We start from the raw sequence: 144,179 nt of genomic DNA, 5'->3' as shown, positions 1-144,179 counted from the left end.
AGAAGAATTTCCCACCTTTCAAGGACAAAATAAACTCATTGATATTTGGCAATGGGAAATTATCCAGAAGAATATTTTGATTGAGTGCGCAAGTCCACACAGAACCTATAACTACCATCAGGTTTAGCCGTAATAACTACTGGTGAAATACAACTGGAAGTTTCAATTTGTTCAATAATCCCCTGTTCAACCATCTCACCCAACATACGTTTTACTTCCTGCCTAGCAATGATGGGAACTTTACGAACTTATGCTGCATGGGGACTGCATCTGGCTTAAGCATTATTTTGTGAACATAACCTTTGAGTTCACCAATTTCCTCTGAGAATAAACTATTCATTCCTTCAACAATTGACTCTGTCGTTACCTCATCAAATACCATCACTTGATGAGTTGCCCTGGGATTTATAATTATATGTAAATCGTACTGGTGTGCCCACCCCAAAATCGGTGGTCTACTATGAGCTACATAAACTTTCCCCTTCACACATCTGTCATGAAACGAAATATTCGTTAGCATGTATCCTATGATATCAATCTTTTCACCTTGATACCCCCCTGGATTAATATCCTTGAGAAGTAATCTTACATTAGGATAATTTTGTTTAAACATTACTGGTGGAATGATAGTCTAAAATAGCCTGAATCCATGATTAATTCAGTTTCTTTTTCTTGTATCAAAAACAATGCTTTAGGTCTCATTCTTCTCCCTGGTGTCATTGTTGCATCATCCTCATCTATGCATAACATTTTATTTGTGCCTTCTACATCACATACTGATGTGATATTTCCTATATTACTTTATACAACAGCCACCTTAGGTCTGTTGATAGTTTTACACATTTTGTAAAAATGTCCATTACGTCCACATTTCTTGCATTCCTTATGTATGGCATAACATCTTTTGTATTCTGCAGTATGATATGTGCTACCACACCTAGTGCACATTTTCTCCTGTGTTTTGTTGTGTTCCGAGCCAACAACTAAATTGCTATTATATTTTTTAATGGGTACTCTACTTTTTTCACTCATCTCACTATTCTTTTTAGTGTTGATGGAAGCAACCTCATCATATTCTATACAAGGTATACCTGTTGTACTTGCACCATCTTTCTTCTCCATTTCTTTCATACACGCATCTGACTCTTCAACTACCTTAGATATGTCGATAGCATTCTGTAAAGTAGGGGTTGTTGCAGCCCATAGCCTTTCCTGCATATTCTTGTTGCGATGTTGTACTATAAGTTGATCCCTGATCATTTCCTCTCTTATCCCACCAAAATTACATCGAAGATATAATTCACGTAGACGTGTTACAAACTGATCTATAGTTTCATCATATCTCTGGGGTTGTGTGTAAAATGTATGCCTACAGATAACAATATTAACCTCTTTAGCATACTGTTGTTTTTAATCTGGACTTTGCTTCCAAATAAACATTAGTAATTGCCCTTCCCTCAGCATTGTACCAGCAGGTTAATATTTGAATGCATGTTGGCCTTCCTTCCCCAGAGTACTTTACAATAAGGCTTTCTTTCTCGCAGCACTAAAATCTTTTCCGTCTAATGCCTCAATATAATTCTTAAATATTTCAATCCATTCATCCCATTCAATCGGGGGATCACCAGGTTGCTGTACAAATTAAGGGGGTGGTATCACAGCAGCAGCTTCCATACTTGGCAGTATTTAAATATCGTAAAACTGACCTAAGAATATATTGAACTGTATCTTGATAAATACCTACTATACTAAATAAATAATTAAAAGAAAACAGTTAATATTTGCAATATTCCACTTTTCCCCTTTAAGTAAAGTTACATAGCTCAAATATTGGTTGGTTGCTAATGTGTCCTTTTCTTGTTCACCTTCTGCTGTAAATGATACACACGTGCAGCAATTAATAGTGTAATTAGTCCTTGACCTCGCCGCGTCTCTTCCCCTACAACTTCCTATGTAAACTATGGTTTTTTTTTTCTGAAGCGATACGCGTACAGTTCGTTTCCTAGCAACGATCTCCTGAAATCTAATATGGCCGCTGCATGCGTGACACTGTTGTCATTCCATTTCCAGCGCAGCTCGGAATCCCAAAGAAGCCGAAGGATATCACGAGAGAGGAGCTTACGTCAAAGTGATTGTCTCGAGAAAACAGAATGGAGGAATGCGCGCTCTCCTGAATTATTCCACCGGTAACTGAAATCCTTTAAATAATGCAATGTCTTGGAAAATTGTATCCAATGTACGGGTTGACTGGTAAATACGTAATCTTCAAAACAATAGGTCGTCTTTCATAAATCCAGGCTTGTGAACTCGGAGATTCCACTTCTTCCAGTATTTTATGATAAAATAGATGGCTCCTAAGGCGCTGAAAGCTGGCAGCTGTGCACGTTCACGCTTGCGTGAACGCAAGCTTTAGGCCAGCAAAAGCCGTGGGTAGCACTTTGAAAACCCACTTACTAAAAGTCGACCAAGCAGCGCATGTGCTGCTCTAGGCTCTACCTAAAAATGAAGGGCAGGGAGTGCCTGAAACAACGCAGACTGCGCATGGGGGAAGAACCACAGCGGACTGGAGTAATAAGATGGCGAGAGAAGAAGTACACAACAGGTGTGAAAGAGAGAAATCTGGAGCTTGGGGTGGTGAAGAGAGGATAGAATCACAGAGGTGAGAAAGCAATGGAGGGAGAAACAAACAATGGACAGCACAACAAAGAGGTGTTGGGGGAAAGCCCGCAGTCAAGATAGAGCCATATGAGAATCACAAAGTGCGGCAGAGGAGGGGAGAGAAGTGCTTGAGGGAGAGAGCTGGAAAATACATGCAATCTAGCTGAGTGCTTAAACTAAAAGAAAAAAGTTGGGTTTGAAAAATAAGCAGTTGAAGGGCACAGTTATTGAGGTCATGCTCCCAGGGAATACAAACACAAGAAGATGAAGAAAAGCACACAGACGCTAACGAATAAGAAGCAAGCAAATGAGTGAGTATAAAACCAGCCAAATGTAAGCAATGGGCGGGCTCTAAGATCACTTTATGCTGACAATACATATTTATGCAAAGAGACAGCTTGTGCTGTCTGGTTGGCGAAATAAACTAGACACATGAGCATTGCTTACTCTCCTCAATCAGAAACCTACGCTGAACATACAACCTGCCAAGGTTAAGTTTTCTTTCCCTATTCATTATTTTTCATTTGCATAATGTTGGTACATGGGTGTGAAGTGAATAATATGTACGGAGGATTATGCCTTAAAGCCAAGGAGATTAGTGAAAGGGCGTGAACAGATTTACCAGCTCACTAACGTAAGGAGCCACATGTATGTGGTCTGGAAACATTCATTTTAGGAAAGTGTGGGGGCAGGAGGAATTAGACCTAAGTAGATCACAATCATATCAGGAGACCCAGAGAATACAGGCTGAGGTGAGCTGTCCGGGCATGTAAGATGCTATCTCTGCAGAGGCACTTGTAGATAGACAAGTATAAACTTCTCTTTTCCAAAAACGTAATGGCCCTGATACACAAAAGTAGACTTACACTTTTGTGTAAGTTTACTCTTTTTCGGTATTCACAAGCAATTTAATAGTAACTTTACGATAGGACAGGTCTAGGTTATACCACAGCATGATAGGACAGGCCTATCTTTTCATGTGCGGAGTTCTCTACCCCGACTGCAGAGTCTTCTGAGTTGTAAAGTTACTATTCTATTACATCGTTTGTATGTAAATAGAGAAAAAGAGTGAACTTACACAAAAGTGTAAATGTACCTTTGTGAATCGAGCCCAATGTTCTTCTGCATATCCAGGAGTGAGATACTAGGGGCCCCATTAGGATGGCGGGCGGACTTTGCCCGCCCGCCATCCTCACGGTACTAGGGACCGGCCGCCATGAGGGCGGGGGTCCCGTTGGCAGCATTAGGATGCGCCCGCCATCCTGTATTCCCATCATTGTGGCGGGCGGTGCACTCTGCACCGCCCGCCACAATGCTGAAAATGCTTTGCAGCATTTGCATGACGAAAGCGGCAGGCACCGCGCGGTGCCTGCCGCTTTCATTATGCAAATGCAGGGGGTACCATAGGTACCCCCCTGTGTGCACCCCCCTACTGTGCTGCACTCTGGGGGCCCGCAGGGGGCCCCCAGAGTGAAGTCCGCCTGCCTTTCCGTGGGGCCACGGAAAGGCATTGTCAGATGCCTATTCTAATATGGCTGGCGGTGTCTGATAGACACCGCCACCATGTTATCACTTATCCGCCCCGGCCGCCAGGCGACCGGGGCGGTAAACAGGCGGGCGGTGTTTCCCACCGCTGCGGTCCCCTCCGCCATCGTAATATGGCGGGGGGGGGAATGCAGGGAAGGATGTCGGGCGGATTGCCTCCGCCAGGGTAATCCGCCCGACATCCTAATGGGGCCCTAGGTCTGATAGTAAGCACGATAATTCAACTTACACTTGCAGGTTGCTTGATTAAGACGTGTGAGATGTACACAAAAGGGGTCCTACGGCTTGTAAATCGATTTACACATGCGCAATACTATCCCACAGTTATAAAATATTGAATGAGCAAATCCTGCTCAAGTGGAGGGGAGTGAAGGTTACAAAGAGGGGATAACCGTAAAAGTTGGAAACAATCACAAATTCGAGGGGCTTTTAGGTTCCATTTTCACGAGAGAACAGGCAGAGATTTACTCCTGTCGAGGACTGGAGTAAATCCTATTTCAGGGTAAGAATTCTAACAGAACAGCCATAAAATTAGTAGAGGAAAAATAATTTGCCCTGGCAGCAAAAAAGTACAATTGTGTACATGAAAAGGTATGTCCTTGTGCAATTGTGCATAATGTATAATTATGCTGATGGAAGGCATCGACCGGGTTTACTTGTGACTGTCAAAGGTGTCCCGCCATGTTCTAGGAAACATTTGACAATTGTAAATCTGCAGCTGGCGATGGTGTACGCCTGCAGCTGCATGCATCTGTTCACTTTCTGTAGCTCCCTTGTTGCCCCTTCAATCGCCCCTGAGAAGCAAATAGAAGGCACCTGAGGAGCTCAGCCTGGTAATATACATTAACCGTGGCTATTATGTGCACAATGTCATCCGACCACCGCTGGTATGTCGCGGAAGCGACGCCTATTACAAGATACACAAGAAAAATAGGCGTGCCTTGCTATGACCACCTTCGATGTAATAATAATCACTGATACTGGCATAGATAATGAAGCCACTTTTTTTTTTTTTAGAACCCCAAGCTGTCCAATTGCACACTGCACATGCAAGCCCCTCCCTTCCTTCCCCTTTGGCCGAGGGTGTCGCTACTACCGTTGTTGTTGCACGTTTGGCGGGGCAGCTGCTGCGTGCCAGGCACACGCCTCTGCCCTGGAGAAGGAGGCGGGGGAGCAGGTGTTTGCACTAATGCACACCCCGCCTGCTCTGCCTGCGCAAGAAGCAGGCTCCGTAGGTCACTCCTTGATCCTCCAATGACAGACTGGCATTACGAAAATTCAGTGGAAACGAACTACATTGTTCTTTAAGGACGTGTCAACACAAGTCTCTTTTGCACCTTTAACATTCTGACTAATCCCGCTCCTTCAAAGGTGGATTTATTTTGGCTTCATAGAAAAGACGATTTACAGAACCTGAAAGAATCAGCAATCTGCTTCCGTAAACCATTTAATAAGTATCACCATTTTTTATTCGCTTCGCAGATCTAAACATAAGCATAATTAGGAAAGCACAGCATACCCCCACCCCAAAAAAAACACCTTTTCAATACAAAAGATTTAGGACTGTATAGTGCCTAGATGTTGTGTTTTTGAGTTTTCTGTTTTTAACCACAATCTTGTAGTAACGCAGCACTATCAACAAGGCTGAAGCATGTATGTCAAGGCCAACATTGTGGATTATGCCGGGGAGTGGCCCTTTATTATACAAGGTTGTGTCACAAAGTGTGGATCGCCATTTTGCCACCGGTGGGCCACTGTATCTTCAAGGAGGGCCACAATATGCGAGAACACTAAGATGGACATGATGGAAACTGTTATGTCAAGGAGGGTCACATCATTGAAGGGTCACATTATTTATTTATTTTGTAGAATTTCTCTACTGCTTTCCTCAAATCATTTTACAAAATTCATGAATTGTTACAACAGCAAACATAGAGTCAAGGAGGAAGGGCACGCCTAACTACTGAGTAGAGCGGCTGAAACAGCCCCTGCTGGTCTGGAGAGCATGGGCGTCTGCAGGGACGCCCCCCCCCCATCTGAAGTTTTCACTTGCCCTTTAATGACTATGCCCCTGCCCTTTGATATTGTCAGAAAGGGTCGGAGGATAGATGACGTAGAATTATGCCCCTCCCCCACCCACAAAAACATTTCTGCGGACGCCCTTGCTGGACAGAACTAGGCCCAGAGCTCAGGCGCAAAGCCAACCAACTCTCTGAGTCTGCCAAGGTCCAGGCTTTAGGGTCAAAATATCTGCCACGGCGAACCCACCATCTATCCTCCACATATTTGCTGTAGCACAGCCAACTGTACTGAATACCACAACTCATGCCCTTCAAAGACAGCCACGTCTATTTCAGCAGTCAATGTAGTGGGTGCGTCTCACTCACTGATTCTGAATGCATGCCAATGACACTCTGGGGGTGTTTCATCTTTGACAATGGGGAGGTACGAGTGTTTCTTTAAAGTAGTGGGGGCCACAATTATGCACAGGTTGTACCACCAGGTTGTACCACAACAAAGTTAGGGCCATCCTTTTGCTAAGTGTAGATGACAACAACATCAAGTAGGTCCACTACATGCCAGGGGCACCATAATATCAGCAAGGGCTACGAAAGGCAAGGCTGACCCCAAGGACCTCAAGAACTTCGGGCCCATCTCCCTGCTCCTGTTCCCGGCAGAGGTCATCGAGAAGACCGTCAACAGACAACTGACCTGCTACCTCGAGGAAAACAGCATCCTGAACTCGTCCCAGTTCGTGTTCCGCAGCAACCACAGTACCGAAACTGCCCTCATCGCCGCCACTGATGACATCAGAGCCTTGCTAGACAACGGAGAAACCGCGGCCCTCTCCGGCAGAACCCAGAGCGTCCGACTCCCCCCTTTCCAGTCTGAAGCCACCAAGATCATCTGCGGCGTACCCCAGGGCTCGTCCCTCAGCCCAACACTGTTCAACATCTACATGGCACCGCTCGCCCACGTCGCCCGACTGCATAACCTCAACATCATCTCTTTCACGGACGACACCCAGCTGATCCTCTCCCTCACCAAGGACCCCCACACCGCCAAAACCAACCTACATGAAGGAATGAAAGGCGTCGCCGAATGGATGAAGACCAGCGGACAAGACGGAAGTCCTCATCCTCGGATCCACCCCCTTGGCCTGGGACGACTCCTGGTGGCCGACTGAACTGGGAACAGCTCCAACACCCACCAACTACGCACGCAATCTAGGGTTCATCCTCGACTCTACCCTCTCCATGACAAAGCAAGTCAAAGCTGTCTCGTCATCCTGCTTCAACACCCTCCACATGCTCCGCAAGATCTACAGGTGGATCCCCACTGAAACAAGAAGAACAGTCACCCAGGCCCTCGTCAGCAGCAGGTTAGACTACGGAAACGCCCTCTACGCAGGAGCCTCGGCCAAACTCCTGAAACGACTTCAACGCATGCAGGACACCTCTTCATGGATCACTGAAATAATATCGACTGACAGAATATCGACTAGCAAAAATATCGAGGAAAAAATATCTACAGACAAAATATCGAGTTTGTATCTACAAACAGGTGAGTACAAAAATATCGAGTACAAAATATCGTTTACAAAAATATAGTTTTAAGAGATATCGACTTTATTAAAAACAGTGTTAAATTAAATTAAAATTAAAAATTAATGACTAAAATATACTTAAAAATACTTAAATTAACTTATAATAATTAAATAATTAAAACATTTTTACAATCATATTTGTTAAAACATATATATATATTAACATAATATAATTAAATAATATCCAAAATTATTACCGTACGATAGCATAAGTGTAAAAAATACTATTCCCACTCCACAGAGTGCAACTGTAGGGAAAGCGTTGGATAGCGTAGGGGTAAAAATTACTATTCCCAATCCAGTGGGTGCAACAGTGAGGAAAGCGTTGGATAGCGTAGGGGTAAAAATTACTATTCCCACTCCAGTGGGTGCAACAGTAGGGAAAGCGTTGGATAGCATAGGGGTTAAAATTACTATTCCCACTCCAGTGAGTGCAACAGTAGGGAAAGCGTTGGATAGCGTAGGGGTTAACATTACTATTCCCACTCCAAAGAGTGCAACAGTAGGGAAAGCGTTGGATAGCATAGAGGTAAAAATTACTATTCCCACTCCAGTGGGTGCAACAGTAGGGAAAGCGTTGGATAGCGTGGGGGTAAAAATTACTATTCCCACTCCAGTAGGTGCAACAGTAGGGAAAGCGTTGGATAGCGTAGTGGTAAAAATTACTATTCAAATTCCAAAGAGTGCAACAGTAGGGAAAGCGTTGGATAGCATAGCAGTAAAAATTACTATTCCCACTCCAGTGGGTGCAACAGTGAGGAAAGCGTTGGATAGCGTAAGGGTAAAAATTACTATTCCCACTCCAGTGAGTGCAACAGTAGGGAAAGCGTTGGATAGCGTAGAGGTAAAAAATACTATTCCCACTCCAGAAAGTGCAACAGTAGGGAAATTAAATACTTCATATATTATTTCAATAAATATAAATTAATATCTATCAAAAATTAATTGAAAGTAATTACACATTTAATATAATATATTAATTAATCAATTAAAATTATAAATAAAATTTAATTATTACAATTATTTAACTATTAATACAAATTAATTACAAATTAACAATTAATAATTTAACATTTAAAAATTAATTTACAATAAATTCAAATTAAATACAATTAAATAAATTGTTTTATTTAATTAATTAAAAATAAATTACTTCCCAATCTATTCCCCTATAAACCCACAACCGACTACAGAAAATAAATTATTAAATTAACATAATTAGCAATTAATCAATTAAATAAAATTAATTAGCAAATCTAATTTAATTAATTACCCATAAAAAATTACTTAACAATTAATTCTAAAACAATACCAATAAATATGTTAGCATATTTAATTAATTATAAATAAATTACTTGCCACCCAATTCCCCTATAAACGCACAACCCGCTACAGAAAATAAATTAGTAAAATTAACATAATTAGCAATTAATCAATTAATTAAAATTAATTGCCAATTAAAAGTTAATTAATTACCAAATATAAATTAATTAACAAATAATTAAAAATGAATAACAATAAATACATTTACATATTTAATTAATTATAATTAAATTACTTCCCACCCTATTCCCCTATATACCCACAACCCGCTACAGAATTAAATTACGCAAAAATTTAAAAATAAAAATGTCATTAATTAAAATTATTTATAACATAAATACACACTTTTAACACACATAATAACATAAAAATCACTATAAAAAATTCAATATTATCAAAAATTCGATAATATTATTAACCTATATTATATACTTCGATATTTTAAATGTCTATATTTTTAACATTCTATATTACATTACTTACCTTAAAAACGATATTTTTGATGTCTATATTCTGTCCAGTCGATATTTTGTCCATTCGGTATTTAAAACTCGATATTGTGTCCAGTCGATATTTTGTAGTCGATATTTTGACTGTGCACCCCTCTGCATGCCTGACCCCCGACATCCCTCGCCGCAGCCACATCACACCCCACCTGAGAGACCTGCACTGGTTCCCCGTCAACAAGAGGATCACCTTCAAGCTCCTCACCCTCGCTCACCAGGCACTCCACAACACCGGACCAACATACCTTAACAGACGACTCAGCTTCTACACCCCCAACCGCCAGCTCCGCTCCGCCGACCTCGCCCTCGCCACAGTCCCCCGCATCCTAAGAGCGACTTCTGGCAGCAGATCGTTCCCCCACCTCGCCGCCAAGACCTGGAACACCCTCCTCACCCCCCTACTGCAGACCCATGACCTGCTAACCTTCAGAAGACTCCTCAAGACCTGGCTCTTCGAGCAGTACCAGCACTCCCCCCCCCCTCCTCCAGCGCCTTGAGACCTTCACGGGTAAGTAGTGCGCTTCACAAATGTTCTGATTGATTGATTGATTGAAACTGAGGTTAATAGTTGAAGGGGTAAGTACCCACCTCCTGGAATAATCACAGTCCTTGTCAGGGTGAACTCTATAGTCAGTAAATTAACCTGAGCTCAACCCCCTGCCTGGCAGCTGTGGCACAGAGTAGGCGGGCTTAAATTTGAGACAATGTGTAAAGTATTTACACAATACCAAAACAGTAAAAATGCCAAAATGCAAAACAATAAAATCCCAAAATGAATTAGAAAAAGAAAGTAAAATTTAATAAAGAAAATTACACCAAAATGACAATAATACAATGAGGGGAAATGGACGATCTACATTTTTAAGGTTTGAATTAGAAATAGTGCCAAGAACTAGAAAGTACCAATAATAGTCAAAGGTCAACGTAGAACTAGGACTAAGCACAATTTGATGCTGACTGCGATGGAGCGTGTTACACCCACCATATTTGTCATGCTCTAAGATCTTACTTTCTGATGTTAGTGCTTTATTTTACAATCCACCACAGGACTCCACTTCTAAATCTCACAGGACCTCAGAGGAGGCACTTAGAAACTCACGGAGTGGCAGACAGAGGCCCACAGGAGCGTCAAGTTCACGTCTAGTTGCCACTAGTTTGCTGGGCAATTGCAGGAAAAGACCTCTTGTTCCTAGTTGTTTCCTTGCTGCTTTAAAAGAAGGTCATCCTTATGACCTTTGGAGTCCACTTCTTTGTCCTGGGCACAAGAGGTAGAGCAGGCCCAGTCTTTTAGGCTCTTCTAATGTCTCAAACAGCAGGTTCAGTCCTCTTCCTACCTTCCACAGGTCCAGTAGTGTCCTGTGGTGGGTTCCTGCAGATGCCACATTTTGTTTTGGGAAATCTTTTTATTTAAATAACCAGCTCCATAACATTGCACATCAGTTAGCAACGGAAATTCATTGACAATCATTAATAAAATCAACCGCAGCTGCACTAAAAATGATTAAGCCCACCTACCACAACAGTCCCTCCCACCAAACATTGTCATAGCCCCAGTGGATCCCAATTTTGACCCATCAATGCCTACAAGTTGTAGTCACCACCCCCAACCCACTCCCCCCTCTCCCATCAGGACAACACAGCGCCCCTCCTTAGTACAGCCATAACCCAAGGAATCCAATACTGGACGGGTGCCACAGGCCCGCAATGTTAAGTACACAGACCTAATGTAAGAAGTTTCACACTGATCCCCCCTCATGTCAGCTCTTCATTCGTCTGTGAATCCATCCAATCCCCTCTATACCGCCTCCAAGCCGCCCATATGTTTTCCCATTTCTTAGGGCAGCCTCGACTTTTGTAAATCACCTTTTCTGCCCGCTGGCACCAATCCAGATCTCGCTCCCACTCCTCCACTGTAGGTAACAGATCACTGCCCCATAACCTTGCGATATTTCTCTTGGCCACCATACTCACCAGGGCTAACCACACTTTGTCCCATTTCGGCCAGGTGATGTCACTGGTGACTCCTAAAGCATGCCATCTGGCCTCCAGCAGAACGTCCGCTCCCACCACCTCCGACATGATGCCTGTCAATCTGGACAAATATGCCTGATCCTAGCGCAGTCCCACAATATGTGGAAGAAGGTCCCTTCCTCCCCACACCCCCGTAAACAAAAGCGAGAGTCTACATAACCTATCAGGTATTGCGTAGTTCGTGGGGTGTATGATCTATGCAGGATGCGTAATTGGACGAGCTGGAACCTAGCACGAATCGCCACTTCCCGGGGGCACTGCAGGGCATCCCCCCAATCATCATCCTCCAACAGTCCCAGATCTGACTCCCACTTTTCCCGCAGGGGCCCCAACATGTCCGAAATTTTATTAATATACGTTTTCTATATGTGAGGGAGATCGCTTTGTCAATCATGGGGTCCAGTAGTAATCTATCTTCCAGCGGAGCATATTCAGGTAGCTCCTCCCCTGGAGTCAGGTGTCTGTGCAGGGCAAACTTGAGCTGTTGGTAGTGTAGGAACTCCCCATTCCCCATCTGGTATTCAGCCTGCAAATCTGCAAATCCCACCATCTCTCCCCGTTTCCAAATGTCCCCCAGCACATCAATACCAATTAGGCTCCACCGACGCAGATCCTGCAATTTCGCCACTGCCGGTAAGAAGGTCCCGGCCCACAAAGGAGTCTGTTCCGTAAACTCTGCCTCCCATCCCAGCAATTTTGACGCTCGTTTCCACACTCCAAACACCGCTGCTGTTTGGGGAGGTAGAGGTCGGCTGCGCCTCCCCCTAGTATATAGGGCTTCCAAGTATGTACCGCTTCCAAAGGCTAATCTATCTATCCTGTAGGCTGGTTCCTCCAACGGGGCAAACACCCATCCATTCACAGTAATTAATTGCGTCGCCCAGTAATATAGGTGGATATCCGGCACAGCCAATCCTCCCTCATATGGCCCCCTCTGCAGTTTCTTAAGAGCAATTCTAGGACACCCACCACCCCAAAGCAGGGAGCGTTGTTCTGATTCGATCGTCCTAAAACCTGGTCTGGGACCAGGAAGGGTGCCTTCTGCAAGGCATAGAGCAGGCGGGGGAGGGCCATAATTTTCAATAAAACGGCATGCCCCATCAAGGAGAGCGGTAGAGACCTCCAATGCTCCACGTCTCCGCGAAATCGATCTAGTTGCGCCGACTTATTCAGGCGCAAGAACTCTGAGTCGGACTGTGTGATCCAGATTCCTAAATATTTGAAGACTTCCTTCCAGGCTAGCCCCCTACAGTCTGCCGATAACTGTGGCTGCGGCCCCACTAGGACATGTCCCAAGGACTTATCCCAATTTATACGGTATCTGGAGTAGGTACCGAACAGGCATAGAATTTCCATTAATCTCTGAATGGAAGCGGCCGGCCTCTGAACATACAGGAGAATGTCATCGGCGTATAACGAGATATGTTCCTCCCAGCCCCCTCCCAGGTCTATACCCCATACCAATGGGTCTGCCCGGATCCAGCGCTAGTGCGAACAAGGTGGGTGAAAGGGGGCAACCCTGACGCGTGCCCCGGCTCAGGTGGAACTCCCTTGACAACACTCCATTTACCCGAACTCTTGCGAGTGGTTCAGTATATAGCAGCTGTACACATGCCTGAAAGTGTTCTCCGAAGCCCATTTTTTCTAAAACTGCGTAGAGATACTGCCATTCTATACTGTCAAAAGCCATATGGGCATCAAGAGACAACAGGGCCACCGGCACCCCGGGCCTCGCAGACACCTCCTGTAGAACCCCGAATAAACGCCTTAGATTTAAACGCGTGCTCCTGTGGGGCATGAAGCCCGACTGGTCCGGGTGGATCAATGACTGGATAACTTCCACCAGTCTCATGGCCAGGATTTTACCAAGTACCTTTGTTACAAAATTAAGTAAGGAGATGGGCCTATAGGAACTACACAGCTCCTGCGGTTTGACGGCTTTATGTATTACAACGATCGTTGCCGACCATAGATCCTTGGGAAGTATCCCTAATTGTTTGGCTTCATTAAACATATTTAGCATGTGGGGCGCTAGTCGGATAGATGCACACCCGAATGCTTCCGCCGGAAACCCATTGGGCCCCGGCGCCATCCCCGCCTGCATGTCTCCCATGGCGTTCTCCACCTCCTGAACAGTTATCGGTGACTCTAGATGTCTCTATCTGCTTGTTCTAACGCAGGTAGTTGCAGAGGGGCCAGAAAGTCTCAGCATTCCTGCTCTCGCCTAGCAGCGTGCGACCTATAAATTGTCTCATAGTATCGTGCGAATTCCACCGCTATCTCCTTGCCCGTGGCTTGCACAGATCTGTCTGACCGTTTAATCCCTGGGACCCAGTTACGTTCCCGATCCCTTTTCTCCAGCCAGGCTATCATTTTGTTGGCCTTGTCCCCCAAATCATACACTCGTCTCTGGATTGCCAGGGCATGAGATCTCGCCTGATCAGTAAGCGCATCTCTTATCTCTTTTTCCAGGAGCTGCTGCCTATGTCGCCTATCCCGATCCTGCTCAGGGGACTCATCTCCCACATTCCCTAAGGCCTGCAGGTCCCGTTCTAGTTCATCAATTTGCGCAAGTTTGTCTTTAAGGGGTTTTCCTACCTCCGCCTGTACAAAATCTCTGGCCACCGTCTTGTACGCCTCCCATACTATACTATGTGAGCTGACAGAGCCTACGTTATCAGTGAAGTATTGGTCTACCCGCTCTCTGAATACTTCCTGGAACTCTTGATCCTTAAATAAAAACGTATCTAATCTGGGGGGGTTAGCCCATTCCCGATCCGGACCTCGGAGATGTACTTCCACTGGGGAATGGTCAGATATCCCCCTTGCCCTATGACAACCACCCTGGATCAGACCCATGCTTCCCACCTGTGTGAATATATAATCAATCCGAGACCCTTAACCGTGAGCTGTCGATATGTGTGTGTATTGCCGAACCAGGGGATTGTGTGCCCTCCAAAGATCCACCAGACCCATTGCATGTACAAAGTCCCGGAAGTGACTAGTCCCTCCCCTGGCAGGCTGCGACTGTGACCTATCTAAGTCCCTCTCCATTACTGCATTCATGTCTCCCCCTAGGATCAGGATCCCCGGTGTCATATCCAGCAGCAACCTCCCGATATCGGGGAGGGTGGTGCTGTGTAGCTTAGGCGGCATGTATAGCGAGCAGAGATTGACAGTCTTACCTTCCCACTGAGCCGTCAGTGCCGCATAGCGCCCTAAGGGGTCCAACCACTGTCTCCCGATTATCAGTGGTATAGAGTTCCTAATGAGTATCCCCACCCCCCTTGAGCCCATGGTAAAACCAGCATGTGCCCGCAGCGTATAGCCAAATCTATTGAGGGCCTTGCAATGGTTTCCAAATAGGTGCATTTCCTGGAGTAGGACAATGTCTGGTGCGTGTCCATGTAAGTACTGGAGTACCATGGTACGCTTTATCTTGTTCTGTAGGCCGTTAACGTTCCATGAAAAAACGCTAATGTGACTGGCGTGTGGTATGTGCATTATAGATAACTAACACGAACATTCGAGGAGGCGAGTTCCTTCCCTCCCCTCACTTCCCGCTTGCCCACCAATAGTGCCTTTGGAGCTAAAACAAATGCATCACAAAAGAAACAGAAGGAGCTAAACACATACATAACCATCTCCCCCAACCCCTAGAACTATCCCCCCTCCCTGCTACCCTGCTACGCCGGCCAACATGGCCAGACATCCCCCAACAAGCAGAGCGCCTGTAGCATCTCAAACGAAATCCAAGGAGGTGAGTACTGCTACCTAGTCCCGCAACTTGATGGCTCCCGTCGGCCCCATATTGTAGACTGTTAGTTTCCACATCCTGTCCAATTTGTTCCTGAATAATGCAATTGTAAAGAATTCGTTTTCAGGCCACTCACCCATATACTTCGGACCACCTCCCCTCCTCCCAAACAGTGCCAGCTGGATCATCGTTGACTTCCCCACCTCGTAAGGGCCCCCCCTCCCGCGGGCTCTCCTCCTGGACAGTGTCCAACACCACCTATGGCGCACAGTCAATGCGTACATAAAAGAGTCAATATACATCACGTGCACGCCAGTCAACTTCTGTGCTGCAAACCAGTCCTGGCCACTTCACCCCATGTCTGGCGAGTCGACAGGCTCCGAGGCCGATTCCTGCTTGAGGGCAAAGTATTTCCCTGCTGCTGACGTCCTCTCCCCGGAGAACCAACCGAGGAAGTCGGAGATTGTGGCGCCGTGTTCCTCCAGCTGCCCCCCGGTCCGGGGCCCGTTGCGCCCATGTGTTCCTCCAGCCAGGAATGTACGTCATCCGGGTAGGTGAAGAAAAAAGGATTTTCCATCTTTTAAGAGCTTGAGTTTTGCCGGAAAAAACATCATATATTGGATGCCTTTCTCTCGAAGCACTTTTTTAACTCCGTCAAAGGACCGGCGCTCATGTTGCACCTTCATCGTGAAGTCTAGAAAGAGCCTGATGGCGGCATTGTCCTGCCGCAGATCTCCATGTTGGCGGGTTGCCTGCAAAATGGCGTTGCAATTTCTATAATTAAGGATCCATGAAATTATTGTCCGCGGCGGGGGGATCGACGCCCTATGAGCTCGCTCGATAGCGAAGAACTTCGAGAGGCGTTTGGGTTGCAGGTGCTTGAGGATGAGGTCCTCTAGAAACAGGTCCACGCTCGGCCCCTCCATCTTCTCCGGCACCCCCACCACGTGTCTGTTATTTCGGCAGGCCCTCCCTTCCTGGTCCTCCAGACGGGGCATTACCACCTTCTGCTGATGCGAGTGGCGCTGAACCTGCTGCTGCAATTGTTTGGTGGTACTTCGGAGTTCTGCGATGTCTGCTGCATTTTGGGTGGCTTTCTCTGATGTTTAATTTAAGTCCGCCCTCAGTAGTGTTATTTCGATGGATACCTTGTCTATCTTCGATTCCAGCGTGGTTCCCAGCGTTTGTATGGCCTGCATGATCGATGTTAAGGATGGCTCTGGTACGTCCCCCAGGGCACTGGCCTGCGCATCTCCTCCACCGCTCGCAGTGGCCGTATAATTGCCCATGGTGGTGGTCTGGGTCGTCGTGGATTTCTTGGGCCTCATGACTGCGTCCGCAAGTGCTGGGTCCACCCGCTGGGAGGGGGGGGCACCAACGAGGTCGCGTTGGCACCCCCCTGTCCAAACCTCAAGCGATGAGTCTGTGCTCCCGGAGGGTCTCACGCGGGTCCAACAACCGATTCCACGATCAGTCCACCGGTCAACACCACCTCCTTCTCCCGGCGACTGCTCCTCTGGCCTATTCTCCATGTGGGCGCACCTCGCCGGGCCCTTTCGTCCAAGAATCTCTCACCGCAGTTCAGTGGACGTGAGGCACCGCTTCCATGCCCATCGCCCATGCTGTTACCCCAAGTCGGTTACTTTCTCCCAGTGACCACGTACCGCCTGTGATGCTGGGGCTCCTTCCACACCCTTCCAGGTGCCCTCTCGCCCTCCGTTCTAATCTTCGCCACCCGGCCAGCGCACTCGTCAGCCACTGGATTGCACCCCGGTGCAGGGCCCTCTCTCCGCCCTGATCCACTGCCCAGTCCAAGCACCAGCCACCAACTCCACACAGCAGGGTGCCAGGAGGTCTCTTGAGAAGGCCCTACCTCCCTCCACATACAGAGGGCAGCACCGCCATGCCCGAGCCCACCACAGATTTCGTCCCGGGCCTCCGTGTCCCTGCCAGTGTTGGCCGCTCCACTATCGTCACCACCAGTGCCCCAGGGTCCTCTCCTTCCCTTTCTTGCCCGGGGAGGGGCACTCCCACTCCGGTGTCACCCGCGTTGTCCTGGGCATCTGCTGTTCGCCGCTGGGCCCGCCGCTCACCCGGCGCCAAGCGCCAGCACTGCTCCACCACTGCCGGCTTCAGGATCATGCGAGGCCGGCGTCCGACACGCTCCCCTCCGTGGAGCAGGCTGCAGTGAGCCCCGGACTGCAGGCGACTGCCGCTGAACCCCCGCGCTGCTGGGAGGGTCCGGAGAAAGGTCTCCCGACACCAGAGTCTATGCTGCACTCAAATCCGGCCTCTAGGACAGTGAGGCTGAATATTTGAGGCCGTTGAGAGTTCCTCACGGGAGCCGCGTTAGAGTGCGGCCATCTTAGGTACCGCCCGGCCACGCCCCCACTAAGATGCCACATTTAATACCCAGCAGACCAACGAGATTTCCTCCCCAAGCGCCCCCCGCTGCTGATAGGGGACAAAGTCTGAGGGCCCGCTATCTGTGCAGGAGGGAGAGATGAGCTGATGCTGGAGATGAGTGTTTTTCTATTAGAGCATGGAATTGTATGTGTGATTGTGCGTGTGGATGTTTCTGTATGTGCGCCCTCTGTTCGCGTATGAGAGTGTGTGTGCACATTTGTTGTGTGCTTGTGCATGAATGTGCGTGTGATGTGTGTGTGTGTGCATGTATTTGTGTGTATGTCCTTGGGTATTTTTGTTCTGGAGCATGTGATTGTATGTGTGCTTGTATTTTTTTTGATAGTTTCTGTATGTGCATTTGTGCGTGTCTGCATGTATCTGAGAGTGAGCACATTTGTGTGTGCTTGTGCATGTCTGTGCATGTGATGGTGTTTGCGTGTGCATGCATTTGGGTGTTTTTGTATTAGAGCATGGGATTTTATGTGTGCTTGTGTTCTTGGATGTTTCTGGCTATGTGCTTGTCTGTGTGCGTCAGTGCGCGTATGAGAGTACTGGATATTGACTTTAACTGCCTGATGCCTAACCTTAGGATGGCCACCAGTTTACCAGTGTACAGTACAGTCCCATGCCTGAACCCAAGATGGCTTCCATAGTGGTCCCCTACATGTTGTTTTACTTCCCTGGGACAACAATTTGACATTGACCAGACCTTGAATCTATCCCCTAACTTGCCTACACATCAGGACTTGGAACCTTCGGAACTTACCCCAGACTGTGAAGACCTAGCGATTTGGCTGATGCCCGGTGGAGCTACCATATAGCTAAAGAGAAGATGGGTTGTGGACTCCCCCTTCCTGCCGTCACCTACCCAGCCGGACCTTGGGCAGATTTTCCCCTCGTCTCTTCATCCTGTCTTCCTCCTACCCCTTTACCCTATCCCCTTACCCTTCCTGCTCCATTCACCTTGTCCCCTATGTTCTTTAAATGCTTTTCTTGATACTTATGTAACTTTTAACTGATGTAATTTGCAACATTATTGTCCCTCATGTATAGCGCTCTGATTCCATTGGGTCTAGGCAGCGCTATATAATAACTCATTAATTACATTTTTTCCCATTTAGTACTCTTTCTCCCTTTGTCTAGCTCCTAGCTCCTATCCACTCTCCCCTGAATCCCTCACCTTGCCTGCTAGTCTGCCTAGCCCACTGTCTTTTGTGCCCTTTGACTAAGCACTCCTTCTCCCCTTGTTGGGGAAAGATCCAATATTTATACCCTGGAGTCTCAGCGTACCCACTGAGAGAGTCCACTGCGACAAGGGAGTCACTCACAGCTGAGGTATGGTATGGCACCCCTTGCCAAAGCACTCCCTCTCCCCTTTTTGGGGAAGGATCCAGTATGTAGGCCTTGGAGTCTCAGAGACCACTCTGAGTGAGTCCACTGCGTAAAGGGAGCCTCCCAAAACAGAGATAGGGAAGTGATACCACTTCCCCTGGGATCACAGCTTACTGGACTTTGAATCTTGCTTTGACTCATCTCACGGTTTGTGTCCCCGTCGCTCTTCCCCTCCTCTTTGCATGCGATGTCCTTCACCCTCCCCTCCTCTTTCCCGCCTTCATTACACATCTACTTCCCCAGCTCCTTCCCCCTCCCCTGAATCTTTCCCCTTGCCTGCTTTTCCCCTTACGTATTTGTGCTTATTGTTTATCTTGACCTTACAAGTAACTATATTGCCATGCTCTAATAACTGTGTAACCTTTGTAACGATGTAACCTGTAATTATGTTCTGATGCTCATGTAAATCGCTCTGCTCCCTCCGGGTCTAGCCAGCGCTATATAAAACCTTTAAAATAAAAAAATATGACTGGCACGAGCTAGAATGTGGGAATGACCCCTGGGGCAGCTCAAATTCAATCAATCAATAGATTTGTAGAGTACTTCTTGTCACCCGTGAAGGGTATTCAGGTGCTGGTAGGGTCCAGATGATTAGCCAAATAGCCAGGTCTTCAGGGACTTTAATGGGGTACAGTGCCAGGGCTAACCCTAATCACTTTGGGTATTTTTCGGCAGTGAAAATCTTCAGCCATACTAACCCATAGCTCTGAGGGCCGGGGATGTGTGTGGGGAGTGTACTCTGGTAATCATAGTGCCCTCCCACCTCTTAGACTAAGATCCAGTTTGAGGCAGATCATGTACCTACAACAATCTCAGAGAATGATGTTTGGTAGAACACAAGCTGAGATTTCAGCAACCAGACAGTAGATCCACAAGGGTTGTTTTGGCATCCTGTTTACCTCCTTGGAAGTGTGTCCCAAATGATTACTGTAAATCTAGCAGACCTGACAAATAGGGGTTGACACTGTAATGTAAAAAAGAAGCCCACTATAATTGAAGCTTGCGTGGCAGGGGCGGAGGTACGGGGAGTGCAAAAGAAGGGCCCCGCCCAAGTGTCAGCTAACGTTTGCCTGTGACAAGGGAGGTATCTTTGAGATGCACCTCAAGTGTCTTCTGAAAAACCCAAAGAAGACCTGTCAAGCAGGGTGTGGCATTTAAGCAGGATTTGCCACTTTAATATAAAAAAGGATGCTCACAGCAGAATCCTGCAGAATCTGTCAAGTAAGGCTATTGTTTGCTCCTGGGAGGCATTTCACACCAATTCAAACATATTCAAATGCTAATTACTGTCTGGCAGCAGTGGGAGAATAAATCCAAATGGACCTCTAGAGGCTTTAGGCAGGGTAGAGGTAACTTTCTAAAAGTAACTTTTTAAGAATATTTAGTAAACATCTGACTAAACAATTGAATTGGATTTTTTATAACTATTAAAAAAAGTTGTTTCATTATTTTTCAAGCTAGTACCATTCCCGGGATACAATGTTAATACATTAATATTTAATATTGCATCCCATTGTTTTCCTATGACAAATCCAGTCTTCCTACAGCAAAAAGTCGTTTTTGGATCCTTTTCAATATAAGGACATGTGTAACACTAAGCTTTTAAATGGGCTACATTTAAATGCCATGCACCATGGTTTATGGGCAATAAGGCCTGGGGCATATGTACAAAAAAATTTTTGCAGTTGGAAATTAACTGATTCACAGAATCAGGGCATTACCGATCGCAAAAATACTTTTTGATATGTACAAAACCCAATTGTGATTCAATACCATGTTACCATTTCGGAATGTGTGTCTCGTGATTTGGTATTTAGAAGGGGTGTGTTTAGAGGGTCCCTTCCAAATACCGAATTGCAGTGCTATGTATGAATGTTTTGCTACTGAATCATGGTTGCAAAACATTATTTTTTTACCTCACCTCAAGGGTGGTGGTAACCATTTGCAAATGGAAATGGGTCCTCATAAGACCCCTTTCCGTTTGTGAATGTTGAAAAACAAAGGGCCTTAGAACGAGTTTGGCAGTCCACCTGTGGTGGACGTCCGACCACCACCACACTGCGGACCACCCACTGCTTTAGGACTGCGGCAGTCGGACTGCCGGCACCGCCGGGATCAAGGATCACGCTAGGCCTGCGATCTGCAACAGGCTGTAATATGCTGGCGGTACCACTGCGGGCACCACCAAGGATATTGCACGTTGCATCTTTGTTGCCCATTTCTTGGTCGTCATCCCGCCATCAAAAGGGTGGCAGAAAAGCAACAAAGGAGGCCCTAACTGCTGGTTTGGGCCGAGAGTGCACGCGGGGGGCACATGTGGGGCCCACCTGTATTTGCATCCCCACTTCTTGCATCGTGTGGCATGTATGCCACACTGCGCAGCAAGGTGCAGTCAGCGGTTTGACTGCAGCGGTCTGCATTATAGGCTCTTCTATGAGCCTAGCAGACCACCACAGTCAGACTGCCGCAACACCGTGCGCCAGCGCAGGATTTAACTCCTAAATCTGGTGGACTGTTGCACCACGGGTTTGGTGGTCCTACAGCAGATGGTTGAGGACCGCCGACACTGTAGGATTGCCAAACTCGTAATTAGGCCCATATTTTTTAAGAGCAGGCAATAGTCCAAAGCACCCCTGCCTACTGGTTTAATTTTATTTCTGTAAAGGCATCCTGTTTTCCTATTAGGCTGGATTAAAAGAAAAAGATTTCTTTATTAAAAAGCAATCACAGACATGATGGTCTGCTGACCCCAGCAGGCCACCATCCCTCTGATTCCTAATGGATCGCAATTTGATACTTTCAAACATGCTGTACAGTAGCCACGCTGTTGTACAACATGGCAACAAAAAAAGCATTGACAAAGCAGAATAGCTTCACCAAAGTTTTTTTGAAATATTCCACAGCAGCCGTGCTGCTGTGCAATATGGGTAAAAAAACAGTGACGTAGCAAATAAATCTCACATAGTCGAGACCTATTGGCTTTGCTACAGCTTGTTTCCACATCCAACTTCTCAAGAATAAACCAGCTCATATCCGAATCTTTGTGTTGTGCACGTGAGAAGTGAGAAGTGCACTAACAGAGGAGTATTCAACTTGTTAGTTCTATTCGCCGACTTAAGTTTACTTATTCTGACCCTCAATTCTATGGCCATTTCAGCAACATAGCCTATTCCACATTGGTACATAATCAAATACACTATATTCTTTGTCCGACAATTGGAGAAAAAACTATTTTATGGGTCATTTCATGACAAGATACCTTTACATCTGTCACACATTGTTGGCACACAGTACAACAACCACACCTTTAAATATCTACAATTTTATTATTGGTGATGTTAGCCTGTACTTGTGTCACTTCTCCATAAATTTATCAAGATGGGCCACTATATACCACAGTAACCCTTTTGAGGGCTACAACCTGCAAAGAACACCATTATGTAAATGGTGCTCACCATTATATCAAGGAGGGGTACAATTATTATGCAAATAGTGGGTCACCATTGTGCCGCGCCAAGTAAAAACAATGCCAGGTCACCATGAAACAAGCAGTGGGACTCCATTATATCAAGGGGCGGCCACAGAATGCAAGGATCAGGATTAGGGCAGAGGTAGAACACATTAATCCCATGGAGAGCTACTGTACTCAAGGGCCACCGATATGCCAGATATTTCTCTCTCTCCAGCTCACTTTCTCAGATAGGCAGATGTGTTATATCCAAGCGCAGGCAGCAGACAGGCACACGCTCATGTACACAGCATTATACAAGTGCACACTCCTGTTCTTTCACACACACACACACCCTTAAAAAAGCCTTCTCCTGGCCCATCGACAATATTCAAACTAGGGCACAACACTTTCGCACTGTGCATCATTAAGTTCAAGCAAGAGGTGGAAGTGCTCCATTCCTGGTACTATATTATGCTAGACCCATCATGTCTCCAGAGAACCACGGCATGGTGCATGGGGATTTTGTGCGGTGTGTGGATAAAATATTGATGTATCGAAAATCGATTGGCAGGTAGAAAATATCAGAAAATAAATGTTGTGAAACACAAACATTGTGAGGCACAAATATGGTTGACAAGAATAACGTTTTTTGAGGTGTCATATTGTTTTAAATATTGATGTTTTTTATTTATTTCAAATTGGTTTTATTGATTTTCAAGAAAGAATAATACAAAACAAAATCACAGTGAATAACACTAATACTAACATATGATAAAAAAGGAACATTACAAAAGAAGGAAAAAAAATCTATGGTTTTAACATCGTTTTAAAAAAGACATCAATATTTCAATAATATTAAGGTTAGAAATGTTGCTTTTTAAATTATTTGAACGTGTTTTAGTTGATATACTAATTGTATTTGTTACTATTGTTTATATATTCGGTTGTAAGTTTAAGTGATTTAGAATTTTATATGTAATTATTATAGTAATTTATAGTGTTGCAGCGTGTTGTTTGGTTTAAAGGGGGTTTGGGTGGGAAGTTTATTAGTTAATAAAAATGGGGAATTATTTAATAAATTGTATTTAGTGATATGATTGACATTTATTATGTATATTATGTAACATTGATTTATTTTTATTATATGTATTTGTGGGCTGTTAGGTTTTTGGTGGTATAGGGTTGTGTCACGAGCTAAGACAGTACCGACTACAGTCTCCTTGTCTTACAGGCTTGTCCTGACAAAAACTGAAATCCTGAAGTCAAGCAGCCTAGAGAGGACAGGAACTTCCGTTATACATCAGTGGGGGCGGGGATGAAGGAAGCCCAGAAGAAAACAGATGCGAGAGGACGGTGGCGTTTCCGTCAGAGAGACTCTCAATTAACCCTGAAAACGTGGATTACAGCGTGAGACAGAGACCGAAAACACCAAAGAAGTGTATATCGTCGACCAGCACCATAGGAGAGGGAACCACAGGTACAGAAAACACGAGCCAAAGAGAAGCAAAACCCAAGCGAGACAAAGGGTCGTCCGGAAAAGAAAAAGCATTCCCTGCCAGAAGAAGGTGATCTCCTGCTCCTGGCTACATCCGAGGAGGGATGTGGCTTACACAGGTGCGTGAGCGTGTCTTCAGTAAGGTTAGAAGGAGGAAGGGGAGAAGGGAGGAAGACATGACTCAGTAGGATCCGGGCTTAAACAAAAGAAAAAAGGGGAATATAAGGTGACAAAAGTTTGAGGTATAAAGGAAGAGAAGGTAGGAGAGGGCTATCCTTAGTCCTCAAAATCAAGAACACTGCTGTTTTTCCTAACCCTACTCCCCGGTCTAGTGTCACCCTCTTTTCTACTAAAGGTGCACCCAAACATAAAAAGAAAGAGAAGATCACAATACTAACACACTCAAAAGAAGAAAGAAAAAGAATAAACTATTTATTTACCTGATGTATGTTTAATTTTATCGAGGGTACAGGCGGACAGGAGAAAGAAAGAAGAAAAGAAGAAGCTGTAAAGAAGTGAAGAGTTATTGTACTTATAATTTGTTTAATATTATGACAACTATTCTCTACTATGAATAAACGAGAACTAAGTGAAATATGAGAAAGCTACCCTTGGTGTTTTCATAACGATCACTTGACAGGTGGTAAGTTAATTAAGTAGTAATTAATTAACAACAAATTATTATTTGGCAATTATTTAATGGATTTTAATCATGTAATTTATGGAATTCTTATTTATGTTACTTATATTTTAGCTGTGAGCTGCTAGGTTTGAAGGAGTCTAGTTAATTAAGCAATAATTAATTAATACTTTCTTAATAATTTGTAAATAATTATTTAGTTAATGTTTAATCATGTAACATTTGGAATATTGATTTATTTCAGTTATGGGATGCTAGGTTTGTAAGAGTGTAGGGTGGGAAGGTAATTAATAAATTATTAGTTATTAATATTTGTAAATCAATTATTTAATTGAATTTGTAATATTTAAATTATTGAATACTATTTAGTTTAGTTATATTGTAGTTGCGAACAGTAGGAATAGTAAAATTAACGTCTTTGCAATTCAACACTGTCCCAACTGTTGCACTGTTTGGAATGGGAATAGTAAATCCAATGCTTTGTCTACTGTTTCACAGACTAGAGTGGGAATAATACATTTTACCCCTACCAAATCTAACACTTTCCCTACTGGTGCGCTGTTTGGAGTAGGAATAATAAATTTTACTCCTCCGAAATCCAACACTTTCCCTACTGTTGCTCAGACTGGAATGGGAATAGTAAATGTTACCCCTCCAAAGTCCAACACTTTCCCTACTGTTGTGCTGGGTGGAGTGGGAATAGTTCACTCCCCTTCAAATCCAATGCTTTCCCTACTGTTGCACAGACTGGAGTGGGATTAGTAAATTTTACCCATCCAAAGTCCAACACTTTACCTACTGTTGTGCTGTTTGGAGTGGGAATAGCAAATTTAACTCTCTGAAGTTCAACACTTTACTTACTGTTGTATTGTTTGGAGTGGTAATAGTAAATTTCATCCCAATGAAATCCAACGCTTTTACTACAGTTGCACGGATTGGAGCGAGAATAGTAAATTATACCCTCGTAAATTCAACACTTCCCCTACAGTTGCGCTCTTTATAGTCAGAATAGTAAATTTGATCCGTCCAAAATCCAACGCTTTTCTACTGTTTCACAGACTACATTGGGAATAGGAAATATTACCCCTCCGAACTCCAACACTTTCCCTACTGTTGCATAAACTAGAGTGATAATAGTGTATTTAATATTCTTAGACTTCAGCAGTTTTCATATTGTTGGTTAAATAGAGTTTATAGCATTAATTGTTTTATTATGTTATATTTTATATTTTTTGTTTTTATTTTAATGTTTATAGTGGTTTTTCTATATGTGTTTTTTAATTTTTCTAATATTAATATTTTATGTCATGTTTACATTTATATATTTTTTATTATTCATTTTTTTATATATTTCATGGTTTATCGTGTATGTGTGTTATACATATACACACATTATTAGCACGAATATATATATATAGAGAGAGATATATAATTTCATATTAATCAATTTAAAATATCAAAAACGTAATATAGTGTAAAATAAATGTTTATTAAGTATATATATATGTTTGTGTATTTATATATATATAATATATATGTGTATATATATATATATATTCTGAAAAAACGGCGTTACCACTCGCGCTCTCAGGAACCACTGACTCAGGAAACACTCATAGGATGCGATCAAATTGGGGGTTTATTGGATATCATAAGCCCACCGTGACGCGTTTCACCGCCGTAGCGGCTTGTTCACACAGCGTGATTCCGGTAAACGGGACAATACATACACTACAATGTAAACATAGTGGAAGGACTCAAGCAAGAGTTAATTGCAAACAAATCCATATGCGGGCGCCATCTTAGTCTAGTCAAAATCAACATAGTTTTAGTTATCACCATTATGCTTGTTGAAAGATATATGATTGTTAACATCATCATAGTGAAACTACCAGCTGTACGTTCTTTGAATATTCATTAATTACAATTGTTGCCAAAATCATGAATCATTAACGTTTTCGGGCATGCGTGCTTGTAGAAGACCTGTTATTACATTCTAACATAATTTCATTATTAAAAAGTCAATACTGTAGTAATGTAAATTTGCATTTCATAATCTTTGTAAATTCAGCATTTCAAATGACTCCTGCTGTTTAGCCCCGCAACCCGCTATTTGATCACCATCGCCCCTAGGTATTGCGGTATTTGTAGTTCATGTCATTACATGCCCCATAGTGAGTATACCATGCAGTATTGTTGGTTCATTATTCATATATTCCCCATAGTGGGTTGCATACAGTGGATAATTTTTATCAAAATTCTCATCATTACTGAGACCCGAGTAACAACAAATGGTTGAATCTGGTGCCCGCAGTGTGGATTACATGCATTTCTGTATATATTGTTTGTGTCCTTTTGTAGCAGAGTCCCATTTGGAAGAAAAACCCCAAGTGTGTTCCTAAGTAGTCAAAAATTTGTGCAATATAAATATTAAAATCTTATCTGCCTCTTGGAACAATGTGAATGATAGGATGGAGAAAAGGTAAGGATCCTGCAGCCACAGGTGAGAAAACACATCTCCTTCCTTTCTTCCTGAAAATTAGAGAGAGATGAATGTAAGTATGAGAGGGAGAATGTGTGATTATGTAAAAAATTATTTTTTTCATCAAGACCCCTCTGAGACCCATCAGAAAACCCAGTACCATTTGATGTTTTGTGCTTATGCTGATTAAGAAATCCAGCAAATATTGACACTTATGAATCTTATTCATTCAGTCTGTAAATGAATGGCCATTTCATCATCACAATTATGTCCTTTCGGAAAATGTGTGCACATTCCGACAATGTATTTAGACTCTTTTTGTCTTAATCTCAAAACTCTATTGCCTCCTCTTGCTTTAGGCAGAACTTGTTCTATGGCATAATAGAGTAGTTTCGAATAATCTGAAAAGTGATGAGTGGCAGAATGACGGGCAATGGGATACTGTCTATCCTTGTTGGTAATTGCTCTCATATGCTCTAGGACACGTTTTTTGGCCATATGTGTCGTGCTCCCTACGTACCTGAGTTTACACGGACACTCAAGTACGTAGATCACGAAATTGCTGGTACAAGTCAAGAACTGGGTTATTGGTTTGATAGTGTTAGTACTTGTATACAGGAATTCTTTCACCATTTTACTATTCCCACAGGCCTTGCAATGGCCACATGGAAAGAATCCCTGTATATCCATTCCTTTTCTAGTTTGGTTATCAGATAGGTCACTGTGTACAAGTAAATCACGTAAATGTATTCCTCTTTTGTATGTGATTCTCGCTCTTTCTGGTAGATTTCCACCAATGATGGGATCACTTTTAAGGATGCCCCAGTGTCGGTTTAACACTTTTTGTATTTGTTTTGAATTACCATTTTAGGTCATAATGATCCTTGACATATTAGTATCTTTATTACTTTGATCTTCCTGTGCATCTGTTTTTAAGATCTCACATCTTTCTACATTAGTGATTCTTTCTGTGGCTTTTTTGAGGACCCAACTTGGATATCCTCTGGCACGAAAGCGTTCGATCATGACTCTTTCCTCTTTATGGTAATCTGAGATTGTACTGCAGTTTCTTTTTGCCCTGAGCAGCTACCCATATGGTATACTCCATTTGAGGTTATCTGGGTGGCTGCTCAGGGCATGCAGTAAAGTATTACCTGCTGTGCTTTTGCGATGTAAGGCCGTTACAATAATGTCATTCTTGATCATTATCTTAGTGTCTAAATACTCAACTTCCTCTGTACTTATGGTGCTGGTCAGTGTTATATTCCTATCATTTTTGTTCAGTTCCTCGACAAACAGTAAAGCCTCACTCTTGTCTCCCTGCCAGATCATAAAGATATCATCTATATATCTTAACCAAGTCTTTACCTTAGGTAAAGCTGTCTGATAACGTGTGTCTCTTTGAACATCCTCTTCCCATGCTCCCATGAAAAGGTTCTCAAAACTCGGTGCGAAAGAATTTCCCATCGCTGTACCGAGTTTTTGTTTAAACATTTCACCATTAAATTGAAAGAAATTGTTTTTCAAACAGTAAGTGATCATTTCTAAGATCATGTTAGTATGTTCAAGATATCTGATGTTCCTACGTTCCAGAAATTTTGCACAAGCGTCTAATCCCTGTAAATGGTTTATGACTGTATAAAGTGAGTTTACATCTAATGTAATTAGAATGTAATCTTTTTCCCATTTAAGGTTGGCAATTTTTTCTAAAAAGTCTTTGGTGTCACGTACATACGATGGCAAAGTAAAAACAAAATCTCTAAAAAAATGGTCTACATATCTTGAGACATTTTCCAACACGCTGCCCCGGGAAGAAATGATTGGTCTTCCTGGGGGATTGTTCCTGTCCTTATGAATTTTGGGGAGTAAGTACATAACAGGCAGAATGGGAAAGTCTTTTTTAAGAAAACAGTATTCCTCCCATTCCAGGAGTCCTTTATCTTTCCATTCCTGTAGTTTATCCCAAATTCGAACAATACTGTCATTATATTCTCTTCTATTGGATGTATTGTAGGTCTTATCGTCATCCAATTGTCTTAGAGCTTCTTGTATGTACATTTCTTTTGGTAAAATGACAATGTTTCCACCTTTGTCTGCTGGTCTTACTATTACACTGTCATCTTTTGCTAGGTCTTCCATTGCTTTTTTCTGTGTTTTCGTTAAATTGTGTCTGGATGTTTTCATTTTTTTAGGCCAGTTTTGTTGTCTAAATTTTAGCAAATCATTGCTCACCAGGTCTTGAAAGGTGTCTATATTGTCATGTGGCATTTTCGGAACAAAAGTGGATGGTGGTTTAAAATCACTGTGTGCAGCTTTGTCATAACTTATTTCTAAATCATCCAACATTTGTAAGGTTTCACTATTTTGTCCAGTTACTTCAGTTTCATTGTGTAACTCATGTAAAATAATCATGGTATCAATATCCCCTATAGAAAGTTCTTGCTCTTGACTACCTCGTTCTATTGGATGCATTTCCTTACTAGTTATGGGTTTCAATTTATGCCACTTTTTTAATTTGAATTTGCGACAGTATTTAAAAACATCGATCTTGCTGTCCACATAGTTCATAGGTACTGAAGGACAGAATGATAAACCCAGACATAAAGTTCTTTTATCCTTATGACTGATGGTTTTGCTGCTAAGGTTAACTATGGTTTGATTTACCATTTCATCATCCATTAATAGTTCTTCTTGGAGCGTGTGTTCTTTCCCATGTACTCCGTATTTTTTTCTTTCTTCTCTTCTTTGCTTGATTCATTTCTTCCTCTTCCTCCTGTATTTCTTCCTCTTCCCCTTCATCTCCCCCTCGGTTTTGGGGAGTCCTGCATGTAATTCATCTTGGACATTGAACGAGTTGTTTGCCGGCTGTCCTTCATCAGCCGGTATTCGTCTAAAAAATTCTTTTTGGGCAAATGATTTGTTCAGGATCAGATAATGAGCTTTCCGAAGTTCTGGTGTTCTCTGATTCTTCTGTATTTAGATCACTCATGCTAGTTGTTTCATCTTCCTGTTGCAATGGTTTTTGTGTTATGTTTCCAGTTGCTTTTTTCTTTTTTGCCTCCTCATCGTATAAATGGTCATATTTTTTACTATAAGTCAGGATTCTTCCTGACTGATAATCACCACAATCCCGATGTAATTTTCGTTGTTTTCTTTTCTTTATGTCGTCCTCCATGTTCTTCAATCTTTTACGCATTTCATCTAGGAATTTTGTGATTGTCTCTTGATCTTCGTGACCATTTAAAATAACTTTGATTTGTTCAATTTCTAGCTTGATTTTTTCTCTATCGGCCCAAGCATACTTCACCAGTATTTCTAACATGTTTCTCGAACTTCTGGCGGAGTTGTTGGACCAATCTCCCAGCATTTGGAGATCTAGAGAGTCGTATGAGGGTGAAATATAAATTCTCCAGCCTCTTGGTACCATTGATTTATCAATGTAGTCTTGCAACGATGTTGCCTCCCACCATTTAGAGGTTTCTTGTTTGTGCAGTTTTTCATATCTTCTTAATGTCTCCATTATTGATTTTTCTGGAGAAACTACTGTTTGAATAATCTTTCCGACTCCTGGGGCTCTTGCAAAGAGCGATTGGGCTGCCTCTCTTCTTTCCCTTTCTTCATCCATCATTGTATTACTTGAATCCTTGTGGATTCTATTGCACCTATTTTGTGTTTCTGTGTCAGTTGGAAATCCCCTCTATATAATATAGAGTTCCCTTAGTCCATATGATTTACCAGTTGTCTGTGGGTCTGTTTACTCTGATCATAAAATTTGTAATCGCAGTAATTACATCAATACTGCACCTTCCAGGCATTCAAATAATCTCTTCAATAGATCTCCCAGCCTTGGTCTTTGTAAGAAAAATGCAATAGTTCTTATATCTATTGTCTATAAGAATGTGGTACTCAGTCAAAAACTCTGTTGTCTGTCTCTTACCTGCACTGTGTATCCCGAGCCTGGGATAGCGTGCAGTCCTTTTTCTTCCGGCAGGATGTTTCACAACTTGAATATGGACCGATCAAAGGAACACTCGACTTTCAATTCGTAACGAGAAAACTCCATAACCGTGTCCCCGTTTGGAAAATGTGTGCACAATCCGACAATGTATTTAGACTCTTTTTGTCTTAATCTCAAGACTCTATTGCCTCCTCTTGCTTTAGGCAGAACTTGTTCTATGGCATAATAGAGTAGTTTCGAATAATCTGAAAAGTGATGAGTGGCAAAATGACGGGCAATGGGATACTGTCTATCCTTGTTGGTAATTGCTCTCATATGCTGTTTTCTGCATGCTAAAGGAGACACTTGGGTAGCCACTCTATACATGTATGCATCGATAGGTTGGATTGACTGGTAGTGAGCAAATGATCTGATTAAATAATTAACTGGTGTGCTTTGTAAAAAAATGTATTAATTACTGATAAAACATTCATGTTTTTAGCCTCATTCAGGACTCATGAGCTCAACACAGGAGGGAAGGGGCGCTTGTAGTCACACACTAAAAGAGAAACGTTTTCAAAATGATCGGGGAGCTGATCAAAAATTCAGAAGAAATGCACCTTGGAAATCCAAGTAGAAATGCTCATTGTCAAGGGGGTTGGCCATCCTGTACTCATTTCCTCAAAGCTGCACCCTCGCCCTGCATACTCTGCCTGCCCATAGCTCCGACGATGAATGAGTGAATGGAGAACGTCCTGTTAAATGTTAGGAGGTCTTGTGCTCAGCGTCCTCGTGTTAGCGGTAACAAAGATAGCCGTCCGTTGGTGGCACACTTCCTGTATTCTCCATGTATATCTCGGCTGGTTCACGCCTGCTATCTGGCAGTGAGATTACTCGATATTCTGAGTTTACGAAGAATAATTAAAAGTGTACACCATATGTGCGGAACCATTATTCTTGAAAAAATGGATTTAGTAACGGACGGGCGGATCATGTCTGGGATATTTGGTAAGAATGGGTTGAATAAAGACCGGGCAGATGGTGCTCAGGTCATTAAAAAAAAATAGTTATGTTGGATGGATTAAAAAGGAAGAATATGGTAAAATTGGAGATTATTAGACCAAGAAGGGGTGAAATATACATTATGAAACATGAAATGGATAAAAAAGGGAAAGAATGAATGAAAAAATGAATGAAAAATGAGAGAGCCTAAGTACTGGAAAAAGTCTCCATCAGCCCAAGAGACAAAGAGAGGGGTCACAAGAAATATACTTCCTTGTCCACAAAGTGGTAAAGAAAAGACTTTAATCCATATTTCTGTCTCGAAGGATTGTCAGATCTCTGTGATGCTCTGAGATGCCTAGGAAAAAGGCCTGGGAAAAGAGGGTTACTTTTTAAACGTTTTACAGTGGTGATCCCACTTTGTAGAGTCACACTTGCTCTGAGATGCCTAGGAGAAATGGTTACTCTTCTTATCCCCACTCTGGTCCCTTGCTTGAGGGGCCTATTCCGGCTTATGAGGTTGCTGATGATCACTTGAGAACACAGTTGTTAAGGGAACTATGTCCTACTCCCTGTATGAATGCTTCATCTACCCTTCTGTAGATTTGCTATAGCATAGTTGTTGGATCAAGCAAAATGGCTTGGTTTGGTGTGGTTTGGCGCCGATGTGAGGGGAAGCGGACTCCGGAGCTCCGTCCGTGCCGCACCCCTGCCCGCACTGATCCTGACACATTGAAGGGGCCCCTTACCGGAATCCTGGTGGCGGAGGCTCTGCTGCCTTTGCTGGGCGGCGGTGGAAACTCAGCGCTGCCTTAATAGCGACAAAAACGCTGTCTTTGTCGCCGAGCAGCTCTGAGTGCCGCAAACCTAAGATGGCGGGCGGGAGCTGCAGAAGAAGAGGCTGAGAGGAGTGGCGGCTGAGAGCGTGGCTGGTGAGTGCAAAGGACCAGGCCTGGCAGGAACCGGGAGCGCTCTGATGAGCTTGAAGTCGCGCTCCGCGTACAAAATGTCGGCGCCTGCTGCTGAGGCTGGGCCCTGATGCCCATGGTGCAGCGGGACAGTAAGCGGAGGTGAGGGGCACGGGGCTCGGCAGTGGGTTCTCCTACAGCAGACGTCTAGTGCCCAGGGCCACGACGGGCAACAATATTAAGCTGGGCCTGGGGCATTGAGAGCACTGACCCGAGGTCTTCTGCGACAAGGGAGTGGTGGTCGACGAGGGGGTGGGAGCCCACTAAATCCAAGGGAGATATCGACCTCGAAGCCCACTACTGTGTACTCCGATTTCCGGGGAGATTGACTGGTGCAAGCGGCGTACAGAGACTGAATGCAGTGACCTGGTGGTGACGAAGTGCCCACACAGCACTTGCGGGAGCCTTGATGTCCCTGTCCTGATTGTGAGTGGCCACAAGGTGCAAGTGAGGGGGGACCCTCCTGGTCGCCACCAAGGGCTGGTTCGGAGGACACAGGCGGCGGAGGCCGATGCTGAGTGAGAGCGGTCAGAACTATAGACCTCACCACTGCGCTGGTTGAGAGATGCGAGGGCACTATCACTCTGATCGGGTGGGTTGGAAGGCCTCAGGAGTGCGCACTGGGCTGCCTGAGGGGGAGACGACCACCCTGTTCCCCTTCTGAGCTGGCGATCTCGAATAGCGCTTTCTCCCTGCTGTGAAGCTCCAGGTTCCGGTCGCAATCTCTTCTTTGCAGCGCTCTCTAAAATTGGTGGAGGACAGGGTCAGGATCTTGGAGGTGAGAGCGGAGGACAGTGAGGGGCGCTCTCGCAGGAACAACCTGCGCATAGTGGGGGTCCTGGAACGGGAGGAAGGCGATGACACCGTTCAGTACATGGAAACTGGCTTCGGGCCGTGGTGGCCCCAGAGGGGCTCCCCCTTCTTCGCCCTAGAACGCGCACACAAGGTCCCAGCCAGACCTCCAAAGCCGGGTGCGCCCCCGCGACCGATGGTTGTGCGTTTGCTCCATTACCGCGACAGAGACCACATCTTACAACATGTGCGAGGGAAGCAGAGCCTTCAAATTGCGAATGCCAGGGTGATGATCTTCCCGGACTTCACCAGGAAGGTGCAGCGGCAGCATGCTTCCTTCCTTGCACTAATGCGGAAACTTTTACAGCTGCAGTTAACGTACGCCATGTTGTTCCCAGCACCCCTAAGAGTAGTAGAGGGGACCACTACACATTTCTTCACTACCCCACAGGACGCATGGCAGTGGCTGGAGGTGCGAAAAAAGAGACCAAGGAATGCTTCTCCGTCGAGCACAGCGGAACGAGGATCACCTGCACATTTGGGATCATAGAGGTCCATAACACTGCTGGGACTCCAACTTAAGAGGGTCAGGGCTGTGCAGGCTGTTGCAGAGATCAGCCTGGGCGAGGCTGGCCCGAACTCCACTGTCGCTAGCCATAGCATGGGCAGACTTGAGACTTCTCCTACCGGCAGCACGAATGGGGATTCTGAGTCTGAACTTCCTGTTACACCCCAGACGGCGGATTTACTCATGTGAGATGGGTGCATGAAGTTGGGTGAGAAAAGGCTAAGCTGGCGCCAGGGATTGGCTCCTGAACGTGCTGAACTCTGGGGGAGAAGGGTAGGTGGCACCAGATACGAGCTGTAGATGAGAGCTCCCCTGTTTGATACGGGCAAGGAGGGTAGCCGGTGGGGGCTCTGGGTCCTATTGGATCAGCACACCTCTCACCACGTTTAGTGATCAGTTGATTGTTGCACTAGTTTGGATGGGAGCTAGTTCGATTGTACCTGTCCTGGGGAGTGGAAGTTGGGGAGTTCAAGGGGTTGACAGGGTTCTTATCGGGGGTCAGACATGCCGCTGGGGCGGTTCAGGATGGGAAGACGCTGAAGAAAGTGCTATGGGATCCCCCGTAGGTATTAAATATATGACCTGGAACGTCAGGGGTATGCACACTATGTCACGTCGCCAAAAGATACACGCTTTCCTTGTGAGGAGAGAGGAGCAGGTCGCATTGCTACAGAAGACGCATCTCACGAAACAAGAGGGGGTGGCTCTACAGCGCAGATGGCGGGGCAGGTGTTCTGCACAGCTTATTCGGCCTTTGCAAGGGGTACTTTGATTTGGATCTGTGCTGGGGTCCCATTTCAGAGTACTGGACAACGGGTGGACCCTGATGGAAGGTACGTGGTAGTTGCGGGGTGCCTTGACGGTAGGGACATTGTGTTGGGCAGCATCTATGCCCCCAACATAGATCAAGCTGCATTTTTTGCACATCTCTCAGGGCAGCTGGCGGCCATGCTCACTGGGTCGGTATTACTGGGAGGAGACTTCAACTGTACTGCAAACTTTGACCTGGACCGCTCGCATCCTCCTCTTGCGGATGCCCCAGCAACCAGGCTGGCGGCAGCGAGACGGGCATGGCAGCAGCAGTGGGGACTGACGGACACTTGGAGAGCATCTCAAACAGGGGATAGGGACTACTCTTATTTCTCATTGTTGCATGAGTTACATGTTCGCCTCGATTCAATCCTCTGCTCGCCTGATGTACATGGAGGGATCATCCACAGTGAATACTTAGCTAGAATGATATTGGATCACAATCCGCTGTTGGTATCGCTAAATTGGTTGCAGGGTCGTCCCGCTATTCCCACTTGGAGGCTAAGGCCGGAGGCATTGGAAGATCCAGTGTTCCGGCACACAATAGGCACAGCGATAGATGATTATTTCAGGGTCAACACTGGATCAGCGACGAGTTCACTCATAGAATGGGATGTTTTTAAGGCGGTGATCAGGGGGCGCTGCATAGGGGAAGTGGTGGGAGTGCTGAAGGTGCTGTTACGGGATGTCCAAAGCGCAGAGCATAACCTTAGGGGTGTAGAGAAAGAGAGACCGGAACGCCCTAATAAGCAGGATGATCGCCTTGCGGCTTGCGAGGCCCTGGCGGTACAAATAGAACAATTGCGATGCTTTGATTATAAGGCCTACACTGCTCGGGCGCATGCCGACTGGGACAAGTCTGGAGCACTACTGGCATGGCTGGCCAATCCAGTGAGGAGGGGGACGTCGATATTGGAGTTGAGGGACCAAGGAGGTGACGCAGTGTATACTCAGTGTGCCATTAATGAGCAATTTCTGCAGTACTACACAGGGCTCTACCAGAGTAAAATTGCCCCAGGGCTCCCCGGTGATGGGGATTTCCTGAACGATGTGGAACTCCCCAGGATTGAGGAGGAGGCGGCGGAGGAACTTGGCAGGGATATTGAAGTGGGGGAAGTGCTTAGAGCCATTAAGCACATGGCTAGGAACAAGACGCCGGGGACAGATGGGCTTCCAGTGGAATTTTATTCTGCACATGAGGACGCCATGGCCCCGCACTTGGTAGCCCTGTACAATAGCGCGAGACAGGAGGGTTCCCTTCCGATCTGTACGCAAGACGCAATAATTGTCCCCCTTCTGAAACTGGCCTGGGATCGGACCTCCTATAGGCCACTTGCCATGCTTAAAATGGCCGTACCTTTTCAATGTCCTGAGGGTGTTTGGATTGGGGGACCGGTTTATGGAGTGGACGGCGATCTTGTACAATACCTCCACTGCCAGAGTAAGGACGGGAGGACTGATTTCTGCTACCTGTCAAGTGAGCAGGGGGATGAGACAGGGGTGCCCGCTGTCCCCTCTGCTATTTGCTCTGGCAATGGAGCCAATGGCTGTCCATGCCAGGACGGGTAGACACTATCAGTGGCTACTAGTGGAAGGACAGGTGCAGCATATAGCGTTTTATGCAGATGACCTGCTTTTGTTTCTAGCCAACTCGGGTGAAGTGCTTTGGCGAGATAAGGACTTGTTAGGCACATTGGGAAGGATTGCAGGGCGACGCGTCAATTGGACCAAATTGTGCCTGTTTCCTGCCAGCCCTGGCAGAGTCGGTATGCAGAGTGTGGAGGGGGTTCCATGGGAGTTCAGCTGCTTGCCATATCTGGGGACCACAACCCCGTGGATCTCCTGGAGGGCAATATAGGACAGGCGGTGCGCAGCGTTGAAAGCAGCTTTGAATTCTGGGGAACACTCCCGCTGTCTGTGGCAGGCAGGGTCGCACTTGTGAAGATGGTTACCATACCCAGACTTCTTTACCTCTCCGGGGCGCTCCCCATCTGGATCCCGCATAAGATCTTTGTGCAGCTCAACGCCTTGATTGCGGGTTTCTGTGGGGCAGCGGGAGGCGGAGAGTGGCACTTTTTACTATGCAGCGGCCCTGGACGGAGGGGGGTTTTGCTCGACCGGACCTTGAGGTCTACTATCACGCAGCGCAGCTCCAATGGTTTACGAAGTGGGCGGCGAGGCGAATCTGGGATGCTGAGGATTTGGGGGATCAGGACCCAAGTTTGACCCAGCTGGGTGGTGCTGTTACGTTGCCTGTGAGAGATTCCCCCTGATTTGCGAAGGGTGAGACAGTGTTGGAATCGCCTGGCAAGAAGGGCACGAGTACGGATCCTGTACGCGCCTGAAATTCCGCTACAGGTGTGTGAAGCACTGCCTTATGGGGGCGACTGGAGCACGTTGTACCAGTGGGAAGACGCAGGTGTCATCACTAGTGGAGACCTGTTTGAGGATGGTAACCTCCTCCCCTTCAATGACCTCTTGGAGCGCAATGATCTCCCATGGGGGGACTTCCTCTTCCATGTGACTTTGACAGCAGCCATTAGAAAGCACTGGCGAGATGGCTTGGTGGAACCCAAGACGTCCCTGGCATGTCAGTACGTAGTGATGACAGCGGGGACTGTTAAGGCGGTTACATGTCTCTATAGGCGGATCACGCATGACTTGCGACAGCCTCTGGTAGCTTTACGTCTTAAATGGGAGGCAGACTTGGGAGAGGCCATCGGGGAGAAACCATGGGGAGAGATCCTAGAACAGGCTTGGAAGGGCACTAGGAACGCGTGCTTTCAATTAATTCACTTCTATGTATTGCATAAGGCTTACCTAACACCGGGGAAAATTAACGAGAACTTTGGGGTATTGTCCACCTGCCCAAGGTGCAACCTAGAGGGAGCAGGGTTCCTTCACATGTTTTGGGCATGCCCACACTTGGGAGAATACTGGAGAGGGGTGACGGCTGGACTGGCCACAGTGACTGAGAGTGAGGTAGCATTGACGCCTGGTTGTTACCTGTTGCATTGGTTCCCGCACTCTGCTAAGACAAAATTTACTAGTAAATTCTTTGACAATGGGTTGGTATTGGCAAAGAGGGGGCTTACTATTCATTGGAAGTCAAAGAATGCCCCCAACCTGCTGTGATGGAATAGGGAACTAGTGAAATTGGCGGAGAGTGAGAGGACCTGCAGATTATGAATGGCTACACGTACTGGGAATGAAAAGTCGATGGTAATGGCACGTGCATGGGTGGCACTGGTGGATTTGGTGAAGCACCTGCTTGAGGACGCAGAGACCCGCTGGGAGAGGTGGGCGCAGCACCAGGCGACTGAATCCAAAGGTTTCTCGCGGGCTCGAGCATAGCGTGGGACCTGGGAGGGACTAGTTGAGATTCGGGATGTAGGGAACATGGAACATGGTGGACGCATTAGGTAGCTATGAACGGACATTTTAATGAGGCAGCGGCATGCCTGAGGGGGCAGGGTGGGTGTGGGAGTTTCTTAAGGAGTTGGGGAGAGGGAAAGGGGAGAGGAGGCGGGGCGGAGGGTGGCATTCACATGAGGAATCCTGCTGGGATGTCCACTATGAGGAGGTGCTCTGTGATAATTACATAAGGCTAAGCATGGGGAGGGGAGGTGGAAAGGGCAGGGGCATACCTGATGCCTACCCGTTGGGAGGATTGATACTGGGAGTGTACGAAGGACCTTATGACAATGAGCAGGGGGATAACTGCACTGTACTTTAAAATTGCACCATTTGATCATCTGTTGTGCCCTCTGGGCTGTTTTTCCTATGATGTCACCTTGAAAAACCAATAAAAAAACTGTTTAAAAAAAATAAAAAATAAGAATCAAGCAAAATGGCTCCACAGTATGCCCTCGTTCAGTCCCTTGGTTTGTGTTTTCAGACAGAAAACCAAGTGCTGTTCTTTTTGAAATAGCTGGTAGTCATTGAAGACCTGTTCAATGATGGTTCACCGGAGGTCCTGTACTGTGTGTCTTTTCTCAATGTAATGTGCGGACATTTTTATTGCTACCCAGTCACATCTCAGATTACTGCGATGTTTACAAATGCGTGTCCTGACCATGCGTTTAGTCATTCTGATGTAATGGAGCCGGCATGGACAGGTGATCATGTAAATGACACATTTCGAGTTGCATTTTGTGAACATTCTTTGTTCCAAGTTGGTCTTATTGTTGAATGTTACTCCCTTGCTCCGGGGGGGGGGGGGTCAAATTGCATACACAGCACTTTCCGAACCGGTGGTGACCCGTGAGGGGGGAGAAGAATCCTTGTGATGTTCTCCGTCCTTGTTCTTGCATGGTCTGGTGTGTATTATCATGTCCCTTAAACTTCTACCTCTTTTGTGTGGGAACATTGGTTTTAGGAAATCTAGAGTTGCACTGTTCAGGATTCGCCAATGTCTGTTGATTATCTTGCTAACCTGGTTTAAAGCTTTATTATAGGTGACTATGCAGATAGGCTTTCCTCCCTTGGCTTAGGAGGTCTTTCCTCCAAGAGGGCCTCCCTGTTATTTTTTCTGGCTCGTTTCATTACCTTGTCAATGACTCAGGTAGGATAATTCCTTTTCACCAGTTTGTGATGTAAATCCTCAGCTTGTTGTTTAAAGTGATTCAGGGCCGAGCAGTTCCTCCTCAGCCTCAGGAATTGGCCAAAAGGGAGATTGTCCCTTAGATGTCTGGGATTGAAACTGTCGTAAACCAGGAGGCAATTCTTTGCGGTTGGCTTTATGTGTGTTGTTGTCTTTAGTTCTACCCTATCCGAGATGATGTTGAGGTGCAAGAATACTAGTTCCTTGTTTGATATGGTGTGGATGAACTTCAGGAACTTGTTTTAGCAGTTTATCCATGTTAGGAACTGACATGATGTTTCTTCATTCCCATTCCATATAATCAGGATGTCATCAATATATCATTTTCACAACCGGATGTGGGACAGGAAAGAGTTGCCAATACTGAAGATTTTGTGTAGGCCTGGGAGTAGTTTGCAGAGTTTTGCTACATGAAACTCCGTGAAGTGACGTAAAAAACTCTGCGAAGTACCACAAGTGGCGGAGTGCAGTACGAACTGTAGTTTGTGCTGGTATTCCTGCCGCTCAATAGAAACTCTACCCGAGCGGCAGCACGCGTTCGCGAACTTACTGAACGCGATCTTACCATTCGCGACCGCGAGCGGGGAAAAAACTCCATTGCACATCGCGAAGCAGAGTTTTCTGCACTCCGCGAGCTCCACGGAGTGCGGAATGCAGAAAACTCCGCAAACGGAGCAAAGTTCACTGACCAGGCCTAATTTTGTGTTTCTCTAGATGATGCACATAAAGTCCGGCTATGCTTCGAGCGAAGGTGCTTCACATGATGATCCCATGTTTATGAAGATAAAGGGTGTCTTCAAACTGAAAAAAAATGTGTGTTAGTGCCCATTGCAGCATTTTATCACAATGTTCCTTGGCATTTAATACTCTCAGTCAACTTCAAACAGTACATCCTCAATGATGTGCAATGTTTCATCATGTGGGAGGCTGGTGTACAGGCTTTCAACATCCAAGTCCATCAGGAATTCGGTCTCAGAGTCATATGATCTATCTCGTAGAAGTCTGAGAACATCATTTGTGTCCTTCAGGTAGGTGTCTGTATTTTGGATTATGAGGCATCAGGAAACTTTGACAGCGGTTACAGTATGGACCCTATGCCTGAAACAATTGGTCGTCCAGGTGAATGTGTAAGGTTCTTGTGGATTTTTGGAATCGTATAGAAATATGGTGTCACTGGGAATTTATTAATTGGAATTTTCCTTCCTTTTGTGAGATCCAGTTGTGGGCAAGTGCCTCTTCTATTATACTTGTGATGTGCACTCGCAGAACTTCTGGTAATGTCTGTATCAGTTTGTCAGATGGTGTCTAAGTGGCTGCATGGGTTGATGAGTGGGTATGTGAGCGGCTGTATGGGTGATTGATTGGTTGTCTGAGTACCTGTATGGGTGTAAGAGTGTCAATGTGGCTGAGTAAGAGAGTGTGTGATTGCCTGCATGAATGAGTGAGTGGGTGAGTCAGTGGCTGTATGGGTTAGTACGCCAACAGACTGAGCAAGTACTCCTCCTGAGTTAGTGCTACTATTGAGATATTTCTGAATACTAGCACTAACTCAGGTGAAGTACTTGCTCAATCTGTCGTCGTTCTGTCAAATAACGAGGCTGGAAAGGTCCAGTGCCTCGAGCCAATCTCCTCCTCCCACAATAAGTAGATTGAGGCAATACCATCCAGAACCAGGACCCCTGGACCTTCAATGTATTCATGGATGCTGTATAGGTTAGTAAGTGTGCGAGGAGCTGTATAGGTGACTGAGTGTGTGTATGGGTGTGTCGGCGAGTGAATGAATGTGTCAGTGGTATATGGGTGAGTAATTGGCTATCTAAAAGGCAGTATAGGTGAGTTTTGAAGTATATGATTGACTGTATGTGTGAGTGAGAGATGTTGATAGTGCTGTAAGGGTAACTGTGTTCTTGTGGCAGTGACTGTATAGGTGGGTGAGTATGTGTTAGTATCTATATGAATAAGTGAGTGTGTATGTGAGAAGCTGGCCTGGTATATTATGTCACTAATGTACGTGGGCACCTTACAGCAGTCCAGACAACCCTTATGGTGAATTAAGAGGTCTTAGACAACCTTAGAAAGCTCTCTAAGTGGTAGCTGTGGAGAGCAGCCTTCAAGCCTAGTCCAGAAAGAGTGAAAAGCAGCTTGTTTTACCAGAATGCAATCTTATAGTATAGATTAAGCGAAAAAGAACCACACAAAGTGTTTATAAAAATATGTATTTATTATATGATACTCTCTAACACATAGAAATATCTCCTACCCGGAGATATATACAATGCATGCAATACCAAAGAAACACAGTAAATAGCATGAATACACAGCGGCTGCAGGGGGGACCAAACAATATACTAAGAAAGTGGTATTAGAACCACGACTCGGATCAAGACAGTATCGAGAGGACGTAGAAGTGCTGGAACCCCAAGTAACCACCCACGGTGAGTAGATAAGGACCCAGCGGAGAGTGTGTGTAGTGTGGGAACATGACCGCGTGCTCCGTACAACTCTACGTGTAAGTTAGGGCGCTAGAGGGCACCAAGCAAGATGGCCGCACTTGCATGAGGCTCTTGCAGTTTGGGCAGAGGGGGGTTTCTGCTGTAAAAAGGCAGTCCTCAAATTAGATAGAAGGAACAAATGAAAGCAAAAGGAACAAATCATGGTCCGGACATACCCTTCCTACTTAGGGCGACAAAAGGAACAAATAAAGAAAAAGGTACAAATGATGGACGGGATGCTGAACAATGCAAATATTCACTATCAGTCACAAAGATCTGGGTTTAATCCATCATTCTTTTGCTCACCACGCCACACCAGTTTGGACCCTGCCATATGCAAATCAGTCTTGACCCTGTTCCTCATGGGAACAGGCTAGTCCAAACTGCCAAGCCAGGTCCTTCCTGGACCAAAAGCAAGCATCCTGGGACCGGTTTCCAATCATCACCTCTCCTCAGTCAGGCTAGCTGGAATCCAGTGGGGCAGAGCATGGGACCCTCGTCTGACTGACGGTGTTTGTAGAGCGCACTACTGCCGAGGAGTCTTGGCGCTGTGGTAGAGATGAGCTACGACATAAACGCATACTTCATACTTAGGGTGACATAAGCAAAACGAACAAACGCAAATTTAGTGGCCATGTCAATGGGAAATCTGTAAATAACATTACCATTATGTAAATGAAACTAACATGCTTTAGTATTGGATTTATGACGGTATACTCCAAAATCCATCACTGGCTACATACTACAACCCTACCACTCCCAATACGCTTGCTACACTAGTTCTTTATCAGGCATTTTAAATTTTCACGATCCCTAGGACTTCAGTGATGCAACATTGATGGCAGCACTCCAATTCTGAACACTGTTCCAGTAGCACCGCTGCCGGACCGCCCTTGCCACACCTTTCGGACAAACACGTACAGGCAGGTGGACTCCCTGGACACTGAGCCTGTTCGTCAGACTTATCTGGCTCCTAGGAGCCCTTTACAAGTCCTCAGCAACGCTGCGACGAAAGGAGAAGGTAGGCTTTGCCCATTACGTGGAGTTGCCGGTGTCAGACTCAAGACTTTCCCATCATCAATCTCTCCGAAACTATGCCTCACCGCAGACTGGGCAGCAGAGGATAAACACCTTCCCAACACATACTACTCCACAGAAAGCCGATCCGTATGCGGCTGAGGTATCACTTCCGGGTCAGTCGACCTCGTTTCTTAGCGGTGAGACGGTCTCTTCGGGAAAGGCGGGGCCATCCTTCTTTCTAACCAATCACTGTGTGAATTGGGTGGATCCGCCAGCTAACGCCGCCCAATACCGCCCCCTTGCTTGTCTATCTGTATAAACTAGGTTACCGAGTACCTCTCTCAGTCTTCACTTTTTTAAGTCGTTTAAAGTCGAAACCAAGGCGGAGGCAGTTGGATTTTTAAAGATCCTACGTCGGGAGGCGGGAGGTAAGGCCCACACCTCCCGCCTAATTCGGGGGAGGGGGTTTCAGCATGTGTGTTTTGATAGTGTCTTGTATTTAGAGGCTGCTTGCAATGAGGGTATTGAGGGTTGTTCGTGTGAAAAGTGCCTCTCCGGTAGGGCACGCAGTCCATACACTGTATGTCTAGGCAATGCCATAGTATATCTTAAGGGCAACACGTTTCAGAAGGCTGGTGATTAATCGTCCAACTGAACGAATGCCCTGTTGTTAAGCTTGTTGTTGAAGTTACATGCTTTATGTTGGACTTTAAAGGGTACCCAGTATCTTGTAAAAAAAAAGTATGCACCTGGGTTTGTTTCTTTTGTGTGGTTTTAATTCTTTTTAAGTGTTTTCACACTCCATTGCTATAGAAGTGGTAACTCTGTGGATAAAAAGATAACCTCGTAAAATGCCTATTTCAGTTGATTTATCACGTCACAAAAACTAACCTCGCAGTGACATAGGAGAGAGATGCACACGAGTATGTGTTAATCATAAATATAGGCATATACTTCATGTATACCTGTCTACATTCTTCCATTTGAAGCCCCCGTCCGTTTACATTCGTGTTTTGCTACTGGTTTATAGAATGAAACTGAGCACTGTAAGAAGCGGTGGCAGCAAAGCTAGATGCAAACGTTCGCAATACATTAATGTTGATACAGATTAAGTTACAGGGTTTGGCACTTATGTCCACTTTTCTGTAATTTGTTTTCTGATTAGTTGTCCATCCTGTTGTTTATAAGTTGCAAATTATGTCCCTACATGGATTTCATGTTATTATTATGCAAATACAGAAGCGGGCTGTTTTGTGAAAATACTATTTTATAATGTTCCAAACGTCACAATAACAAATTAAACCCTTTGAGCTTTGTAATACCGGCAATTGTATATAGTTTTAATGCTGTAGTATACAGGGCCAGGTGCAGAGTGTCCATTACCCAGAATAATCAAATGTATTGTACCATTCATCTAAATGTTAAAGGGCGAGTTGACGCTGCCAACATTCATTCAATCGTGTACCTTGGGGCGGTCGGTTATTTTACTTACGTTGGTTACCGTGGTCTAATGATGCTAGATTTTATCGGTGAGTTTTGATTTCTTAAACAATTTACCCATATAAGGTACTAGGTAAATTATATGGCCCAGATTTGAGAGATAACTCTAGAAGTCACTGCTAATCTGACCTACCTCTAGGAGGGTTGCCCGCTTTGGCCGTCCCATGGGCAAGCTTTTAACCTTGAATGGAAAGTTTCACTGTCGCACAACACTACGTGATGCATGCTTTATTGTACTGTTGTGTACATCTACCCTGTTGCTTCTCGTCGGTATTTTAATGGACCACCTGTGACTGCTAGGCTTCAGGGAGAATATTGAGTTTGCAGTTTTTTAAAGAAAAGCGGAAACATCCAAGCGCTATAGAAAGTATCCTATTTTTTTTTTTAGAGTAATGAAACAGTGTGGTGAATATTTTAGACTAATGTCTTAAGGAAGAGTTTTGTTACTGTAACAGATTGTTTTTTACCACCTTTTCCTATTGTTTTCAGTTAGATCCATAAAAGGTGTCTAGCCTAGTGTTTCGATTCTTAGGGCAATTTTCTTTGCTCACGTAAACACGCACAATTTTGGTTGCTACCTTTCAGCATCATCAGGTAGTCAGCCAAAAAATATGCATTGTCCCATATTATATTTGTTGGTTATCACCATATTCACCTGTATACAGCCCTTATTGTAATCAATCTCAGTGCTGTAGACTAGAGGAACTTTTAATCATCGATTGTACAGGCAATGAAACTTGGCCTGGTGCTTGCCACTTTGTAGTTTGAGAAAGATAAAGCAATGTCTTTCGGCTTCCGAACAGGGTTTCTGGAGAGTGTAACACTTTATTGGGCCACAATAAACGGTCTATGCTCAGATAGTTTCACCGGCCTTTAACTCTTGTATTCGCTGGGAGGTAGCTGATAAGACAAGCAGCTGAGGTAAAATGCGGTGACTCACTGTGGTTATAAAACAGACCTTTAAGGACACTCCATGTTCCAGAAATGTCCCTATCAGTGCAGCGCTACTCAGGGCAGGACTGGCATATTAAGGCTGTGTTTTAATTCACACCCAGAAAGCACACGTCCCCCTCCCCCTAGGCTGCTGCTGTTGTTGTGGGAGGAGGCCAGCTGCCCCGGGTCAGGGAGGGCTGTGCACATGTTGCTCTGCTCTCCCCGGCTGCAGGGCCGCTTCCTGCTCTTTGTCCCAAGCTGGGCCTGCGTCACGCATTCCTGGCGGCTGCACGCGCGCCTTCCTGTTTGGGACTGTTCTCTGCCAGGCCCTCGCCCGAGCCGTGCCCTTTGTCCCTGCCCAGCAACTCCCAATCCCCACCCAGAGAGCTATCTGCCGCCTCCCGGCGCCTCCCAGCGCTCGTGATAGTTTAAGATAGGAGTTGCCTTACGAAATCAGTGAACCTTTTCACCCCACCCCCGCCTGCACTGGAAACATAAAGCCTGTGTCTTTTCCACTTTAGAGAAGTGCGCACAGCATGTACAGTGCTGAGTCTTGTACAAGTTTACAAAAAAGAATAGAGTTGCCAACCTTCACTTCTGTTCTTTCATATGATAGGTCTGAGAGCAGAAACTTATCTGGTGTTTTGGAATAACGACAAACAGGATTGGGGCCTTATCGGTGCTATTTTATGGAAATTTTGAGGGTGAATGCTAGAGTGCAATGGAATGGGACGTGGAAGGAGGACAAAAGAGACGCAAAGAAAGTTTATGGGACGTCACATGACAACATTTTCTAAAAGAGGTAGAAACGGCCCCTTCTTAGCCACACTAAAGTTGTCAAACCTTCAAAATGGTCTGCTAAATAACCCGTATTCATATAAAACAGTATATGGAAACGCCACAGGAAGTTTCGTTTGTACTAGAAACTTTGCCTCTTCTACCATTCTTGTTTTTTTCTTGTGTTGTGGGTATTTCTCTATTTCTCAAGCCATCATTCAGTCATTCTTTATGCTCCTATCCCTCAAATATTTAGTTATCCCTCTTAGGTTTTCCCCTCTGTGATCCAATGGCGCTTTAATGTTGGCCCTCGCATCTCTTCCTTCATGTGTCATGTCAGCATCTCGCAATACGTTCCTTTCCATAATTCTGTCACGCACGGCCCTTTCCTATATCTGATGGCCTGTCTGTCTTGTGGTGACATTGCATTTATTACCTGTCTCATGCCCGTTTCCTGTATTCCATCTTTGTGCCTTGACTTTCTAGTAGCTCTTACTTACATAGTAGACAGGCTTTTGTCCCTTTCAAATACTCGGACTTTGCCCCTCAAGCCTACACGGGCCTGTACAGCCCCCCCCCCATGCCAAAGCGTCTGCAAACTTACTTGTCTGGCTGGGCTCTGGTCTTCTCATGTCTGGACTCTACCCTCTCCCATGTCGTGGCTTTAATGTGCATGTGAGTCTTTTTCACTGCCCATGTGGGGCTTTCGCGCCTCTGTCATGTCTGTACAACATCCCATGTTTCTTTCGCCCAATGCCTCATTTGGAATGCCTAGTGCACTTTTCTATGGCCATGGCTTGACCTCCATGTTGCTAGACGGTTCTGCCTGTGTACGCTGGCATGCGGGGTCCACTGTCCCTTTGGCATGCCTTGGGCTGTGCCTTCTCACATGCTGTGACTCATTAGCCAAGTGTAGTTTTTGATCCTCTGGCATGCCTTGATTACTTTTGTCAGGTCCATTACAGTTTATATCCTCTTCAGGCGCTTTCCTTATGCCATGCCCTGGACTCTATGTTCCTGATAGGCACCGGCCATGCACACATGGCTTACCCTGGACTTTAAGTGGGATGAAATAAGTGGGGGCATCTAAAGGGAAGTGGCCCATCTAATCAATTGCATGGCTTTACACGTAAACAACTTTTCTGTGGTAACCATAGTGTACCACCCAACCAGTATTTTGGAGCATCTCTGAGGTTTCTGTTATTGCGTCCAGGTATCCAAGACTACTACTGATATACACCTAAAACCAGCCAAGACTTCTGGCTTTTTGTCAGTGGTAATTAGATGTTTAAGATACATTAGTAATAGCAATAATTTTGTTCTCAATACTTAATATTGGAAATATTTCAATCCTGAAACTGTGAGACTGAATTAAACATTACTGAGGACTGTTGTCTTCAGAGTGACTCAGTCTCTTCTGTTATGTGTTCACTGTGTGTTGGAGGTGTGTGCCCTTTTTCCTCCACATCTTCCCCATCTGCATATCTCACTCCCCATCTATTTCCTCTTCACCACCCTCTTTTCACTCTTTACTAAAGGCACTTCCTCGCATCTTCTTCACCTCCCCACCCCGAGCACAACGCACCCACTCACCTGAAAACACTGCAATTTCTTTTACTTTAACCATATGCAATATTTTGACAACTGTATACCTCCATCACACACATTTGGACTGAATCACAATTGCAACTGAAATGTGTGACCATTGTCTGTGTGCCCTGCAGAGTGGCCAAGGATTGGATGACCATGCGTTCTGAACACCTGTTTGACCCACTGACAAGCACCGTCAAAACCAGCACTGCATTCAGCCTCCAATCCAGACTTCTCACTTGTTGCCCATTATGAGCACGTGAAGAACTCAGTCAAAGAATGCAATACAGAAGAGTAATCTGCTACACTGGAAAAAATACACCACCCTGGAATTAGCTAGCACTGTTACGGAATGCAAAATTAAGTAAAATACACAAAATAAAAACAGGCACTAAATCGCTAACGTGGATTTATTTAACTTTTTTGCACTCATTTTTCGAAAATCACTCAGTGCTTTTACCAGTAGAGTTAAGGACCATGATATAGGGCCCGCTGTCTCAGTGCTAATTTGTCATTATTACTGGGTCCGAGACCTGGAAGGGGAATGGGGGGGGTGGGGCTTGCTAAGGCCTTCCTCCTGCACGTCTGGGTCCCATTCCTCACTTGCTGATTAGGTCTGTGAAATACTTGTTCCACGAACTGTATATGGGAAGAGACCTTACTTTAAAAAACAAAAACGAGCTCAGCACAATGAAACAGTGGTCGAGAATGCTCGTTAAGTATGGAAACGGCCAGTGACGTTTCAATGTTTGGAATCGAAGTTTAAATTTCGTTGCACGCATAGGAAACTTTCCAAATATCTTCAGGGACAATTAGCTCTTTATAAATACAATTTCTATATCACTAGGCGCTTTTTTCAATATCACTAGATGCTTTGCACCCGTGGGCTCTGATGACGTGACAAGCCTTCCTGGTTGCCTCGGTGTGTGACACATACCAAGAAGTAAGATCTGCCCGCCTTCGGCCATTGCTCCTGGAAGAAAAGGGTGAAAGGTGAAGCTCACCCCCGCCCCTCCTCCGCTCTCTAGCCCCTGCTGGCTCGGAGGAGCCGTAGCTCTGCGGCTGCATTGTCCAGACTGAAGGCTTTTTACTTCAGAGCGCCTGGGAATAGCTCGGGAGGGGCTCGGAAGGAGCGGCGTGTGGGGGAGGGGGAGGGTATACCTCCATGATGTTTGGAGGAAATGGCTCACCCCCTCCTGCCCGGGAGCACTGGGACCCAGATGCTATCGGCCTCTCACAATGCCTCCCTCCCCCGCCAGCTTCCTGTGCAGCCAGGGGTGTGTGCAGAGGTGATAAGTGGCCTGGCAGATGTGTCGGTGGAGGCTGCACCCGGCGCTGGCAGCGGCTGCCAAGTCCAAATCTGCTGACCGGCTGGAAAGTAGCAGGGGCTGCCATAGAAACAGTGTCAGGCGGCTCGGCTCGCATGTGTGCAGTGTGCCCCTGTTCAGGTTACGCAGACCGTGTCCTTCCCCAGGCTCACCGGAGGAAGCGGCTTTCCTGGAAGAAACCGGCGCACGCCGTGGGGGTAGGCATTATTCCAAGCCCGCCGCTTCCGTGCCCACGTGTGCACCTTTCATTTAGAAGCTGTCACTCTGTTGTACCCCTGGACCGAACCGGCCCGCCAGGGCATGCCTGGAAACCACAACATTTTCAGTGGGATCATTATAACTCACAATAATTAAACGAAGGCTTAGCACTTGTGTATGTAGTGAGAATTCGGAAGTGCACTCAGAATTTTGCACTTATTATTATTCATTTTTTGGGAGGGGGTGGAGGGATGGCGGGGCTGAGAGGACCCTCTCTCTAGTGATCAACCCACGAGGCAAAAACAAACACGTGGTTAGTATGAATGGCTGCCATTCCAGTCCTTAAAGAGTCAGGTCTTCTATATTTTTTGAGTGGACATCTGATCAGTGACAGGGTGTTTTTCCTGATCGTTGTGTAGTTGGAAAATTAATATTTTCTGGTCTTATTTCCTGTTTTGCATCTCGTGATTTCTAGTCGGACAAGGTCAAGTCTATTTGTATTGGTTTGACCCCAGTATCTGGTGGTTTTCTCGGGCAGGTAGGGCGGCGTGTTAGTAGTTTCTGTTTTGAGGATGGCAAGGAAGTTTTGACAGGTCAGGCTAGTTTCAACACCTGCAGCGTTCTTACCAAGTTTATTATGTACACTCCGTGAGCATGACATTCACGTCCATTCACCAAAATGCCAGGGGTAGTGCAAGTGATATCACACACCCTTTAACTTTCACTCACACACACTTGCTTACATATACACAGACATTCACACATACACACTCTCATTTAAACACAGTCACCTGCAAGCACACACACAACATACGTTTTAAGACATTTTTTACATACCTCAGCTGCCTGAGAAGGTCATATTTCAGCTAATTGAACTCCATTTTTCACAACACTAATAGTGAAACATATATATATTCACTGAAAAAACAAAGGTTACAGGCGTGTTATAGTTAGGAAATAGAATTTTAGAAACACATAGAAATTCATTTAAAAAAACCATAGGTTTCAGGGAGGTTATAGTTAGGCTGATATTTAACTTGTACAAAACTAGAGAAATTCAGCAGTTATAGTTAGCTGAGCTAATTATACTGCACACCCCCACAATGCACTGCTTATGACCTCACATATTACATCACTCATGACATGGTCAGTGACATCACTCATGACCTCATCCAATGATTTTGTTTTCATTGGAAAAAGTTACTATATATATATATATATATATATATATATATATATATATATATATATATATATATATACATATATATATATATATATTCTCCACTATTAGTGTAATAATAGCATTGACAGAACACAGAAAGTGCATCCCCAGCTGACGTCCTTAAGGACGAGCTGCCGTGGCGATCCCTAAATGAAGTCCATGGAGCATGACGTTTAATTTTCTGACTAAATCATTTAACAATGATGCAAGTGCACTCTCAATTGCACATAGTGAGAAGTCGACCCCAACAAAGGTTCTCAATCTGCATGTAGTGCCATACCCACCGATTGTTGTTGTGTTGTGGCATGTGCCATTGCCATTTTTGTATATATTTGCTGCAGTTCGACCCAAATCATAGCAGATTTGTTATTGTAGCAAGCGATTAACATTATGATATGGGGTCTAGTAGAGATCAGATTACAGACACCAGGTTGCCATTGACGTGGGAGCATGCAGCAGGAACTTTATTAGCCCACTGTACAGTTGAATGTTTACATTTCCTGTTGTGTCACGTGTTGTTATTTCATCTCCTGTCACGTGTGCGGCGTGCTGCTATAGCAGGTTTGGCCGTTCAAGTTTGGCTACTAGGTGCACCTGGGAAGTTAGCAGTAGGTAGTGGTTATTGGTCGAAATGTATACGCTTCATACTTATGTTTCAGAGAGGATGAACATTAGGTCACTTGTAATGCCCGTAGTAGGCTAGTATTTTGTTTGCCCTGGTGATCCAGTAGTTCTGTATTTCCTGGGCTACTGTTCTCGGCTTTCCAAGAGCAAATTTGCTTTCTTCCCCTTGATAGAGGGCACGCGGTTGGATGAAAGGGGGAGCAGGGTTGGAATTCAAGGGCCATGTTCTTTTTGTAATTCTCTGTTTGGAAGACAAGCATTCTGGAGGTATTCAAGTTGCAATATAAGGGTTTTAAAGCCGGCAGTATAACTGTAACAAGCGGGTTCTACTGGTTAATTACAAATTCTAACTAAATTCGATAGATAGCATCTACGAGGCAACTGGGCAACCGGAATTTCAAACACAGATTCAAACTAGGGGATCTCAAACGATTTTTTATATAACCACCTTCACGTATACATTTTTCATGACAGTCTTTATTATCTAATAATAAAACAAACTATAGCCTTAAACTACACAGAGTATTAGCAACATGCGACACAATACTGAAACCATGTTATCATTATTTACTCAAAAGTTTCGGTGACACTGGGTTTTAATGGACCCGCAGTGAGGGAAGCGGCCTCAAAAAGTAAAACTGAAAAGCCAAACGAGAAGAGTCCATGGTGAATCAGTGTTGAATTAAGTATCAGCTGGGAAGAGCTGCTAGCTTTAGTGTGTGGCGTAATAGTGTGCTGGCCATCTTGGCTACGTGCATGTTGGCCCCCGTTGGCCTGTTCGTATTTCGCTCACGTCTGATTTGTAAACTCTACGTACATCCGCTGGGATTTCTCCCCAGCATTTTAAGAGTTTTACGAAATGGATGGCCGAGGAATCACTCCGTCTGATGCCAAAAGAAACGCGTGTTTCTGCTCCCATCCCCGCAGAGTTGGGTTTGGAAGGCGAGGGCTGTCGTACCATTCGGAGTACTTCACTTGTTTTTCCACCGCCAGATCTGCTCCCCTTGCTAGTCTGCGCTCTAATCCTGCACCGCGATGAAGGAGTCTGAGACGAGAAGCCGGGGGGAGTGGGCCCGGTCAAGGCAGGGGATTGTCTACAGATGCTGACCGGGCTAGTTTGCGCTCATCGCCTTCCTCATAGGCTGATGAACATCGATGCAAACTGGGAAGCCTGGGTGGAAACACCCTGTATGCCTCCCCCTGGTAAAGAATCTGAGTGCACATCGATTGAACGTCCCTGTAAACAGTAGTGAAACTAGTATGACGTCTCCTGGTGGTGCAGAGATACAGTTTGCCTATGTCATCAGGAACATCTTTATCTATTTTTAGGTCGAGTTTGCTACTGCCTGTTACAAGGCATAGTGTGGGCATATCAAGACCATAGAGGAGCTTGGAGCATGCCAGACCATTTCTTACCACTGGTTAGCTTTATTGTCACTCTCCTCTTCCTGCTTCTTATTTTATGTTTTTTTCTGTCAGTCTTGTGTTTGCCCCTCCTGTCGAGCTTTGCCTCTTAATAATGTTTCATTGCCTGGTACTCATGCTCCTTTTTTTTTTCTTTTGTGAGAGCACTCCATGAGAGTACGCGTGTGATTCCCTTACCATAAACTTCACTTACCTGGAGAACAGTAGCAACGAGCCAGACAGCAATATAGAGCCAGAGGGTGAGAAGCACACAGGCGAGCAAGCAATGGAGAGAGGTGATGGTGTTTTGTGGGGGTAGTGAGGAAAAGTAAAAGGCGAGAGAGGAGGGTGCAGGCAGGATAAGCAATATGGAGGGCAGGGGTAAGGCATCTCCTTACCCCTGCCCTCCATATTGTTTATCCTGCCTGCACCTTAATCTTTCCCCTTTTACTTTTCCTCACTACCCCTAAAAAACCCCATCACCTCTCTCCATTGCTGAGTTGCTCGCCTGCGTGCTTCTCCCCCTCTAGCTCTATATTGTTGTCTGGCTCGTTGCTACTTCTCTCCACCCTCTCCTTTGTGTTGCTTCTCTCGACCCACATCTTCTTTCTGTTGTCCGCAGCTTCTCCTACCCACCTCCCTTTATGCTGCCTATCATCCCAGATGGATTCTATGTACCCCACCCCCACCACCCTGTTACTTTTCTAACACTCCAGCCTTCCATGTTGCTAGCCCCCACGATCCTGCGATTTAAAAAACAAACACAAAAAAACCTTCATTGCCTCATTTTGTAGGTACACGCTTAAAAATGATGTGAACATCCTGTCACTGTGTTTTAACACTTTTTTCCCTCTTTAGCAATGTTGCATAGAATTGTGGATGCTGTACAGCATGTCTACCAACCATCCCAAATGAGTGATCAGTTAGCTTTGCCAATGCTTGTTTAACTTTTTAGGCAGCATCACTGCATTCTGGGACTTGCAGACCCTGGATTAAAGTGAGAAAAGAGAAACAGCTTGTCCCAGGTTGTTACGTGAAGATGACTAAAGAGTCCCAACTTGATATTTATTGAGTTCCATAAGTTCCATAATAACAATAATCTTGATACATTTAAACAGAGCTATTAACACATTTGAAAAATCATTAGGCAGTATCATTTCCTAGTATAAGAGAAAAGAAAGAAAAGCAAAACAAAAAGAAAGAAGGAAGTATTACAATCTTACTCATCAAAGAAAAAGTAAGGCATCGGCTGCCCTTAACCCCTTTGGTCTTAAGTATAGCTGCTTCAAGTTTGTGAATTTGACTAAACCTAGACCACCATTCTAAGACAGTAGGATGTGTAGGATCAATCCTGGCTCTAGCAATGTGGAGTCAAGCGGTAACAGTTGCGACCACTGCAGAATCTCTGGGGTTAATAACGCATTTATATGCCATCATAACAGCTTTCGTAGCGAACTGCACATCATACCCCAGATAAGACGAAAGGTATACAGAAATTCCAGTTCAAAAGTTGTTAAGCAAGGTACAGCCGACAAACATATTAACAGTGTCAGCAGAATAAGTGCTACACCTGGAACAGCTTGTCTTATTATTCAGAGTTGCCCAAGCCTGTCTGCTTATCTTCTCTGGAGTATAGTAAGCATAAATATTGCTTTAAATTGTTTCATTTTAAGATTAACAGAAAAAACCATTAACAATATCAAATGCATCCGTGATATCCTCGGCAGACCTAGGCCGTAGGCAGAGGACGCCCATCTTCCTGATTTGCAGACATAATTTTATAAAGTATTCTGATTGATAGTCTACCTAAAGTTGTATAAAAGTACTCTGAATGTCTGAATCGTCCTAATCAGTGAAGTTTAACTGCCTTTGTAGTAGATAGTCGCAAATCTGTAAGTATTTTAAAAATGTTTGGTGTGGAAGACCATGACCTGCTTGGAGAACGGAAAAAGTATACATCCCTGACTAATCAAGAAGCTGGCACAAAGTTTTTAGGCCTGACATAAACCACTGCATCATTGAAGATAGGTGGAAACAAGCATTTACAATGCAACGGTTTCGCCTCTTGAAAAGTTAGAGCTATTGGCATTGTAAATGACAAAATTTTGATTTATGTGTTGGTTTTGAATACAGATAAATAAATGGCATTGTCACTTACATTGGCAATAGCTTAATCTCTCGCAAATGTGAGACCTATGGTACCCTACTGGACGAGCTCAGCAGGCAGCAATTACTTGCAGACGAGTTCTATAACACAACAGCGCTGTAAATGACAAGCGTTATTATCGCGGGCGGTTGTGGTACGCATTTTATCCAGTCAAGAACGGTTTGCTTTTGTATAAATAAAACAAACAAAGCCGTTGTAATTGTGTAGCAGATCTAAGCTACCAGACAGGACGTACTGGGAGAATAAACTTTCAAATAGTTTGAAACTTTAGTATGCCGTTGGCGCAAAGACAGCCAGCCCATCTGCAGATATGTTGTGTCTGTCGCGTTGTGTGCAACTGGAAATGACATGGCATGGATGTAACTTCTGCAGCAAGTATTCAAATCTCAATATATGTATGGATTATTCAGACATACAGAGAGGGGAGGCTGAGACTTACACCGAGTGTATATATAGCTATATAGGCGCATACACCTATAGATCTGAGTGGTAACCTATGTGCCCCATTAGCTAGTCAAACATCTCATTTATTTCCTGACTCGCGTCTCTCTATGATAATCGAGTCAATTTTACAGGTTCTGGCACGACAAAGACATTAGCGTTAAATACTTTGCGGCTACATTCGCCCCCTTGCCATGCAACCTGCTCGATCGAGATTAAGGAAAGGGAATTTCTAATGTTTTCCCCATGGAGGAAAAAAGCACAGGAGAAGTTACACGATTTATACTCTGGCAGAGAATTCTTCCACTAGGGAGAAATTCTGCGTGTGCCCGTTGTACACGTGTTGTCACACCTGGGAATATGAAACCAAGATATATTTTAGAAAATACTCCTTGCATCCATGATTCATCCATCCATCTATCCATCCTGAATCAATGACATTCATCCATCCATCCATCCTGCATCAATGACATTCATCCATCCATCCATCCTGAATCCATGATTCATTCATCCATCCATCCTGCATCAATGACATTCATCCATCCATCCTACATCCATGATTCATCCATCCATCTATCCATCCTGAATCAATGACATTCATCCATCCATCCATCCATCCTGCATCAATGACATTCATCCATCCATCCTGAATCCATGATTCATTCATCCATCCATCCATCCTGCATCAATGGCATTCATTCATCCATCCTGCATCCATGATTCATCCATTCATCCATCCTGAAGCAATGACATTCATCCATTCATCCATCCTGAATCAATGACATTCATCCATCCATCCATCCATCCTGCATCAATGACATTCATCCATCCATCCTGAATCCATGATTCATCCATCCTGCATCAATGACATTCATCCATCCACCTGCAGCCATGAATTCAAACTCTCCCACATGACATTCATCCATCTACCCTTCATCAATAGAATTCAATTCATCCATTCTCGCAGCCACCAGGACCACCCCCCTCTCCCTCCCCCCATTCACCAATATCCCCGGCAGGTTGCTGTGCCTGATATCCACCAGCGGGTGCCGCAGTGTATTTGTATTTTTCATGTCATAAAAATAAGCTATGGTCACTTTAAAACCAAACAGTGGCCCTAACATTCCGTGCCCCCACCTTCCTACTTGCCCCAATGTATCATTATATTTGAGACTACTCGCTTTGCATATCTCTGCTTTCATTATGTTAAGCGATTCGCCGCCCCTCAGGCAAGGTTTATGTCCTGCAAATGCCTAAAAGATACTTATTGTATAGGTGGACACTTCAGTTCGTGGATTTATTACTGAAACAATAGCCCCGGTACCAGCCAATCAAACCGCAGAGAGAACAGCTCGCCAGCTGTGAAACCCCAGGTGCAGATAGTTCTTGTCAGTACTGATGAAACTATAGAAACACAGCCTTCCGCGCTCTGATGTTAAGGCAATAACTTCCACGTTACATCACAGGAGGGTCTGTGTTTTTTTAAACAATTATGGTTATACATGAACCTTCTTTACCCTTAACCCTCCTCCTCGCAGTGGGACATTTTGTGTGATGAGGGAGCGCAGCGCCTCCACACACAGACAGGAGGCAGGATCACCACCAAAGGTACAGCCCCTCTAAGCCAATCCTGGCAGCGCCAGGGCATGGCTATTCTTCGCCCATAGCACGCCCATTAGGACCCCAAAGGGCTCCTAATGGGCATGCGCAAACAGGTCAAAACACAAGTGAGCATGAGTGGGCACGGTGCCCTCCGTCCCCACTCATGCGCACTTGTGTTGTGCTGATTCCTGTTGCCCCCCACTTGTCTGACAATCATGTTAGTCAACATGACACGGACCGGGCGGTCCGGCGTCATGTTGACTGACATGATTGTCAGTTCAACCTCGGCGTCTTTAAACTTAAGTAAACTGATAGTTTACTTAAGTTCAAAGACGCCGAGGGAGCTGCGGGCGGGGGGGCTACGCCCCCACGCCCCAATGGACGCCCCGCCCCGCGCCTGCTGTGAAGACTACAGATTTCTCTGGAGGCGGAGCTAAAAGCTCCGTGCTCCAGCGAAACCTAAAAAGTCAGTACTAGCAGTGTGCACCCCGTTTGGAAATGTGTGGGTTTAAATATCTAGAAAGGTGAAGGCCAATGCGGCCAGCTTATTTTCGGAGGTACTGAACTCTTTCAGTCTCTAGAGAGCAATTTAAGCAAGTCCTAAAAAATGCTGTCTTTTGAACACGTGGTCCTGAAGTATTCAACTTTGAGAATAGACAGATCTTAGTACATCGCTATTAGTAGATATTCAATCGGTGAACGACATGCACTTACAGTCCATCCACTAAATGGAGGATTATATGGCAAGTTATCTGATTTTTTTCAGGATTTCAGAAGGGGCTGAGCAATCGTCTTAAAAGCGTTTGATTCTTTTCTTGATATTCAAGATCTTTTACGATTTATCTAAACCAAAATTCAATACGAAAAATGTATTTATCAGATTTATATTGTATCACGGCAGCTGGATGCATTAGTTGTGTCTCGTATATATGGTACAGCTTCTTCGCTTTCGTGTCCTTTGTTAGGAGAAAGATGCGTTGTGACCAGTCTCCGTCCTAATATACTGTGGAATGTTGCGTTTTCATGCTGTGTAACACATCCCTTTTTGTTGGAAGTATAAACTACTGCAGCGGTGATCATTCAGATCATGGCTCCTGATGGGCTTTCCATACCTATAACTAGTTACTGAATAAAATATTATTTTAGCATCTGCCTTCCACCCGAGTCATCCCGTTATCATTGGCCATCCTTCACTAAAACAATAACTTTAACAGGGGGGGACTACCATCTGACGTGCATGAGATTTATACAGTTGGAAAGTTTCATTTTAAATACCAGGAATCAAAATGAAGCAGTGGCCGCAGCTGCTACAAAGTGCGCGCTCTCGAGGGGTGAGAGGCTTGCCTCCAAGCAGCCGGTTGCTCTCGGAAGGAGGCCGCATTACCCACGTAGTGACAGGCTCATCCCTCGCTCCACAAGCTGCCAAGATAATCCCATGTGAAGAACAGGCGTGAAAGCGCCGGTTCCTATATAAACGTAAACCCTCTGGGATGAGAACACGGCGCCGCCATGCCTGGCGGGACAAGCTGCGCAACTGACAGACCTGCGCCTCCTGCCAGCCGGGAGGCATCGCAGCATGGTAGGCAAAATATTACACAACATAGCACAAGGTAGCTAGCACGCAGCAGCCGGGGAACAAGGCCCCCACATCTACCACTAGGCGCAGAACAGGAAACTATGATGCCAAGCCCGAGTGGCTAAGTCCCGAGAGTAGTTTCCCTCCTGGGGTTTATCCGCAGCAGGTGCCGTGATCCCCCCTCCTCCGGGGTACTACGTACACACAAAAACAACAAAAGATGAAACGGGCTAAGTGGCCGATTAACGCCACCCCTATGTAGGACTGACGAATGTTGTTACCTGCTCTGCGCCGTCTCCTGCACTCTCTAAGCTTAAGCTCTCCACGGCTGCTGCACCTCGCGCCACTGCCACCTGAGTCGCCATGTTGTGACGGGAACAGAAACCCGTGAGGCGGAGGTGGGGCACGCAAAAGTCGCGCGACATGCTGGGGGCAGCACTAGCTTCTCTGGGCGGGCATGTTGGCGCCACGAATAGGACGGCCATGATAGAGTGGAAACGTAAGGGCGCAATAGACATATGAATAACCAATGTACAGAGGACTGCTCAGGCCGTTACACGGACTGCTGAACGCATAATTTTTCTGCCACTAGAAATTACCATTTAAACCACAGGAGAGATGCAATTTATCTTAGGTCCGGCTCTCTGAATGAGCCGGAAGGTGGGGAGCAAAAGGCAGGATCATTGCACGAGGGGTCAGCAGGAGTGGCCTTACTGTTGAGCACCTACGGGCACACGGGGAGGGGGGGGCGGGAACGGACAGCGGGAGGGGGGGCAGGGGGGGCGGGAACGGACAGCCACAGAAGAGCAGCGAGAAGAGCAGCGAGGGCGCAGCACTCCACTTCGGCCAAAGGCTTTTCCAAAATAAGGAAAACATCACGGGACAAAAAAAAAAAAAAGGTACACGCCCACAGCCACATGACGTCAGAAGTGGGTGGAGAGGGAAAAAAATGCAGGAACGCCCACGAATCTGGTCCGGCCATGACGGACAGATCTCTGTTCCAATGGCTAGCCTCCATTTATGGAGCTAGCCAATGGGACAGGGGGGCGTATTCCAGAGTCCTTACTGAAATCAAGAGTTTTCTCTGGAGGCGGAGCTTACGCTCCGTTCTCCAGGCGAAACCTAAAAACGGGATTACCCCACAACGGAGAATACAGATCTATACATGGTACGGCATATTTACTACAGATTTCCCCCCAGATCCGATGAATGTCTTGTGTGATCTTGATCCGCACTTGTTTCAAATAATTTGGGTCTGACCTCCTACACAGAAATAACCCAAAGTCAGGGCCAAAGGCCAGTTGATAACCCAATACGAGAGAGTCAGGATCTGAATTTGTAAGTAAGTTCTGAATATGCAGTCCAAAAGCTGCCCAGAAGTATAACTTAAAAACAGGAAATAACCCTCCGCCTTCATTAGCTGGTAAGTTCATATAGCTAATTGCCCACCTAGCTCTGTTATAATCCGAAATAAAGCTGCCAATGACCTCCTCAAGTTGCGTAAAAAAATGTGTCCGGTACAAGAATTTTCATTGAGTGGAAAAAGTAGGACTCGGATAAATTTGATTCTTCCATTCGTCTTGAGTTACACAAATTTAGTTGTCTAGCCATTTCCTCTAACCAACTACAGAAGCCTCTAGTTATCCAAACCGGTGAAGTGCATGTGGATCGTAAAACTCTCTATTACCCACCCACTCTTGACATTTACAACCGTGTGGACATGTGAATATACTTCTCTGAGCCTTCCTGACTGCACAATTCTTGAAGACTCAACAATCTATTAGAAATGGCATAAACTGAGGAAAATGTCACCATGTCCACACATTGGTTCTTTGGAAGGCTACAGCCTAGTTTAGGACTTAAAGGCAATTATCTTTTCCAAAAGTGTATCCAAATGATAAGCTATATTCTGCAAAATCTCCAACTGGTCAAGATGCAGAAAACTCTGAATAGTCTTAAAGTTGCATCTCAGCTCAAATATATTCATCAGTGAAGAATTTGTCACTCAACTCTTATTCCTTGCCTACCTCATTTTGTAGAGGTGTGCTCGTCTAAACGTTGTACCTTTTAGGACAACCGGAGCAGTGCTTTCCACAAGGACTTCAAGGAGCTTTCTTTAATTTTGAGCCATGTAATAGATGCAAGGTTACCACCTGACAGGTGCAGACTGGCCTGTTAGGAAATGTGTGGCATTACATGTCCCGAAAAAGGGCTATGCTCTGGATATTGATGTTATACCGGTTCGAGAAAATCCCACTTGCCACCTGTATGCTGCCTAGCCCAGTCCAGCAGCAACCCAATTGTGCATTAGAGGCTCAGAACCGGAGAGCCAGTGACCCGAAGGCATGAGCCAGAATTGCTCCTCGCATGTAATGCAAACTTGGGAGTACGAGTGTTTCTACATAACTATCTCTTAAATGTACTCTGATATGTTGTGTGGCAGTAGCTTTTCTCAGCTAAGAACCCCCATTAGATATGGTCTAGTCCAAATTAAAGTGGATTTGTCACCTGGAAAACTAGTATCTGCCAGTTACTCCCCAGCGGTTTAATCCCTTGATACTAGATTGTTGGCCTTGCTATTCTCAATTAGCGGTGGCTGGATGTAAATGAATCTGCGAAGTTTGAAAACGTTTAGGAAGTTGACACATGTCAAAGTTTCTCAGCTTTGCAAAATTTCACCTGCAGGCAAAATTCCTGCAAAAAAAATCTTTGCCAAAGAATTTCCCCCTTTTTGTTTTTTTTTTGCAGGAGTTTTGACTGCAAGTATTACTTTTGCTAGGCCTTTTTACCTACAGATCTTTTTTTAAACGTCACAATATTGCTAACCTTGTGGCATTCTCCAAGTCTTATCAACTACACCTTTCCAAGCTTCTATTTCCTTTGTAAATGCCTTTCTAATCTCTTTCTCTACCGGTAGCTGGCGGCAGTAGGACTCTACTATTATTAACCGCCTTTTTGCCGCATTATTGTAATTAAAGATGCCCTATTAGACTATGGACCAACCAAGCACCGCGAATTTGAGGGCAGGTCAAAGGCTTGGTTATTGATGTTACATTCCAAGGTCCTGCTATAGAAGCGAACTCTTTAGCCCAGTGCTATGAAAAAACCTGCCTGCGTTCAGAGAATATATATATATATGTGTGTAAAGAGTTTCACAGTTGGGGAGCCTCGGCTAGGAATACAACCCTCTCCCTTTCTGGGGGGCACTATAAAGACAAACTGTGTAAAAAGGCCACAATCAAAACCCTAAACTCCAGGAAACGTATCCAACCCTGCGAAGAGTATAAAGGGGCCATTGAGTGTTAAACCAGGACCGTGGGCTACTTTTCTGTATGTATGGGAGGGAGTAAGTCATAGTCATAATGTTTTTATTGTATGATTATTTAAAATCTTTACAATCTTTACTAGCAGTAAGAAATGCACGTCCACAAAATTTAAAATACAGGTTTAAAACTTGTCATTAAATCTAATAATTATCTAACAATAGTCTTTACAGTTTGTCATATACCTATGGGAGGGAGTAAATAATTGATTGTGACGTCTTCTCCATGTATTTACTCACTAACATTTTGATTTTGAATGCAACGTTAATTAAACTCAACCTAGTCAGCTAAACCAGGCAATCGATGTATATTCACTAAAAATCCAATAAAGCAGGCACTGGTTGTGTAAGCAGAGCCCATCTCGAGGGTGGCAGTCCCACACACCTGCTGGATCGCAGGGCGGCAGCCCTGGCACTTGCTCACCTTTGCACCTGTCCTTATTTGCATACAAGACTTCATCACTTCACCTACTGTTCCGCGGCGCGGGCGTGGCGCGAGGCTTATCGAAAGCCGTGTCCTGTTTGGACATGTTCGAGCGCCTTGGCCGTCGTCCACGCATGGAGGGACTGGGTGGGGCAGGAAGAAAGTTAAACGGCGTGTCTCGGGGTGGCGAGAGGGCTGGAGCGGGCGCCGCTGGGCATGCTTTCAGGTTTCGATCCACCGCTGCACCAGCCCTTCAGAGACTTGAATGCAGCCTTAACTCACCCTAGTGCGTCTCGCTTAGATGTACTTCCCGTCTCACCCAGGTGGTAACTCCCAGAACGGGCTACCACTTTTTACATTTGGGCATGCTTTCTTTTATATGTGTCCTCTAGGGACAGTTATACCAACAACCTAGGGAAGTCTTCAGCCTACACCAGTGACTTCTTTCAGGACAGGTTGTCGAACATTAATTAGCACAAGATAAACGTTGATGATGAGTGTTTGTTTTTTCAGTGTTCTGAGGACGTTTTCACTTTGCCCCATCTATGATTTGGCACAGGGGGCACTGCATTGACCTGCGGGCATAGTCCGCCCATTTCTTTAGCTATCCAGCGTGACCGTGCTCCACCATACCTGTCATCCATTAACCACCTTAACCCCCCTCTCCGGCCCTTGCTCCTTTCTTTCTTGTCTTGTGCACAGGTGCGTGCAGTCGCACCCATTTATCACCCAAATTAAAGCCGGCAATTTATATGCTATTTTTTTTTCTGGGGTCACCCACCCCTATCTTCAGTTGCTTTGTAAAGGTGGCTCAGCGGGCTACTTGCACAATGAGCTGTGAGCAGGATGTTGGAGCAGTCTGGGTGCGTTTACTGACTGCCTTCTTTTCAGCCTCTTTATTTCCATAGTCTGGAAAACACCACACAGCCATCAGCTGAATGGTTCCACACCCAGTACACTGGCCCACTGAGCAGACCTGTATCCGTACGGCACCAAAATGTTGCCTAATCCAATGCCTAGATTGTCAACATATTTTAAAAGGTATTTTAAGCTCGAATATTTCTACAGCCAGTTTTTGCATGATGAAGCCATTATTTTTTGACCACTGAAATAAAGTTTTCATTGGCACTATTTCTCTTTTCCTTGATGACGCCGTTTGTGTAAATAGTAATGTCACTGTTCAGCAGAGCAGTTCACCCATTAAAAGAGTTGTTTTGAGTTAAAGTATGCAAATTCAAGTTTGGGACCCCACATAAAATCTATATAATATAATTAGTCACATAGTGGTAGTATTCACTTCCGGGATTCAAGTGTACAAGCTGCTTATCTACTCGAAGAGTTCGCCAGAACTTGCCCTTTCAGCCGCCTTTGCAAAGTTACTCAAGCTCATTAGCGTTGCTTGGCACACTTTTGTTGTGGTTCAAGGTACTACATTTTTACTGTGACAAGTTCCTCAATCTTTCCTTAGAAGTGCCTCCCCAGTCACAACAGTCTAAGCGTAGGCGGAAGTAGGATTGCTCCCCTGGCATTGGGAAATCCCCATGGGACTTAAAGATTGTTTTGGGGCACAACATAAGCCAGTAGCAACAATTCTAACTCTAAAGCCAAGACTGTTGAGTTTTAGTCCCATTTTTTGCAAATATAGAAAACTGATCATGTGTAAATCACTCTGTCACTGCCTCACTTTCCTTCCAAGCCTACATTAATTCGGATCACTTGCAATTTGATTGTTAAACATGATTGAGTGATGTCGGTCTGTGCCTTCTAAGTGTGTGCCAAAGCAATGTAGCTGCCAGAGTGTGACTCCGGAATAGTACAATTAAAACCGTAATGCAAAGAGATACATAACAACGTACTGTGGGTAGAGTAATGCTCCCCTCACATACCAACGCTCATAGATGCAACAAACGGAAAGCATTAGAAAGACCATTCACCCCCTACACTCACAATACACCAGAGTCACATAATTGGCTACATAGTGCTGGCTACCAATGCAATCTAACACAAATTATTTGGTGATAGTGAGATGCATGGCTTTCCTAGTTATGGTTGTCTGTTATCAACACAACACTCACACTGTCAAAGACTGTATGATCTCTGCCACAATAAGTTCACCATGGGCACCCTCTGATAAAGCAGAAGGACCCATCACTAAGCTTTACACAGATTATCCTCAGTGTTACATCTACCTAACAAAAATGACGCTGGTCCGAGAGAGAGCCCAGAACGATCGTACCCCCCCCCCCCTCCATGTTGGAAGTACAACTAAGTCCCACAAAGAGTAGACATGTACTGTACATATCTTGATAATAAAAAAAGCAAAACGGACATTTACATTTCTACTAAAATATGAACAGGCTACATATACAATTCTTATTTTTTTTGCATGGGTTCTATGAATCAATGTGAATGAGCCCCTTTGGAGAAAACCACAACCAAACAAACAGATTAGGGATTGAACCTTTGTAAGACTGAGTCACTTGGAGGAATTTTTATTTATTTATTTTGCAGCTGTTTGATGGAGCTGCAATGTGTTTAACGGCCAAAATGACCCTGCCACTATCATGGGCTCCCGTTTTGTGATTCGACGTTGAGTGATTGCGTTGGTACAAGATTGTTTTTCGTAACTATTGACCTTGATGCAGATCCCCTTTTAATTTGCAGTGGCCTAGCTTTGTGTCATCGGAGACCCTGAATGGTTAACGTTTTATCCCTATTCAGAACTTTAGTGTTGCACGTCTAGAAGTCTATGTGGGCTATGGTGGGGTTCTTTCTCAGGGGTATGGGATCAAGTGGACCCCATGCCCACCCGTACTGTAGCTGGAATTAAAGAAGTGACCGTCCTCCCCATGTCTGTGTATGCTAGGTATGATGAAAGCAATCGCTCTCACTTTAAAGGACAACTCTGCTAATGCTGTTAATCCTTGGAGAGGGCTCCATGTCGCAGGACAGGTGTCATTACTTTCAAGTTGTCTTTCTAGGGTAACCACAATGGGCCATCAGCACATCATAACATGACTTTTGGGACCGAGTGACAGATTTTTGGGGACAATGCTTCCTTAAAAGGGCCATGCCTTGAATTTCTCACGTTTTGTATTCGTTATACTAATGTCCCTCGTCTCACATTCTTGTGCTTAAAGATCCCTTATTGCTTGGTAATCTGATGTCGGTTTGGTGGCCTCTCTGTTTTTCTGCAGGTATTTTATTTGTTGCATAGCATACCAAATGAGACAGGATGATCGATCATCAACATTCACAATTTGCTGTACATAATAGGGCTCGCTCTATCAGTCAATTGTCTTGTTCCCTAATGGTCTTCTCACTTGCCTCTAAAGCCCGTCCAGATTTTCTCAGTTGGTTTTATTTTACCTACTGCATCTCACAATTGTCTCGCAGTTACTCTCAGTTGTACAGTGTCTCTCCCAGTCACCTTGCGCCTCAGGTCACTTAACTGACAGCTTCTCCTGCTTGTCTCATAGCTCTTTTCACTTGACCTGTAGCTTCACTTAAAGCTCCACTCTCCTGCCTTCCCGCTGTGCCTACTCCCTTGCATTGCATTTGCTGACCTTGCAGCTACTCGTGCTCGCCTCACAGCTCCTCCTACTTCCGCCACTTCTCGTTCCACATTCCTTGTAGCTTCTCCTTGTAGCTTCTGTCACTTGCTTCATAGCGTATACCTTGCTTGTCCACCATACTCTGCTTGTCCACCATACTCTGCTTGTCCACCATACTCCGCTTGTCCACCATACTCCGTGATCTTTCAAGGGAGGTTATCATTTTTTGACCTACGCATTGCATATATTGGGGGGGGAAGGCCACATTCTAATAATTATCTATTGCCATCACTATTGCATTCACCAGACTAGGTGTTTTAGAGCATGCTTCTGTAGGGCTACTGGAATAGTTGAAAAATAATAAATTATCAAACGGGCTTTAAAAAGGTCATGTCACAAAGTATAGTTCAATGGCATTAACATAAAAAGCAAGTTCCGCTCTTATTCCTGGGTCAAGTCCACTACAATGTGCTTTTACAGACTTTGCCAATGCTCTTGAACATCTGTCTAGATCCAGATTATGGTCAATATCACCCAGTGTGGCAGCACCAAGTATTCTAGTATACATTTGAGCTCATTTGCATAATACCTGGGCAGTTGTTAAGTAGCTAACAACCAACAATACATTTGTCACCATACACGGCCATTCTGGAGTATAGCAAAGTTGAGTTGTAGTGCCATATTTTTTAAGTAATACCTTTATAATCTATATAAAATCAATGAACATTAATTAGTCAAATGCACTTCACTTGGGAACAGTCAAAATTCAAGCATTAGTTTATGCAGATAACCTTTTGAGAATGTACTACAGTGCGGTAGGACTATAAAGATCATTGACCACTTAAATATGCTCAGAGTAACTACCTAACCATCACAGCAGAAAAAAAGTGGAAAGGTTTAATTTGGAAACACTTGTTGCAAAGGATCATAGTATATTAACAACCAAAAACTGGAAAAAGTGCATAAATATAAATATCTGGGCCTCATCGTTTAAAATAATTTAATGTGAAGATCACTATTTAAGAGAAAATGTAAATTTAAGTCCATCAACAAGTTAGCTAACAATGTAAACAAAAGATTTGATCAAAACAGTGGAAGAGCACATTTGGCACCACATGGCTCCCATGTTTGGTTTCCTGCATAGATAAAAAATAAAGTGTGAAGCTGCAACATGAGGCAGTACGACTTGAGGCTTACATTATTGCAGGAGATGATAAAGTTATTCAATCAGCTTTATGTGGCTCTACGTTAGATTTAATAGCTAAACGTATTTTCAAAGAGCTAATGAGCACATGATTGACATAATATATTGGCTTTTCGAGTGTCACTGGAAAAGCATCAGTTAATACATTATTGCTATATTGATGACATTTAACAACCAAACAAATGAATCAATGGCAGACTAGAGAGTCCGCACCTCAATCAAAGTTCAAAAATAATATGTGAGCCTGTGAACTGCTTATCCAGTACTTGCAGTTGTTCTGTACCACTGTGCAGCAGATTAGAAATAGCAACAACAGGAAAAGTGCACCAGAAAAGAACTGTAGTCCAAAAATATCCAATGTATATTTTCCAAGCATGATTTTATTCCTTTGTTCCTTTATATCCTTATTAACAACATCTAGCCAACGCGTACCTTTAGAACTTCATCAAGGCTCTTATATATTTTGTTCTTAAGAATCTCTCCTTAGTATGGTAAAATCTTTATAAATCTGTCCAATAGGCATTTAACAAATGTTAAGTCAATCCATATCATAAAACATAATGGTTCTTGGTGATTTTGTAGTGATATACAAAAACGAAGTCATTAATATGTATAATTCCCTGGCAGATACCTTAATAAGTAGATTCTTAACTTTCAGGCTCCCATGAGACGGCTTCACAGGGTTTTGTGAGTAACCTCTCGGGTCTTTCTTGCTTACCATTATTCTCTTCATTGTAAGTGATTATAAGGGCCCTTAGAAGGCAGGCATTTATGGTCAGTTGACAATCTTCACATACTAGATTGTGGGGACAGGCCTGTTATTTATAATAGTAATGACTTGTTCTTTTATTGCACTTTCTACCAAATGTCTGCAGTTTTTAAGTACTGTAAATAGCAGGATCCACTACCACCCAATTTAAGGGTCTTCTATTTACTGACCTCTGAAGGATTGGGGGTTGAGGTTATCCTGCTGGAATTCAAAGTCTTGAGCTGTCAATCTAAGCAGAACTGTAAGCATTAATTTCCCAACCGTTGCTGCTAGTCACTAAATTATCTTGGAACTAAATGCAATTGTCAACACATTTAACCACAACATTCACCTGTTTATGTTGCACTGTGGTTAATGTGAAAATGTTTCACAAATTTCCTTTAGATACAAGAACTCGAGCCGCTGTTAAAGTAGTTTGAAGTGACACCTTTCCAATTTTGTAACAATGGTATTGAAAACTTACACATCCCCCTCCTGTAACGAGGTGCAATTCCTACCCCCAAATACTAGGGAGGCTGTAAAATAAGTGCATGGAAGTCTTAAGCGTAATACACATGATTGGCGGGAAAACATTTGTCTGTGTGAACATTGAGGACTTCTAGGACCTAAACTGTGGCCCAATGTGGACTGCCAACAGTTAGTTGATGCTCTGTTCACTAAAAGGATGATGAGCTTGGAGTGGTTTACCCGGGACAACCAGACAAGTGTCTAAAAATCCATGCTTTGGATTACAGACATCTATAAAAGATAGACGGTGTATAGTTCAAGGATAATCAAGCTGTTTTAAAGAATGCTGATGTCAGCAATTAACAGCTTTTGGAGATGCAGTTTATTTATTCGCCTCTGCGAGTACGGCAGTGTCGATGCAGTGCTTCCAGGCAGACACGAGTGCCTTCTCAGGTCAGCTTGTTTCATTTTCTTCTTCTCTATGACGGCCCTCTAAAACAAGCATTGGCAAAGCCAATAGATGTGACATTTTATACCACCATCCTTTTGGCTTTGTTAGTGCTTGTTTTGTTTTACATGTTTTGCAAAATGTTACTATTGGAGAAGGTGCACAGTCCTTGTCAATAAGAAAAATAGCTAAAAGCCAAAAAAAATTGGGTTCTCAAGCTATTTCTTTAAAGTGTACCTGGCAAGGAAGGGTACTATGCAGCGTGTGGATGTGCTCCTTGTGAAGTGGATGAAGAGGGCGGGCAGAAAACCCCTGTAAACAAGTATATATTCACATATAATGTTTATTAAAATCAAAAGGTCTTGGCTAACACCAGACCTATAAAGAGTCATTTTAAGGAATTTGCATTTTATCTCTTGTACAGTGTTCCTGCAAAATAGTGTCCTGTTCAATTTACTGAAAGAACATTAAACGATAAGCTACCAAATTATTAGACCGTACCAAATTATTAGACCGTACCAGTCTACTATCACACGCCAGTTGAACAAGAATTAATTTCCTCTGCTTCAATGAAAGAGCCTTTTGGGCCTTCATGAAAAAAGCCTGTTATACATCAGCGCTGTGCCAGTCCAGGCACTATCATCCAGTTTTCACAACCTAACCTGAATGTCACGGGAGGGCCTGCCCGGTGGCACACGTTTTGCATAGCCTGGCACTTAACCACCCATGTAGTTAACAATGATTGCATGTTTACATTTTTTAGATGCATTTGCTCCCACTCTGCCTACCCATATGGGTGAAAGGATTATGCCCTTCTGGTGTCCTCAATCCCCCACTGCCCACTCACGCGGACAGACCACATCAAATCTCGTAGAAGGAACTTGTATGTGCCTGTTTTCTGCAGTGCAGCATTTTTAATTATTGTAAGATAAAGGGATAGAAATCGAAATATGTACATAAAACTAATGTGGAGTCTAGACTGCTGCAAAGTTCATAGGGCTCAGAAATGACTGCTATATGCTTGTGCCTGGTCGACAAGGTTCGTTGGACACCTGGCCAGGGAGGTATGCATCTGGAAGGTGTTGTCTTAGCTTGTCTGTAGGTAATCCTTCTTTCCACTTGAGGGTTGGGTTTAGTTAGGTTGACACTTTTTATTTAAACTTATCTTTAGAAGTATTGTTGCGCAAGAAAGAACAACCAAAAAACACGCCCACAGAGTGTCATGAATATAAATGATGAGACATCTATTTGTTGACGTAGAAGATCTTGGCTTAACATTTACATACAATAAGTTTAGCCGTTACATTCTCTTGAAAATTCGTGTAACCGTGACAGTGCTCGGACGTCTGTCCATCACAGATTCTGGCATGCAACCATTTTTTCTCAAATATAAGAAAGAAAAACGACAATGCAACTAATTATATGTAAAAAAAAAAGTAAAAGAAGATGTGAAAAAGGGGGTGGCAGTGACTGGCTCCGGGTCTCATCATGTGCTAAAATATTTATTCTCGGGTGTCAGGTGCCACCTTTCCTTGGCACATATAAAATAACCTTCTACATTTTTTTTGTCTCTTGACCTGGTATGCTGGAAACCAAGATGAATGGTATTGCTGTAATCAAGACGAGTTAAACAGTGCATCAACCACTGTAGGGTAGTTTTATAAGGTTATTTGTGGAAGTATATTTGTTGACTAGTTTAATTTGGAAAACATGACTTTTACTACTGCTCTAATCTGTGAATTGAGGCTGAGACTACATCCCAGAGGAGGACTTTTAGGTTTCTTGGTAGGGGACCATTTGGCCAATATTGTATGAGTGGTCATAAAGAGTTTAATTGCTTGAGGGGGAAGTTGAGGTTGTAGGAAAAATAATTTGGGACATTTATTTTCCGTATGTTATAGTTCGTGCAGGTTTTGTGATCTGAAGTCCATTACATATAGTTACAAACATACTGAAATCATCGAACACCCTAAGGTGGATTTGAGTGTCAACAGCGTAGGAATGGAAGTGAAGGTGATTGTCATGGGGGATATCCCTGAGCGCTCTGATGTTTATTTTAAATAATGTGGGAGGGGCAGAGGGGAGCCCTCTTGGAACCAGTAGACAACACGGATGGTTTGCGAGAACAGTATCACTATGGTGAACAGAAAACATGTGAACCATTTGAGAAATTGCTTTGATATCTGGACCACTGACTATAGTCTGTGCAGAAGGATTGTCTGCTCTTTTGTTTCGAAGGAGGATGACAGGTCAAGGAAGATGCGTATGCTCACAGCGTTTTGTTCATGCATTTCAAGAATATCATCCCATACAGTGAGTATTGCTAACTGCTCCAAGTTTTGGTCGGAAGTCTGATTGGTGGCAATCCAGGAAATCACTGTTTTCTACCTAAGCTTGCAGTTGAGCTGTGACCACCAGTTCCAGTACTTTGGAGGTCCGTGAGAATATGGGGATGGGACAGAAGCGATTAGGGTCAGCAAGATCAAAGCTTGCTTTCTTAAGTAGGTGGGTCAGGAGTGAGCGTTTCAGGGGGATTGGGACTTTGCCATATTATAAGGAGCTGTTAAGGCAGTCACAGGAAACAGTGTTTCTACTTGGATGCCAGCTTTTACAACAGAGTGTGAGTACCCTTTGGTCTGGCTGGCTCTCAGCGACTGCAGTATTTATTTATTAATTTTAATGAGTTTTATATAGCACAAGTTTGATCCTTTAGTAGAGTTAAGATATCATGATTGTCTGCGGGAGCGAATGTGAAGCATTTCCCATGATTTTGTTGTGTAGTTGGAGAGGTAGAGGTGATGGGGTGCATATAGACCGTGTCGGGTCTGTTTTTTTGCATTTTGTCCTTAAAAACATCTTAGTATGTGCAGGGGACTAGGGTGTGCATTATGGCTTTCAGTGTGCAATGGGGGAATTCCCTGGGGCTGTTTCTCTTAAGTCAACTTGTCGGCAAAGAAAGCCTTTTCGGCTTTGTGTTTGACTTTGTGGTAGGTTGTGTGAGCATGTTTCAAGTCAGCAGTGGTGGTATGGGTAAGGCATTTGCACCATGCATTTTCTTTTCTTTGGCAGGCTCTTTTTTAGGGTAAACAACGTTTACCACGAAACCTTTTTCCTGCAGGGAGTAAACGTACCTATTCCCTTTTTAGGTCTTTGAATGGTTGAAGTCAGTAAACCAGTGTTTGTTGCATTCAACAAAATCCCTTTTGGATGGGGGCACATTGAGGAAGAAAGTGAAATGATCCATGCAAATCGGTCAGGGCGTCATAGGTGAAAGGAGAAGAGACTTGTGCATTTGCGTTGGGGGAGCTAGTGATAATTCATGACGATTTCAAATGAATTGTGGGTAAGATGTGTGTGAGTAGTGCAGACATTATTTTATCATGGGCATGTTTGACTACTGATCTCGCATTAATTAAAGAGCAGTGCGGTGTGTTATATTGTGTGGAGCAGGTTGATTTGCCGCATAAACATGTTTTGTTATGCTGGGTATAGAAGATTTGGGGGGTTACTAGGGTCTTCCTTAATGTTATACTCATGAGTGGGCTTCTGTTTTGCAGGCCACGCAGAAGTCGAAGTGGGTGTTGAGTTGGGTGCAGTATATTGATACCATGTCTATGCAGGTAGATGTTGGTAAAACGTCAATAATTTAGGTTTAACAGCACAGATTCTCTCAAAATGGTTCAAAAGGCGGGGAGAGAGAGGACGCCATCAATGAAAGGCAAACAAAGACAGAGAAAGAACAGTCACTAAAAGTCGTTGCATCTAATGTAGCGACAGCTTGTATGCCGTGAAGAGACTGAACGCCACTGCCCCCTTCTGCAGATTAGCCTCTGTTTTTGAACGGTTCCCCAGCAAAAGATCCTGAACTTAAAAACCTGTTGCACCAGTTGTCTGAAGCGTAAAAACATTAGTGTGGACAAATGAGTTCCACGAAAAGGCAGTCCTAGAATGTGTTGAAGAAAGGTCGCAGAGAGGCCATTGCCCGATTTGTGCCTCCCCCTAATTATTGCGTTTCTCTATCTCTAACTGTTGTCCAGGGATCCCATCCTACATAGCTGGGAGATGCTTGTACTGCATTTAGAGCTGAAACACTCCAGCATGGAAGAGTGAGCTGATTCAAGTGGAGGGTGGAAGTGTTGGTCCTTAACCCAGACTGTATTTGCACCGATCAATGAAAAAAATCATTAACATTACTTCACCTGACTAAATACTACATATGTGATGATGTGCCTCAATGCAAAGAGCTCTTTGATGCATACACGTGTTCTAAAGGTACTTTTGGCTTAAGTGATTACATTTTTATCTTTGAAAAATGTTTAATAAAATAGGTTTTGGAAGACAATACTAGAAGATCAGTGTTTATAGTTTAGTTCTTCAAGAAATAGAGAAGCAAAATCCCCTAACATGCAGATTCTGAGAGGTTTACCATGGTTAAAAGCCATAATACTAAATCCCGGAAAGGTATTCCCACAAAATGGTACTCCAATAATTTTTTAGGTTACAGGTTTTTAAGACCAGAACTAAGGACCTGAACTTAAGTGGAGCTAACATAGCTAGCACTACTACATTAGCGATGATTGATGGTAATAAATAGTAATAGGAAATTGGATAAGATGGACTGGAATTTTTCCAGAACTTCATGGTCTCAAGAGACCTTCCCATTCACTGATGAAAGATAGATGATTTTGCACCCAAATGGGAAGGATGAAAGAACACCTTCACCTGAGGCCTTTGTTCAAGGGTGCTGGCATTAGTTCTGGTGACCTGGAACATCGAGACTGAGTATTTCCCCATCATTTGCAAAGAGCTGCTTTGGGAATGCGGGTAGTCACAGGGTCTGTGCCATAGTAGGCGGTTTAAGCCTATGAAAGTTGCATGGCGTGCCAGTCAAATGTTATCCAAGTCGTGGGATGTGGAAGCTGCACTCGGTTGTCTTGGTTTGCCTGTAAGTAGGTGGTTGGTGCGCCGGAGTAATACTCCCTGTGCTAGGAGTTGAATTATACAACAAAATGAGCCCTGTTTCCCGTGGGAGCAGAGTCCCTCCAGTGCACTCTAAAAGAACAAAGTTCTTTAAATGATGTGATCACAATTATAGTTATATGGTGTCAAGGTTCCTTTTTATTCCTTTTTGGCTATTGAAATTTCACATTATTTCATCATAATGTTACATTGCTTGTTGTTTTTCGCCCAATGCATTTCGGGCATTTGCCCTTCATCAGGGGACTTAGAGTCTAAAAGTAATCAGAGTAAAGCATACAATTAGGTTGTACATATAATTTTAGTCCATTACCATTTTATAAATGATGAACATTCAAGCTGAATGCTAAATAAACCTATGGTTTATGGCAGGTTTGCATGAAAGATGGAAAAACGAAAGAATAAAATAAAATAAAACGAAATAATAAAAAAGTTAGTGAAAGTGGCTGGGAAGTCCAAAAGCTATCGATGGAAGGGTCATGTAGGTGCCAAATGTCCCCGTGATTACATGCATGGAGTACATGCCTGTTTTATTAAGTGCATATGCTAGCGAATAAAGATTGCACCCGGTGAATAGAACTGAACGTTCGAGTGTGATATAGGTTCTGACCTGGTTGAACACGAGGGTATTCGTCACGTTTCGTAAATATCAGCACAGTGTCGCCTGAAACAAATAGTAATGGTCAAACGACTGACGTGATACGAAATGTACACTTTCTCTCTCTAAAATAACCGTCGCTATGAGCTTACCGTGTAATGTCGGACGGTCGGACGTGTTCAAATTTCGTAGTAAGGTGAACTATGGTTAGAAAGTGAGTGCCGGTAGTATATTAGTAGGCGATTCACTAACGTGATTCCTGATAGGTTCCCGGGAGATCCGTGACCGGACCAGAAGAACAAACTATTCTTATTGGTGTAAACCGAGTCAAGGGACTGAGCGCTCGATGCAATCTTTTTTTATTTTACGAGATGAACTTTATGATAGCGAAAACGGTGGACAAAGAATGGTGTGTAAAGGAAAAAAAATGAAAATCGATGTGGAGGATCAAAGTTGTTGAAAAGAAAACTGGAAATTGCTGGTGTGGGTAATATGATGAGTTTGATAGAATACAGTCATGAAAGCGGAGAAGTATACTGGGATGAATTGCTATACATCATGTAGAATACAACAATAGATTAAATTGACAAAACGATATGTGCTTAAAGGTAATGACACATAAATCATAAGGTGACAAGACAATGCTACAATTATAAATGGCAGCTGTATTCTAAACGTTCGTTGAGACCTTTCGGTTGTATGGATGACAACCGGTGTATCCAAAAGAGTTCTCTCCTGAGTAAATGTTGGGTATTGTCTCTTCCTGGTAGTATAGGTACCAGTTCTAGAATACAGAATCTCAGTTGACTGAGATTATGATTCTGTTCATTAAAGTGAATGGCCACGGTGGATTTCAAAGATTTCAAACGGATGTTGCTTTTGTGTTCAAAAAGTCTAGTTTTTATTTTTCTTGCTGTTTTTCCCACGTATGCGAGGCCACATGGGCATTTTAGCATGTATACTAGATTCGTGCTATCACACGTTCCATTGACATTCAATTGGATTTTCGTTCCTTTTAATGGGTGTGTGATTTCATTCCCTTTAATGATGGCGTTACAATTTCCACAATTGTGACAGGGTAATGTTCCTTTATATGTTTTTGTGGAAGTGTCGTTTCTTTGATTGAGTAGTTCTTTGATATTTTTGGTTCTTTGGTAAGCGAAGCGTGGATTGCTGGTAAATAGTCCCTTGAAATCTTCCTCTAGGGCTAATAATGGCCAATTTTTCAAGATCGCTTTTTTGATGTGGTGACTTCGCGTGGAGTATTTTGATACGAATACAGCTCTTTGTTCGTCTTTGGTCTGTGATGGTTTTAGCAATTGATCTCTATTTAATCCCTGTACTCTGTCAGCGGCTTCAACCAGTGTGGTTTCAGGATACTTTCGATCATGAAATTTTTGCAAGGTAATTTTCTTGTGTTGTTCATACGAATCTTGTGTGGAGGCGATCCTTTTAACACGGAGCAATTGAGAAAATGGTAAATGTTTTTTGAGTGAAGGAGGATGAAAACTGTGAAAATGAAGTAGGTTGTTTCTGTCGGTTTCTTTTTGATATACACTGGTTTCTAATGTGTTATGATGTTTGGTCACAAGAACATCCAAGAAGGATACCTGCGTGTTACTTATGTTAGATGTGAATTGGATCCGTTCGTTGACTTCATTCAGATTGTGAATTGCTGTTTGTAATTCAGAATGTGATCCTCTCCATAAAACGAAAATGTCGTCTATGTATCTTGTATAAGATGAGATTTTCCTGCCAATTACTGTTGTTTAGAATGTTTTCTGTTTCGAATTGATGCATAAACAGGTTTGCATACGATGGTGCCGCACAATTTCCCATTGATGTACCTGAACATTGGGCATAGAATTGATTTTTCCATTGGAAATAGCTGTGAAACAGCGTGAAATGAGTGAGCTCCATTAACAACACTTTCAAATTATCTGTTTTGTCGCTGTTGAGCAGTGCGTTTTCAATGGCCGATAGGCCCAAATTATGGGGAATGGAAGTGTACAATGCCTTGACATCTATGGTACTGAGGATCATGTCTGTGGTGAATGTTGATTTGTGGTCATCCAAAATATTCAAAAAGTGCGTGGTATCTTTGATATATGTAGGAATTCTTTGAACAAGCGGTTGTAGATGTTTGTCAATAAACTGACCCACTGGTTCGTGGATAGAGTTGACGGTAGACACAATAGGGCGAAATGGTGGAATGGTTGGATGTTTATGGATTTTTGGGATCATGTAGATGTAAGGGATGGATTGCTTTTCACCAAAAATTCCTTGTCTTTGACGGTGATGGTACCCTTGTCAATTGCGTTGTCAATGATGGTAACTAGGATTTTTGTGAATTCTTGAGTTGGGTCGCTCTCCAATTGCATGTAAGTGTCTTTGTCATTGATGTGTTGTATGACGTTTTTCTCATAAAATTCAGTATCCATGATAATTATGGCTCCGCCCTTGTCAGCCTGACGTATCGTAATGTCTTTGTTGTTCGCTAGATTTTGAATTGCTTGTCTGTCTTTTTGTGTCATTTTTTTTTTTTTTTGATCTTGGAGATTTGAAGATTTTGATTATATCTTGGGTTACTACTTTCTCGAAAGCATCCAGTACTTTGTGGCTCGTATGTGGTTGGAATCTGCTGGGATTTCTGAGTCCCAATAGTGTGTCTGGTTTTTGTGTGTTTCCTAGTTCTGTTTTCTCCACGATATTTGTGAAAAAATGTCTGAGGCGTAGGCTCCTTAAGAATTTGTAAAGGCAAATCTGTGTTTCCAGGAGATTTGAATGATTGGTGGGAACAAATGACGTTCCTTTTTGTAACGTACGTTTTTGAAAGTTGGTGATTAAGTGTTTGGATATGTTAATGATTAAGTCCTGTGACTCCTCGTATTTTTGGATACTGATTCTGTTGTGGGTCTTGTTCTTACTCCTGCCCCTCCTGGTTGTTCCTGGGTTCCTTGGCCTCTCTCTAAAAAAGGAATTGTTGATTGTTGTCTGCGATTCTCTTCAGAAGGTTTATCTCCAGGTTGGTGTGTTTCTTTCTGTTGAGATACCGGACCTCTTCTTTGTTGCTGTTGTTGTGATTCATCGGACGAGGTTTCATCGGATGATCTGTTAAACGTTGGTCTTTGTTGTCGTCGACGGGCATAAATATCTGCCCAGCTGTATACCTCTCCAGTGCGATAGTCAGTGCTGTCTCTTTTAAATTTTCTTAGTTTGCGTTCATTTATCTCCTTGGTGTAGGTGTCTAGTTGAATGTTTGTCATTAAGTGCCTGGTCCCATTCATCTTTTGTCATCATGGTATTTAATTCCCAGTCAAATGCACATTTTGGCCCTGGGAATCCTATCCCCACTTCTTACTTTGCCTTTTTAGAGCACTGATGGCGTTCACTAGCAGCATTTGTAACGTTATAACTCAGAGACATTGTATTTGGTCCGCTTAGAGTGCTTACGCTTTTGAGTATTTGTTACTAATATGAAGCGCACATTAAGGAGCCATGGGAAAGCATTAATATAAACCGAAGTTATGTTACTTATACAGTCTGTGAGGTATTAGTGAGTATAAGCACATTTGTTACGATTGTAGAATTTTTTTAAATCTGTCCCTCAATGAAAAATGGGTCATTTCATCTGGTGTTACTCACTGGTTTCCCATCTGCCTATGATGTATAATACACAATGAACCCTGGTTCAAGTACCCATCCGTTGTTTATTTTTCCTTTTACTCGATTTGCATACCTTCGGGTATATCTCACACATATCTGCAGGGTATTTATCGATAGGTATAGTCACTCCAGCATACAAAGGGTTCTTGACATAAAGGAACATGTCCTGAAGACTGCTTGATCTTCTTGAACCCAGACCGTTGCATGGTGACTCACAGCCATCATGGCAGGTAGGCAGAAGAAACCTACGTCAAAATGGCAGGATTCTGTGTGTTGAGGGATTAGGTAGGCGTGCGTGGCTGTTTTTGTTGCTTCTGCAATCTGCACACCTGGAGTCACCAATTTCACCAGTCTCCACACCTGGCTACTGTTTTCTGCCTCGTGAGCTCCTCTAATCATCCTTTCATGCATATGTATCCCATGACAAAGCGAGCAAAAGCCAGTTGTCTGCCTGCTTTTTACCTGTAGCCTATTTTAGAGCACTCTTCTTCAAATTTCATGTTATGTTATGTTATCTTTATTTGTTATGCGCACAGCTGCTCCAGCTAAGGAGCGTCCTGGCGCAGTGACAAGGTAGGACAATAACACAACAAGAACAGACAAAGCGTTTGGAATAACTGGAATTAAAACAGAAAGGTTTGATTGCTCTCCTGAAGAGCATAAGGTCCTCCATCAGGCGGATATCAGACGGAAGAGAGTTCCAGATGGAAGCCGCTTTAACGCGGAAGGAGCGCCCTCCCGAACGGCTAAGCCTGAATCTGGGGACTACGGCGAGGGCCTGACCTTGGGAACGGAGGGCACGCGTGGGTACATAGAAGGACAATAAGCTGGACATAATTTGAGGGCCAATACCTTTCAGTATTTTAAAAGTTAAACAAAGAACCTTAAAATGAATTCGCTTCCTGACTGAAAGCCAGTGAAGGGAACGGAGAACATTGGACACCGAGCAAAATCTGGGCAAGCCAACGATCGCTCTAGCCGCAGCATTTTGTACCCGTTGTAGACGGGTGATTTCCGCCTGATTAGCTCCAACCAGGAGGGAGCTGGCGTAATCCAGGCGCGAGATGACAGTGGCCTGAATCACCAGCTGCCTGGTAGGGGCGTCAAAGTATTTGAGAACGGGTCGTAATCCTCGCAACAAGCCGAAACAGCAAGCGGCTGTTTTTTTGGTGTGGCCAACAAAGAAGAGGCCGGCATCCATCCAAACTCCCAGGTTTTTCAGCTCAGACACCGGGGTCGGAGTTGGTCCCAGTTCCGGCGGCCACCATTGGTCCCCCCAAAAGTCCACTCTCTTCCCGACAACCATAACCTCTGTCTTGGTGGCATTGAGCTGGAGACAGTTAGCTGTCAACCAGCTGGCCACCGCCTTCAGTCCGTTCCGAAACCTGGGGGCATCTTGCTCCGCGTCCCCGCTGAGAGTAACCGCTAGCTGAGTATCGTCGGCGTAAAAGACCAAAGTCAGGCCCCACTGCCTGGCGACCTCAGCCAGCGGTCTCACGTATAGATTGAATAACGTGGGACTCAGCGAGGACCCCTGCGGAACCCCCATGGCCAGTGGCTGGAAATTGGACTTAAAAGGAGGGATGGCCACACAGAAGGAACGGTGTTCTTACCCTCCTTATTTTCAATCGAATTTGTTGTTGCATTTGTTAGTCGTTTGGTTAATTTACTTTCTACCCACTTCGCTTACATAGTTGTTCTGTTTTCAAAGACATTTGCTTTTCTTTGCATTAGTATATTTATTTTATTTGTCCTACGTAGACTATCATCTGGCTTATGTCCTGCGTTTAAAATTGTTAGTTGTCCTTTGTTCTAACTTCCACATACCCTTCTAATGTTTTGATACTTTACATTTAATATTCTCTTTTTTTAATTAAAAATGTAAGTTTTAGTTTCCATGATTGTTTGGGTTTATGTCTATTAGTGTAAATGTATGATGGGCCACCAAGAAGTGGAGCTGAGCCATAAATGACATAACTGGGCATGTGCTAAAAAGATTTTAATGTTCACCCGAAGTACTTAGTAAACAGGAGATGTTTTGGTCACCATTTTTTTTTCCGATTTAGAAATTTATTTCTATAAGACGTTTCTGGTTGGTTTATCCTTCTTTTAGTCGGGGTATCTTCTTTCATATATGATTAAAAAGTGTGCTTTCCTGTATAGATGATGTTTCGTCCTGTCACATAGGTCTTTTTCCTGCACAGTTTCCAGCTAGCATCGTTAATGTGTGATGTACCTAATTCTAATGACTAGCTTAGTACATCACAAACCAAAACAAGAAAACTGCAATTGATGGGTAATTATTTGAAAGTGTTTGTGAAGAAAGTCCGAGTTAGTAGTCATTGTCACCAATAATTATTGAGCTGGTGTAGGGGTGTCACATAATGTGATGTAACTTACATTGTGGTAAGTCATGCATCAGTGACCACACACATTTACTTTGTTCAGTTTAATATTAAGTCACATTTTTTGATTTCCACACACTGTTTCGTTAATTATAAAAGTGCCCATATGTGTGACTAATGAATCAGTGTACCACAGCTGGTTCCTATTTTGCAGACATTGATGTTATTTACAAAACTAGCTAGGACTAGGCATTGTTTTCAAATTTTAACTAAGGAATGTGTTGCTCAAATATGGATTTACCTTGAAAAAACAAAGACAAGAGATTTGTAAAACAGGCACAGTTTTGTGCAAACACTGTGGCCGGGAGGGAGTACAGCCTACAGAAACAGGTATGAGGACTGACTTGAAGTACAAATGTTGTGAACATCTTTTTATACATTTCTTGATGCATCATAAAACAGTTCATAGATCCTGTTTGGGGCGAAGAATGTAGGCCTAGCCATGGAGCCATAAATTACTCCCACCTGATAAAATTCATGTGGGTCTCGTCCTTACGTGGACACAATGAGGGCCATTGGGTAACTTATCCAGATGTCCGGCATGTAGAGCGAGTGATTACTGCATGTGCTATATGTGCTGTGTCCTGGTTGGCAGAGTGTTCCTAACTTCATGTGGCATCTAACTTTTTATATTTTTTGGGAACGAGCTCCCCTCCGGACATGTGTGTTTTATTGGGGCCAGTCTCCTCAGAAGATTGTGGTGTCACTACCTATCTATGGAACTAATCTGGGTTTTTCCTGTTTGCACGTTTGTCCTGCTGGTTACGTGCCACCCCACCTGTGATCTGTCAATTAGTAGCCTCAGGCCTCAGACCATGTTTTTTTGACTCGAGTTGATTGAGGTCATATCAGGAGATTTCGACAACAGTGATTCGATTTTGTTTATATACATACATGTGTATCATTGCGTAGATCAACATCAATATTATCAAATGCATTTCCTGTCTATGAGCTCTCTCTGTTGGGGGACACAGCACAAGGGCACCCCGTGGTGGTGATCAGTAAATGTGGCGATGGCTGGATCACAGCAGTCATTAAAAATAAAAGCCCTAACGTCACAGAAATCATGATACTTACAATGTGTACTGAAATTTGCTTGCACACCCACAGCGCAGACCTTCCATCATGCACTCACCCAGGGACCATGTTGTATCTTGACCTCACAGGTATGTAAAACCATACTTAATGTGGTGACACTGCTACCTGATGATACTACCAGTCACATCAGACTGCCTTTGTGTGGTAGGAATCTTTGTTGGATCTTCCAGTGTGCTCTCCATCCAGCGTGCTCTTCATCCAGCGTGCTCTCCATCCAGCATTCATCTACTGTGATAGTGCACGTAATGACTTCAAAAGCAAAAGACAGACAGTTGATGGACGGAATGCAGAACAAATCAAAACATCAAAAGATGGCAGTGCCCGTGCTCAGTAGGAGTGTATGCCATTTTTGAACCAGTAAAGACAATTCCAGGGTAGGGAAATACACGAGTCCAAATGCAACAATACTTAGTACAACTACTGTGTCAGTAGGTGAGTAGTCTTGTCTGGAGGGTATTAGAAGCAAATGTGTTTCTTCTACTCAGCAAGTAGTTACTACCATCCTGATGGAGAAAAATAAGTATTTCTGTTCTTAGCGCAATAAAACTATAACTTTTCTATGTTAGGCTTACACATGCTTTTACCACATAGAGCTATAGATGGCAAGTCCTTCTTCTGTTATTCCCTTTACATGGAGAATATCATGAGTCATTTAAGAATACTTCCAAGACCGAATGCAGGGCCAGTGGAGTTCCAAAGATATAGTTTATGGCATTCAGGATTGTTAAAGTTTTTTAGACCTGAAAGAAAATTACCTAAAATGACCAATATACTTTAATATGTAACTCTTTTTTCGTGCATTCATTTCATGGCACAAATCGATTTCTACCCGCCCAAGCTATTTTGGCTAGATTCCAGTTGATTTCATGGGCCATGAATAAACCCCTGTTCTACTTTGAGTGCAGTGGCATGAAATCATTGTTATTTACGTGAATAAACTGAAATAGATTCTCAATATAATCGGCGAATTTAATTAGATCACCTATATTGGAATGCATGTTCTTAGAATATAAATGTATTCCTAATCATGAGCAGGCGGGACACTGGTGCAGTTACGTTTGGATTGTTACATATCTGTTAATGTAGATCTCTTTACTGACATTGTCCTCAAAAAGTGGGGTGATTATTTTATAGTGTCTCGGAAGGTAAGATAGTTACATAAAACCAATGTACACCCACAGATCGCTCTTCATATGCAAATATGGAATTAAAAGTAAAGTATTTCAGTAAAATATTTTTTTTTTCTGCAGGCAAACATTTTCCTTCTGGAGAGAGCTCTTTATCTACACCTCGTACAATTGTGGGAGTGATTAATTTCTCCTTCCTTCCATGGAAGTGGAGTTACTTCAGCCCCTTGGCTGAGCATTTCCAGAGTGGACAGAGTGGAAAGGGGGTGGGAGGAGTTTGGGAATGCCCACACACATTAATGTTGTGGGTGTTTCAAAGATTCCAAGGCAAACCACGCCTTAAACCACCCACTCTCACCCCTTGAATGGTATTTACGAGTGTGGATCTTTCTGCAGTCATGGCGGAGAAATCGGCATTGGCATACCTGCCAACTAAGACTGAAATTTCACTGGGTGAAGGGGCGGGGTGGGGCCTTGGAGGGACGGGCCTCATGCCACCAAAGCACCAGAAAGGCCCTTATTCCCTTGCTGAGCTTGCTGAGGCTAGTGCCGATGTCCTGGGGTGTTTGCACACACCTTAATGGATATCAGAAGTTAAAAGCTTCCGAAACCGAGCTGGAAATCCACTGTAAACCATGGATTCCAGCTCGTTTTCCCTGCCGTCGTTTGATATCGGCACCTCACTGGGTGACCGTTAACCAGCATTGGCACAGCCAGTAGTTCAGACGTTCATTTTCCAATCTTCTGGTTGCACTGAATTTGCATTTCAACAGTGGCAGGAACAGGGAAGCTGAAGGCGTGCAGAATCTTACGAGCTAACCGGTGTCCAAATATGTTTGGTAGGACCATCAAATGACCATTCCTTTAAAGGAAACATTAGGGGAATAACCATTATACAACCTGCAGAGAAAAAAATAGCAAAAAAAGATCATTTGGGTTACAATGCATGCATTAGATAAAGAATGGAATGCAACAAAAAGAGTAATGATTGAGTGTACTTTTCCGATGTAAAATAGTGCAGAATGCAGTCCTATATGTTATGTTATGTTATGTTAAGGTTTTATTTATATAGCGCACGGCTACTCAACAAGAGTGTCCCGGCGCTTTAGAAACACTTTCTGGGAAGCAAAAGGATGCACCCAAGCTGCCAACAGAGTGACAGTGAGACTAACTTACTCCTTTTGGTTCTTTCAAACATGATTGGCAATATCTCAAGTCAGTGGTTCAAAGATGCTCACCCAGACAAGCCAGTGGTATGACCCAAACTACACTTTTCGTGTATTTAACTCGATAGGTTGGTTTTGCCACACCTAACAACGTGACACCAATCAATCAATCAATCAAAGTACTTGTAGAGCGCACTACTTACCCGTGAGGGTCCCAAGGCGCTGAGTGGAGGGGATGGAGGGTGCTTCTACCGCTCGAAAAGAGCCAGGTCTTGAGGAGTTTTCTGAAGGTGAGTAGGTCTTGGGTCTGCCGTATGTGGGTAGGGAGTGTGTTCCAGGTCTTGGCGGTGAGGTAGGAGAAGGATCTGCCGCCGGAGGTCGTTCGTTGGATGCGGGGGACAGCGACGAGGGCGAGGCTGGCAGAGCGGAGCTGGCGGGTGAGGGTGTGGAAGCTGAGTCTGCTGTTCAGGTAGGCAGGTTCAGCGTTGTGGAGTGCTTTGTGTGCGTGGGTGAGGAGCTTGAAGGTGATCCTCTTGTCGACGGGGAGCCAGTGTAGGTCTCTCAGGTGGGGGTGATGTTGCTGCGGCGGGGGGCGGAGGCATTTTGGATGCGTTGTAGTAGTCGCTGGTGTTTGGCTGGGATTTCTGCGTAGAGTGCGCTTCCATAGTCCAGTCTGCTGCTGACGAGGGCCTGTGTCACCGTTCTTCTTGTTTCGGTAGGGATCAGATTCAAAGAGTGCCAATAATTCTTGTGCACTAGAGAAATACTGTAGACCTCCCAGGAAGGAGTTTATAAATAAAATACAAAAAATAATATATGTTCCTTAGTGCAAAGGTAAGCCTAAGCTAACAGTAACAGTTTTTAACCTCCAGCTGCATGATGTCCTGCATACTACAGCCAGGATCTGCACAGCAATTACAGTTGCTGCAGACGGCATCAATTATTTTTTTGCTTGTGGCACTCTTCCCTTCTAGCAAAAAGTCCATGTTTGTAGCCCCAGCTAAATTACAACTCTTTGATCCTTTCCCCAAATTGGTGCCGCAAGGCAGCTGCCTTACCTGTTGTATGGGCCTTGGATCCATTATCGCAGCATAACATTTAGCTGGTGTGAGGGCCCTTACTTAAACAGCATGACCTGCAGGCAGTGTGGCTCAGCGAGTTATCTTGCTCTCGACATCCGATTGTGATTTGCAGGTCTCAACCCGTCAGATCCAACTCACCCGTAACACTCTTCCAGTGTTGGTGTATTGAGTACTTTCAAATGAAGTGGTATATACAAAGTTATAACCTCAGCACACCATAACCAATTAAACAAAAACAGGTTTGGGTGACGTTCACTATTCCCATTAGGGCATAATATGGGCGACTTGGTAAAGTTGACCAAAATTATGGAACATTATCTGCGCAACTTGTCTAACTGTGAAAGCAAGACCAACAATGAATGACTTTGAAAACTGGCTTCAGCCCTCTGCTGTGCCGTTTCTACATGTTTGCTTTCGGAAAGTTGAATTAAGATTACATTTATTCACGTAGAGTAAGGTCACCCAGCCCCATCCAATCTGCTCTTTGCCCTCGCTTCTCTGAACGTGTCCTTCTCCACCCACTTTCCCTTGAGATTATAGATAAAATCAGGACAGCCTTCCCACATGATGTGCAGAGTAAACTCTGAATGTTGTTCCTGCACTCGGGCCTGCTTCTAAATCGACTACACAGTGGCTTCCAGATTGACCCCTGCAACATGACTTCTGCTTCCATGCAATGTACCCTCAATAATTTTCTTTTTTTTATATTGAGTCTACCAGACAGCGCAAGGTTGGATTGAAATATTGTGGGCTTTCCAACCACATACACAGGCTTGCAGCCCGCCCATTCCTTACTTTGGATTAGGTTACTCTTATTTGGCTGCTTCTTATTTGATTTTTTTTGTCAGTCTTGTTTTTGTCTATCTGATGAAGTATAGCCACTTTGCCATCTCTTTGATTGACTGGCTTTCCTCTGCTTACTTTTAGGGGATTACTTTTTAGGTCTTGCTTGAGACCGCGCATGCGCTTGCAAGAAAATTTGTTAGCTTATAGGTGGCTTAGAGCCCACCAATTACTTACTGTCGGTTTGCTTCCTTGTCACTTTCAGTTCCTTGCTTCTCTTTGGTCAGCGCATGCTGGCTTCACTTCCTCTACGTGTGTTCGTTCTTTCCATGGAGCATGGCCCAAGTACTACTTCCTTTTGGTACCCAGTGTCCTACTGCTTGTGTTCTTTCTGAAGTACTTTTTTAATTTTAGTTGTAGCACTCCAAAAGAGTGCATGTGTTTGCAGGCCACCTCAACTCTGCCTCACCCGCTCCACGTTGTTGTGGCTGCATTGTTGTTGCTTGCCCAGTTGTTGTTATCCTGCCATTACTTGCCTCATTATTATTGCCCTGTTGCTTGCCCCATTGTCATTGTTGCCCTGTCATTGCTTGTCCCGTCTTTGTTGATTTGTTGTTCTTTGCCCAATTGTCTTTTGTCCTGTCTCCCTCCTCCCACGTTGTTGCTTCCACCGTAACCTGCCCACTTATGGTAATGCTTGATCTGCCTCCACGTTCTTGCTTGTGCTCTTACTTACCCCCGAGTTCTTGCTTGTCCTACTCCCTCCAGCTTTGTTTCTTTCCCCATGCCCTCCTGCCAGGAAATAAAATCATTGGCAAAGATCTGTTGGCTTTGTTAATGTGTTTTTTTTTGGGTTGCCATTTTGTATAGCGGTGTAGCTGCCGTGCAGCATCTTTGAACGTAACTAAAACAAAAAGGGACAGGACACAGCCATCATCAGGTTTTGGTGATAAGGCAACAAGTAGTCCCTTTCTTGGAATGCAGATGTAACATGGATGACTTCTGTTTGAGCAACTGTGTGTGTTCTTAGATGTATTTACTTGTGGCACTCTTGTTTAGGAAGAGCTCGATGTTTGGATGCCTTAGCCTCCCGTAAAGACACCATGTCATCTCCTAGCTATCCTTGCCTATTCATTTGTTTTATCTTACTGCCATGATTACGTGTTGTATTGCCATTAAAAATGTGCATGTGCATGCACATGGGCCATCTTAAAAATGTAGGAAACATGCTGTCTCTTTGTCAAAAGTATCAACAATGCAATATTTTGCTCTGTATACCTTGTTATGTTCATCTCTTACAATACATACTCCGTTTTCTGATTCCTTTTCATAATACTATTCTGAGATGGGACAGCTTAACACTGCTCATACAGAAAGATTAGCATAGGGCTCCCATTGCCAGTTTCCATATTCTTGAAACCCAAGATGTTGATTTGTGTTGGGTATTTCAATCTACGACATCCTGTGGCAACACAGATAAAGGAACCCAGATTTTATTAAAAACTTTCTCCCCAAAAAAATATAAAAAAATAACATCTTTTGCTTTGCTAATGCTTGTTTTTTGTAAAGACTGTGGGCGACGACCACTATACTATACCTTTCCTATTTCCTGTTTGTTTTGGGTGGGTCAGACAGAAATTGTGTGAATAGAAAAAGCTCAGGAAGGGAGGGGACTAGAGACAGCAAGTGTGAAGGTGTGCCAGCAAGGGTGGGGGCACAGACGGGTAGTGTTTGAAGGAAGTTGAGCGAGGATGCCAATTCTTGCCAGAGTCTGCAGCGTGAGACCAGGAGCTTGTAGACCGCAGTGAGCTATGTTTCTACCCATGCATGACACTGCACAATGCTGATGCAACTACCTACTTCACAAGAGGGATTATGGCCTTCCGCCTTTTTGCCTGAGGCTGGTTGTGGTGTCAGGATACACTTACATTCAGCAAAAAAAAACACAATGGACTGGAATGCTGTCAATAACAATTACCAGTAGCTAAAATTTATTCAAGCACCCATTCCTCACTACGGGGAAAGTGGGAGTCGGAGAGATTTACTAGTTTTAATTAGTGTATTTAAATAGTGAAAGTTACAAGAGTGAGCATCAGAAAACTTTACAATATTTGATTAGTACAATCAGAAGGAACTAGAGGTAGAGGTAAACTTGAATATAGTGGAATACAGATGAGTGATATTTATTTATTTTCGAGTATTATATATATCGCAAACTTCACCCAAAGGTATCGGAGCGCTTTTCAGATTTTGCAGAGCAACATTTACAAGGAATACATAGAAAGAAAAATACAGTGTTAAAAAAAGATATACACTAGATGGTGTAGTAGGTGGACGATATAGTTTGGGGGTAGTGATGGTAGTTTTTTCCAGAGGTAGGAGGAGTAAATGCACAGTTATTTCCAGAGGTAGAGATGTTCAGGCTCTTTGAAGGTTGAGGGGCAAGAGTATTCAGGGACGTTGATTACTTTAGGAGGGAGGGTTCAAGGATTTGTTGAAAAGGAGTAATTTAAGATTTTTCTAAAGTGTAGGAATGACTGATATAATATAAGATAGCAACAACCTGGAAACAGTCACCAGTAAGTATGATGGGGGAAAGGTTGCTTGTATTTAGAAATAAACATACAAAAGCCAAAACAAGACAGCAAGGATAAAGATCCAAAATCAGATTAAATATAGTAGACGTATTGGCAACAAAGGAGTTACCGTAATAGACAGGCATGATTGTTGGCTGTGCTGTAAGTGAAGTTTATACTAAAGTCCCACACCAGCTAAGAACCTGAGTACTTATTGTGCCCTATAGAAAATATACGGTGTATCAATCATTCAATCAGTATTCATATAGCACGGCTTGTCACCCATGAGGGTATCCAGGCACTGAGCTGCAGGTTTCAATAGAAGGGCCAGGTCTTGCGTCTCTTCCTGACATCTGTCAGCTAGAGTGATGTTCGGAGGTGAAGGGGGAGGGTGTTCCAGGGTTTGGCGGTGAGATGGGAGAAGGAGCGTCCTCCAGTGCGGCATTGGCTGTGCGTAGTCTCGAGGTGGGCAGATTGGAAGGTTCTGAATGGTGGGTGAAAGTTCAGACGGTGGTTAATGTTTACAGGTCCTTAGTCGTGGAGGGCTTTGTAGGCATGGGTCAGTAGCTTGAACTAGCATCTTTTAGGAGCCAGTGGAATTCTCGCAGGTGCTGGGTGATGTGGGTCCTTTTGAGAAGTTGAGAATCAGCCTGGTGGCTGTGTTCTGCATTGTCTGGAGTCTTCTCATGAGTTCGCTGGTGGTTCCTGCATATAGTGTGTTGCTGTAGTCCAGGCGGTTGGTAATGAGGGCCTATGTTACTTTTTTTCTGAATTGGAGAGGAGCCATTTGAACATTCTGCAGCTCATGCAGAGAGAGTGGAAGCAGGCTGAGGGGACGGCGTTGGCCTGTGGTTTTGTGGAGAGTTGTCTGCCTAGGATAATGCCAAGGTTGTGGGCGTGGGCGTGGTCTTTCAGTGTGGGGGTGGGTCCGAAGTCTGATGGCCACCAGGTGTTGTTCCGGAGGGAGGTGTGGCTGCTGAAAATCATCACTGGCGTAGGAGATGATGCTGATGTCATGGGTTCCAACGATGTCTGCTAGTTGCGACTTGTAAATGTTGGAAGAGGGTTATACTGAGAGATGAGCCTTGAGGGATGCCGCAGATGGTGTATTTGGGATGCAAAGTGAAGGGAGGGAGGCAGATTCTCTGGGTGTGTCCCAATAGGAATGATGCCATCCATCTGGGAGCATTGTATTAGATTTCGATCTGATGCAGTTGTTTGATGAGTGTGCGGTGGAAGACAGTGTCGAAGCAGCAGAAGGATAAGGGTGGCTAATTCTCTTTTGTCGAGTCGGGTGTGGATGTCATCTGTCACAGTGATCAGCGCTGTTTCATCCTGTGGTTGGCTCCAAATCCTGATTGGGAGGAGTCAAGCAAGTTGTTTCTTTCCCGGTGATTGGTGAGTTGGAGGTTGATGTTCTTTTCAAGGACTTTGGCGGCGAATGGGAGTAGCACAATGGGGGCAGTAGTATTGAAGATTGCTGGGGTCTGCAGAGGGTTTCTTGAGGAGAGGTCTGACTTGTGTGTTTCCAGACATTGGTATAAGTGGCTCTGGTGATGGAGGCTTTGAGGATAGGGGTGAGCTGGTGGCTGATTTTGTTGCTTCCGAGGTTGAAGAGACAGTGGGGGCATGGGTCAGCGGGTGCTCTAAGTGGATGGAGTTCATTAAGGTGGTGGTGTACGGTGTGCTATGCTGTTATTATCTGGTCATTGGTGGCTGTCTTCGTGGGAGTGGGGAGGCTCAGGAGGTTGGTGGGTTTGGGATCGAAGTTTTGGTATATGGGTGGCTATTTTGTTGTGGAACTAGTCCACTAGTGCGTCACAGAGTTTCTGTGAGGAGGGTATCAAGTTTTCGGTGGCTAATGGGCAGGTGAACTCTCAGGTGATGGTGAAGAGTTCCTTGGTTTGGTTTGTGCTGGTCTTGATTTGGTTTATCATGGCCTCCTTTTTCGTCACTTTGAGTTGGCGATGGTAGTTGTTGAGGGCGGACTTTAAGGTCGCTTGAGCGATGTTGTTTCTGCTGGTGCTCCACTTCCTTTCTAGCTGTTTTCATCTGTTTCATTGTGCTGAGCGCTAGGGTCTACCAGCTGGCTCGTTTAGTGGATCTGTGCGGTTTAGCTGGTTTCGTGGGGGTGACATGGTCAGCGGTGCTGGTGATCCAGGTATTGAAGTTCTCTATTGCATGATTCACGTTGGTGCTGCTGAGCATCAGTCCATTGGTGCTTTGTGACTTTGGTCCTGCTGCAGAATGGGGCACTGTGGTGGTTGGGGGTGGTGCGATGTGGTCCAGTGATGTTGAAGTGGACGATGAAATGGTCGGATCAAGTGAGTACTGTGGTGGTGCTATGTCTGACTTTGTTGCTGGAGGTGAAGATAGGGTACAGTGTGTGTCCTGCTCGGTGCCTGGGGACTGAGACCAGCCGTGTGAGGCCTATGTTGTCCATTTGTTACAGGAGGTTGGTGGAGTTGGTGTCTGTGCGGTCGTCCAGGTGGAAGGTGAGGTCTCCCAGGAAGATGTAGTGTTCGGATTTGATGGCAAGTGGGGTGGTAAATTCTGTGATGGCGTTACTGAGGCTAGTTTGTGGTACTGTGCGTTTGTATGAGAGGGTGCCTTTGATTGTAGTTTTGCCACCTGTATGGAGTTCGAAGTTCATGTTTTCCATGATCTGCATGGTTTTGTCTTCTGTGGTGGTACAGATGATTGATTCCTTGTGTACGATGGTCGATGCCACCTCCATGTCTGTTGGCGCAATCCTGGTGTTTCATCTTTAAGCCGTTGGGTGTTGCAGTGTACGTATGTAAATGTTCTTATTCCTTTTGATACATTGTCAGAATGAATATGTTTTGACCCTGGCTATGGCAGTTTCACAACAGGAAGTGATAGTGTGTTAACCGCTCGGGCCAGATGCTTGAGTTCTCCTGGAAGCTTACCGAGTCAGTAATCTCAACACTGATGGCCAAAGTAGGGGGAAGCCATCCTTGAACACATAATCTTCTGTGCCTGGGTCCTTTAAAGGAGGAAAAGCAACTTGCAACAGTTTTTGTACTTGGTTAGGCTTTGACTGGAGGTGCCCTGGCAACCAAGAGGGAAGTCTCTTTTTCTGGGGAGCTGCTGAAGGATTGCAAAAATGGATAGAGCCACTTGTGCCTTAAGTGCAAACACCTCCAGGTGCTATAGCTTCCACCTCAACACTTTGTCCGTTAAAAACAAGGCAAACCAAGGACAGGCAACAGCTTAAGTAAAGGGTTCCTGCCTGTCTATGCCTGGCCTACTTCTCTTGCTTCACACCCATGTTTAATCTGCCTTCGCCCCTTAATCCCATTCAACAGGTACTCCATAAATGCAGGATACTTATAGCAAGCAGCTCTCAAACATACATGAGGGGACACATGTCTACTCTCACTCAATAGAGACTAGATCTGCTGAGGTCAGTGAGCATGCAGCTCTCAAACATACACAAAGACACACATTTCTACTCACTCAGTAGAGAGCAGGTTTGCTGAGGTCAGTGCCCTGGACTCAGTCAGATCAGCACTGTTGCAGTTGTCCTTACAGCCATCTTCCTTTCCTTCTAATGAGAGGCACAGGCATCCTGGGTTAGGGCCACATTCCGTCCCTCCCTCTGAAGAGACTAGGTCTGCTGTGGTCAGTACCCAAGTTCAGTGGTGTCGAGAGTTGGTTCTTGAGGGCCAAATTAGTGCCACATTTTAAGGATGGCCTCTGGATCTGTAAAGTAGTTACAGAATGTTTCAGTGTATGCACATCTAACTTAATATGGAGTGTAGGAAATTAGGGGGATTGGACATCTACTATTGGGCTGGATCTGGGATCCAGGATAGACCCTGTGAAATATGCTGAGTTTTGCCAGTGTATTTGTCCAACGCCGCTGTCAAGCGTCTGTTCTAAGTAAAAACCTGCAGCACTGACCTCTCTAGAGGAGGGGGGGGATCAGATTGGGACCTGTCCCCCAGTTCTGTTAGTTCTGGCCCCACCACCACAACCGTTGAATTTGCCTGGAGGCATAACAGAAAACAAGCATTTACAATGCAATAGGTCTCGCAATTGCGACATTTTGAGCTATTGTAAATGGCAATGCCTTTTATAATATTAAAAGGCATTGTCATTCACAATACCAATAGGTCAAACGTTGGCAAAAGCGAGACCTATTGTATTGTAGAGCGTGGTATCTGTGAAGTGGGCAACGCACTCAAATTAAAGTTTAAAAAAAAAAGAAACCAAGCGCTGTGTCCCTGAAGCAGGCACTGCACTCACCATTAGTTTTTTTTTAATTGAAACTGAGTGCGGTGTCCATAAAGTGGGTGCCGTGCTCAACATGCATGTTTATTTAAAAAAAAAAAGAAAGCTGAAAGAAATCACGGTGCCCCTGAAGCGGACGCTGCGTTCTTCTTAAAAGTAATTTTAAAAATAACATTGCCATTGTACGCGAGTGCTGTGGGGGTGCGTGGCAGCCACTTTCAAAGTTAGAGCGGCATATCGCTCCATATGAAAAGCGGCCGCCATTGTCCTGTGTGGGCTCACTGAAAATACAAAAAGCAAAATAGCGTTCATCGACTTATAACTCAAACCGTGTACCAAGCCAAGTAAAGGGTCCAGTTGTTACGGGAGGTAACAAGTGCAGACAAGGAGGTGTCAAGGAGGGACTAACTAGCCTATTTGCAAATCACAAGCCAGCATTTAAGAAGGACAATGACACAAGCCAACTAAAAATATAGGCGGAGAGTGGACGGGACTTCAAAGCCATACTTCACTGCTGCATGCCTCGAAGCAGCGCATGCACTGCTCAGGTTCGACCTAATAATACACACACTGCACCTTGCACACATATTGATTCGCCCAACTACCTTTCTTTGCTTAAAGCGTTTGAATATGACTTTGTAAGTTTGTATGCATATCTGTATCTATATATTTATATAACACCTGCATTCAAAGTCAGATTTAAAAGTTTTAAGCAAACATTGTATGCATAACTACCCACACACTTTTTCCGAATGACATTGTAGCTGACCCTGCCAGTGTTGTCTGTGGCCTAATGTACGCCTTCCCCCTAAAATTAACTTCTAGAGACACCACTGACCTGCAACCCATGAGAGGGGTTTGTTATTTGCATATCTAAAAGGGCCTAGAGCAATGGCCTGATTTATAGGAACTAGAGACCAATGCAATGGAGGAAACCAAAAGCCCTCACTCGCTTTGTTATCTCCTCACAAGTATCTATGAGAAACTATGATTATGGGGCAGATTTGTTTGACTTTGTTCTATCACTTTATATAATAGATATGCATGCGTTGTTTACATGCCCGGTGTAGCTGTCTAATTACACAAATAATTTAAATAGTACTTTTTTATTGAATTGTTTTATGGTACCTCTCAACCCAATATACTATGTCAGGGCACTTTAAATCGCACACACACACACAATATACAGAGGCAATCGATCATATAACTGTGTAGAGCAATGTACAGGTAATGCCACATAAGGCACTAAGGGCCTGATAACGAAGTCGAGGGGACCGTCACCAACAGGCCATCGGTTGTGGTAGGCCTGATAGGCTATTGGTCCAATTACCAAATTGCAATGCATACAGTCGGACCACAGCGGTCGGAGGGAAAGACCACCGCCTCCTACAGAATCATCTAATCCCAACGGGACAGGGCGCTGGTCTGAATAATACTCCCGAGAAGAGGCGGTGCTGAGGAAAGCACCGCTGTTGGGATTAAAATGTCCCTTTCCAACAGCCATTTCATGGAGGTCCGTCTGCCATGAAAAGGCTTTCGGAAAGGGACTGTGGGGATCCCAAACAGGGTTTGTGGGCTAATTGATGTGCGCGGGGGCACATGTAGTGCCCCTGCGCACATCCATGCCACACAGAGTGCATGGCACACAGTTCAGCGATGTTCACAAACTGCTTTATACACTGCAGCTTGAGCATGGCCCTTTTCCTGGGCTGAGCACAAGCCGTAGTGTAAATGAGAATTTCCCAAACGCCACAACCGTGGTCATAACGTAATTGGGCGGTCGGACCGCCAACTTCTTGTCTGGCGGTCTTCTGCTCACCACAACAGCGGATGGCGGTCTGACCACCCCATGTTGTAATCGGGCCCTGAGTGTTACATGGTTTAGGAGTCACATATTGTCCTTACTAGTAGGCATTAAGAGTGCATAGTGGGGAGAAACACAGTCCTGATTTAAAACAACGCAGTGGTAGGGATTGTCTGTACTAACAATACTTCATAATCCCCCCCAAAAGGAACCCTTTATAGCAAACCCTAGTTTGGACATAGATTGAGACAAAAATAAGGTTCTAAACACATGCCTTGCAATTTGCATGCAGCTCGTTGATGCTGGCTCATAGTTTACTGTGCAATATTAGAGTTGCAACTTATGACCTGCAAATAACACTGATATCATCAGAAAGTCAATTAACTACCTGGGTTATTTTGCATTACTATTATGCTCTAAAAATTGCGTGGCACACAAAGATCTATTCAGCATGTATTTTAACCACCTAACTTATTTTAAAATGCAGACATTTTGTTACCAACTAAGTAAGCAAGAGCAGAGGTACTATCACAGTTACCCTTGTTGACACTTTCTTTGTGGCAAAGTGTTACAAAAGTAAATGTATAAGTTGACAGGCATCAACCTCTCGCCGTGGGCACTTGGTGGGAGCCAGGAGCATTATGACGCGAGTGGAAGGCATCTTGCCTTAAAAAAGCATTTTATGTTTTATCACACTTCTCTTGTAATTCAGGCTGTATACGCGTTATCCCTGCAGTTGCAGAGAGACGCCTTCATTCTCCCAGAACAGAAGCCAGTCTCTCTCTGTCCTTACCAGACATCAAGTGGGCAGGTGTCAATAAGTTCACATTGTCACATTACATATACATTAAAAACACGAAAACGTGAAATGCTGCTTTGTTCAAGGGGTGCTCCTCAGTGGATAGCAAGGGTGCCAATGGGCCTAGTGAATGCTTTAAATGGAAATCTAGAATTGCTGGTTCTGTCTATTTAGAGTTCCTGCTTGCTCCTGAGAAGTGCTGGCACTCTCCCCTAAATATAATGCAGCAGTGGTGAGAGGTGCAGGCAGGGCTTTAAGTGGGCCGGGTCTCACCGGTGCTGAGCGCTGGTAGTTTTTTAAAGGGGGCCTCGAAACTGGTCCCTTTCTGGCTCTGTTTTGTGCCCTGGCACAGGCGGTCCGTTTTTTCCCAGACTGCAGTGACAGCAGGCACATCGATGTGCGTGTGCTCACACTGCTTACTTCACTTCTCACTAGTGAAGTGACGTCATGCCAGGTGAGCATTGTAGGGGAAGGGAAATCCTTTAAAGAGTAGTTTTCTCTCTGGATTTTCTTTCTCTTTTCGAAACTCGGGAGCAGCAAAATTGTTGTGGTGTCACCAGGGCTTTAAGTGGAAGCTTTTTCAATATTATATACAAACCGTAGTTGCTGCTTATTTATCTTATGCAATTAACAACCATTGACAAAGCCAATAGTCCTGACTTGTAGGTATGATGTTACTTGTTCCATCATATACCTGGATGCAATGATAGAAACCGCAAAATACAAGTCGGGCGGCACACTATGCTAAGCACCAGGGCTCGAATCGGGGTACCACGCAGGTGGGCGGCGTCCCCCCACTTATTTTACCAGGAGCTTGATTACTGGAGCCGCACGTTCACTCTTTGGCCTCTCTGGGGCGAGATCAGAGCTCATTCAGAATGCTGCTCACACGATGGCTTCTGTGATGCAATCGCATCTAAGGGGTGACGAGGGGAGGCAATGAGTCTGAAGGTGCAAGCCACCTTTTGTGACGTCACTTCCTGTCGTGACATCGGCATCCCCCCACTTCTTTTTTTTAGAACTTGTGCCCTGCTAAGCACAGATTTTTAGCTTACGAGTTTATAAGCCACACCCTTAATTACACTGACCACACCCATTTGAGAGAGTGGGTGCAGGTACTCTTTTAAATACAAGAAAAGCAGGTACTCCGTACCGGACAGTACCTGTCCATTTAAAGCACTGGGCCTTGTTCAAGCAAGGAAATTGACCCCTCGATCCCCTGGTTTGGTAGTGAAAAACACGAACTAACTTGGATGAAGTGCGCCCTTCTCACCTCTGTACCCTGGTGCCACGACACTGGTTGATTGATTGATTAACTGATAACCACGCCCCGGGCTCCTGCCGCAGGGGTGATCCGCTCAAAGTGGCCTTGCAGCTGGTGAATTGGTCACCGCTGGCTCTGCAGCGCGAGCCCGCCTCGTGCGCTCTGTTGTCCTGGGTGTGTGCTCTGCGCCTGTGGGGCGCCGCTGCCACCTGCTGTCGGGATTCAGCTGCGTCTGCTCTGTTGTGAGGAGATATTTCACCCACACTGCGTCTGTCTGCGCGTCCTCGTGAAGAGACCGGCTCCTCCGCCCTCGCAGGTCCGGGTATACAGTCGGTTTGCTTGCGGGTGCCTTAAGAACGACGTAATTCAAAGAGAAACGCCTCTCAAATCCAACGAGTACTCGTTGGGGGGGGGGGGGGGTGTATTAGATGAGTCACCCCCTCAGTCTGGCACAGCTCTTACAGGGGGGCTTCTGACTCAGAAAACGAATGCCAGACGCCGGCACGGCAGCCCCACATGGACTCTGGGAATGCTGCATCTTAAACCATGACTCCCTCTCTTTCCACAGTCACCCACAGACACATCGCTCCTCTAGGACGACAGACACCTGCATATATGCACAGCGCTAAACACGGACTCCCACGTGCACACCACTCCTCTTGTACAGCAAACACACACAGATCACATATGCACAACGCTAAACATGGACTCCCCACCACTCCTCTTTTAAAGCAAACACACATACACAGATCACATATCACACCACTCCTCTCGTACAACAAACACACCTACACAGATCACATATGCACATCGCTAAACATGGACTCCCACGTGCACACCACTCCTCTTGCACAGCAAACACACTTACACAGATCACATATGCACAGCGCTAAACATGGACTCCCACGTGCACACCACTCCTTGTACAGCAAACACACCTACACAGATCACATATGCACAGCGCTAAACATGGACTCCCACGTGCACACCACTCCTCTTGCACAGCAAACACACTTACACAGATCACATATGCACAGCGCTAAACATGGACTCCCACGTGCACACCACTTCTCTAGTACAACAAACACACTTACGCAGATCACATATGACAGCGCTAAACATGGACTCCCACGTGCACACCACTCCCCTTGTACAGCAAACATACTTACACAGATCACATATGCACAACGCTAATTTTATCACATACAGCTCAAAGACCACCAGCCCCCTGCGCCTCATGTCCTATATTCGTTGTTTTACTATAAATAATATTTGCTGGTGTATTTCATCCCTCATTTACTTTAGTGGCACAGTCTATTCTGACCGGCCACTCTCTGCACGCTAAACACAGAAATTGTTTTTTTAAACTAGTTTATCTCTGCAGATAAGATCATAGCAACTCATGAGAATGGTGCTTTTGGAAAGGTGTGTCTAATACTTTGATGATAGTTGCCAAACCAAACACTGCCTCTACGCTGTGTTTCTAAAACACCAGTCCGTCCATAGGCAGATGTAGGAAATTGTCCCACAGAACAACGAAGGCTGACTATTCACCCTAAGAAAGCACCACCCACTAACCACCACAATAATGTAGGAAAGACATTCTGGTCTTGGAGAATGGCTGGTTTTAATTCCACTTCTCTCGTGTATATATAAAGCCAGTACAAAACCTGCATTCAATACCTTATAAACAGCCCTCATCATATGCATCCAACACAACTCGACCCATATTTAGGCTCTCTCCGAGATCCAGCAGCAGTCTATAACGAACTAAAACACAACACATTCCTTGTACATAACACTGCACCAGATACAAATGCTGTGAATTCAATTACATTCACATACCACCCAACATACAGATTAGAAAAACGCAGATGATATTATCATAAACATACCACACCCCCATGTGCACAATGTTGTATCAGAAGACACCAACCTGGATTGTAATGCTTGCATAAAAGCACTTCAGTCTATCTCAGCTTAAGGGCTATTAATTCACCCCAATCAAGAGAATTATTTCAATTTCAAATATTTTGACACACCTATCTACAGATACAAACTGTGGCCGGCACCTGCTTTGGCCTGATAAAAATTTTAACAAACTTCCTTCCGCTGCTGCTGGTTGCATACAGGAAAACAGTAGTCCAGTCCCAGATTGTGTCACGGTGTGATTAGGTCAACATCATGCACCTTGGCCTACCGGAGTACTTATTAAATCGTCTGCAGGTGGTCCACAATGCGGCAACTAGAGCTATTCTCATTGTTGGGCCCAGAGCACGAATATCCACACATCTGAAGTCCCTGCACTGGCTGCCGGTTCGGAAAAGGATTCAATTTAAAGCTTTGGTCCCCGCTTTCAGGGCCTTCCATGACACAGGTGCCATCTATATTAGGAATAGGATTCAGCATTATGTGCCGCAAGGAGCCCTAAGATCTTCACAACAACTTCTGATGTCAATTCCCAAGTTTTTCCGCGTCCGACTAGGTGGCCGTTCTTTCCAAGTGCTGGCCTCCCGGTTATGGAACTGCCTGCCTCTGCCTCTCGGGCAGGTCCAGGATCTGCTCTCTTTTAGGAAACAGTTAAAAACCTGGCTGTTCCAGCAGTAACAGTCTACAGTGCTTGTCCAATACTGGCTGGTCTTCTGTTGTGTGGTCCTTCGCGCCGGGACACTCTGTGGAGTAGCTGTGCGCTTTACAAGTACCCATTTACATTACATTTCATTACACCCATCTACACACATAATACACAGCAAAGATCTATCTAGATTTATACTACGTGCAAGCTCGGGCCAGAACTATACACAGAATCTCAGATTGGACAACCCAGTGCAGTAACCAGCTAAGCAGACTATATATATTCTCCGTCCATCATCTCCTTGTGCTTGCTTTGTTCGCCCTATAGCCAATAAGATACCACAAAGGGCCCTGTAAAGCTGTTCAAAGAAGCCAGCATACTGAAAACCGTTGAACTGTGGGTCCGTCTCTCACTCTTCATCAACTAACAAAGATGTCTACGTCCAAGAGTCAGAATGAGCTCAGAAGGGTTTAAACCAGAGCTAATATTTCCACAGAAACATGCTCGTTCCCAGGTGTGGGACTCCATTAAAGTCAGACGCTTCTTGGAGGCAGGCCAAGAAAGTTGTTTTGCTCCATGTTGTAGTCTCATTCAGTGAGGGGTCTTAGAGGTGTCCAGCTGTAATCTTTATCCAATTTCATAATAGTATTCTGGGGTGTTGTTACTTACACTTGGAGGGTGGGTGGGGGGTCGGGGCAAAGAGCTGCCAACAGGCACTATTGTCTGGTAAAAGGGCAGATGTAAGACTTTATCATTGATGGTACAATTTTTTTTTGTTGAAACTTGTATTTTTGTTTTGTCTAAAGATGTTTGAAAGTGACTTTTAGCTGAATACGGTGCAATAATGGCTTGGCCCAGGACATGTGAATGAATCTCTTCTGATACATGCCTCTCTTTCTGTTGTGTTTCTAGTGAGGAAGACGACGGGCAGAGGAGTCCTTTTATGAAATGATGATGTTTGACCCCGTCCCTATCAAGCAGGAGCCGATGGAGCCACTCTCGGTGGTAAGTGGCCCCAAAGGAGGCATGATTCACGCTACACTGGCACGAGGGACTGTGCCTTTTACCACACATGTATAACCACGATGACCCAGAGTCTGTCTAGGTTTAGGGGAACTGGAGGCACGGGGTTCTAGGAGCTAGCAGCCTCCAACATAACTGTTAAACCACAAAAGAGCTGCTCCCAGCGGAAAAAAAGCAAAAGTGAGCTAAGTGTAAATGTTTCTTAGTTTAAAATATTGGCATCTTACAAAAAGTGTAAGACTGGTCTCACACACCACCTGGTGTCATGCTTCATCATTGACCAGTCCTCGCCCTCCAAAAACTCGGTTTGATGGAGGGCGGGCATACACCTGACGACAGGGATGCACCTCTAAACTAAGTGGGGGCCCAGAGAAAAAGTGAATTAAAAATCCATTATAGGCGTCATATTATTTTTAATGTTACTGGTGCCTATATGGTATACTAAAAACGTGGTCGGTGTATTGGGGTATTAATTGTCCCCACACTGATATTAAAAGGTTGACATGTTTCTGCCAATTGGCCCGTGTGGGTCCGCGGCATTCATCAGGACCTATGTGTGACTAAGGGGCGGGCTCCACCCAGTCCAAACTATAGTTGGAGGGTGTCCACTATGTGGGCAGGTGGTGAATATGCTCCACTGCAAGGTGGCCTTAGTAGTAGTAGCCTGAAATGAGATAATAATATACAGAAGAAACAATTACACAAAGCTAAATAAGGAAAGTGATAATGCATGATGTGCAGCGAGGGATGTATCTGCACATTCTCATTATTCCATGGTAATAATGCTTACCCTAAATATTGGAACTCATTGCTCCATAGGAGGGTGGAAGACCAGGGATCCTTTTGATACAAGGCTTTTTTTTTAAAAAATGAGGAGGAAGAAAAGAAATGAAATGCCCAGAGTTAATACTTTTATAAAAAGTATAGGTGAAATCCTAAGTATTTCCAAGATAGGAGTCCCAATCTCTAGACTCACTCTCATGTTCTCACACAAGCATACTCTTACTTTATACTGGGGTATATTATGTTCCACCTATGCGTCCTCCTCCTCTCCTCGAGGGTTGTGGAATGATGTGTGAGGGGAGGGGAGTATATATATAGTGTGTGTGTGCCCAGCTTAATCAGTAACGGCTGTAGTCAATTTGTGGTAAGATGTCCCAATACGAGTAGTGGAATCCGGTGCCTGACCACACTTATGTGTACGAAGGGAAATCACGGCGATTGCCTGACTCGCCAAAAATTGCCCTTCCGGAATCTGGTTTCCGAGTTAGAACACCTGTGATACTTCTGAACGCAAGTTGCGAGTGTTAAGGGGTCTGGCAAGCGCAAAGGAGTAGTGTCATAGAGTCGGAGCATGCGCGATTCATTTAAACGCGGCTCATAACAACGCGCTGGGGCATGCGCAATTGATTACAAAAGCGGCTTATGTAGTGCGCATGCGCGCAAGGAAGATATCCGGAGTTCGCTATTTAGGGAAAATAAAACCTGGTTGTGCACCGCGATCATAGCCTCGACTGCACGTGCGTGTTCGAGGCAAATGGGGCTGGGCTTCATGAGGACTCTTTCTAGCACCTAAAGTGCATATATATACATGGAGGTCATTAAAAACGAAAAACTACACCAGTTATGTGCTGTTAGTGTGTATAACAAAAGAAGCAGATCTGCATGTAGTGTGCATGCGCCCATGTAGGTATGAGACAAAAGTTGTAAAGTCTACTTAAGTAGGAGGGGACAGGCTCAGGTATTAATGTAGTACTAAGATATCAGGTCTGCTAATAACATTATAGAAATATGGAAATGTATCGCCATGTCTAGTGTTCTTGATAGACTCCGTTGTATATGGATCGTGCTGCAACCCGAGACAGTCAATTTATGTGGCCAATTGTAGCCACGGTATATCATCGTTAAGGCCATTGATCCATGTTCGCAGACGGTATACCCATCACTGTTCTCTAATATGTAGTGGTTTGGTGAGATCACTCTTCTGTTTCCTCATTACTTCTAGCACTACCCATTTGAGATCATTGTCTGTGTGATTCTGGTCAACAAAATGTTTTGTGAGTTTGGTGTTTGTTTTTCGACACCTTATGGTACTCCGGTGTTCATTGATCCTGGTTTTTATTTTTCGTGTGGTCATGCCCACGTATTGTAGGTTGCATGGGCATGTCAGGAGGTACACCACATTCTCTGTGTTGCAATTGGAAAAGGTATTCAATTTCCATGGACGTGTGTTGCCAATGTTCACCTCTTTCGTAGTTATCGTAAAAGGGCATGCGACACAGTTGCCACAGGCATAATGTCCAGTTGGTCTTGGTGTATTCCATAGGTTGATTTGGTCACCTGATCTTGTTATTGGGTCTTTTGCGTGTACCAGTTCATCTCGTAGGTTTCTGCTGCGTTTGAATGCAAACAAAGGTGGGTCCCAACGTTTTCCAGCGCTTTGTAGAATATGCCAATTCTTTTTCACAATTTTTTGAATAGTGTTGGATGCCGGGGTGTATGTGGTGACACAAACAAGTCTATTGGTTTTTCCTTTTTTAGTAGTTTCCAGTAAGGCATCTCGATTGATATTCTTGGCTCTTTTCTTTGCTTGTTTGATCATTTTTCTTTATCATTCCTTTTACCACACACCCAGCACCTGTGCCAGCTGCACCCTGCCTCTTACCCCATTAAACTCATGTCTTAAAGGGCCTTTCATGGTTTCCAGGTGCCCTGACCACTGCTATGTCCTTTACCAGTTATTGTCTCAATTTCTCTGTTGTTTCCCCTCGCGTTGGGGTATTGGGGATGCCCTGACCAGGAGGATGTCCTGTCACCATGATGGTCAAACATGCCTTTTAGTATACCTCCCCCATGGAGACGGTCTGTACACCTCGGGAAGGGTTCCTAGTTGGTACTGTATGTTACATGTAGGTAATGCAGATCGCTCAAGACTGCTTTGCGGTGTGCAAAGTACCTAGTAGTGGCAGCTCTAAGCCCACCTGTAGGAGCATTGTTAGATAGTGCAGACCAAACATTATGGGTAAAATAAAATAGAAAAGGCTTTCAACTCCAATGTGCATGAGTACAGAAGCATCCACAAGTGCACCTTATCACGCCGCAGCCCTGTCCATGGGTTATATATATTACCAGGCTCACTGGCATTATGAGATTTTGATAGCATTTTCTGCATAATTATGGAGTTGAAGCATTTGCCACATTATCCATCATTTTCTGCATAGTCTGAAGATTTTAACAAAAAATTGTTTCTTGCTCAAATGGATCAAAAGTGACAAAAAATGTGGCAACACATGTGGCTGCACAGTGGAAGGTGTCTGCAAAGGTTGACTGCTCACCTTTCAGTGGCTTTTTGCTGCAGTTGTGTGTTAAACTGGTATTAATGAGCTGAACCCCTTGCCCAGGCAATGCTGGTAGTCCATAGACGAGTGAGCAGCAGTAGCATTTCGAACAGAAAGGCGGTGCGTGGGAACAATATCAGAACATGGGATCATAAACGGTTTCACTGGTAGCAAACATCTGAGTGTGCAACTGATGTGTGCCTCATGGGCACTGTCTGTGTTCAAGGAGGCTCAGCAAAGACTAACAATTATTATTCCTTTCAAAGTAATAATTTAAGTAATATGAATTTAAGCAAGTGTGATTTTTTTTTTTTCTTCTTCTGAGCTAGTAATGCTTGCGGGTCCAGTTGCGTCCACATCTTAAGGAGATGGTCATTATCCTTTGATGTTATGGGGGAATCTGTGAGAGGGAAGAACGCAGAATGAAACTCGGCCCTTAGGGCCTTTTTGGTAGTGTGGAGTTTCCTCTTTCTCATGTTTGAAATGCGTGGGTGAGATGGCGGACTGTTTACTTTTAAGTACAACCCTTTGTGTGCCTGAGACATTCCACAAACATAGAAGTGGGGCTACAATTTTGCATCGGCCTTCGAGGCAGGATCAGACTAGGACATAAAATAGGCCCAGACACCTAAATGAAAGTGAGCCCCATTAGCGAATCAGATGGCTTAAAAAAAAGTGGCCCACATTTGATACATGGGGCAGTTTTGAACTTGTTAAGACACACTATATGTGTTTTGCAGGATATGGTAGTCAGGATCCCTGCAAAACACGTATCCAGTGTGTCTTTGGGCTGCAGGCAATGTGTGTGGTAATATTAGGGGGACAGATTATGACAACCTGCCACTGCCCTAGCCTTTACAGGACGTCCGGACGCCCTATCTGGGCAGCCTTGGTAATTCATCGGCACCGCTAGCGGGCTCCCGAAAAATACTTAGGGCCCCTGCACTCACACGGTCATAAATTAGGCCCAGACCAAATCCGATGGAGCAGAAGTGTTTTACTCGAGTAGGCCGGAGAGCAGAGAAAGCGCTTCATGCCAGCTCCCGTCCACGCGAGAGGCGCTGGAAGGGGCTCACAGACTGAGAAGTGCGGAGTCAGCACTCTGGCGGGGCCGGCGACCAGCTTTTGTAAAAGGAGCTCCTTCCTGCGTGCGTGCGTGCGGTTGCACCCCCCGCCAACAATGTTTGCAGAGGCCTCCAGGGGTCACTGGCAGGCCTCGGAGTGGGTTACTCTGGATATGGCTCTTTGGAGTGCGTGTCAGAAATCTTTCAAAAATAACAGACTGCAGCGCAACGCTTTCTTTCCAAAGTCGTGGGCGTTCCAAGAAGGAAACTATTTCCTTTGCAGGGGAGCGTCGGTCCGTCTCTGGCTGTTGCTGTTTGATAATACATTTGGAGTGTTTGTGTTTCGATGGTTATACTCACCCACCCCCTCCTGGAGGGCTCTATTTTCATATTATCAGACATGAATCCACTTCCCACAAGAGCTTGTCCTGGTGTTGTAGCGCTATATACAAGCGTTCCCTCATGTTTGGGAATTTACAATTGTTCGAAGTAAATGTAGGTGGGCGTGGGGAGCTGACGTGATTAGCACGCGGGGTGATACATACTCCTCAAGCTCCACAGATGGCCATTCTCCCAGCAGGCCGCGTCTCGTAACGCCCCCTGGCTTGTCACAGCATCACGGGGTGCTGGTTGGAGCTGGCAGGGGCCCCACGTATCTGCCTCTTGCCTGGGGTTCAAGGAATCCCCGAGTCTCGGCTGACCACAAGCACCTTTCTCGCCCCTCCACTAAAGGGAGTTTGTGGGACTGCCCCCTCGCCTGCACTGTGGTGTCTACATAAACCACAGCTCACAGAAAAGGTGATCCGCTTGAGGCCCGTTCTAAGATATGTTTAATATGGGCAGGATGCGAGGGCTCTTCCATCAATATTAAAAATACAGTTCCACTCTGAGAAAAGATTAATATCCTAGTATGTTGTCAATAGGGCGAATACAATCGATTACTTTTCTAACTTACGAATGTGAGGGAGTGCATAGTGGAGGGTGGGGGGAGGGGGTCTGTGGACAAATGGGCAGTGCGGGGCACCAGAAGATTAAATTCGGCGCTACCTGTGAGAACAGCCGCGTGTTGCACAGCATTCAAAGCCCAGCCTGTTCTCAGTAACCCTTTGAGTTGCCCTCGTCGCTCTCTTGTCATTCAGCACCCTGCCCTGAAGTCACCCGTGGCATGACATAACTTGAATGGTATCTTTCGCACGCACCAGCTGCCTTTTTGTCACGTTCGCCTTCCAGATGCTGTGACGCGGCGCGCTCCCTCCGACATGATGGAAGGTTATTCTCGCCTTTCCCACTCCTTCGAGTGTTTTATATTTAAAAATCTGGCGTTTGTCGTGGTGGGGGTCGAAACGCGCAGGCTGTTGGCAGCACACGCGCTCGTCTGTGAAACATCACTCCTTTTGCTTTTTCGTGCCTGTAAAGTTCACCCAGAGGTGAGGAAATGTTTGCGTGTTGACGAACAATACACGGCGTACCTGCCTGCCCGGTGTGGTCAGACCGCACCGCCAGTTTGTCGAAACAAGGCTGGGGCCTCTGGGATGGGACGCACCTGCCAGGAAGTGGAGAAGGCGCCTTTTCCTTGTTGTGTACAAGCTAGACTAAAAAAAACACACGCGCAATGGCGGATTGAAAGAAAGCTGTACTTTCCAGCCGCAAGGAATACGGACCTGGAAGGCAAGGTACTACAGCGAGGACATAAGGGCACATAACTTGTTTACGCTGAGAATGGTGCCGCAGTCAAAGAGTAAAACACGTCATTTCAGAGGGAGCTGGGATAGTTCGGGGCTGAAGGGCACTGCAACTGCAAGTCTCAGGTTTGAGTCCTATCGGGATCATCTCAGCCTTTCATCTACTCAGATGTCGATAAAATGAGTACTGTTGATTTGGGTATTAACATATGTTTTTGATTTTGTGTGCTATGCAATAGTCCTTTAAAATAGGTAGAATGTTGCTTAAAAGCGCGATCCTCTGTTTGTTTATTTGTGATATAGAAACAATTGTGTTCACAACAGTGTGCACTGTTCTTGCAGAAGTGGCAACGGAAGATGTTGGTACAGCGTGACTATGATCTGTCTGGCTGCTGCTATCAGCAGTGGAGCGTGGTGTAAGCGGCAGCCATTCAATGATAAACGCGAAGGAGCCAGGCAGACTCTTGTTGCATTGTAGGACACCACCCGAAAACTGACCAGAAACACACGCTTCACAACATGCCGAACTTAAACGAAGTTACACGGCGAGGAAAAGTATTTGTGGTCCGGGAGAAAAATATTTATGGCTAAAATATTGAACACCGTTCTGATTGCACAAGCTGCACGGTCATCTTAACTGACCTTTGCAGTCAAGCCAATACCTCCACCAGAGTGCCCTGGCATGTACCCCACCTTCCCGAACCGCTCCTAGCAGGAAGGGCAGGGCGTCACCCAGCCGAGCTCTGCCCTTCCTGCTGCGAGTAATGGAGGGCAGCATTTGACTGTTCGCGGCCTGGTGTGGTTGGCATTATTGGTTATTCCTGCCCATGGCAGTGACACTCGGTACCCCTGGTGGTTTCGCATTTGTGGGGGTGACAGGTGAGAAATAAGATACCACAACGTTGACCGTGTCATCATTAGCACATTTGCGGTAGTCAATAGTAGGCGGGCACCTAGAGCCAAATTTCAGGGGGGGGGGGAGTTCTGAAAAATATTGGGGGGGGGGGGGGCTAATTCTTCCAACCATAGACAGAGTGAATGAAAGAAGGGGTGGAAACACAACACACGCCTAATTTAGAAGTAAATGGTCTTTTAAATACCCGTTAAGTACTTGGGTGCGGCTGCAATTAGATGGTCGTCAGCCCGTGAAGCTGTCTCCGCCCGGGCTGACACACGCTGGGGGGAGGGAGGGGGGCTTATGCCCCGTGAGCCCAATGGGTGTTGCGCGCCTGGTCAGTAATAGGGTCTGAGAAACGTGGCAATGACACTGCTTACAACCATTGTGTACCAGAAAGCGAACTTTAAAAGACGTTGTATACAGCAATCGGACCCAGTCCCCAAACAGTAAGAAAAGCCAGTTGTATCAAAGTCTGAGGAGACATTGACTTATTGAAGATCACAGAGAGCGTCAGCGAGGGAGAGCAAGATCAGATCTCAAGGTAGCCTGGCCTCATCCATCATTAAAAACCCATACCGAACATGGATGGCCCTTAACTGCACTGTAGTTTTGTCTCTTTGTTTTTAAAAGAAACAACTTTTCCTTCAGTCATCGCAGAATGAATGTGACATTGTTCTGCGCCACGGTTTTAATAGCTTGGTGCTCCGCCAGTCAAATACATTGGGAGTGACGGAAGTGCAACGCCCCAGTCTGCCGGTTTTATAGCCCAGAGCTGCTGCCGTCTTGGGCAGGCGTTTCTCCTGAGGTGCGGTGTTGGAATGAGAGCGGATGTTTCAATGATTTTTTTTCCTTCTAATTTAGCGCAGCCACTGGACCACTCCCTCCAACTTGGACGCTCCCGCCTTTCCACGAGTGAAGCCCATCCATCGAAAGAGCGCGTTCCGTCCCTCCGCCCCCTCGCGGCCGGTGCCTGCCCTCTGCCGCGTCCGCCTCCGTGTTTAGGAAAGCAGCCGTGGGCGGGAAAGCTCGTGCCTTCAGGGACCCTTGATCCCCAGCAGCCTGCCAGAAGAATAGCAGCACGCAAAAGCCTTTCCTGTTTACTAAGAAAACTAAGACCTGTTTTTCTTTTCGGAAGCCTTGCAAGTTTAGTTTTCTTACCCATCCCAGAGCTTGCTGTTCTGGTCACCTTCGCTTTCTTATTGTCGTCTTTCCTTGAGGCGCCGCGAAGCTGCTAGGGCGGTATGTGGTCATTATTCTACCAGTACCTGGATCTGTCAAGAAAACAATAAAGCGAGTCGGTAAGTTGAATGCTTCTGTGAAGAACTGTGCACAGAACAAGCCTTACTAGAAAAAAGGAACCTCGGATTCAGTGAATCCCATGAAGCGCTCTTTTCAGAGTTTACCAATCCTTCCAGAACTTAAGGTAGCGCAAGATCTCAGACTAGTCATTTCCCCTAGTTCTACCACATACTGAAATCTCGTCAGTCCTGATGCCTCATTCACTTGGTTCCTCAGACACAAGTGACTGAGTCCCTCTTGTGCTCTGCTTGTCAGTTCTGTACCTGAACCTATGCAGGGGAGCTCCTCTGTCTGCATCTCTTCAAGAGCATGGCTCTTTATCATTGTCCAGTCAGTCTCGCCAGCACCGTGTTCTCTTCTTCACATCGCCCATCAGACTCTGCCCTCTCTCCCCATCTCACTTCCCAGCCAGTCCACGAACTGTGGTCCTTTCCTAACCGCATCCCCCTTGCTAGAATGGCTTGTAGTATTTTACCTCCCTGCTAAGAAGGATCTTTACCACCAAGTAAGGGCTGCGGTAATGTTGCCACTTGATTGTGTCAGATTATAAGAACCAATGAGATTGTCGCATTCACTTCCTACTATCTTGTTGGTGCAATAGGCTTTGCATTGTGACCATACTGGAGGATAGCCACTAACAAGGACGTTGGGAAGATTCCTCATGGCCCTCATTGCACATGGGACGACCCAGGGTCCCTTGACTAATTCATATTCCCCTGCAAGCCGAGTAGAGCTGCAGTGTCTGTTAGCACCAAGGTAGGTACGTCAACTCATGGCCAGTATTTTTTTCTGGGAAAGGTGGCAACCCTACTAGGAGGTGCACAACATGGTCCCTGTTTACATGTGCTCATGCAAATGCAAACAAACTGTGCACAACATGTACACCGTGCAAGGAAGGACGTATGATGAGTGCTATTAGCTTAACAGCAGCCTGTAGCACAGGATCATAGACATAGCATTAGAATGTGTCGGTGTCTTAGCCGCAGAAGGAAGACTGGCTGACTATCATCCCTGAGTCTTATAATAAGGGCTTGGCAGTCACCCGCACTGAACCATCAAAATATAGCAGTTATATCAAGTTACATCAAATTATAGTCCTCTGTCATGGACTATAAGAAAAGGTTTCCATATCTACAAACATCTGTTCAGAGACTTGAAAATGAAAGTAATAGTACATCCAAATTAGCAAGTGTGGAACCCCCAAAATTAAGAAATCTATCATCCTAGGTGCACTGAAATAGTTACTGGTGAAAATAATGAGGCTGAGTCTTACTTTGCAATGTGGGACGGTTGCTACCTGTGGTTGAGACGTCACTTTAGATCATCTGCTTTCTCTTAAGCCTGTAACGATTGAAGTTTTAGTGATTTGGGCAACTGATGTTGTAAATACCACTGCCTGCTTATTGTTAGGAGCATGAGTGACATTTTTAAGGGAATGTAGCCAAATCTCATTTAAGGGACGAGTAACCAGTTGCATAATACTCGCCAAGTGTGAATTCAGACAGGTGTGACATCCATAAATGTGCAAATGTTTTATGTTGGTACCTTGGATGGTCCCTTAATGCCATATGCTGTCTGTCAAGATGAAGTGAGTTGAGTTGCGGAGAAATGTTCACCCTGAGTGACGAATATAACTTATGGAGGGACTTTCACACAGTGTGGGCTAGAGAGGACAACCACCCCCCTTTGTAATGGTAGTGGCTCTCAATGGCCGTCTTTTTTGAGGAGGTATTTGATTTCGCTGCCGTATTTCCAAAAGCAGATGGCGAGTTAGTATTGATCCACTCACCACTGCTGTTCTTTCAGTTTCATGGTTACGAGAGAGGGAGAAAATATGACAAGACTAATCTCGAGGAGTGAAATTAGTTCTTATGGTACTGCAGGCTTCCTGTAGTTTATTGGAATGCTTTCTAAGATACTATTGTTTCTGAAAATAATATCCTACAGTTGTGACAGGCTCTCCATTTATGGCCATAAGCTGCCTGAAAGACACTAGCAAAAAGCAGATGTTAGTGGTCAAGTCTACTGCTATTGTTATTGTTTCAGGTCTTTATCAGGGAGTTTAAATTGTAATTCAGACCATCGTAAATAAGCACATAGTTTGGATAGTTGTACAGATACACACATATAGACTGTGATATCCAAGCCTGAAAAGTCTAAATTATGAAACACAAGGCAATTTGGTTATTGTTTACTGGATTGACATAAACTCCTTTATTTTGAAGCATGTCAACTTTACATTATATGCTTAGTGTGTTGTTACATTTGTTACCACTATGTCGTACTTTTGAGTTTCTTGAATATAATTTGTTATAAAAAACACCTGTCAAAGATGCATTATGGAAATGCCGGTGAATTCTTAGCATCCATTACTAAATCCTCGTTTGCAACAACATTTTTTTCTACTGAGGTGCTGGTGGATACCACGGAACCAGAGATAATTTAATATCTCTTTCACTTGCACACCAAAGGAAAGATTTTGGACTATTTCACCTCCACTGCATTGTTAAACCAAATCATTCGTCGCTTTAGATATATTTATAAAATCATAGTTATTTAGAGTTTAGAAAAAAGTATAAAAGTTTTTGTTACAAAAGGTCCATACTTTTCATCTTTTGTGGCACATTTCCAATCCATTGAAGCTATTGACCGTTAATCGGATCTCTTGCCCCACCGAAACAGCATGTTTCAGGACGCCACTGTGTCAGTTGTTCTGGAGTTATCAGTAGTGTCAAACCAAATTAACAGTATGTCCTTTTTAAGGTCTACTTTATCTACTGAACAAACTCCAAATTAAGCCATCCTAAAGCTGTTACTGAGACGCTTTTTGGTTTCCAATATTAGATAAAAAAAATAAGAAAAAATAAGGTCTTTGCAAATACAAGTTAAACCTCCCTTTGTCGTAGCATGACCAAAAAGTACATGTTAAGCATGACCTCTAGGACTGTCTTCTGATAATAGTAGTTAAAGAACACCTTTCTTATCAGGGGCAGTTGCTAATTTACACATTTTTTGTCTCCCCAAGCATATGCCACCTTAGAGAATATTTTGCCATAAACTGGTATCCTGACCAGCTGGCCATTCCTACAGCAATAGTGAAATTGGTTAATATAACTATTTTGTTATTATTCTCATTTCTAATGCTCTTACTTTTTTACTTACAGTCCTACCAAGCCAGCTATATGGATCAGCTGAAAGCGAACCAGTACAGCGTCATTTACCCCATGCCGCACAGCATGTTCAATGGTAACTTTTATCCGCTGCCAGATGGACTGCCCGGAGGAATCCAGATGGAGCCCGTTGATCTCACAGTGAACAAACAAGGTTCTCCACACTCCTCTGGAGGCTCGCCCTCCCCTCTGAAATTTCAATCCCTGAACAAAAGAGACTCGCCGGGATTGACTCTGTGCTCGCCCAGCCCTCCCATGAAAAAACTTGCGCCATCACCACCGGCACTGCATCCGTACTCAATGCCCATGTCACTGAATCCAATGTTGGCCTCTATTTCACAGCAGGCGTTTAGAAACCGTGGGGTCCTTCCACTGCTACAGCCGGTCGTGGTGCAGTCCATGCCTTTTATGTACTCGCACCATCTCTCACAGCCAATCATGCTGCCTACCATACTTCCGGAGGACTTGGAGGGTCCAAATTGCAATAAAGGTGAGGGTTCTTTCTTCTTAACTTAGCAGCTCATTTAAGCCGTTTACAGCAGATCAATACATCTGTACATTTGAAGAAAATACTCTTTTTAGTTGGCAATAATAACGTAAAAGTAAATATCTAGTTATTTTGTTATTTTCATTTTTTTTTCTCTCTTATTAATGGATCCGGTCTCCTTATTCTAAAATTATAAGTAATTGAATGGATGGTAACAAACCTTGTTTAATTGACAGGTAAAACATTTAACCAACACAAAACATCCCTTATTTATCTATGGACAGGTTTTGGAATAACTGACTGAGTGTTTTTGGTCTAAGACAGTAACACATGTATTCTTCTTCTCGCACCCAGGTTCTTTGTTGGACGCGTATGAGAAAACATCGTTGATGAAAACAATTAAGGTGGAACCAGGGCTTGAGCAACACCTGAATGACCACTACCCAGAACAAATGTCACCACCAAGAATGACCCCACCTCCAAAGCTGATACTTCACGAGTAAGTAAATGAAAATGTGCATGTACTGCAACAAGTACATCTGCTTTCACAAACCTTCCGCTCTTCTTTACTCCTAATTGCACACATCCTACACATATGGAAAACCAGATCCTGTCATTGAGCCTTCTCCTACATTGCTCTTAAAGCATGGAGTGACCTGACGCCACACACAACAGCCTCCTCCTCACTTCTTGAATTCCACAACAAGCTGAAGACCTGGCTTTTCAAGTCTCTCTAGGCCCTAAGGTTTGCTAGACTCACACCTGCTCAGTGCCAAGATACCCTCCCGAGTGATAGTGCGCTCTACAAATTAGAATAACCATGTACAAATTCAAGTCTTACTTAAATCAGACGTAGAAAGCCTTGGAATGTTTTGTTTTTAAAAGTAAGCATGTGCTTTCTGCACTTCGTGTACCATCTGCCCGTTCTTTTTTGCTGTATGAACATATTTAACTGAGTGCTCATTGATGCATCTCGTATAAAAGGAAATTAGGAGGGATGGCCTTTTCATGCCCCTTCCTGATTGCAGTTCAGAATGAGCCGCAAAACACCTTTCATAACTGAAATAATTTTCTGAATCGCAAACGTGTTTGTAAGTTCTAAAATGTCTTTTTGCAGCTGCAACCACTGTGATTTTGAGTCGCAGGGCTTGCCGCCACAAAAGTGACTTGAGACATTGGGCCTTTAGGTTGGTAAGCTGGCTCACAACTCCACTGGTTAATGATTTCATTTGGTGCCTCCAAAGCATCAGCACAGTACTCTGAAGCTGTACGGTTAGACCTTTAGTGTTGTATACAGTGATGAGTTAAATGTTGGGAGAGTTCCTATGCAAATTTTCAGCACTAACACGTTTGTTTACTTCCCACCTGAGCTGTGATTTATTTAAAAAAAATTGTTTTTACATGCATTGTTTCAACTGTGAAGCAGTCTTTGATGCTTGTAGCCTTGTACCACAGTACTGAAGATAAAGCTGGAGTGCGCATAGGGACAGACTTGGTCCTGAATCAAGTCCAAACGAGTTCTGTCAATGTAGTGTGTGAAGAGTGAATGGAAAAAGCCAGCAAACCCACATAAACAAATAAAAAAAATGATTGAGGGACTTAAACACAATGGTACCTCAGCTGGTCAATTTAGGTACTATGTAAGCATCTGGTTTGTAGTGCATCTTTAATTTCTAATGGCATACTGAATTGACAGTCGCAGATCACTGGCGACAAAATCTTTGTAAGAGTTTGTGCGGTATGTTCTGCCATCAGAGAATTGGTGACCTATATGAAACCAGCCATTTAAACTAATCGCTGACACAAGTCAAGCAAGAGCATAGTTCTGTCATAATATAAACTGTAAGCTGTTGTAGGGCTGTGCAGCAAAGATATGTTAGCAGATTAACAAATAACAGCCACAGTGTTGCACTCTTGGGAAGGGTGTGGATCTCAGTGATTGAGGTCATGTCTGTGTGTACCAAATAAATACTGAACCGATACACCCATCTCATCGCCAGAACAAAAGATGCTCCTTTCCCATATATTGAGGAATGTTGATATGTCTAGTGTTTTCCATCAAGTATTTCATTTATAGTTCATTGCTCATGTCTCCGTCTAGTAAAACACATTTCATTTCATACTCTTTGGCCTTGATGTTACGAAATTGCCTTAATTGTGCAAGTGATTTGCCTCTGCATATGCAGTACCAAGAAGATTTTTTTTGCACTAAAGTTTACAATATAGATAAAACCATACAAAGTTACATGTTTTGCACTGGCTATTCTGTGATCATGGAGGAAACAAAGAATTCAAATCCATAAACTCTTAATCAATATTTAAACTCCTGTTTCTATCCCCAAATCATGTCAGCATGAAACAACATTTTGGAGGAGAAATATGTTATTAATCATAATAATAATAATACCTATATTTCACTCAACAGAAACCGAATTTAATAACTGGAGATATTGGGACATTTAAAGGCCCAGTTGGCTCCACCTGAATCTAAGCTTGTGGCTTGCAGATCTATATGATAGTGCCCAGCCAGCTGAGCTACCGAATAAAGTGATTGAACAGATGTGTACAAATCTCTTGTACCCACATAACTAAATGTTTCCATCTGATCTCCCTGGCTTGTTGTCAGTTGAATCTATAGTTTGATGACAATTAATATCTGGTATTTTGAACTCAACCCTCTTCCAGTTGAATATTTAACAACTCCGATTCTAGCTCTTACAATTTGTAAATCTGTGTCCATTTCTAACAATATACATTTCCAAGATCATACCACCAGTTCTGACGGGGACTGATGAAATAAATTTGTATAACAAAGTGTTTCAGTGAAAGTGCTTTCAGAGCTTAGAACGAAAAACTGCAACAATGTTGGGTTTGTAAATAGTATCAATCTCCCTTTATACTAAATTAGATTTAGATTTACTACAACAATATACATCTCTTCAGAGGGACGAAGGATGATGCTGAGCTAGCCCACCAATCAAATCACATGCAATATCGGATGGTATGTCTGTTGATTTGCTCATTGACATTACTCCATATGTAAAGGGGTTGTTTCACATTGGATGTCAGTGTAGAACATTATTCAGTGGAATTGACACGAACATTGAATTTTGACACACTTTTGAAAATCTGACTCTAAAGCTTCAACAAATAACATTGTTTTTGTAACTTCTACTTTACTTTGCTTAACTGAGCTTGATGTACTGTGGTCAGAATAATACAACATATTTAACCCATTGCTATTAAAGAGATTTATGTGCCAAAATGGGAGCATATTACAATTAGAGATTATGATGTCTTATCCTGTCAAGCGACTCTGCACCCATCAGGTAGTAGAATAGAGTTACAGAGCAGGTTTAGGAAAAGGCAACATGGAATGTTATCCATGATTGTATAGTTATTCCATGAACTGCTACCTTTATGGTCCAGCGGGAATCTGTTCATTCTGAGCTTGGGTCTGTGAAAGGGCATCATGGGACAATGAAGAATCATTAAAGAATTAAGCGGAGCTACCGAAATGTAAGACAACTAATAATTCCAGTTGGTATTTTGAGTAACAGTAACAAAAATTAATTAAATATCATAAAGATGTATATTTATGTGAAATAATCAAGCATTGTGAATTCTAGGAAACTATCAGCATTCAGGTTGTTTTATGGGTTAGGCAAAATGTATCAGTTTACAGTTCGGCTTGGGCTCCAAGTTAGGTTTATGATTAGGGTTATGGGTATGGCGGGAATTGGTCTTGGGATTAGATTTGAGCAAGGGGTAGTAGTGTAAGGGTTATGGTTAAATTTGTTGCCATTCCTCATTGGGGTAACTTAGTTTCTGAATAGTCTTTTCAATGCAACACCAAATGTTGCATTGAACATAATCACTTCTTCATAAATGTGCTTCCTCATTTTTGCATTCTTCGTTATTGCTGGTGGTGCCGATTATGAGGCCTGTAGTCATCTGCTTGTGATATTCCTTTACAACCTTTGAACCATTATGTTTCTCTACCGTTGCTGAGTCCTCTCTACCCAGTTTCCGCTGCAACATAATGAAAAACATGCAAATTATTCATCTGAAAATGTAAAGATAGAGTAGCTAGCATAACAGGAGAGTATGTTGTTCTCGCTCATTGTTTCATTTTCCCCTCCCCATTTTCTGTTGAGATTCTGTTTCTCCCCGGTGCAACGCTGATGTGTTGCCAGGGGTTGCAACTGTGACATTCTACAACATTTTGATAGAAATCTCTGTTTACCAGTGCGACTAGTAGATACTCTCCATATTCAGCTATGCTGTGCTGGAATCCTCCTTCCCCAGATTGAGCAGAGATACAAGACATTGTCTGTGTCAACTGCTAAAAACCTCCCACCAACTACACATCAAACTGCTTGGTTTTTAGTGTGACCTGCTGGTCACATGATTAAATGCGGATGTAACAAACTCAACATTTCATTGAATACTGGCCACCATTATTATTGAGCTGGACGATAGCCGTTATTATTGATCTTAAATGGATATATTTGTACTCTTGTTGAAAATCCGAAGAAAGGCTTTTATGGTCATAATGTGGGTTCCTGATGCCTCTACTATGAGGGTGAAGCAAATCACGTTTAGAAACTCCCCTTCAACTCTGAAGGCGCCTCTGTTGGGCAGCAGGAATAACTTGGGTGCCTTGTCACAGCCTGCAACAGGGAGTGGGTGAACGGTTATTGCGCTATGCCTAGGGTAACCAGGCGTCCCCGTTTTGCCAGGACGGTCCCTGTTTTTAACCGGCTGTCCCAGCAAATTTCAAGAAATTTAGCTCATGTCCCCGTTTTTAGAGAGGGTCGACTGAAAACGGTGGAAGGTGTTTTTTATGTTTTACAAAGCAGGGATAGTTAGCAGTTGTTTCAAGAAAGCAAATTAATTAACAGGCAAGCTACAGGGCTTAAAAATTGCATTTTATGTATGTTCTTACTGCCTGTTCTGTAATTCTCTGCGGAGGAGCGCTCTCATCGCTTGAAGTAAAATTGTAGTCCCTATTCTATTTTTGTGAAATGTCCCGGTTTTTGGCTTTAAAATTCTGCTCACCCTAGCTATGCCACTATGTTGTTTTGACATACACAAGTAACATTATCTAGTATTTTGGAAGTGACATCAATTTAAAACTTGTACAATTCAGTATCATACCCAAACAGATGAGACATTTTAATTGGACTAACCTTCCCTGATGATTGGTATGCTGAGGAACCACGATTTCTAGGTCTGCTCGGATAATGTCGCCGTTCAGAAGCCAACGGGTACCACCCATGTTGACCTTAGTTTTCTCAGTAGAGGGCAAGGCACTGACGAAATGGTATTTCCTTTTGGAGAATAGCAAATGTCCTTCTCATTTTGTGAACTAAACTTCTAAAAAACACTTCCAAAACCACAGGGTACAGCGAGAGAGGAGGAAAGTATTTATGAAAATAGAGTAAAATTAAAGCACACTGTGGTTTGAGCTAAGAATTACGTTTATAGAAGAGAAAAAAAGAGGACAGGCAAAGGAGATTTGTTATATTTATATTGTTATTCAGGAAAATAGTAAACCGTTGAATGCTGCATTAAAAGAAATATAATAAACCCTAGAAATGAAGCTCATAGCAACATTCTAAGTGTGGGAAGTCATGGATAACTTCAAAGTAAGCACACTTTTTTGTGTCTCAACGGGTAAACTTGTTTGGAGTTTGCTCTGAGGCAGGAATGTTATTGCAGCAGTTGAGATGTTTTTACTGCAAATAGATTATTTGTATGCGTTGCGAGTCCTGCTGGGTTCTAGAGTGTTCCATATTAGTGGACATGGAAGAAACCTGCTGTCTTTTTAACACAGTATATTCCTCAAACTCGCGACCCCTTGATCCCACCTCAGAGCCGTGGGTAAAAAGTACACTACAAAAAAGCATTTCTTATGAAACTGTTAAGATAGTGGAGCACCAACAACTGAAAACTTCAAAATAGGGCTGGCAATAAACGAAGTTACATGAAGCAGACTCTGCGGCAAGACGCGAGGCCCTTGGTTTTGCCAGGCTTGCTGCCGTCTTTATGACTTTGGGTGCGGCGGGGCGCCGACACCTTCATCGTGTGTACCTATGGGGCGAGCAGAAGCCTGTGTTGTTTGTGAGGGTGGAGTGCCGGCGTCGGACGGCGTGCGGGCGTGCCCCTCCGCCGAGCGCTACTTTTAGACGTTGACGTCAGCGGTGCAGGGCGGCCGCGCCCGGCCCCAAGCAGCAAACAACAGGAAACTCTTAATTACCCTCTCTCAAGGAGTGGCAGGAACAATACCGCCTCTAAGCTGTGCTGTGTAAGGATAAAGTTATGATGACTGTCAGAAGAGACCCAAACCTGTTTTAAATTACCCTCGGTTTTGAGAAATACCACAAACGTAAGCAGGAGGGCAGAAAGCCGGCTGCCCTGGCCGAGCGCCTGCAATGGTCTGACCTCAGTAACTCCATAAGGACATTAAACCAGGCCGAAACCTGGCCGCAAGTGGAGCGTGCTTTCCGGGAGGAATCTTTGGCGTTTGAAAGATGGCTCTTGGCTAGTCAGTGCAGAAATTCCCTGTGTGGCGCAAGACGCTTGGAGGCCTAGACTGTTTCTTAATATTCCTTTCCTGCTTTCAAAGGTCCACTTACCATGTATGGTTGGGTCCGTATTTTTGTGCACCACAAATTTATATTTCATCATTCCCCACAAATTTATATTTCATCATTCCCAGTTTCCCGCAACAAAACACAGACGAGAAGCGATGTTCTCTGCGTCCTCAGAAGCACTTTAAATCGCCAACTCTCACAGCAAACATTGGCAAAGCCAATAGGCCTCGCCTTTTTTCTACCGATTGGATTTGCAAGAATGTTTTTGCCTATGCCGTTCAAGCATCAGCAAAATGAAAAAGATATGTATCCTGATGCTGCAGTGGGTGTGACAGTTACATGTGTACATGTCACACGCGAGTGTGGGCATAAACAATTTGTCAGCCTCATATTTTATTATTTATTTTTTACTTGCCTTTCCAAGATGGCAGACACTACTTGGAGTGGTAAATTAAAAAAAATGCATTCATTTGTGCGCAAATTTGGAAACTGTAGTGGTCCTACAGCAACTGACGGCTGGCAGGCATTTCAGAAAAAAATATAAGCACATAACAGAGATTGGAAAAAATGAGTGCCCTGAGGTAATAGCAACAACTATTACTAGTAACACGAATGGTCCAAAACTGCCTGGTTAGCCAGACGAAAATATGAAGTTTACTGTCCCATGTAAAAAGAGGCTGCAACAAAACAAGAAATACTCCAAATTCTCTACCTTGAAATAATATTCCAATACAAAATTTGATCTGTATCTAATTCCTAAATCTAGACAAACCCACTTCCAGATACTTCTAAAGTGGTTTAGTTTACTGCCTTAACTCAAAGCTTATAAAACAATTATAGGGTGGGAGGAAAAACCCTGCCAGACTCTAGGAAGCATCGGCGACATTCCAGCCTACAGGAGCATGGGCATAAAGCACAGGTCTGTATAGTATCTATGTAACTCTGAATTGAGACACGTAATCATCTATTTAAGCATGTAGCGGAATATCTCCATATCACGTACGTTGCTGTGCACTATTCTTACTGCTTGGATTACGCTATTTTTTTACTATCTCAACATGAACATTCTTTTAATTGTACACTTGAATTCTACAGGAATCATCCTTCGGTGATAGTTCAGACAGGGAAGAGGCCAGCTCCAGCAGAATCTCCAGACACACAAAGAAAACGTCGGATACACAGGTGTGATTATGATGGTTGTAATAAAGTGTACACTAAAAGCTCCCACCTGAAGGCGCACCGGAGAACACATACTGGTACGTGCAGATCATTCTCCAATCAAAAGGCTTATTTCTTTTGTCATACTCGTGCATAAATGTAAGCCTGTCTTGGGCATGTAAGCCATGAGTTAATCTCTGTTCTGGAAATTATTACTATAAAAACAGTATTTATTGATTGTCACCCTAGATGCAGTTCCCCATTTTTTGTTCCTTTCTGCTGTCGATCTTTTTTCCTTTGTGTCTGTTGTTTCCCACCGTTTTATTTCCATGTTTATCATTTTATTTTACATCTCTCTTCATACTCTCGTTTCTACTTCTTATCCCCGTTTGTTTTCTTGAGTCACAGCACTTTTGTGCATTTAAGTTAAAATTTGGAGCACTAAAAATAGTTATTATATACGGGTGCAAATGGCAGACTCAGATTTATGGAATCCGAATTGTTGGATATTTAAGTTAACTACCGTGAAAAATCTGCAAGTATGGTGCATTTTCTGCAGTCTTATATTTATGGGCAAGGTATGATGGGTGCCAATGCGCGCGCACCCTTTGTGCCTCCCCTTAAGCACAATGCTCCAGTGTTCCCTCGAGTCAAGTCCCCTAACTCATGCAGAACACAGCACATTTAGTATGAAGAGCAGGTTTGCACCTTCGCAATTGCAAATAAGTGTATATAAATATGAACCGGGGTAACCGGGATTCCTGTGCCTGCCCCCGCAGAAGACTTCGTGTGTAGGGGTTGTGGCAGTACTGGGGAAGACCCGAGGGGGCTCTGAACTGTGGATTTTCCTCTGAACTGTGGATTTTCCTCACCTCTCAGCATGTCTGTTGCTTGCACCTGCCATCGTTTGCCACTCCAGAATGTGTCACCCCACGCAAGCATCTCCAATCCCGCGATGCACCAAACCGAGGCATTATGGGTCAGGTAGTCCATTCACGCAGGACTGCTAGGGAGTGCCCAATTTCATCAGGGGGTGGAGCAAGGCATAAATATCAGCATGGAGACAGGACCGCCAACGCCGCAGCACTTTCAGTTGAAGAGGGGCGCTGAAGAAGGCAGACACGCCGAAATGCATTCACCCGGGACATTTCCTCAATAAAGTGCTTTCTGGTATCTTCCCTTGGGTCACTGCTCTTTCCTATCGGAGGAGGTGAAGGTGATGAAATTATGCGTTAAGCCTAGAGCGCATTTCAGCGACCCCCGTCATACAAGAGGTTCAAACGCCCTGGCAAACTCGTCTGAGCATTTCTTGTGGATTGTGTTAACGATCACGTTTGAACCCACCTCTACGCTTGGAGGATCCAGCGGTTGGGAGATATTCTATTCTCCTACTTGGGCAACCGGGATTCCTGTGCCTGCTCCCGCAGAAGACTTCGTGTGTAGGGGTTGTGGCGGTACTGGGGAAGACCTGAGGGGCCTCTGAACTGTGGATTTGCCTCACCTCTCAGCATGTCTGTTGCTTGCGCCTGCCATCGTTTGCCACTCCAGAATGTGTCACCCCACGCGAGCATCTCCAATCCCACGATGCACCAAACCGAGGCATTGTGGGTCAGGTAGTCCATTCACGCAGGACTGCTGGGGAGTGCCCAATTTCATCAGGGGGTGGAGCAAGGCATAAATATCAGCATGGAGGCAGGACCGCCAATGCCGCAGCACTTTTAGTTGAAGAGGGGCGCTGAAGAAGGCAGACACGCCGAAATGCATTCGCCCGGGACATTTCCTCAATAAAGTGCTTTCTGGTATCTTCCCATGGGTCACTGCTCTTTCCTATCAGAGGAGGTGAAGGTGATAAATATGAACATATGTACTTCAACACTGTAAGTTAGAGGATGAATGTTGCCGACTGTGCAAGTAAGAGTACGTACCTCTGTAGCAGACCCAGGAGAGGTGAACCAGGATGGAACAACAGGACAACAGAACTGGAGTAAGTGGAACAGGAAGAAGGGTTCAGGAGATAAGCAGAGAGGGAATTAGAAGGAACATCCAAAAACAACAAATGCGTACATAGCGGGAACCCAGCTGTAAACTGCTACCACAGCTAAGGAGGACACAAAGGCACACAGTTGTCAAGCAAATATGTTTTGATTTGAGCTGTTTCTTTACTGTTGTGGTTGAGCCGAGAGTGATCCACCTCCGCCATCTTGGATAGGGAAGGTCTCGTTCTCCAAATCAGTTAATACACAAAGATGGAACCAGAGAACGTCAGCAGTCTTGCATGCAGCCTGCGAGTACAGTTGCCAGCACAAGTCTGCTTTCCATATTCCCCAGGTCTTCGAGTAATGTAGTGAATACTTCTTTTACAGTGACATGGGAGATCACTTGGAGGGTAATTACAGCGATAATCCCTTTAATCCCCGGTAGTTGGATAAATACATATGACCTGATAAAGCAGGAATCGGAGGCCATTGAAAAGATGGCAAATACAGACTAAGTCAGAACACTACAGCCGTTCCATCACACATAAAAACTGACCTCAGCCTAAACTGGTATTATCCCATCGTGTGAGTATCTTTGGAAGCAATTTGTCGATATTCAGGGCATATGGGTGACTTAGCTGCTCTCAGCCATATCTATTTCAGACATCCATTGCAATTTCCTGGTTTAGGTCCTTTCTCCCAGTTGTTCATATGGATAAGCTTGTTCAGAGATTATAGCTTTCTCAGTTGCAAATGTAATCTGAATATACCTTTAGTAATTTGATATTTACAAAAACAAGTTTGATTGGCGTCTTATCTGTAGATGCCTTCTCCTGGACTTCTTTGTTGTCCACCAAGTGTAGTAATACTGTTAGACTGAAACTGTCAAGCATAGTTAGTTTAAACCTTTCTCTACAGATATCTCTTGTGTGTTATTTACCCAGTTTCCATCATCTTGCCAAGTTGATCCTGTTCTGGTTACTTGGTTACAGTAGTCCATCAGTACTGTGGACGCCAAAAGCATTGATGTAGTGTTTCCCAGTGTCTGCATTGACACCATAACAGATATTTAAAAAGTAGTCCATACATTGTAGAGCACAGCTTTAACAAGTTAAACAACTTGGCCCAAGCCTGGCCTACAGAGTCCTTCAAATGAAACATCTGATTTCCTGTGTTTAACACTATTCGGATGGCATCCCCATGCCTGCTTTTCCTTTTTTGCCCCATTCAGAATTCCATGATTTATACCAGGTTGATTATCATTGTTTGCATTTTGATTTCCATTTGAGTTTGTCTATCATTTATTTTGATTTCAATAATTCACATTCTTATTTAGACGTTTGTGTTAATCTAATTCTATGTTCCTCCCAGTGAGAATTTCTGATTTAATTCCAGTTTAATTTGTCAGTTTTCTTTTCACGTTTCTCTAGCCAATTCTTTTGTACCAGAGTAATTATTCCCTTTCACTCCCTGAGACCCTTTTTTCCTTGCCAGTTTTTTCCTAAAGTTGTCAATTTGAAAACAAAATGCAAAATGTTTTTTCACATTTCCCGTGTTTTATATGATCCATCTCGGAGGCAATTCCTTGGATGTTTATTAAGGCTGGCATAGTGCTAGTAACTGTTCAAAAACTTCAGTTAGGAGATTTCCTTTCGGGATTCTAATTCAGGTTCAGAAAAATATAGTGCAGGTTATTGCTTTAGTGTTGTCTTGCATACCAATGCAGTAGGTTTAACCCCGTTTTATTTATTTATTTAAAAGGTTTTATAGAGCGCTGGCTAGACCCAAGGGTATCCGAGCGCTTTACAACGGTTGGGTAATGAAAAAAATTGCAATAATATAACATTTGTACAGAAAGGTAAAATGCAAGACAATTAGAGCAATCTACACAGTGCAGTTTAAACATGGGAATGAGGATAAGGAATACCATTAGGCCATAGCAAGTATTGAATAATTAAACTAGTATAGATGGGGGGGATTTGAGGGGAGTATAAAAGTAGGCGAGTAACTTAGGAGCGTGATGGGAAAGGTGATGGCATGCAGGAGTAGGCGATTATTACAAGGGAACTAGAGGGGGGAGGGTAGAAGTATATGCAGGAATGAGAAGAGGGTGGGGAAGAGAGTCCGGTGAAATGTAGCGGGAACCTAGTACAGTCTGGGTCGGATTGTGAGCCTTATTAGCTGGCAAGGATTAAGGACCCCAGTATTTGTTGAGAAGGTGCAGCTTGAGGTCTTTTTTGAAGCTGAGGTAGGAGGGGTTGCAACGCAGAGCTTTAGGGACTGAATTCCTGATAGTAGGTTCATTTCCAGCGAAAGAGCGTGTTTGTGTAAATTTCTTGTTTAACAAGGGAGGGACTAGCATGAGAGCATTGGTACTCCTCATTTCTCTCGAGCAGCCTGCTTTGTGGAGTTTATCTGAGAGATACAATAGGGTGAGTTGATGAAGGGCTTTATGCGTAATGCATGCAGTCTTGTAGGTGGCTCTGCCTTCGATGGGAAGCCATTTGAGGCCTTTGAGTGCCGGGGAGATGTGGTCAAACCGCTTACAATCCGTGATAAGCCTGGCCGCGAGGTTAAAGACTGATTTGATTTGGGCTAAGTGGACTTTTGGTGTTCCCGAGAGAATGGCAAATTACCATAGTCCAAGCTAAGACAGTACCTGTAATTGAACAACTAATTTGAAGTCCTCAGCAGGAATGAAGGGTTTAATTTTCTTGAGGGGCAGGAGAGTGAAGAGAGCTCCTTTGGCCTAATATTTTATATGTGGAGTAAGACTGTTCTGGTCAATGCTTATTCCGAGGGATTTAACTGCGTTAGAAGTGGAAAGGGAGCAGTTGGGAGCTTTAAGGTCAGAGATCCAGTGTTGAATGGGGAGCTGGTTGCTTTTAGGAGCGAAGAGAATGATTTCCGTTTTTTTAGGGTTGAGTTTAAGGTGATTGTGATGGAACCAGTGTTGAATCTAAGTCCAGGCATCATTGAGGTGCAGAATGTCGGCATGGGAACCCCATATTGCCCTCTGGACAGATAGCTCAAAGCTGTTTCTCCCAGGCTTTAAAATGAAAGACTTTTACACAGATACTGTAATTTTACAGATGGAAAAACACGCTATTAGGCAGATGTTTTTCAGAAAATTGATGACTATTTCTTGAAATGCTATTATGTTTCATATGGTGTGTCACCAAAAAAGAGACAAAGTTTCAATTTAGGAGTCTTTGTTGTCTGTGCATTACTTCAGTTCCAGAACCCTAATGTTATTTGAAAATACACGTTTAAACTGTAAGCCATGATGTCATAATCTCCAGCACTCTACAGACTCTTTTTTCAGTGTCTCTAAATCTTATTATTTGAATCGTAAAATATTTTAGCATTGTAATCATTTTTGTATGTTCTTTCTTTACAGGGGAGAAGCCCTACCAGTGCACGTGGGATGGATGCACGTGGAAGTTTGCACGTTCTGATGAACTAACGCGGCATTTTCGGAAACATACCGGGATAAAACCCTTCCAGTGCCCGGACTGTGACCGCAGCTTCTCTCGCTCTGACCACCTTGCCCTCCACAGAAAGCGGCACATGCTTGTGTGAGGACCCCACATCATCCCCAAAACTCTCTTATTTTTTTATACAAGTGGTGGATTCAGCTGGCCTGAATTCCAAAGTTTGTATGCCAATGAGATGCTTCCGTATGGTCAGTAATAATTATTACCCCTCATTGCTCATACCACGGGTCAGACCTAATGAATGTGAACATTTTTCTGAGGGTTTCTAAGCAGTTCCTCCCCGGAGTGTACCTCAGTGAACGAGGAACCTTGTACAATAACACTTTACTGCTTTGTATGTACAACACATTTTGTGATGTAAGTAATCGGTCGATTTTAATTAACCTGTAAATGTATTTAAATGCACACAGTATGTAGACTGCTAATTCTTGCCACAGACTTTCTAACCTATGGCCTGTGATGGATTTAAACCCATCATATATCTGAACGGTGCAATGGACAGATGGTTCTCGGGCGGTTGCTTATCTAGGTGTGGTTAAACAATACGTTTATGATGTTGCTTGCCCTGGCCTAATGGTGGTGCTGTTTGGTGGGGAGGAGGGGAGCTACTGTCCCGACCGACAAGGCGACCCAAAGCAATGGATGCTCTACCTTAGGAACAGCTTGTGTAATTTTAAGGCCCACAACCTTTTGCTGTCGAAAAACAATAGTCTCGGTGGCTGGAGCTTTGGCACGTGTGGAAAGGGTTTTTCACCTGCTCTCCTCTAAGAAGTGCCACAAACCAGGGTGCTACACAGACAAATGCTGGACGGAATGCTGAATAAATCATACATTCACCCCCAGACAAGATATATTTTGCTCACCATGCCACGCCAGTTTTGACCCAGCCATATACAAATCATTCTCGACCCTGCTCCTCATGGGAACAGTCCAGGCCGAACTTCCAAGCCAGGTCCTCCGAAACCAAGATGAGGCAATTTCATGGGGCTCATATTGAAGCACAGAGAACTAGTATCACTTTATTTTCTAAGAAATTATTTGGCGCCAAAATGAATTTTCCTAACGAGGATCTACTAATCAACCAGACACTCTGTACGTAACTGGTATGTGAAAGTGCCTATTTTAAACAAAGTGAATGACAATGGCCCCTTTTACAAATAAAAACCAACATGGGGCATTTCTGGTACATCAAAGCGGCACCATATAGCATGAAGGTGGCATTCCAGCAGGCCGGTGCCAGATCGCTCATAACATCGCCCTTGTTGACAGCTATGGTGGCATCCAAAGGAATAAACACCGTCTTTGTGTGTGTGTGTGTGTGTGTGTGTGTGTGTGTAAGTGTAAAGAGAATACTGGAAAAAATTTGTGATTTATGAATAAAACGAACAAACACAATGTTTTTCTCCATACGTTGGCTGTTACCATTGCATGGTATCATTTTGTACTGTGATAATTTGGTTACGTTACGCAAATAATGCAGTGTGTACATTGAAAGCCTTTCACCGTGAGATGCTGCATAGAAAAAAAGTGGAAGTCAACTCTCATGAAGAGCCTGTGCTGTGCTACTCCTGTAGATGTAATTCTGAATGAACTAAGTGCCTATACCCCCCTCAGAAGTGCAATTACTGGCCTAATCAAAAGAATGACTGATCCAATGAGAGGGGAAGGACTGCCTCCTCCTTAAATGTGTCACTCGATTGAGCAGCATGTTTGTGTTCTCCTGAAGTTGGACATATAATCTGAAGTTAATGTTGCAGTCACACCCATTTCCAGTTTCTCTTTAAACACTGCCCTTGGGTGTGACCCAAATGACAAACAATGACTGAATCTGTTGCAGGAGAAAAGCTCATCCTAAGTGGGTCTGATTGTAAAATGTTATGCACTGCCTCATCATGCTGGGTGAACCATCATAAAGATATTTCATCTTTTATTAAGTGTATATCCGTCCCAGCGAAAGAATTTATGACACTTTAGAGTCAGCATTACAGAATGTTTCTGCTAAATGTTGTTCTCAGACCCCCCCTCCCCCCTCCAAAATCCACACAACTGACTTGCCATTATCACTCAGCAATGTTCTCACAAAGACATGATGGCTGTGTATAAGGATGACTTTTATGTGTTCTCGACATTACCTATTCACTAAAATTTGAGCATAATACATTTCCAGATGCACTTTTTGTTTACTTCATTCAGACCACCAATATCAGCCATGTTGAAATATGGGATGTAAATGGTCTAATGTAGCACTGAGTGAAAACAAGTTTCCAAACCACAATTTCTGCGCAGTGTGGAACTTATATTCTTACACAACTTTGACCTTCCAGAATATCTATTGTGATATGTGAGATTTAACAATAACTTGACTGTGTTGCTAAACTTTACTAGGTTTAGTTATTGTTTTAGTCCATCATTTGTGTTTTTTTATATCATCACTATTGAGTTTCACCTCACGAGTTGGCAGGGGCTATAATTACCAAGCTTGTACTGAGTTCTTCTCTTTGTTGAATGATGAGGACTGATCAATAAGAACAAAAAACATTGGATAATCTCAATCAGTCAAAAATAATTGATTTCAAAATTCCCTTAGAGTAGTAACGACATAGGAATCAATGAGAATACATGTGCATATTTACTAGTCGACTGTACTGTTCACAGAGGCAATGCTATCGGACTGATCACGCATCCCTGGTGCGTCCTGTCACATGGCTTTGTTTTAAGTGTTGTTACTTTGCAAATCGGTACCTGTTCGTTTCCACTTGCCCAAGTGTTTTGTGTACATGAGTTGTTGAGAGGGAAGTTTCTGTGTCTTAGTTGTGAATTCCAGGTTTTGTATGACGTGATTTACTTAATCTGGTTTGAGATCCCGCTGCAGTATGCTTCAAACTATTTATTGGAATTGGAACAAAAGAGCAAAGCTGTGCACTCCTCTGAAAGGGCACCCTAGGCTGGGACACACTGCCAAGTCCTCCAGCCTGCCGTGTGGATCAGTGAGACAGAGGCTCACGGCTGACCTCTTGATTTGATCTGCAGGTTACAGGTTTGAATCCAGGCATGGCCGAAAAAGCCTTCTGTCCTATCACTCTTGGCAAATTGAGTTCCAGTAATCTGCTTACTCTAGCAGTACCTGTTATTTACATCTCTTAAAAACGAAAGAAGCGCTAACTGAAGGAAGTCATTGTGATGCCGTCATGAACCCTAGTAGTTGTAGGTGTAATTTGAATGCTTGGTTCAAATGTTTTTCTCAGGATCTAATTCTGGCCTGATACATTTGATAATACTCCTTTTGCAACATGTCCATCTTAAAGGGTCTGGTGTCTGTAGTTGCAATTTTTGGTCCATTCCCAGCTTCTTGCAGATTTATCAGTCAAATGCAACAGTAACGGTCAGGGCTAAGGCCTGAAACCTGCCACCTTAACCTTTAGTAGAAGAGCCAGCTTAAACCCATGAAGGCATTCTTCTCCTTATATAGCCGGACAGACTATGTTGAATGGACAACAGTATGGGCCTAGATTCACTTTAGTTTGTGTAACACACGGGTACATCAATCAATCAGTTTGCAGTACAGTTGGTTTCTAAATTCACCTTTAGATTGCGGGGCGTAATCAATAGTATGATTAATGATCTAAATTCAACACTGCGTGAATTTGCAAGCACCATTGTCTAGGTATCGGGGCAGAATGATGCCCTAGTGTCAAGCTGTTTATCGCGTTATCGCTTGTTCTTTGGTGCACTTTGAAGCAGACGAGAGGGGTCAGTGGGCAGCATGTCACAAATTGGAATCTCCTTTCAGATTTATTTCCTTTCGAGGCCTGTTAAATTGGCATCATTCATTCAATCAATCAATCAGGATTTGTAGAGTGCGGCTGCTTCACCTGTGAGGGTCTCGAGGCGCTGTCTGACAATTCAATGAGTTGGATGATAATTGTTCAATGTTTCAAAAGGCAATTCTATTTGTTGTGAACTATATACAACTAGTCATTCTTATTCTACAGTATTGTCTCTGATAATCTGGTGGCACTGGTTTTGCTGCTAGTTTGTTCTTTGGGCAAGAGCTCTCCAATTTGAGGTTTGGTAATGCTATACTTCGTGAATCATTTATTTTAACTTGCAGCAGTTAAAAGTACTTGCATATTCTCTGAAATATAGATGTGGTAAGATTTGAAATAAAGACAGGGGACCATAGCTGGAACAAAAAGAAGATGGTCAGCTTTGCGGACGCAGGCCTTCATGAACAGTGGCCTGGAAAATGGGCCAGTATTTCTCCATTTCTGGAGGTACCCATATCAGGGGTACTGGTAAATTGCGATTCTCCTATTAGCATGACTAGAGAATCTGGATTTCATTAAAGACACGGAGGCTAACATTATACAATGCAAATGCAGGCCTTACCTCAGATTTCCGGTGTTTGAGGAGCTAAAATCTCTTTGTGAAAAAGGTGTGTGGTGGCACTATAACTCAAGTGGAACTGGTAACTTCTGTAATCCGTTGTGTCAGAAACGGGGCCAGTAACTCTATACAGGGCACGAGTCCTAAAAAGAGAAGTGGGGGACGCTGTCACCGTAAGTGACGGCATGACAGGAAGTGACATCACGAAAGGTGCGCTCCGATCTCGTCCCAGAGAGGCCAAAGAGTGAAGTCCAGCTGTTTGGCAGGGGGGACGGCATCCACCCGGTAAAATAAGTGGGGGGACACCGTCCACCCACGTGGTACCCCGACTCGAGCCCTGACTCTATAGCTGCAAACCCTGCTTGTTTCTTTGAGAAGCACTATTTGATTTCTTGTAGCAAGTCCATAGGCAAACCAACCTGAAAACCATACAGAAGGCATAGAGGAGCAAACAATGGACATTGTGACGAATGTCTCTCGATTTGGTCTTTCGCATGAAATTCGATGTATGGACCGCATCAGGTGTATAGATTAGCAGTCTGTGCCATATGATTTCTTATGGGTAACTGCAAGTAATTAGCCAGGTTTAATTGTGTCAATTTGGAACTCATGAGCACTTAATGAATGTCACTGCTTACAAAAAGTCTGACCATTAACCATTGAATTGTTCTGCTGGAATCACTCAATAGATTTGTTTTGAAAATAAAAATCCACATTCTCCACTCACTATTGTTAAATCGCATAATTTGTCAAAGTATCTACATCTACGCTCAGACCTGTCATATTTAATTATTTATCGGTTACATATTGATTCAGTCAAAATCACAGTGCCATGTTGTATCTTTTCCCTAGGACAGAGCTACAAATATGCCTTATGTTCTACAAATCCTAGCACTTTTATATTTATACACATTGAATTTGAATAATGTTAGAGGGTCAAAATAATCTACCTGCTTAGCATCTCTTGAACTATACCTACATCTTTAGCAGGGCTATAATATTTAGTTTTCAAATGTATGAACTATGCAGAAAGTTTATTAAATTGTAATATATATTTTATAAGCTGGATAAGACTGAATGGGTAATTATAGGTTTCTAGCATGCGTTGGTATATTTTTGTAATGTACGGAAATATTTTTTCAATCTTAATAAAAGATGTGAATGTTTCATGTACTTTCACTGTTTCTACTTTGGTAGTCTGATGGGAACGCAGAAACGACACTTTGTCATATCAAACTGTGAACATAAATTTGTACTGTACAGTCGTCCAATTCATATATGCAATATATATGTATTATAAACTTGTTAATAAAACCATATGAATGCATCTGGTGTGTGCACGTTCATTGAGAGACTGCAACAGGCAAAATATTTTTGACACCACATATTTCCATTTCGATATTGATTACTGCATATTCATTTTTAACTTTGACCCATTTTATTCTCTATAATTGATTGATTTCAAGATCCTCCAGAAGAGTATAACAGGCACCTCAAGTGGGGCTCTTAATACAGGATGCCCACACTTTACTTTAATCGGATAACAGTAATTCTATTTATTTAAGCTCTGATGAGATCTAAAATGGTAGTTTGCGGACATTACCCCACCAACTTGTTTCCTGTATGGCATGGTGTGACTGAAGCTGTGGTTCACCCTGTCTCCTCTGACTCTCCTGACTGCAGGTCATTTGTTGGGGCGTGGTGAGGTGGCCGATAACAAAACATCATAGCTGCAAACAAGATGCCTAATAAAATGCCCTCTTAAAATGATTTCAAGGCAATTTTAAACACAATGAATACATTTTTATTACCACCGCTGTAGTAAAAGAATTGTATTTGAAAAACGTGTGACAAGGTTTCTCTTTTAAGTCATTTCTGGTTTTGCAGTGTGAACCACTTATAGATTCATATTCTTGAAAATACCCACATAACTTGTGCCATGGTGTGAGAGATTCATCCCGCGGATGAAAAAGACCAGGTTTACTACGCTACTTACTCTGGGACGATCAGGAATCATGTGGCTCATACTACGAAAAAGTCTAGTCACATACTCTTGAACTTCGGATGCAAAAATGTGGTGTGCTTTAAATCATGGCCTTTATTAAGAACTAGAACTTATGTGCTATGATGTAGTCCTATTACATATACTGGCCATAGGCAATACACATAACAACATTGGCTTACTGTGAGCTAAAACAAAACATCATAAGCCTTGAAATAAGTGTCCTCCCTCCAGAAGATGCTGCATTGAGTACACTGACAATTGTGGTGTCGCTCCAAGCCTCCGCCCGACTTCCATGCTCCACCAGCATACCAGTTGATCTATATAGCCGGTACTTGGTTCACTTTGGGGTCGCTGTAAAAATTTATCGCCTAGGTCACCGACTCAAGACACCGGTGTTCAATCATATTCCCTGAGTCACCAGTTTTGTGGTACTCCTTAATCTGTGCATTGCTTGGTGTAACCGGCTGGCACACACTCCTCACTACCTCATAATGATGTAACGACTTATACCGCAGAAGCATTTGGTGCAGTTGCTTATAACACCTTATGATGACATGATTTATGATGTACATTTTATATGGGGTAAAACATTGCAGATACTGGGGGCCTTATGGCCAGTATTTATTATTTAGTTACACAAAAATAAGGTACATCAAAGAAAACCTGCCCATAGGGAATTAGATAGGATACAGCAAAAATCCGCTGTAATCCCTTGTCTAAACAAGCATTGCAAATGCAATAGGTCTCGCATTAGAAAAGTTGGAGTTATTGGTCTTGTAAATGACATATTTTATTTATTTGTTGGTTTTTCAAATTGCTAAATTGATGGCTTTGTCATTTACAATGCCAATAGTTATAACTTTCGCGAATGTGACACCTATAGCATTTGGAATGCAACATGTTTTGTATTTACGTGACTTAGATGGCATCTCTAGAGAGCAGGAGAGTGCAGCAGGGGAGAGAAGCACAGCAATGCAATAGGTCTCGCATTAGGAAAGTTTGAGCTATTGGTATTGTAAAGGACACATTTTTTATTTATGTGCTTGTTTTGAAAATAGCGAAATTAATAGCTTTGTTATTTACAATGCCAATAGTTTTATCTTTCGCAAATGTGACACCTATTGTAACACAATATGTGTTGTGAGGGTGAGTGAGGGTGAGGGTGAGGGGTTGAGGGTGAGTGAGGGTGAGAGGGTGAGGGTGAGTGAGGGTGAGGGGTTGAGGGTGAGTGAGGGTGAGGGGGTGAGTGAGTGAGGGTGAGGGTGAGGGTGAGTGAGGGTGAGGGGTTGAGGGTGAGTGAGGGGGTGAGGGGTTGAGGGTGAGGGTGAGTGAGGGTGGGTGAGGGTGAGTGAGAGTGATGGTGGGTGAGGGTGAGGGTGAGTGAGGGTTGAGGGTGAGGGGGTGAGGGTGAGGTTGAGGGTGGGTGAGGGGTTGAGGGTGAGTGAGGGTGAGGGGTTGAGGGTGAGTGAGGGTGAGTGAGAGTGAGGGTGAGAGGGGTTGAGGGTGAGTGAGGGTGAGGGGTTGAGGGTAAGTGAGGGTGAGGGGTTGAGGGTGAGTGAGGGTGAGTGAGGGTGAGTGTGAGGGGGTGAGGGGTTGAGGGTGAGTGAGGGTGAGGGGTTGAGGGTGAGTGAGAGTGAGGGGTTGAGGGTGAGTGAGGGTGAGGGTGGATGTGGTGGTGGATGTGGTGGTGGTGGATGTGGAGGTGGTGGTGGATGTGGTGGATGTGGGGTGATTGCGGCTTGCAAGCTTATTCCGCTCACGTTATGCAGTTTCAAACATGATTGCCACTATTACTCTCAAATTCACTTGGCAGCAAACTGGTGAACTAATTAAAAGAAAGTCGTATTCAGCGTTATGGCCGGTACTTTATTCCAGCAAAGTGGCAAGCCAGTACACACCAATGAGCTAGTAAAGCTAAAAACACACCACATGGCACAATTGCTGGCTGAGCGAGCAGAAGTAAGCCAAACAGCTTTCCCGTAGCTAAGGAGAGCTGAGCTCTTTTTGTAGCAGCACGCATAAGAAAAGTCCCGTATTTTCACCAAAACACTCTCTGATAATGATCAGCCGAATTCAGAAGGCTTCCTGCCCTCATATATTCCCAAGAGAGCAGTAATCTTATAAGGAAATGCTGTCATCACACCTAAAGCTACGGATGAGGAGAGCTTGCTGGAAGACATTCAATTAATGAAAAAAAAAAAAGAAAAGGAGACACGGCAGGCCGGCCGGCCGTGAACTGAAAGCACGGCCGGCCGGCCGTGAAAAAGCCTTTGATGCCGCAGGGGGTAATTAGGGGAGGAGAATGGCTGGGCTGAGGCACAGCGCCAAGCCTTTGATGCAGCAGGGGGCGGAGCGGGAAGAGCTGCTGGCGGCACTAAGCTGACGATTTGATGCTGTGCACGCGCATTTTAACTAATTGCGCTTGCGCATTGAGTTAAAAGTGCACATGCACTTCATCAAATCGCCAGTGTAGGTAAGCTTTGTTTAAGCCCCCATAGTCTCGCTCTGCTCAATGCGCATGCGCATTGACAGGCGAGACCTAAAAAAGCACTTTTTTTCTAGAGACCCCTCACCCACCAGGGTTGCCCCTAGGTGGCATGCTTCATCAATGAGGTTCCTCTGAATCCTCTACGGATTTAGGCGTGCTGGACTTCAAATTGCGTAGGAACACTTCTTATTGTAGACTTTGTAGTGCAGTGATGTGGAGAGGAGAGGGAAAGAAAATCTAAAAATACCTAACTAGTTATTATTCCCAATAAAGATAGCGTGATTGGCCTTGGTTTGTTCTGGTTCTTCGCAGTAATTGTTTTTGACCCAATGCCCACCATTATTTGACCATTGGCTGAATTGTTATCTAGTAAATAAATGCTCTGACTTTTCTTTGATTTTGTTGCAACTATTCTTTGTAAGCACTGTTTGTCACTAAACTATTCCTGAGTCTTATAATGTATTCATATTTCTTGGAACAATACCTATGCGAGCCATTTTTATTTGTTATGCATTATAATTACTCAGAAGTGATAGCCTGCGACATGTATGCACTGAGTAAATCAGAATCACATTTGACTGTGAATGGCCCTTCATGAAAGAGACTGAAGCAGCTATAAATTGTGCCCAAAGTGAAGATCACCTCTGCGAGACCAGAAAAGCTATCATCAGAATTCATCATTTAAATAGCAACAACAAGATCCACAACAAGCACCTAAATATGAACTGAAGAGCAGCAGATCTTTGCCCCCATATTTGGTTCTTCAGATTTGGTAGAAAAGGCACTCAAACTTTAACAATGAAGGCCAAAACTCAGCTCTAAAATGCTGTTAACACGGAAGATGACACACTTAGAGCTTTCCATCCCCAAGAGGTCCACATGTATGGATACAACCTTTAATAATCAATATTAATTCCAAAAACACATTCCTTTTCATATAGAGATAATTGAAGACTGAACGCATGAAGAGTGATCAGGAATCCTAACTTTACTACTCCTAAATGCCTTTTGTGAATACCCAAAGTCGTAAAGTTTAACATTACTACATTGTTTTCTTGCTGCCATCGGGTTCGGACATTTATTACTTTGCTCCGGTTCGAGACAGTTTTTGGCACATTTCAGGTCGTAATAGACACTTACCCTCGCCAGTATTGTTATCGAATGTGTTCCCATCTTTGCTTTTCGAGATATGAAAACTGTCGTCCTTCGGATTGACGTGCTTGACCTCGCCCTTCAGTGCCTATCTTTCTTTCCCTTCAGCTTTGCCATAGAATGCCCTGCTGATGGCATGGACGCAGTTCTGTTTCTGCCCAAGATCCCATGCTTAGTACCCATGGACCGACCTTTACCAGGTCTGTAAACTGTGTTGTCTCCTGACCACAGGGAGGAGGACTGTGAGGCCTGTCTATCTTTTCAGTCAAAGAAAACTTTACGAGACTGAAAGGCACATCGCAGGTAGATGCAGCAGCGAGGGGTCGCAATATGCCCAACATCTTCGGACACCAGGATGTTGAGGAAGAGGAACTTTACAAGGCCTCTGCAGCTGAGGAAGAGGCTTTATCCAAATTTGGAAAACGACTTCCAGATGCAGGACCTTCCGCTTGGTCAGTATACTGGCAGCACTGATATCCCCGTCCTGCCACCCAAAAAACATTTGGTTCTGACTGAACATAAGGCTCGTGGGCCAACACTGCCAGTAGGCTATAGTCGACACCGAAAATCTGAGTCGGATGCCCCGCCCTCTGGCTCGGCACCAAAACTGCATCAGAAGCTAACCACTTTGGTACCGAGCCAACCGGCATCATCACCGGCACCGACCACTTTGGCGTCCAAACATGAATCCATCTCAGCTCAAAAGATTTCCAGACCGGCACCGGGATCTGACTCTGGTACTCCAGTTAAACCAGTTCCCCACAAGATGCAGGAGAAACTCTATGGCCGCCAGAGGCAAATCCAAATACAGCCTCATACTGGATGTATTCTGGCCAAGACTATGGTTTCTCCACTACCTCCAGCCAAACGCAACTCTTCTTCAGAGATACCATTGATCTACCGGTGCAACCTAAAAAGAAGGAGACTGACAAGCCCACCATTCCCTTGAACCCTTCTACACCATATTCTCCTCCAGCACCATGACTCCTTTTGCCGCATCTCCTATAGGGCAAGCACCAAAACGACACCTTCCGATGCCTCTTCCTCATACTACCGAGGTCAGAGACAACACTCCTCTCCCAGAGGCTATTGCAGGGGCACACACAGAGGCAACCAATCAAAAGGTAGAGGCAGAGGTGCTTCCCTATGTGGTGCTGCACCCTCTCTTCTCCTTCCTTCGATCAACCCACACCTCTTGAGGGCCGATTGCAACAGTTTCTCCCCACTTGATGATCCATAACATTGGATTAGTGGGTGTTGGACATTATCCAACATGGTTATTGTCTGTAACTCATTACCACACCTCCAAACATTCCACCTCGATCTCACAAGCTCTCACTGGAACACCAAACATTACTCAAATAGGAAGTTCAAGCCTTTCTTTTCAAAGGAGCCATAGAACCCATCCCTCTTCAACATCAAGGGGCAGAGGTATACTTCTTGTTCTTCTTAATCCCCCCAAAAGACGGATCTTTGCTGCCAATCTTAGATCTACAGCTCTTAAGTAGCATTTCCATATAGCCACTCTCCAATACGTGATCCTACTTTTACAGCAAGGTGACCTTCTGTCATCCCTAGACTTAAAGGACACCTGCTTTAACATTCTAATACATCTGGCACATCACACATACTTGAGATTTGTTATAAGAGGCAAACTACCAATTCAAGGTCCTCCCATTCGGAGTAAACGCTGCAGCTCGGGTATTCACCAAATGCCCAGCAGTAGTAGCAGTACATTTACGCAGACAATACATCAATGTCTTCCCATATCTCAGCACTCGCTTATCAAAGCCAGCACATTTCCTCTATGCCAGCAGCACACTCAAAATATTTTAAACCTGCTTTATCAGCTATGTTTCACTATCAATTTCCAAAATGGTGATATTCAGCCCTTTCCGATTTAACCATACCTCAGTACTATCCTAAGCACACACATGAGATTAGCCTTTCCTAATAAAGCAAGAATCCAAAGTGCTAATGCTAATACCATAGTTCCAAACCAATCAAGAAGTGACAGTAAGAACTGTCAAGTGCCTACTAGTGATAATGGTATCATGCATCGCCATAGTCCCTCATTCTCAATGACACATGCGCCCACTGCAGGAATGTCTAGCACAACAATGGTCTCAGTCACAGGGTCAGTTAGAGGGTCTAGTGTTGACAGACAGCCGCACTCATCACTCTCTGCAGTGGTGGAACACACACAGCCTGTTAAAAGGGCGGCCTTTCTTCGACCCGGTTTCCCATAACATTCTGATAACAGACAAAGAATCACTTACTGGCTGGGGTGCTCACTTACAAAATCTCACAATCCAGGGTCTCTGGGCCACCAAACACCAGGGTCTCCACATCAACTACCTAGAGCTTCAAGCTTTTCACCTAGCATTGAAAGCGTTTCCATCTCAACTGATCTGTAATGTTTTTTAGTCCAGACAGGCAATATGACAAGAATGTTGTATGTACAAAAACAGAGGGACACACTCTATACAGCTATCACGCCCATCTCAGAACATTTTACGTTGGGCTCTGCATCACAATATTCATTTTTTAGCAGAATACCTCCCAGGAACGGTCAACGACTTTGCTGACCTCAGCAGGATGTGGCAACAACTCCATGAATGTGTACTCCACCCCTGTTAGGAACCCCTTATCTTGAAAGTTTGTCTCTCAAAAGACCCTTGTTTACGTTAGAAAGTATTTTGTTCAAGAAATGCCATGAATCCTTGTTGGAAGTTGTTACTCAAGGTTATGCTGCAGCATTTTGCTCTACCGCATGGAAAACACTCTAACTCGGACATCAGTATGTTGAGGCAAGGTTTGCGGTCAAGTTTTGGCTGCAAGATAAAAGAGAAAGGTTAATTTGCACGCGCAAGCTATGCACTGAGCACTTCAACTGTTGATTTTGGCCCTTGAGGTAGTGTCTCTTCTTCGCGCTGCCTCAGCTTTCCGTCTGAAGAAGATTTTGTCATTGGAGAATAAGTATTTGCCCTGCACATGCCCATAAGCATTGCAGGTAAATATGGGAAGCAGAAGAGTAGTGTTCAAGAGTCAAGAGAACCTTCTTTGAAGAAAAGAGTTCTTGGAAACTTCAAGTAAGAGAGTTAGACAAATTGAAAAAATACCCTAAGGAGATTGTTAAAGGTTCAGCACCAACTTTTGTGTGTATATATATATATATATTACCTACTGGCGGTCGCCAGTAGGTATATATAGTTAGGATTTTTTCTCTATGGGATTTTTGAAAATTCTATGTCTAATAACTTTGGCGTTTGTGGACGGAAGTGGCTGAAATTTTCAGGAAAATGGAACATTTTGTTTCCGAGCAGCCCCTGAAAATTTGGGGGGGTTTCGTCAAGGGGGGGCCGAGAAAAAAGGGGGGTCCCAAAACGTGTTTTTAACATTGAGTTTTCCATAGGGCGGTTGGCCTCACTTTTAGCCCGAACGGCTGAATGGATTTGCACGAAACTTGGCAAAATTGTAGGGACTTGTAGCCCGATGTGCCTTTGCTAGGTCTCAATATATGTGCTCCAGTGGATTTTGAGAAATTAACGTTCAAAAAAAGATATATATCTGTAACAGCGGACCGGGCAGCGGTCCAGTTTGCGTACTTTTCGCGTTACGGAGCTTTGTGAAGCGAAGCTGATTGGTTCTCCGGCATCTGTAAACATTCCAAACAGTCCGTAGCGGCCGCCATCTTGTCTCTCGGTAGGATCGAGAGACAAGAGGAGGCCAAAGCGAAGGGGGAAATGACCATAAGGGGGCATAGTAGATCCTCCCTGACCCCCTAGGTGTGATGTGGAGGTTTTAAAAGGGCCCCGCGGGGCAAAAAAAAAAAAATAATAATAATCGAACGGCTGAATGGATTTGCACGAAACTTGGCAAAATTGTAGGGACTGGTAGCCCGATGTGCCTTTGCTAGGTCTCAATATATGTGCTCCAGTGGATTTTGAGAAATTAACGTTCAAAAAAAGATATATATCTGTAACAGCGCTCCGGGCAGCGCTCCACTTCGCGTACTTTTCGCGTTATGGAGCTTTGTGAAGCGAAGCTGATTGGTTCTCCGGCGTCTGTAAACATTCCAAACAGTCCGTAGCGGCCGCCATCTTGTCTCTCGGTAGGATCGAGAGACAAGAGGAGGCCAAAGCAAAGGGGCAAATGACCATAAGGGGGCATTGTAGATCCTCCCTGACCCCATAGGTTTGATGTGGAGGCTTTAAAAGGGCTCCGCGGGGCAAAAAAAAAAAAAAAAATCGTTTTTTTGGTGGGGTGCGCCCGGTTAGCGTAACGGGAAGCGGACTGGGGAGCGTACTACAAGGAATGAAGAATGATTGACTTTTAACTTATTGTATGTTTATAGACTTTTTTTAACTTTTTTTTCTTCTGAGTGACGTCTCGGCCTATCTTCACGGGATGCAGTCCCTACCATCTCGGCGTTTAAGCCCAGGGGGACCGGTAGTGTGGGAGAGATAACGGGGCATATTATCAAGGGGGTTTATCTCCGCTTTTTTGGCTTTAAAAGCCAAGAAAGCGGAGATAAAATTATCTTCGATTACCTAGCTGTCGCTAACACCAGTTAGCGACCGCTAGTAGGAGATGGCGACCATCTTGGGCCCCACTTTGCATGTCAGTGATATTTATCACTAATGACATGCAAAGTGGGCATGCCAAGATGTTAGCGACTGGAAACAGTCGCTAACATCGCTATCTCCTATTACCAACTTTTGGAGATATTCGCGCTAAGCGTGAATATCTCCAAAAAGTAACACCTGCCCTGAGCAGTTCTTAGCCATGTTATCCAATGGGAGGTGGATAACATGGCTAAGAGCATTAGCTCGGTAATGCATGAATATCGCTGACTTTTCAGCGATATTAATGCATTGCGGCCGTTTTTTATCGCATTTGCGATAAACCTTGATAATAGCAAGGTTTATCTACGATAATTTGTGATGATGCTTAGCGGTAAAAAATTCGCTGCTAAGCATCGTTAGGGATAAATATCGCTTAACTTTGGTAATATGCCCCAACGTCTGTTAACGTTCGATTCGAAGGAAATCAGGAAGTGTTGAAAAACATTGTCTGCGCCATCTTGCTTTTTTTCAAATGCCACACTTTTGTCGTGCACGGCAGCCATTTTAGATGACTTGACCAGACCCACTCTCTGCACGCTGTCGATCCTTAGCATGGCTCCCCACCCTCGCAAGCATCTCCCCCAGGCACTGGTCACCCCCGCTCTCTGTCTTATGCATGGGCAATAAACCTCCCCCCCCCCATCTGCGCTGCTCTTCCCTGAGAATCACACCCTGTGCCCGCCCGACACCTCCCTTTCGCCCTATTCACTACCGCACCCTCTGACACTCCTCTTCCTCTGTGTCCGATTGTCCAGGCCGGTCCCAGGCTATCAGCTAGCCTTGCAGATGTAGTTTATGGCCCCAGCTGTAAAGAATCACCCCTCTTCAAAGGAGTTATAGTAGATCAAGGCCCACACCCGATGAGATCCGTCACACCACACACGTTCCTACTATCTGAAAACCATCCTGTATTGTGATTGGGGAGGGGACCGAGCCTGAAGCGGAAGATTCCAGGGATGACTCTTTGTACATCAAAGTTTTTACAATTATGTGTCACATTAAAAATATATAGCACTCCAACAAAGTAGTAGGATTATACAACTTTAATAACTTATAAATATATACAACAAAACAAAAACAGTAAAAACATTTAAACATTTTTAGGGAAAAAGAAGGAACAATGGTCAGTAGCGGTCGGTTGTGCGAATAGTCCCAAGGCAGCACAACGTCCAGATTTCTGGACGGCACCCAGGTGATGTTGCCTGGGTGCCGCACTGATTTGGGTATCCGGCGTGGGGCGTCCCGGGGGGTGGGTCGTCAGTAGCGGTCTGTTGTGCGAATAGTTCCAAGGCAGCAGAACGCGCTGAAATGTGGATGGCACCAAGGTGATGTCCAGTAAGTTGCCGCCCTCCGAATAACGGCGTGGGGCACCCCGGGGGGGGGGGAGGCGGCGTGAACGGGCCTCCCCAGGTGGAGCCTCGTCTGCTGTAGTGGGGCGCCCCTTTACCGTTTCAGTTGCCATTCCGTCCGCTTTTGGTCCACTGTGTCAAAATCTGCAATTCAGCTGAGTTGTGCCCACTCTTGCGGTGCAGCGATAGGCGGCTGTCACAGGACTCTCAAAATGGCGGCAGGCTCTTTCCTTTTTGGGCACGGCGTGGGGCGCCCCGGGGGGGGGGGGGGGTGAGGCGGCGTGAACGGGCCTCCCCAGGTGGAGGCTCGTCTGCTGTAGTGGGGCGCCCCTTTACCGTTTCAGTTGCCATTCCGCCCGCTTTTGGTACACTGTGCCAAAATCCGCCATTCAGCTGAGTTGAGCACACTCTTGCGGTGCAGCGATAGGCGGCTGTCACAGGACTCTCAAAATGGCGGCAGGCTCTTTCCTTTTTGGGCCTGGTCCACTGAAATGGCCCTGGGACACCTTGGAAATCGGACGCTTGTCTGCTAGGTCTTGGACCCCATTCTCAAAAGCGTCCCCTCCGCCTTGAGGATTCTACAAAAGTCTTGGGGGCCCCCGACTCCTGCAGGCGGCTGTCACAGGACTCTCAAAATGGCGGCAGGCTCTTTCCTTTTTGGGCCTGGTCCACTGAAATGGCCCTGGGACACCTTGGAAATCGGACGCTTGTCTGCTAGGTCTTGGACCCCATTCTCAAAAGCGTCCCCTCCGCCTTGAGGATTCTACAAAAGTCTTGGGGGCCCCCGACTCCTGCAGGCTTCCGGTGCGGAGCGGCTGCCATGATTACTCGCAGAATGACCACGACGGAGCCACGAGATGGTGGTGCTTTCATGTTGACGCCAGCTTCAGTCTGAAACATCCAGAAACAAGGTGGGGCTTTCATCGTTTGGGAAAAAAAAAAAAGTTTTCATCCAATGAAAAGTGTTATTTTTAGGTCATATGATCAAGCCTTCCATCATTAGGAAACCAAAAGTAAAATGAACCAATGAAAAGTTTTATAAACAAGTCACATGACCTGTTATGCGGCATAGGGTATAAAAAGCGTAGAAAATCCGTTGGCACGTGAGGCGGCGTCAGTAGCGGACCGATGTGCGAATAGGCCGAAGGCAGAACAACGCGCCAAGATCCGGATGGCACCGAGGTGGTGTCCAGCAAGTTGTCGCACTGGTGTGGCCATCCTACAATGCTGAAAGTCGGCGTGGGGCGCCCCGTTGGCCTGTGAGATGGCGGCAGTAGCGGACCGATGTGCGAATGGGGCCAAAGGCAGCGCAACAATATTTTCTGAATAGAAGACACCACAAGGCGCTGAGATGCCAAGATCCGGATGGCACCGAGGTGGTGTCTAGCAAGTTGTCGCACTGGTGTGGCCATCCTACAATGCTGAAAGTCGGCGTGGGGCGCCCCGTTGGCCTGTGAGATGGCGGCAGTAGCGGACTGATGTGCGAATGGGGCCAAAGGCAGCGCAACAATATTTTCTGAATAGAAGACACCACAAGGCGCTGAGATGCCAAGATCCGGATGGCACCGAGGTGGTGTCTAGCAAGTTGCCGCACTGGTGTGGCCATCCTACAATGCTGAAAGTCGGCGTGGGGCGCCCCGTTGGCCTGTGAGATGGCGTCAGTAGCGGACCGATGTGCGAATGGAGCCAAAGGCAGCGCAACAATATTTTCGGAATAGAAGACACCACAAGGCGGTGAGATTCGGTAGGCACCGAGGTGGTGTCTAGCAAGTTGCCGTACTGGTGTGGCCATCCTACAATCCTGCTCTGAATAACGGCGTGGGGTGCCCGAAGGGGGGGGGGAGGCGGCGTGAACGGGCCTTCCTAGGTGGAGGTTCGTCTGCTGTAGTGGGGCGCCCCTTTACCGTTTCAGTTGCCATTCAGCTGAGTTTCGGCAGCTCTTGATGCTACAGCGACAGGCGGCTGCAACAGGACTCTCAAAATGGCGGCCTGTTCTTTGGATTTGGGCCTGGTCCACTAAAATGGCCCTGGGACACCTTAGAACTCGGACGCTCGAATTTTTTTTCCTTTCCTCTACATGCAAAAAAAGGTAAATGCCCGGTACGTTACACGCTTCATCTGCCACGATGTACTCTCCAGAGGAACCGAAAAAAAATATAGTTATGGTAACTATACCATGCATCGTCATATGGAGAGGTGGCACCGATTAATTATAGTGCTGCATAAAAGAGAGATTTGGAGGAGAACCCCCGACCTGCCAGTACATTCATCAAAGAAGTGGCACTGACAGCATCAGAGGCAAGGGAAACGGTCCCAAATATGTAGAAGAACTTTGGAAAGATTAAAATGACATGTTTAGATTGTGGCAAATTAATTTCATGTGGACAGATGAGTGTTACTCTAATAAATACAGCATATGAACATCATCATAGTCGATGGTTGGTAGAGACATTTTGACTATATCCTGGACCTGCCCGTCCTCGCACAAAATGGCGCCGGAATAAATGGGACTCGTAACTCCTTGTTGTGTACTGGTTGCACAACCTTGATATCACGAGATACGTATGCAGTTTTGAAGCACATGGCGGGCGGGGACGAGAATAGATTGAATATTTCGATATCCCTATTGATATTAAGTTCTGATGTGTTATTGATTACTGTACTATTGAAAGTTCGAATTAACGTCACCCATGGTACTTGCCCGCAAATGTATATCTAGATAATTTTATTGTAACTGGCCCTGTCGTATTTTAATTATAAAATGTACGTCTACCGATTCCGCAAC

General features: G+C 44.3%; 1 protein-coding gene across 1 annotated transcript; it reads left to right on the top strand.

Moving 5' to 3' along the window:
• The first annotated feature begins 43,798 nt into the window (after positions 1-43,798).
• Positions 43,799-131,099, top strand: KLF3 (KLF transcription factor 3). The gene is made up of 6 exons (XM_078678345.1): positions 43,799-43,913; positions 100,108-100,200; positions 111,664-112,159; positions 112,511-112,655; positions 119,851-120,011; positions 125,290-131,099. The coding sequence occupies exons 2-6, from the start codon at positions 100,144-100,146 to the stop codon at positions 125,469-125,471; spliced, it is 1,041 nt and encodes a 346-aa protein (XP_078534471.1). The 5' UTR covers positions 43,799-43,913; positions 100,108-100,143; the 3' UTR covers positions 125,472-131,099.
• The last annotated feature ends 13,080 nt before the right edge of the window (positions 131,100-144,179 follow it).

This window comes from Lissotriton helveticus, chromosome 2_2, assembly GCF_964261635.1.
Source record: "Lissotriton helveticus chromosome 2_2, aLisHel1.1, whole genome shotgun sequence".
In the NCBI taxonomy this organism is placed as follows: Eukaryota; Metazoa; Chordata; class Amphibia; order Caudata; family Salamandridae; genus Lissotriton; species Lissotriton helveticus.
The sequence above is the reverse complement of the archived record's forward strand: the minus strand, read 5'-3'. Positions and strand labels throughout refer to the sequence as shown.

What these genes read in the sequence shown, in the direction of transcription:
- KLF3 (XM_078678345.1), top strand. Translation starts at nt 100,144, where the DNA reads ATGATGATGTTTGACCCCGTCCCTATCAAGCAGGAGCCGATGGAGCCA. An exon ending in CGATGGAGCCACTCTCGGTG is followed by an intron (nt 100,201 to 111,663) that starts GTAAGTGGCCCC and finishes TTTTACTTACAG; the next exon opens with TCCTACCAAGCCAGCTATAT. An exon ending in CCAAAGCTGATACTTCACGA is followed by an intron (nt 112,656 to 119,850) that starts GTAAGTAAATGA and finishes TGAATTCTACAG; the next exon opens with GAATCATCCTTCGGTGATAG.